The sequence below is a fragment of the Rhizophagus irregularis genome, chromosome 20 (assembly GCF_026210795.1).
Source record: "Rhizophagus irregularis chromosome 20, complete sequence".
NCBI classification, from domain to species: Eukaryota; Fungi; Glomeromycota; class Glomeromycetes; order Glomerales; family Glomeraceae; genus Rhizophagus; species Rhizophagus irregularis.
The window spans coordinates 592744-736922 of record NC_089448.1 but is presented as its reverse complement, the minus strand read 5'-3'; the positions used below and the strand labels follow the sequence as shown (position 1 = coordinate 736922).

General features: G+C 26.1%; 35 protein-coding genes across 35 annotated transcripts in view; 18 read left to right on the top strand and 17 right to left on the bottom strand.

The window, feature by feature from the left end:
* Window positions 1-1955, bottom strand: part of OCT59_012802 (uncharacterized protein) — a gene marked incomplete at its 5' end in the record, with an annotated part of 5370 nt that extends 3415 nt beyond the window's left edge. Inside the window, 4 exons of the mRNA XM_025321322.2 lie at window positions 1-895; window positions 971-1084; window positions 1172-1654; window positions 1743-1955. The exon at window positions 1-895 is cut by the window's left edge and continues 1298 nt beyond it. Coding sequence (XP_025169177.1) covers window positions 1-895; window positions 971-1084; window positions 1172-1654; window positions 1743-1955 — 1705 coding nt within the window. The remainder of the gene's footprint in view (window positions 896-970; window positions 1085-1171; window positions 1655-1742) is intronic.
* A 416-nt stretch (window positions 1956-2371) lies between these two features.
* OCT59_012801 (uncharacterized protein) lies at window positions 2372-3583 on the bottom strand. Its single transcript, XM_025321323.2, has 4 exons — window positions 3453-3583; window positions 3294-3359; window positions 3128-3221; window positions 2372-3040 (listed from the first exon to the last, which is right to left on the bottom strand). The coding sequence occupies exons 2-4, from the start codon at window positions 3306-3308 to the stop codon at window positions 2817-2819; spliced, it is 333 nt and encodes a 110-aa protein (XP_025169178.1). The 5' UTR covers window positions 3309-3359; window positions 3453-3583; the 3' UTR covers window positions 2372-2816.
* Window positions 3584-3806: 223 nt separating this feature from the next.
* On the bottom strand, window positions 3807-4783 carry OCT59_012800 (uncharacterized protein). Its single transcript, XM_025330772.2, has 2 exons — window positions 4246-4783; window positions 3807-4177 (listed from the first exon to the last, which is right to left on the bottom strand). The coding sequence occupies exon 1, from the start codon at window positions 4642-4644 to the stop codon at window positions 4252-4254; it is 393 nt and encodes a 130-aa protein (XP_025169179.1). The 5' UTR covers window positions 4645-4783; the 3' UTR covers window positions 3807-4177; window positions 4246-4251.
* Window positions 4784-7830: 3047 nt separating this feature from the next.
* On the top strand, window positions 7831-8262 carry OCT59_012799 (uncharacterized protein; the record flags this gene model as incomplete). The annotated part of the gene is made up of 1 exon (XM_066140375.1): window positions 7831-8262. One exon carries the CDS (start codon window positions 7831-7833, stop codon window positions 8260-8262), a length of 432 nt encoding a protein of 143 aa, XP_066001260.1.
* Window positions 8263-10336: 2074 nt separating this feature from the next.
* OCT59_012798 (uncharacterized protein) lies at window positions 10337-11290 on the bottom strand (the record flags this gene model as incomplete). Its single annotated transcript, XM_025311686.1, has 4 exons — window positions 10337-10599; window positions 10663-10762; window positions 10838-11188; window positions 11273-11290. 4 exons carry the CDS (start codon window positions 11288-11290, stop codon window positions 10337-10339), a joined length of 732 nt encoding a protein of 243 aa, XP_025169181.1.
* Window positions 11291-15214: 3924 nt separating this feature from the next.
* OCT59_012797 (uncharacterized protein) lies at window positions 15215-16410 on the top strand (the record flags this gene model as incomplete). The annotated part of the gene is made up of 2 exons (XM_066140374.1): window positions 15215-15295; window positions 15364-16410. The coding sequence occupies 2 exons, from the start codon at window positions 15215-15217 to the stop codon at window positions 16408-16410; spliced, it is 1128 nt and encodes a 375-aa protein (XP_066001259.1).
* Window positions 16411-26143: 9733 nt separating this feature from the next.
* On the top strand, window positions 26144-27566 carry OCT59_012796 (uncharacterized protein; the record flags this gene model as incomplete). The annotated part of the gene is made up of 7 exons (XM_066140373.1): window positions 26144-26178; window positions 26269-26285; window positions 26420-26586; window positions 26660-26895; window positions 26976-27031; window positions 27109-27210; window positions 27302-27566. The coding sequence occupies 7 exons, from the start codon at window positions 26144-26146 to the stop codon at window positions 27451-27453; spliced, it is 765 nt and encodes a 254-aa protein (XP_066001258.1). The 3' UTR covers window positions 27454-27566.
* A 2901-nt stretch (window positions 27567-30467) lies between these two features.
* OCT59_012795 (uncharacterized protein) lies at window positions 30468-31753 on the bottom strand (the record flags this gene model as incomplete). The annotated part of the gene is made up of 7 exons (XM_025321050.2): window positions 30468-30539; window positions 30637-30933; window positions 31015-31077; window positions 31142-31169; window positions 31238-31382; window positions 31447-31492; window positions 31568-31753. The coding sequence occupies 7 exons, from the start codon at window positions 31751-31753 to the stop codon at window positions 30468-30470; spliced, it is 837 nt and encodes a 278-aa protein (XP_025169937.1).
* A 415-nt stretch (window positions 31754-32168) lies between these two features.
* Window positions 32169-33233, top strand: OCT59_012794 (uncharacterized protein; the record flags this gene model as incomplete). Its single annotated transcript, XM_066140372.1, has 3 exons — window positions 32169-32454; window positions 32519-32790; window positions 32874-33233. The coding sequence occupies 3 exons, from the start codon at window positions 32169-32171 to the stop codon at window positions 33231-33233; spliced, it is 918 nt and encodes a 305-aa protein (XP_066001257.1).
* A 4281-nt stretch (window positions 33234-37514) lies between these two features.
* On the top strand, window positions 37515-41495 carry OCT59_012793 (uncharacterized protein; the record flags this gene model as incomplete). Its single annotated transcript, XM_066140371.1, has 6 exons — window positions 37515-37917; window positions 37994-38491; window positions 38563-40194; window positions 40892-40941; window positions 41012-41085; window positions 41168-41495. 6 exons carry the CDS (start codon window positions 37515-37517, stop codon window positions 41493-41495), a joined length of 2985 nt encoding a protein of 994 aa, XP_066001256.1.
* Window positions 41496-42792: 1297 nt separating this feature from the next.
* OCT59_012792 (uncharacterized protein) lies at window positions 42793-43830 on the top strand (the record flags this gene model as incomplete). Its single annotated transcript, XM_066140370.1, has 1 exon — window positions 42793-43830. The coding sequence occupies one exon, from the start codon at window positions 42793-42795 to the stop codon at window positions 43828-43830; it is 1038 nt and encodes a 345-aa protein (XP_066001255.1).
* Window positions 43831-51060: 7230 nt separating this feature from the next.
* OCT59_012791 (uncharacterized protein) lies at window positions 51061-53594 on the bottom strand (the record flags this gene model as incomplete). Its single annotated transcript, XM_066140369.1, has 13 exons — window positions 53364-53594; window positions 53253-53279; window positions 53097-53180; window positions 52914-53025; window positions 52759-52834; window positions 52573-52688; window positions 52123-52503; window positions 51905-52057; window positions 51717-51825; window positions 51499-51649; window positions 51345-51420; window positions 51204-51278; window positions 51061-51129 (listed from the first exon to the last, which is right to left on the bottom strand). Exons 1-13 carry the CDS (start codon window positions 53570-53572, stop codon window positions 51061-51063), a joined length of 1638 nt encoding a protein of 545 aa, XP_066001254.1. The 5' UTR covers window positions 53573-53594.
* A 147-nt stretch (window positions 53595-53741) lies between these two features.
* OCT59_012790 (uncharacterized protein) lies at window positions 53742-54399 on the bottom strand. The gene has a single exon (XM_066140368.1). It carries the CDS (start codon window positions 54282-54284, stop codon window positions 54051-54053), a length of 234 nt encoding a protein of 77 aa, XP_066001253.1. The 5' UTR covers window positions 54285-54399; the 3' UTR covers window positions 53742-54050.
* Window positions 54400-54708: 309 nt separating this feature from the next.
* On the bottom strand, window positions 54709-61822 carry OCT59_012789 (uncharacterized protein; the record flags this gene model as incomplete). Its single annotated transcript, XM_025327699.2, has 31 exons — window positions 54709-55552; window positions 55639-55766; window positions 55847-55979; window positions 56059-56160; window positions 56230-56290; window positions 56350-56412; window positions 56481-56542; window positions 56616-56753; window positions 56831-56894; window positions 56978-57075; window positions 57159-57282; window positions 57371-57504; window positions 57587-57750; window positions 57829-57903; window positions 57982-58140; window positions 58243-58316; window positions 58387-58502; window positions 58577-58733; window positions 58800-58948; window positions 59038-59300; window positions 59586-59808; window positions 59951-60043; window positions 60124-60252; window positions 60331-60418; window positions 60485-60605; window positions 60673-60763; window positions 60836-61024; window positions 61095-61175; window positions 61255-61336; window positions 61414-61563; window positions 61667-61822. 31 exons carry the CDS (start codon window positions 61820-61822, stop codon window positions 55275-55277), a joined length of 3945 nt encoding a protein of 1314 aa, XP_025169933.1. The 3' UTR covers window positions 54709-55274.
* Window positions 61823-61925: 103 nt separating this feature from the next.
* OCT59_012788 (NAD-dependent 5,10-methylenetetrahydrafolate dehydrogenase) lies at window positions 61926-63675 on the top strand. Its single transcript, XM_066140367.1, has 6 exons — window positions 61926-61972; window positions 62056-62104; window positions 62395-62641; window positions 62720-62872; window positions 62952-63161; window positions 63237-63675. Exons 2-6 carry the CDS (start codon window positions 62058-62060, stop codon window positions 63498-63500), a joined length of 921 nt encoding a protein of 306 aa, XP_066001252.1. The 5' UTR covers window positions 61926-61972; window positions 62056-62057; the 3' UTR covers window positions 63501-63675.
* A 33-nt stretch (window positions 63676-63708) lies between these two features.
* OCT59_012787 (uncharacterized protein) lies at window positions 63709-65310 on the top strand. Its single transcript, XM_025321048.2, has 3 exons — window positions 63709-64602; window positions 64669-64810; window positions 64873-65310. The coding sequence occupies exons 1-3, from the start codon at window positions 63808-63810 to the stop codon at window positions 65247-65249; spliced, it is 1314 nt and encodes a 437-aa protein (XP_025169931.2). The 5' UTR covers window positions 63709-63807; the 3' UTR covers window positions 65250-65310.
* Window positions 65311-66982: 1672 nt separating this feature from the next.
* Window positions 66983-68494, top strand: OCT59_012786 (uncharacterized protein; the record flags this gene model as incomplete). The annotated part of the gene is made up of 4 exons (XM_066140366.1): window positions 66983-67050; window positions 67332-67392; window positions 67469-67673; window positions 67926-68494. 4 exons carry the CDS (start codon window positions 66983-66985, stop codon window positions 68492-68494), a joined length of 903 nt encoding a protein of 300 aa, XP_066001251.1.
* A 787-nt stretch (window positions 68495-69281) lies between these two features.
* Window positions 69282-70775, bottom strand: OCT59_012785 (uncharacterized protein; the record flags this gene model as incomplete). Its single annotated transcript, XM_066140365.1, has 1 exon — window positions 69282-70775. One exon carries the CDS (start codon window positions 70773-70775, stop codon window positions 69282-69284), a length of 1494 nt encoding a protein of 497 aa, XP_066001250.1.
* Window positions 70776-71144: 369 nt separating this feature from the next.
* OCT59_012784 (uncharacterized protein) lies at window positions 71145-72257 on the top strand (the record flags this gene model as incomplete). Its single annotated transcript, XM_066140364.1, has 2 exons — window positions 71145-71288; window positions 71535-72257. 2 exons carry the CDS (start codon window positions 71145-71147, stop codon window positions 72255-72257), a joined length of 867 nt encoding a protein of 288 aa, XP_066001249.1.
* A 6685-nt stretch (window positions 72258-78942) lies between these two features.
* Window positions 78943-80557, bottom strand: OCT59_012783 (uncharacterized protein; the record flags this gene model as incomplete). Its single annotated transcript, XM_066140363.1, has 1 exon — window positions 78943-80557. One exon carries the CDS (start codon window positions 80555-80557, stop codon window positions 79073-79075), a length of 1485 nt encoding a protein of 494 aa, XP_066001248.1. The 3' UTR covers window positions 78943-79072.
* Window positions 80558-82005: 1448 nt separating this feature from the next.
* OCT59_012782 (uncharacterized protein) lies at window positions 82006-83484 on the bottom strand (the record flags this gene model as incomplete). The annotated part of the gene is made up of 1 exon (XM_066140362.1): window positions 82006-83484. The coding sequence occupies one exon, from the start codon at window positions 83482-83484 to the stop codon at window positions 82006-82008; it is 1479 nt and encodes a 492-aa protein (XP_066001247.1).
* A 1271-nt stretch (window positions 83485-84755) lies between these two features.
* Window positions 84756-85501, top strand: OCT59_012781 (uncharacterized protein; the record flags this gene model as incomplete). Its single annotated transcript, XM_066140361.1, has 3 exons — window positions 84756-84776; window positions 85112-85208; window positions 85269-85501. 3 exons carry the CDS (start codon window positions 84756-84758, stop codon window positions 85499-85501), a joined length of 351 nt encoding a protein of 116 aa, XP_066001246.1.
* A 2398-nt stretch (window positions 85502-87899) lies between these two features.
* On the top strand, window positions 87900-90238 carry OCT59_012780 (uncharacterized protein; the record flags this gene model as incomplete). Its single annotated transcript, XM_066140360.1, has 5 exons — window positions 87900-88269; window positions 88340-88683; window positions 88765-88888; window positions 88961-90157; window positions 90219-90238. The coding sequence occupies 5 exons, from the start codon at window positions 87900-87902 to the stop codon at window positions 90236-90238; spliced, it is 2055 nt and encodes a 684-aa protein (XP_066001245.1).
* A 1325-nt stretch (window positions 90239-91563) lies between these two features.
* OCT59_012779 (uncharacterized protein) lies at window positions 91564-92068 on the top strand (the record flags this gene model as incomplete). The annotated part of the gene is made up of 3 exons (XM_025321045.2): window positions 91564-91578; window positions 91649-91722; window positions 91804-92068. 3 exons carry the CDS (start codon window positions 91564-91566, stop codon window positions 92066-92068), a joined length of 354 nt encoding a protein of 117 aa, XP_025169926.2.
* Window positions 92069-96557: 4489 nt separating this feature from the next.
* OCT59_012778 (uncharacterized protein) lies at window positions 96558-98228 on the bottom strand (the record flags this gene model as incomplete). Its single annotated transcript, XM_066140359.1, has 1 exon — window positions 96558-98228. The coding sequence occupies one exon, from the start codon at window positions 98226-98228 to the stop codon at window positions 96744-96746; it is 1485 nt and encodes a 494-aa protein (XP_066001244.1). The 3' UTR covers window positions 96558-96743.
* Window positions 98229-98608: 380 nt separating this feature from the next.
* On the bottom strand, window positions 98609-100102 carry OCT59_012777 (uncharacterized protein; the record flags this gene model as incomplete). Its single annotated transcript, XM_066140358.1, has 1 exon — window positions 98609-100102. One exon carries the CDS (start codon window positions 100100-100102, stop codon window positions 98609-98611), a length of 1494 nt encoding a protein of 497 aa, XP_066001243.1.
* Window positions 100103-102037: 1935 nt separating this feature from the next.
* OCT59_012776 (uncharacterized protein) lies at window positions 102038-103237 on the top strand (the record flags this gene model as incomplete). The annotated part of the gene is made up of 2 exons (XM_025327697.2): window positions 102038-102984; window positions 103093-103237. 2 exons carry the CDS (start codon window positions 102038-102040, stop codon window positions 103235-103237), a joined length of 1092 nt encoding a protein of 363 aa, XP_025169925.2.
* A 4144-nt stretch (window positions 103238-107381) lies between these two features.
* On the bottom strand, window positions 107382-108943 carry OCT59_012775 (uncharacterized protein; the record flags this gene model as incomplete). The annotated part of the gene is made up of 1 exon (XM_066140357.1): window positions 107382-108943. The coding sequence occupies exon 1, from the start codon at window positions 108873-108875 to the stop codon at window positions 107382-107384; it is 1494 nt and encodes a 497-aa protein (XP_066001242.1). The 5' UTR covers window positions 108876-108943.
* A 4052-nt stretch (window positions 108944-112995) lies between these two features.
* Window positions 112996-113672, top strand: OCT59_012774 (uncharacterized protein; the record flags this gene model as incomplete). The annotated part of the gene is made up of 2 exons (XM_066140356.1): window positions 112996-113419; window positions 113554-113672. The coding sequence occupies 2 exons, from the start codon at window positions 112996-112998 to the stop codon at window positions 113670-113672; spliced, it is 543 nt and encodes a 180-aa protein (XP_066001241.1).
* Window positions 113673-116740: 3068 nt separating this feature from the next.
* OCT59_012773 (uncharacterized protein) lies at window positions 116741-117070 on the bottom strand (the record flags this gene model as incomplete). Its single annotated transcript, XM_066140355.1, has 1 exon — window positions 116741-117070. The coding sequence occupies one exon, from the start codon at window positions 117068-117070 to the stop codon at window positions 116741-116743; it is 330 nt and encodes a 109-aa protein (XP_066001240.1).
* Window positions 117071-117870: 800 nt separating this feature from the next.
* OCT59_012772 (uncharacterized protein) lies at window positions 117871-118543 on the top strand (the record flags this gene model as incomplete). Its single annotated transcript, XM_025327696.2, has 1 exon — window positions 117871-118543. Exon 1 carries the CDS (start codon window positions 117935-117937, stop codon window positions 118541-118543), a length of 609 nt encoding a protein of 202 aa, XP_025169923.2. The 5' UTR covers window positions 117871-117934.
* A 2761-nt stretch (window positions 118544-121304) lies between these two features.
* OCT59_012771 (uncharacterized protein) lies at window positions 121305-122789 on the bottom strand (the record flags this gene model as incomplete). The annotated part of the gene is made up of 1 exon (XM_066140354.1): window positions 121305-122789. One exon carries the CDS (start codon window positions 122787-122789, stop codon window positions 121305-121307), a length of 1485 nt encoding a protein of 494 aa, XP_066001239.1.
* Window positions 122790-124049: 1260 nt separating this feature from the next.
* Window positions 124050-125525, bottom strand: OCT59_012770 (uncharacterized protein; the record flags this gene model as incomplete). Its single annotated transcript, XM_066140353.1, has 1 exon — window positions 124050-125525. The coding sequence occupies one exon, from the start codon at window positions 125523-125525 to the stop codon at window positions 124050-124052; it is 1476 nt and encodes a 491-aa protein (XP_066001238.1).
* Window positions 125526-129473: 3948 nt separating this feature from the next.
* On the top strand, window positions 129474-131170 carry OCT59_012769 (uncharacterized protein; the record flags this gene model as incomplete). The annotated part of the gene is made up of 6 exons (XM_066140352.1): window positions 129474-129666; window positions 129979-130004; window positions 130100-130326; window positions 130762-130952; window positions 131047-131076; window positions 131157-131170. 6 exons carry the CDS (start codon window positions 129474-129476, stop codon window positions 131168-131170), a joined length of 681 nt encoding a protein of 226 aa, XP_066001237.1.
* A 6884-nt stretch (window positions 131171-138054) lies between these two features.
* On the top strand, window positions 138055-138990 carry OCT59_012768 (uncharacterized protein; the record flags this gene model as incomplete). Its single annotated transcript, XM_066140351.1, has 8 exons — window positions 138055-138166; window positions 138250-138261; window positions 138346-138378; window positions 138449-138517; window positions 138585-138638; window positions 138715-138750; window positions 138822-138890; window positions 138965-138990. 8 exons carry the CDS (start codon window positions 138055-138057, stop codon window positions 138988-138990), a joined length of 411 nt encoding a protein of 136 aa, XP_066001236.1.
* Between the last annotated feature and the right edge of the window lie 5189 nt (window positions 138991-144179).

Genomic DNA, 144179 nt, shown 5'->3' with positions numbered 1-144179 from the left:
AAAACTGTCCGACTTGAGTAACAACTTGTTTTGTTTGTGAAATAAGTTGAGGAAAAAAAGAAACATTTATACTTAAATTGGAAGGAGTATCAATGACTTTTTTAATATGATTAAGAAGTAATTGGATAGCTTGATTTACAGTACGAGACATCTGATCCAATGAAGCAATAAGATCAAGTGTCAAAGGACGTAAATTTGTAAAATTTGTAGGTGAATTTGGAGCGCTATTGTTATCTTGCGAATTTACACTTGATGAAATTGATGGTGGTTTTGGTACTCGTCCATTAGTTATCTTATTTCCATTTGTTTGTGTAGACAACAAATTATTACCACGCCACGAACCACCTGTAGCGCTTTCAAGGAGTTTTGGATCAACTCTTTTAATGTTTACGGTCTGTTCGGCAGCTTGAACAAATTGTCGAACAGCCATTAAAACTTCATCAGCATCGTTTCTCATTTTTTGAGCAGAATCCGGTGGAGGCCATACACCTGAAGCTACTTTTGTTGAAAGAACTAATTTAGAAAGTGAAGCCATTATATGCCTGTGATAATTCTTTAGATTCCTATCTTGTCTAATTGCAGGTGAGTCTTTTTCAACAGTTCCAGATGCATAAAGCATAATTCTAATACTTTCAACAATATCGTTAGTACAATTTGTGTAATTTTGCTTGAGATTTTCACTAGCCGCTAAATTAAGGTTTTGAATAGCTATACCAATACTCTGCGATAAGGAATCCCATGTGAGTTCATTAGAATTTTGAAGCATGAAAAGTGAGGATTCTGAGAATTTTCTAGGTTGATCTAGTTGATTTAAGGAAGTTGGAGATGATGGTTCATGTTGAACTTCATCTCCCGACTCATTTCCATTTGGCATATTGCCATTTTCAACTCTTATCTAAAATAATAAATAATTTTTAGTTTTTTTTTTATTATTATTTTACCATAAGAATTTTTCTTTTTTTTTACTTACTAAATGACCTTCGGCATCAATATTATCAAGACTCCAAGTTGTCTCGTCTGTCAATTTATTGTAATAATACACTCTCCCTTGAGGTGTCGTTTTTTGGCCCCAATTTGGTGGTAGCTAAACCACGAAAATTCATTAATCAGCATATTACGATAAATGAAATTTTTTTTTAAATAATAAAATAATAATGATTTACTAACTTACATTTTCAATTGAATTTCTTTGTTGAGATCTTTGCCGAATAGTATCAACTGTGGTTGAACTTAATTGACTACTTTGTGAACTTGCAATACTTGCTTTATCGGCAATTTCATTATTTTCTAAATCTTGTTGATTTACTTCTACAAGAGCAGAAGTAACATGCGAATCAATTCTTTCGTCATCTTTTTCCTCATCAACATCGAAATTATCAGAAATAGTAGCACCACTCCCAGGATAAGTCCATCTAATCTCCTTAGTTTCAACATTAAAATAATAATAAGTATTACCGTCTTCTGTCGGTCTTTGTATCCAATTTTCTGGTAACTCTCTCAAACTTCTATTACTACTCATTGTATCTCTAATGTTAGTTGAAATAGATTCTGAATCATTATCATCAATTGGTAGGTCCCAAGCCGATTCTTGAGTTCTTGTATTATAATAAAAAATTTCACCATCCGGAGTTTGTTGAGGAATCCAATCTGATAACTAAAAGAACATTTTTTTTTAATAAAATTCCTTAATTGTTGTTTTTTTTAAAAAAAGAAAAAATTTTATTTTTAAAAAAAAGTCAAACCTTTTCCTCATCGTCGAGTAAATCATCCTCTTCATAGGCTGTTACATAATTACTTGGAAACCACCCACGTTCACCATTGCATAGCCCATCCCACCAGCCAGATTCTAGTTGTGTAAGCACCTGTATAATGTCGTCCCTTTTAAAAGATAAACTCGAACTATCATTTGAATTAAAATCGTATAATGCCCTCACTACTAGGACTGATGTAGTCATTTTATTATAAATTTCATATATAAAATATTGTAGAATAAATAAAAATAAAAAAAAGGTAGGAAAAGTTAATAATAATAATAATAACTTTAAAGTTTGTGCGTGTTATTTTGGGGGGTTAAAGGAGGGAAGGGGGAATTTTAATAAAAGAAGCGAAAAAATAGGGAAAAGTTTTAGTTAAGTGTTCACTGTTTATTACTTTATAATTTAGTATTTGCATATTAGCGTACAAATTTTTTTAAAGTATTCTAAATTCGGTAAAAAGCGCGCTTATTCGTTTTAAAGTTACAGGAAACCCTTAGATTACCATTTTACCCGAGATTTTTTTCTATTGCGAAACATAAATAGGTTACACATGCAACTGTAATCTCAACGGATCGAATTTCTATGCGTTTGATTAAGATAATTTAATAAATGTTACTGCTATATAAGGAATTGTATCTACATAATATAATTTTTGTACAATAAAAGCAATATAAGTATATATATATATTGAATTGAGCAAAAGTGCGAGACCAAATAGGGTTACTAATTATTAACCAAATTTGCACTAGTAACAAGTATTACATTAATCTATTTTACTTAATTCAGTCAATAAGAAATTTTTGGACTAAGATGGAAAAATTCATAATTGGAACATTGAATAAATTTCATTCGGTTGTAAAAAATTAAAAAAACATGTTCTAAGAAAAAGATTTCGGGAATTAACGAAAATAATTAATTAATATAATATAATATAAAACATTAACTACCAATTAACCTCTAAGTTATATCCAACGCCAACACCAAACTTAATAATTCTATTCTATATGTATATAAATACTGTATACAAATAAATATATATAAAAAAAAATGTTTTTTCCATTATTTTTCTGAAGATTTGAAACACCATTTCCAAACAAGATATAAAACAATGGAACCGAGTATTACACCACATACAACACCAATTGGAATGGCAAGTCTTTTTAATTGACTTCCGTTGTTATATTCAGGAGAAGGAGGAGCAATAATATCAGGGTCACTGGCACTTCCTGTTGGCAAATCTCTCTTGACATAGATTATAGTAGGTTTCTCGACAAGGAGTAATTCTAAATAAATGTAATATAATAATTGTTATTTTCACGTGACATAGACTGTCTTGTTTTTAATTTCCAATTACATAATAAGACACTCACCCATCTCACCGGTCGATGGATCATTGGGTAGAGGAACGGCATCCGTCAAATTAATTAGAGCAACTAATGCTATGACAAATAACATTACCATTATCTAAAAATACGCCATTTTAATTAATTTTTATCCAATTCAACCTTAATTTAATTAATTCGAAGTTGGCTTTACCTTGAATGACTTCATGGTTATTAATGAAGGAAGGATATTTAAAGGGTTGTTTTTCTTTGAAAATACCTTTAAAAAGACGGTGGTTTGTTCAAATAATTAATTAATACATATAGTACATAATGTATATATGCTAATGCGCATACGCACTTTGTATATTACCTGTAACCGTTACCGTAACCGTTATAGTGAGAGATTGAAGGCGAAGAAAAGAATGGAGAGTGAAATGAAAAGAGAAAAATAAATATATAAAAAAGAAGAAAAAAGAAAGTGAAATATTAAAATAAATTTTCAACTTTTCGAAAAAAAGAAAAAAGAATTAATGAAAATGAAACAAATTTGTCACAAAAATTACTAATTAAGTTTCCATGCAATTCGCACAAGCTACATTAGGAAATCAATATTTTCTTTGTGATAATTTCTTGGAAGTAGTGTAACCAAGATAGTTACCACTAAATCAACGTTCATATAATTTCTAACGCGTAACTTGAAAAGAGTTTCAGGGAAATTTTCTAATTATAATTTAAATTTATTTCAAGAATACTTCTATTTATAACAGTTTGATCATTCGATTTTCTAGTATTCGTAAATCTCCACATTTTAAGAATTTTAAGAACGTCTTTATTCATCAATATAAAACATTATGAAATACGATCATTGATAATACTTAATAATAATATTTATTTTAGTTTTGGATTAAAACAAATAAGGACTAGATGAATTAAAACTTTATTTTACTGCAAAAGAATTTACATGCGCGTAAATTACAGGATGATCTTTAGTAAATGAGTAAAAAATGAAATGACATGACATATATAATGGTGTGTATTTATATATATTTATAAAATCGTATAACGTATAACATGCTCGTGAAACCCATTGGTTAACTACAAAAAAAAAAGGCTAAGTGTCCACTATCGTCACCTAAAAGAAAGGAAAAACAAATAATACTTACAATTTTCTATGGACTAGGCTTCTTATCAAGTTTGCTCATTTTTTCAAGTTTCTCCTTTTGAGCTTCTTCTCTTCTTGCTTCAGCATTATCCAAATTTTCTTGTAATTTGGCCTTATTTTCTGCTTGTTGAGCATCAGAAAGTCTTCTTTGTTCTTCAGCTACTTGTTTGGCATGAGCTACTTCTTGAGCTGCTTTAGCCGCTTTTTCTTCTTCCATTTTTTTCTTTCTTTCTTCTGCTGCGTCAAGCTTTGCTTGAATTTTTGCTCGAAGTTCGTCTTCATTTAAATTTTTACCTGCTTCCTCGACCAACTTGGACTTAATATGATCCGGAATAGGTGCATTTGGGTTTTTTTTAAATTCTACTTCAAAGGCAATAGAAGCTTTCTCTTCGGTACTCATGTTTGTTTAAGTTATTCTTTGGAAAGGAATTATTTTCGTTATTTAATAAAAAACAATTTCTACTTATTTAAAATTTTAAAAAAAACACCTTTTTATATTTTGAGAAAAAAAAAGAAACCCTGCAGGTTTAATGCAATTTTGCAAAATCCCTTGCCTAGAATAACCATAAAAAGATAAATAACTTATCATTATTACATCATTACCCGTGATGCACTTCTAAAAAATTATGTTGTGATTGCGTCATTTATATGTTTTTGGATGAGGTCAAACGTTAATGATGCTTGACCCACCACGCGGTGCTGACATGACCCGCATAATATTTTACAATAAGATTATGCTAATTTTTGCTGAAATTATTATTTTTTTTTTACCGATATTAATTTCACGTGATAAAATTAATTTTCGAATAAACTGCCGGACTCCTCCCTCGCTTTGTATAAATTTCTGGTATTACAAAAAGTAATTTTAAGGAGTAAAAATTAAGGAGTATTAATTATCACATTAGAATTATATAAACCAATATCAATATTTTAATATTAAATTAGGGGCGTACCAGAAATCAGCTGATTTCTCTCAATTAGTAGCCTTAACCCCTTACCATCTTATTGAAATCTGATTGGCTAAAAAAATTATTATTATTAATATATTAAATATAATAATAAATTGTTATTATATAATTATCTTGACTTCTAGTGATTCAATTTGAATAAACTTTTTTTGTTTTGTAAAGCTAGATTTTTAAAGATAAATGAGAGCTATAAATTAAAAAAAATTGGATTACTAAAAGTCAAGATAATTGCATTATAATAATTATTATAATGTAAATACAATTATCTTGACTTCTAGTGATTCAATTTGAATAAACTTTTTTTTGTTTTGTAAAGCTAGATTTGTAGAACTAAATGAGACTCATAAATTAAAAAAAAGTTTATTGTAATTGGATCACTAGAAGTCAAGATAATTGCATCATAACAATTATATATAAAAATATTTTTATTTTTTATTTTTATTTTTATATCTATATGAACAAGATTACAAAAAAATAAATGAGAACTAACTATAAGAAAGTCAAATGTTATCTAAACTATGCTATAATTAAACCGCCCAAGAATAGCGCCACCCTGGTGAAGAGATTTAGGGTGACCCAACTAGAACTATCCTAAACCCATTCCAAACCACCTACAATATATCAGTAGGTATTTTTGGTATTTAGGGCTGACTGCAGTGTATTAGGGGGATTACTCTCTATTGACAACCTGTGGTCATATTACAGGATGAACATTGGTTGATCCTGGTTATTATATCACAATGAAGGATAGAGAACAACCACTTACGAGTTGATGCCTCTGCTAACACCTATTATATTTCTAAAGGGCTATCTGGGTACCAAGTGACACCACAAAATGCTGCCATCTCTTGTCTAAGATCGTGACTATTTATGTTCTTGCCATATCAGTCTACCAATGAATCTCTTCTACCACTTCATATTCGGTAGGCATCTTTTCAGTTCCTCTTATAGGTACAGGATCTTTAACATAATTGGTAACTGCGTACGCAGTAATATTCTTATAATCCGTTATCTATGCAGATTAAACCTGCATTCTATTAATTGGTCAGATCAACAGGAAGTGTAGATGCATTAGGCCATTTCACTAGGGATGCCAATTCCCTTACAATTATATATAAAAATAATTAAATTACTTATATTTATATTTAGATATATAAATGTTATATGATATATATAGACTTGATTTGAAGTTTGACTCTCTCCATCCTCTTTCAAATCAGCTGATTTCTGGCATACCCTTAAGTCCTTAACATATATTTTTTCTTTTAATTATTAGGATTACATACAATTTATATATTAATTACATATAGAATTTGCTTATTGATTATATAAAATTTTTAAAAATTCCTTATTTTAAAGAGGATCCCAGATATCTAATATAAAGGTCATAATGGACTTTTGGCCAAAAACACCCCTTTTTGCTAAAACTCAAAAAATCGTTTTTTGTAAATATCTCAGCATCCAGTAATTACAATTTAAAAAAAATTTCATTAAAATTGGACTACTAGATGCTGAGATATTTACAAAAAACGATTTTTTGAGCCCTGAAAAATGGGCCAATCTGCCGAAAGTGTGACTTATAACCTGTTTTGGAGATATCTGGGGTCCTTTTTAAAGGTATATTTCAAAAATTTTAAACTATACAAAAATTCAAATTTAAAATTTATATTATTAGATTTTTTTAATAAAAGAAATCTATAATTTTTTTAATATATTCAAATACTTTTTATTATTAAATTTCAATAAAATTATAAAAATATAAAATTGATTTAATAGTAATTTTACATATATATTTACAGTTTAATTTATTATTAAAAAAATATATTTCTATTTTTATTTTTTTATTATAAAATTAAATACTATAAATATATAATTTTATAAATATATATAATTAATTTTTTTTTTTACAAATTATTTAATGTAATAAATAATTTATTATTTAAAATATAAAGAAAATACATATTCTGTTATTAATAACCAATTAAATATAATTTATTAATAAAATATCTGTCTATATATAGTAAGTTTGCATTGTTTACCACTTAGTAAAGTTATATAATTTTTAATAACAGATAAGTATTTAAATAATCTTAAAATTTATTAAATATTATCACTAAAGAAGTTTATATATATTACTATAATATTTAATTTAATATAAATTTACTCTTCCTTTTAAGGTTTAATTATTTTTCATTTTTTTTAATAATTATATTATATGTAAATTTTTTAATAATAATTATTACTAATATCTAAAAAAAGAAAAAAAGTAACTATAAGATTATATATATAATAACTGATTAGTAATAATAATCTTTGAATATAATTTTTATTGGATTTTTTTTGTTATATTAAAATTTAAATTTTATCAGCACTTTATTTTATTTTGTAAATAATTGCAAGAAATTTTGCTTATAATTTTACTGTAAATTTAAAACTCATCATTTTTATAAATTAACAATTATAAAATTATTTATTTAAACATATGGGCTAATCTGACGCGTCAACCAAATGTCATATGGCAAAAGTATGTGATAAAATCGTAATGATCAGTGATTGGCTAATTAATTAATTATTGCGATTTGTGAAACAGTGAAGCATCTTTTTCTTTCAAAAAAATTATGAACGCGAAAAAGTCAAAAAACGCAAAAAGCTCTTCCAATAAAACCACTTGTCCTTTGTATCAATTTACTGATAATTCAACTCTTCTTTATACAAAAAATAAACTCTCCTTACATCAAAGACAATTACATCCAAATAATCGTCTTGTTCCACATATTCAACAATCTTTACTAGACAATATTTCAGATACTCAAGTACGAAGTTTCTGGAACTCTTTGTTAGCTAGAATTGAAAAAAAGCTTTCATATGGTCATTCTAAAAGCGGTACCAGACAGTTAATATGTGAACCATTTAATGAAGAGTTATTTGTTAAAATATTTTCCAATGAAGAAAGTTTTACCTATATATCTTATCTGAAAAAATATAAATGCATTTTCACAGGAGAAGCAGGGTATAATCAGGACCCCGGATATCTCCAAAACAGGTCATAAGTCACACTTTCGGCAGATTGGCCCATTTTCGATATTGAAAAATCGTTTTTGTAAATATCTCGGCATCCAGTGGTCCAATTTTGATGAACTTTTTTTTAAATTGTAGAGCTAAATGAGGGCTACAAAATAAAAAAAAAGTTCATTAAAATTGAATTACTGGATGTTGAGATATTTACAAAAAACGATTTTTTGAGTTTCAGCAAAAAGGTGTTTTTGGCCAAAAGTCCATTATGACCTTTATATTAGATATCTGGGGTCCTGTATAATCGATTAGGATATTTATTTGATTGCAAAGACTGGGGAGAAAAAAATCACATTAGTAGTACAAAGGCTTATGTGTTTATGGAAAGTGAAGAGCGGAAAAAGGATGTATCTTTTATTTGGTCTGATTTTATAGTAACAAGAATTCGTGATGGTAAAAAACCTTTGATTTTACATAGTTCAAAATTAGTAGTTTCTTTTACAATTTCTACTGGTTACTTTATTCAAAGTCAAGATGAATGAATGATTCTTTGTTTAATACATTGGAGCGTATCATTTATTATATAATATAACAATCTATTTTCAAAAGATAACATATCATGTAAAACAGAATGATTGCTATTGCTATTTTCTTCCCCCATGGTAGTTCCTCCAAAAAATAATTTTACCTAAAAAAAAAAAAATTTATTTTAAAATAGAGTAAAATAAGTAAAATAATTAAATAATCAATAAATAAAAATAATCTTACGTGTAAATGATTTTTCTTTTCTATACTTAAAGTAGAAAACTGTCTCATATTTAATCCTTTATCACATAATTTTCTCAGAAACTCTGGGATATGAAATGCAAAAACATGCATATATGGCGTTATGTCAGTTGGATTAAACATACCTCTTTTTTGATTAATAGAATTTGATTTTCCAATAGTAGGTTCGCAAAACAACTTAATCCAATTTTTTACATTAATCAAAAGAATCAATATCAGGATCAGTGAATAAATCCTTACGTAAAAATTGATATAAATTGAGAAATTCTTTCCATAAAAAGGATATTTTCTTTCCACGATCACTTGCAATAAATTTTGTTACATCAAAATATTGTAGCATTATTAGTCTTTCAGATCCAGTTAATGTTGTCCAATCCCAGAACTTTCCTTTGGATTTTGATTCAAAAAACTGAAAATATATTAAGCCAATTCTCTGCATTTCTTTTTCAATTAAACCTTTAGTAATCTTTTTAAAATCATTTAAATCCATCATTAAATCTTTAAATAAACAATCCATTAAGATGTCTGTTATTCTCAACATGATATGTAATTCATCAGAGATCCAATTATTAAGTTCAATTACTGGAAAAAGACTTGGATCTTCAACGTCTAAATAAATTCAAGCTTTAGCGACATTTTTTATTAAAAATTAATTTTTATATAAATACCTTTTTATTTTCTGAAATATTCCATTGTAAATTTAAATTGCCGCATGAATCTTTTGGACATTCACAAAACAAACAAAAATATTTTGAATTTGCTGCTTTTAATCCTTTAATAAGCGCCATAAACTTCCAATCACCACTAAAATAAAACTCAATATTCCACATAATATTATCATGATCGGTAAATCCAATACTTTTCAAAGAATCTAATTCATTACTGAATTTAAAAACTGCAATAGAAAGACTTTCATAATTTTCTTTGCATATATATAATAAAATGCTTTAAAAATAAAATATTAAAATTTGAATATAATAAATTTAAATTTTATTTAATAAATTTGTATTGTTGATTTCCAGGTTTTAATACTTCATCTCCTTCATTAAGTAAGCATATTGTAAACATAATATGAGAATATTTGTTTGTAACTATATGGCCATCACCACCAAATTTTAAATTAATATTATCACCAATATTTAAAATTGATTTTTTTTTTCAAATTGGTATTAAAGAATTCAATAAATCATTTATTGAACGATAAGAATAAGAACTACTTTGATCATTAGTTAAATTATCTGTGGAATTATTAGAAGAATTATTAAAATTATCTATTTTACAATCATAAATTGGAATAATTGTTTTCATATATTTAGAAATTTCGTTTCATCTATCGCTAATTTGATATTCTCTTTCAAGACTTGGATTAATAGCTGCTAAATGTCTATACCCATCTCTTGGTATTAATGCTTCATCACAAGCACGAACAATTGCATCTTGATGAACTCTAGCAAAATCTGAATTAACCTTTGATAAATCAATTCCAATTACTTCATCACCACCAACTTTTAGTTCAATATATCGAATTTTTGTGTTGTCAAAATTTTGTTTCTTTAAAATAATTTGAGATTCCTTTTCCATATCTTTGGCTAGTATTTTTATATGCTTATTTTATTGTGAATGTGATGTAAGAGTAGTAAAAGAGCTTTTACAATTGATATATATTGGATTATTTTTTCGTGCTTCAATTAAACAAGGAATATTAAAACCAAAAAGCATAATTCCAGAAACACGAGTTTTTTTATTTAATAGCTTTAAAAAAAAAGAAAATTATTAAATTTAAAATAAAATAAAATAAAATGATAATAAAAATTTAAAAAAATTTACCTTTAAAAAATCTTTGGCGATGCCTGAAGCAAAATTGTTATTTGATATATACCGGTTAATACCCTGTGAATCTTTCCAATTAAGTGTAAACTTTACTGTTCCATCAAGTAAATAATTTGTCTCACAAACAATTTTATATCCTTCTAAAGTTGTTTCAACTTTATAATTATCTGGTATTTCATATTCAGGACAATTTTTTGATGATTTTTTCATTTTTTTTATATTAGAAGGATAAACACCTAATGAATGAATAATATGCTTTCTTAAATGAGTTTTTCTGTTATTTTCATGATAAGTAGTAGTAATTATATTGCTATTTGGGTAATCATGAGCGAAAGTACAATTTGAATTCTAATAAAAAAATGAAATAAGTAAAACATATCTAACGTAACAAAAAAGTATATATATGGCAAAAATAATAATTTATCCACTTACTTGATCTGAACTATTCATTATAACCAGCTGAACACCTTAAAATTATCAGTTGTATGTCGCCAAACGTAAGAAATTTTTTTTTAAAAAAAAAAAAAAAATTTAAAAAAAAAATTTTATAGGTACCATAATCTAAAAATTAAAAACGCTAAAGATGAAGGTATTATTAATATATTTTTTTAAAAATCAAATAAATAGTATAAACAGGACTGACCAATAAGACAACAATTCCTCACGATTTCCCACTATATTGTTTGTAGAGAAAAATATAATAGAAAGTATGTATCTTCGCTTCGAATTGCAGATCATCATATATACCGATCCCTCAATTATATCACGTGAAATTAATTAGTGAAATGAGTCAGATCAGCCCATATGATATAATAATTATTAAAATAACTATTTTTATTATAATATTATTACAGTATAATAAAGTTATATTATATTTTATATAATAAGTAAATTTACTGTATTTCTTGTTTTCAAATTATAAGTATTAAAAATGGTATTTATAATCTTTTTTAAGGTATTAAATAACTGAAATTTGTAAAGCAAGTAAATTATCCATAAATTATAATTTTAAAAACTATATGGAGCTTATATTAAATTTTATTTTTGTAAAAAATATTTTTTTTAATTAAAAATTACATTATTCCTTTTTTGGAAATAATTGGCAAATGATTAGTATAACATTATTTTTAAATAGTTCAGAGTAAAAAATCATCTAGATAAAAATAAATTTTTTCTTATATAATACTTATATAATTATAATTAAAAAGAAATAATAATTTAATATATAAAAATTAAAATGCTAATTTGTATATTAATTTATGAAAACTTTAAATATCTCTAAATTAATAAGTTATAAATTACACTGATTTTTAGCAAATTAAACAATTTTTTAAATATACTTTTACAGTTAATATATAAATTAATATATTTGCAAAATTATAATCATATAATGATTTAATCAAAATTAAAATTTTTTATGATATTATTTTAATTTATAAATTTGCCTATAAAAGTAATAAAACAATTTAAAGAATAAATATTACTTTAAATAAATTTATTTATTTTATTTTTATTTTATTTTTTTATTAATTAAATTAAAAAATATTTATTTTAAATACAATTTATATTTTATATGTATAGTATTAGAAGTAGAGTTCTGATCAGTTTAATTCAGTTTAGTTTTTACCAAAACTAAAATTAAACTGAATTTATCAATATATCAGTGATTACACCTATTGTACCATTACATATACCATGTTCAATTAGAAAGTTGTTAAGGTACATAATACATGCATTAGGTTGTATTCTAATATAATTAGTATTGCTAATTATTAAAACTAACTAGTTTTAGTAATCATTAATACAAAAACTAATTAGTAGTAATAATTAAAAAACTAATTTACCAATTTATTATTAGTTTAGTTTTTAATATTTTGCATTATATTTTATTAAAAAAACATGCAAAATATCTTTTTTATAAATTGTTAATAAAATATTTTTATAATCTTTCTTATTAAAATAATTAAAAAGTTACAAAAATATTTTTTTTATTAAATTACTTAATAAAAAACATTTTTGCAACATTTTTTAATCATTAACTAATTAGTAAATTAATTCAGTAAATTATAATTATTGAAACTAATTGGTAAACTAAAATTTGATAAATTACAAAATTAATACTAAAATTATAATTATTAAAACTAATTGGTAAACTTACTAAAAATTTTAATTTGATAAATTAAAAAACTGAAATTATTTAATATTAAAACTGATTAGTATTATAATAGTAATTACTAACTATCTAGAAATCTATATTTAACAATTATATAATTTTATTTAAATTAACTCTAAATCAAAATTAGCCAATAAAAATTAAGATTTTAAATTTGATTAAATTTCCATATAAAAAATATTATAGTATTACTGAAATTTATTATTTTTTATGCTATTTACAATAAAATTAAAAGGGAATTGCTAACCGTCGCCTGGGCGATTATCGCCTGGGTTTTTTTTTCGAATATGTCACATGATGTATAATATATAAATATAACTATTATCCATTTATAATTATTATTTTGCTCAGTTAGTTCAGTGGTTAGAACGCTCGATAAATTTTTTTTTTATCTTAGAAATGCAGGTTCGATTCCTGCACTGGGCCTTTAATTTTTTTCGTTAACGATATAATACCACGTGTAAAAACGCGTTAGTACGTTATGAATACTAATGATCATATGATATATCACGATATCACGTATTATTGTATTACACAGCATGCTGCACACTAGAAGCGTACTGTTAATGCCAAAATCGGCAAGAGAAAACAAACTTCTTTATCCAAACTAATCATTTATCCAAAACTAATCACTTTTCTCTATCACAAAGCACAGAGTTACAAAATAGAAATATCAAATAGATAATGTGCATAAGCGTCACCTTTTTGAGGTGTACTCCTCAGCAGATGAAGAGATAGATGACGTTAACGAGCTACAAGATGAATATGAAAGTGTGTCTAGTGAAGAAGATTGTGTGTTATTTGTCCTTGAGGTTGGAGATGTGTTTGAAAGCTGGGACTTTGCCGAAAAACAAGTTGTATACTGTGCAAAAAATAATGGCTTTGAAGTAAAGAAGTTTCGGCTTGAGAAAAACAAAGGAGAGATTGTACGTCGAACCTTTAAGTGCAAGTTTTCAGGAGTATATCGTGCACAAAAGAAAGCTGACATAGAAGACACCTGTGAACGTGAAAGTGTAAGAATGAATTGTCCCTGGAATATTAATCTTCGGCTCACTGGTGACCTCGTATATGTTACCTCACTATGCAACGAACATAACCACTCTCTTGAAAAAAAAAATTTCGTATCAAATCGTCAACTCAGTCCAGAAATTCTTGAGGAGATCAAATTTCTCGTAAATATTGGTTGTGGAGCAGGTTCAATTATCCGCGCACTTCAAAAATGTTTCCCTGAAACAGTAATACATCCAAAGTACGTATATAATGCGATTTGTCGCTTTTGGAACATTCAGAATAAATCAAAATCAGATGCTGCCGAAACGTTTGAAAAATTAATGAAATTACAGCGTGAAGAACACGGGTGGTTTGTCAAAGTGAGGCTGGAAGGCGAAGACAACCACCTTACAGGTCTTTTCTGGATGAGACCATCGCAGATAGAACTGTGGCGTAGATTTTACGATGTTGCGATTAATGATAATACATCGCAAACAAATAAATATCGAATGTATCTATCCCTTACTATAGTTGTAGATAATCATGCACGCTCGCGTATGGTCACAACTGCCATTGTTTCAGACGAAACTAAAGAGACCTATCAATGGATTCTGGAATGTTTACTGTCTGCCACAGACAATCTTGCGCCAAATGTTTTATTCACTGATGCAGACCCCGTGATAGTTTCAGCTATTCATGAAATACTGCCATCAACAAAACATAATTACTGTATCTGGCACCTGCGCAAAAACCTTGACAAAAATTTGAGAGGTCGGCTTCGTAAAAATTACAATGAATTTGTGAAAGCATGGAATAAATGCCAGAATTCCTTCTCAGAGTATAAATTTCAAAAACGATGGCGTGAACTTCTTACTGGCTTTCCGGCAGCAAAAAAATACCTAAAGCGTGCACTTGGACAAGTTGTAACTAGCTAAGCATTATGCCATACTAGTCGATCATTCAATGCAGGAATTCAGTCAACTTAACGCGTTGAAGGTTATAATTCGCTAATTAAACGATCGGTCAAAAGTTCAGCAACGTTGTTTGAATTGGATACACATATTCAGTCACTTCTCAACAAAGAAGAAAAATTCGAACAGCATGAACAATCAAATCAAAATCCAACAGTGGGTTTGCCGAACGTTGTCGGGAGGTACTTTAAAAGAATAGACGTCATCATCAAAAAATTTCTTACCCCTCGTGTTTTAAAGATGCAACACAATCAAATGAATGAAAGTTTACTTTATCGTGCAAATAGAGTAGAGGATTGGAATGATTTGCTCGAAAATGGGGTATAAATCGTAAAATATTGGCATTTTCTTGCAAATCACACAACATTTTTATTCTATTTTCTACCTAGATTACTGTTGGCGAAGGACAAGATGAAGACGGTGAAGATGATGAAGATTATGAAGATGGTGAAGATGGTGAAGATGGTGATTATGGTGATGATGATGATGAACAATCTGATGATGAAGAGCAATCCGACGATGAAGAACAATCCGATGATGAAGAACAATCTGATGGCGAAGAACAATCTGATGATGAAGAGCAAGATGATGTTGATACACGATCTGAAAAGTTGAATTTTCCTGAAGACGACTATGAATCATCAATAATCAATCTACATGCTCTAATTACATATCTTAATCATGCTAACGTTCATGAGGTTTGGCGTGTAACAACAATTAAACAAAACAAAGAGCATTTCGTGGTGATATATGATAATGCTAATCACTTGTGTACATGCATGTGGCTTGTAGCGAGAGGATTAGTTTGTCGACATTTCTTTTCAGTGATGCTCAATTCGGATAAGGCTATGTTTCATATCGGACTCATTTCAGATCGATGGTACAATGAAAAATTTCCCGATTTTCAAGAAAAACCTGCAATCGCAATTTACAGCGAAAAGAACACTGTCAACCCCACGTATGAACATCAAATTAGAACGGATTTTAGCCTATTACATGAGATTCGCCATACACAAGCATTTTTGAAAACTGCCAAGCAAAATTTATCTCACAAAGCCAAATATAATCAAGGTTTTGGCTACACGAAAAAAGCAATTGGACTAGCCCTTGAAATAGGCTGTGAAGACGAATTAAATGGAATGTTGCAAAGGTGGATAAGAGAGAAGGAAAATGAAACTCGTTCTAGGCAACTGGAGATCAACAAAGAAAATTTGCCGAATATTAGCAACCCTTATCAGACGCGTACAAAAGGTGCTCCAAGAAAGCGTATAAAGAATGCATTAGATGATAATCAAAAGCAAAAGTCAAGTGGATCTGCTAGTACTCAACGATCACAGTATGTATGCAGTCACTGTAAAGGCATTGGACATAATGCACGTAGGTGCGAACTTAAAACGAATCTAAAGAAGCCTAAATCTAAACGACTTACAAAATGATTAGTTTAGAATTTTAGGATAGCAAATTGTTATCGTTTGTTTTAATAAAGAATTGAAAATGCATTTATGATTAAACATGTAACTTCTGATTGTAATTAAATGCGTAACAATTTATTAAATGAATGCGCGTTATTCAGAATTCAAAGTTCAAACTCAAATCCAAACAAAAGTTTGAAACGATGAAAAATTTGAAAAAATTAAAGGCCCAGTGCAGGAATCGAACCTGCGTTTCTAAGATAAAAAAAAAATTTATCGAGCGTTCTAACCACTGAACTAACTGAGCAAAATAATAATTATAAATGGATAATAGTTATATTTATATATTATACATCATGTGACATATTCGAAAAAAAAACCCAGGCGACAATCGCCCAGGCGACGGTTAGCAATTCCCTAAACTTTAATATATTATATTACTTTTTTTTAAAAAATAAATAATATTCAGTAATAAATAATAAAATATGAGCAAAATTGATTAATTTATAAAGTTATCAGAGATATAATTTTATGGGTGAATTTATTCCTCACCCCGGGTGAGATTTAATATTCTTCACCCCTAAAAATTTTTTTATTTTTTGTTATGTATTTATATGCGTTTTATAATATATTATATATAAAAAAAAAATAAAGTTATATTTATTGTATGCCAAATATATACATATTGTTGATCAATCTTTATTGTTTGATTTCGCCAAATAAACGTAACAATTGAATTGTATCGCACTACTACTAAACAAAATACAAAATAATCTTCGCTATAAACATGTGATTATGTAAAGTTCATTATTGTTTTGAACAAGTATTACGATAATGACCGTTTTCTCCACATAAACCACACTTACGACCTTTATCACCAGAAATTGCTTGTTCACTCCCATTTTTGACTTTATTTGAACCTGATTTTTCAAAAGATGATTTTAACCGCTTCGTTGCGGGTCTACCCTTTGGTTGATGCTTTAACGGATCCATTATTTGATTAGAATCAACCAATACTCCCCTTGTATTATGAAAAACTCGATTATCATTTGCAATCATTTTTCTTCTTGCTAAATCTTCTTGTTGTCTAATTGATTCTGCTTGAATTAATTGAGCTTCCCTTCTTTTGTTATATTCTCTTATAAACTGAATTAGTTCTTCATCATCATCTTGAATCGCAAATTGAATTGCCTTTTTGGCTTCACCCATTAAAGTACCAAATTTCAATTGTTTTTGTGATATTTGCCTGGAATAGCTCTCTGAAAGATCATTTACAGTATATTTTCGCGTAAATTCTAAAGTGATTTGTGTATTATTTTGATCATTTTGGCAACTATTCATTATTATTTCGCTAGAAGAGATATCACTTGAAGTGATATATTCATCTTTATACCAATGCTTGGGAATCAACACCAAATGAAAATATGCTTTAGGAGTTTCAACAAACACTTTAAAAAAATGTCTGCATATAATACCATGCGTTACAAGCATGAAACAAGTGCATAAATATTCTCTGGTATTAAGCAAAATCACATGTTGATAACACTTCGGAAAATTATACCGAGAGACCTTCCAAATTTCTAAAATATCGTCTGAGTTAACCATTGAAATCAAGGATTTTAAGTCAAGTTCCCGATCCTCATCAGCTTCAATAGGTGTTTCAATAGAATCATCTACTTCTTTATCAAAAAAAGGTTCAAATGAATCGTCATCTGATGCTGAAATTTCGGAAAATGGTACTTGATGTGTACGATAACATACAGATTGGCACATCTGCTTATAATGTGCATCATGAATTGGTTGAGTGAGATACTTTTTCATGGTAATATCAATGTCTTTAAAAAACGTTAGAATAACAAAGGGTTGTGTATACTGTAATGTTGAGGATTTCCAAATTGAATAACGATTGTTAATCAACTCAAATTCTAGCCGATTTTCAATTGATTCTTGAACTTGTGAAAGAAAAAAACTTGACTGTACAGCCTTCTGTATCAACGCATTTTCTGATTCTACGCGTTGTGTGGATTGTGTTCCCGCTGTGAAATGCCTTGATGTAAAACACTTTACCCACGTATGTTTTCTATTTAGTAGCATTGTAGTTATATATTTTTTCCCTGCTTCATATTTTTCAACTATACCTGCAGACCGGCGTTCAAATACACTTTCACAATGATAACGTTGGATTGCCCTAAAATCTTTGAGAAACTCTTGATAAAGAGGTGATCCTAAGCATGAACGAAGATTTTTTGGAAGATTTTGGTAAAGATGGTATAAACATTGCATATGATGAGTTTCTGGAAATACTGTAGAAATGGCTGCAATCATGGCAGGATCGGCATCAGTAACAAATGTCAATGGAGGAATTTCACATGCTTCAAGACAACATCGAAGCAACCATTCATAAGATTCTTGTTTTTCATCTTGTATGAAGGCTTGGGCCGCCAACCTGCTCTTGTTATAATTATCAATTAAAATAAAGAGACTTAATGGGTAGTTATACTTGTTAGTTCGCGCAGTATTGTCATGGATAATAATGTCATAAAATTTAGACCATCTTTCACATTGTTCTGGTGACATCCAGAAAATACCAATTAGCCGGTTACTTGTATCATCTATTAACGGCTTTACAAACCATGCAGGATCATCTGCTTGCAATTCAAGAAGTCTCATTAATAAAGATGCTGCATCTCCTAAATTATTAAGGCCTTTTTCTTGTTTGATCTTTTGAATTGCATTTCCCAAGTCTTGGGTAAGAAATACACGATCGGGATACTTATCAAGTTAAGAAGATTCCTAATTGTTCCTGCATCACATCGGCCATGCACAACATAAAATTCTATCTGTTCCATAATTTCTTCAGTAAAATTTTTGTAACAAGTGGAGAATTTTATGGTATCGGTGAGAATCTCATGATTGTGTTCGTTATTAAATAACGTTACAGTTACTATGGGTGAATTTATTCGTCTATTAACATTCATTTGCCACATACAGCCCTGTTTTTTGGTTCCTTTACTTTTTTCTTTACCTAATGTTGGCCTTAAAAGCTTCTCAGTATACCTTCCTCCTAAATCACACTTAAATACCCTTTTTCTACAAGTACCATCCGGAAATTTTTCACTTTTATGCTTAAAGACAGCAAAATTATTCTGAAGAGCGTACTGTTCTATAAAATGTACTGCAATTTCCATGGAATGAAACCTTGTTCCATTCTCAATCTCGATTAGAGTATTAATTAACGGAAAGCCACCAACATAATCTTTAAGTTCGGCACCTAATACACTTTTAACAACATATTCCTCACTATTATCATCATGATTGGTGGGTTCTGTAAAAGGTGAAACCTCATATAACATGATTAACCAAGCACAAAAAGCAAAGAACATGCAAGAGCAAATACTATTACGGTGCGTATTATGTAGCATGTATGTGAAAAACGCGTGACTGTGGCTTATAATTTATACTGTTTATTTTATAATACAAACGCGTAAGTTCCAATCAAATTTATTATAGTTTATTACACAAGCACGTGAATAAATACTAATAATATATAGGGGGTGAGTAATCACCCGGGTGAGGAATAAATTTTCTCTAATTTTATAATTAATATTGAACAATTATTAATTTATTATTACATGGCATTATATAATATAATAATAATAACTGATTATTTAATATTCATTTTCATATTGAATATTTTGTTGTAATAATTATATAATATTATTAATTATTAAATAATAATTTAAGGGTTTTATTTTTTATCGCTATAGCGATATATCACCAGTCCATATAATCACGTGATTTACATTGCATGTGACTTATCGTTAATTATACATTTTTTATTATATTAGCAATAATTAGCGAATATTACATTATAAATAATTTACAAGTAAATAATATAACAAGCAAATAATGCATTATTGTAAGCGTTATTATATCTCAATAAAAAAATCAACTAGTTATTAACTGCTTCTTCCTAATAAAATGCATAATAATAATCTTAGTATAAATAAAAAGCAAAAGAATCGTAAAAAGGCTATACGAAAATACCTTGCAATTCTTTTGATAATGACCGGCCAACCCACATCTTTTACAATGACGTTGTGTTTTTGATTTGGTTTTATTTGCTTCACAAGAAGATTTAAAGCGTTTTGTGCCTAATGGTCAGCTTTTTCCATGACGTATCTTAGGATTTTGTAACTTTGGTATTAAAGGATCAAAATTTTCCTTATCACCTGTAATGATTTCTTGTTGCAACTCTAATTCATCAGAATCTGATGGATTTGATTCTTCTTCCTCTGCAAAGTTTTGTAATAAATTGATGAGTTGCTCTGATTTAGAATTAGACTGCAATGCCTTGTTCAGAGCCTTCTTATACATTCTGTGTAATTTGCCATATGTAATTTTTTGTTCAAGAATTGTCAATCTTTCTTCATCAATTTCCCTATTATTCCGATTAAATAAACATAAACTTGAAGAATCATTAAAATCATAAGAAAAATGTTGTTGATCATTTTGTATAAATTTATCAGCAACCAAGAATGGTTCTTGTGATCCATTTTTGTTTATATTATACTATCTCTTTGGAATAAATTGAATATGAAAAAAGCTTCTTTGGTAGCTAACATTACTTGAAAGTAATGTCTGCAAATTATTCTACTTTGTACGATTGAAAAGCAACGGGTTACACGATCTTTAATTATATAAAAACCTTGACTCTTTGCCCATTCATTCAAAAATTGTTCACATTCTTCCCACGACGTAAAGGTCTTTCCTGAATACAAAGATACAGTATCATGTTCATTGAATAATATAGGTTGCGTACAAATAACTAAAAAAAGAAGAGTTAAATACTTATAAACTATAAACAAACTAACCCTAACCCTAACCCTAACCCTAATTTCTAACCCTAAATCCTAATCCTAAACAAACTAACCTAACCCTAACCCTAACTCTAACGCGATCTCAACACCAATATAAAGATAAGCCTAATGCTTATTATTAACGTACCATTATTAGGACTTTCATGTCTACTTTCTTCATCCATATCATATATTTACCATATAGAAATAATATAAAAGAGTAAAAAAAAAGTTTGTTTATGAGTAAAAGAAGTGAAATAAGCAAGGATGTATTGGTCGTTATTAATGAAAGTTTAAAATTGTTGGTAAATGAAAAAGAGAGAGAAGACAATCGTGAGAAAAAAATAACAATAATCTTTTTTTCATAATCTAATTATAGTTTAAAAAAAGTAAATCACGAGTTTAAATCAATAAATCACATGATCTGTATAGACTGGCGATATGTCGCTATAGCGATAAATGACAATTTTCATAATTTAATATATATTTAGTATATTGAAAAATAAATAATTAGCCAAATTGAACTACTAAATAATAAAATAATTGCAAAAAACTGCAAAAAACTAATTTTTAAAATTTTAAATTTAATTAAATTTGCTTTTTTTTAATAGTAAAATTAAAATTAATTATAACTTGTTTAAATATATTTAGAATTCTATTAAAATAATGTAATAATTATATTAATAATATAATTAAATTGTAAATTGTAAATTTGTAATAATATAATTATTAAATAATTGAAATGAATTTTCATTTTTATATTTTTTAGTAATTTTTAGAAATTTAAAATTATTTATTATATAAATTATTTAAATTTTTACTATACAGTTCATAAAATTTAAAAATGGTATAATTTGATAAATATTATTAAATAAATTTACTATTATTCAATCATTATAATAAGATGAATCTAATAAGATAAAGTTATATAAAGTTCATAAAAATCTAGTTATAGGATTAAAAAATATTATAAAGAATTCAAAATACTTAAATCATAATCATGTATTAAATATTAATTCTATAAAATTATGATTATTTATATTGTTTTAATAAGACAAATTTAATGAATTTAAGATTACAAAAATCTAATTATAAAATATTGAAATATTCTTAAAATGGATCTGAATTAAATCATTAGCTGACAGTTAATTAATCAATATTCAAATTACCAATAAGAAATCATTGATATTAAATAATATAATTATTAAAAATTTTTTCTCTAATCTTAATTTCATATCTTAATGGCTTAATCTAATGATTTTAATCCAATCTAACCTTAATCCTATACCTTAATACTAGTTCACTTATCCTAATTCTTTTTTTTTTTTTTTTTTTTTTAATAATTTATATATGCTTTATTGATATGTAGTACTTATCCTAATTCTAATCTTTTAAATTATTTTATTTTTTACTTGTATTACTATGATTTCATTATAAAATTTATAAAACAAATTTATATTGAATAAAAAATAAACTTTAATTTATATTATAAAGCATTAACAGTTAATTTATAAAATAAGTAAAATAAATTATCAAATGTATAAAGATGTGGATAATTTTACTGTGCTAAATAGAGTTTCTAATGGATCAGATCAGGTTATAGCAAATTTTCTATTAACTTAAATATTGGATGAAATATTTTTAAATAATTTTCACTACAATTAAGTTATATTTAGTTTTATTTAGTTTTTAGATCTTTATTGAATTCTATTGACTCAATGTAAAATCCCAATAACTTTCAATTTTCTAACAAGATCTCCCTATAAAAAATTTTTATTCGAATATTTCCATTATTTCTCTGTGTCTTCTGTAAAAATTCTGTGAAAATGATACATTTATGGATATCCGTGTTAGCGAGATGAAAATTTCCATGATTCAAGGCTATAAATTCCATTAAAATGATACATTTACAGAAAAAATATGGAAAGATAAAACACGGATCAGATTTTTTACAGAGTCTTCTCTCACATCATATATAGTAATGATCATACCCTTCATCATTTTATTAAGTTTTAAGGAATCATTCAAGTATTTAGTCCCATTATGTCCTTCCCATTTAAAACCTGCCTCTATAGTACCAAATTCCAGGTGATCCTTATACTATATAATCTAAAACTCATCCTCTTTTGAGTTTTGACCAATCTTTTTCGATCATTGATTGTTCTTACAATGTTTTTTCTATCACTCGAAGCACAGGTCATATCATCACTACGTACTAAATCAATGATAGTATTGTGAAATGTCAGATCAATCATTTCGTACCATCTTTCTAACTTCGAAGAATCAAAAGGATTCTCTTCCTTACCCCATAAAAACAACATACTCCAGTATGCATAATTAATAAAATCGAGATCATGAATTCATGATAAGACATTTATCATATTCGTTACCACATTCATAAATAATTTTCTTAACACCTCTAACTGTGTATTTTATCATTCATTAATTCTCCGAGTTTTAGGTTTTCCTTAATTTCTGAAGTAATTTCTTTCCATTCGACATCAGAAAATAAAGATTTAGTATTAGTGGCCAGGCCACTTAGGAACTTAGGGGGGTTGATTTTGAAATGATAACCCAACTCCTCTCTATCCAAATATCAAACTTAAATATAGACACTTGCCTTTAGCAATTCATCATTAGGAATGGAAGTGCCTTCTTACATCTATTGTCTTTTTTGTTTTTTGCGACATATAATATGAACCTTGATATCAATGCCCTCAAACTGTGATTATAGTTTATTCAAAGAAAGGTAAATACAGGGGATCAAAAAGTGAATATTCAAACAATAAAAACCCACTTTCTTTTCGAGATTATGAATTTACGTGCTATTCGCTTCTGTAGACATTAGAGTTACAAAAGTTGCAGAAATTTTTTATCAAAAGGCTGTCAATTATCTATTTAACGAACACGTGCTATGAACAAATATGTGTTGCCATGTTTAGATAAGAGATCTTGGTTTTTTCTATAAATTTTTATACTATAATCAAATGACATGTGATTACACAAATCCGCTGAATAATCGAAGCTATCAAAGAGGGAAGGAGTATGCAGATCTTAGGCCATTTAATGTGAGTCCCAGCATCATACTATTTCATCATTCTCTCACGTTTACCTATAATTAATTTGTTTCTATCACTATTATTGTTAACTATTAGATTCTCACACCAATACCTTTTTTCTACACTAGATTTTTGATCCCATTTAATTTTTGTCTATTTTTATCTCTAATATAAAAATATTAAGTTCAGCATGAGAATTTATATCTATAACATAAATTTGGTAGTAATGCTTTATTTCCGATTTATACTCTTATTTTCATAAAATTCCATTTCATCTTATACACAAAAAATTTATTGTTTAATTTTTCAGTTATCCTACAGAATTAGGCGCAGATGCTTATTATTTTGTTACCAGAAAATTTATTGATACACTATGCCAAATTTTTGTTGAGCACGTGATCAAGTGCGAGATTCATGAGATTCATGCGAATAATTTCACGTGCGGATTTGATTTTGATCAAAAAGATTTTTTCATCGGTGAAGATCAAAAATGCTATGAAGAGTAATATATCTGAAATTTTTATAGACTAATATAACAATATAACAAAGATTTAACCAAATAGTCAGTGCACATACCATTAGTTTTTATTTGCAGAGTTATTTTCAATGATCTCACGATGTTTTTGATTGATAAGCAGTAATATTTATATTTATTAGTTTTGCGCTTTACTTGTAAAAGGTAGATAAAAAAAATTACTAACCAGTCCACTATATTTTATATGATTTGTAGTGTGTCTAATAATCAAAGGAGTAGAAAGTGAGTAATGTAAGATCACATAAATTACTCAATCTACTTCCATTTGTAAGGCAAACTTTATCTACCTTACGTTACTCCTTAAAGAATCATTAAATTTTTATAAATCTATTAATTTATAGTAATTACGTAAGGTAAATACAAAAAATTTGGTCAAAATTTTTTTATTTGAAAAATAATAACAAAAAAAAAATAGAAAATATATAAGAAATTTTTACATAATAAATTAGCAGTAAAATAATTTTTTTTTTTATATATTAAAAAGAAAGAAAATTTTTAGAATATTAAAAACTATAAAATAAATTAGCTTTTAAATAAATAAAAAAAATTGGCTGAATTTACAAATTTACTAGTAAAATAATATAATGAATTGATGATTTTAAACTATATAAAAATTTATAAAAGTTTATAAATTCATAAATTCTTAACAAAATTCAGCTAATTTTTTTTTTATTATTTGAAAGATAATGATATGTAGTTATTATTTATTAAGAAAAAAAGGAAAACATTTTTTAAAAACATTAAAAAATTATTTCATTTACTAATTATGAATAATAAATTTTGAGCCAAATTTTATTAAAAATTAGTGAAACTCCTATGCAGCTTAAAATTAATAAGTAAATTTTATGAAATCTGGTAATTTATAGTAGGGATTTGTATTAAAAAAAAAAAATTTATAATGTAATTATTAATAAAATAAAAATAATAATATAAAAAAGAACTAAAATATTTAAAAACCTATAACAGATAATACTATTAAAAAATAATAATTAGGAATCAAAATTAAATCTAATTTATTAAATTTTGATTTTATTTTATAATATATTTAATTTTTTTTGATTTATTTAGATTTCTATTATTATTATTTAAATCCCGTTTTGCACTTATATTTAAATCTAAAATTTGATTTAAATAAAAAATTTAAAAAATTTAGAAAATTTCTTAACCTTTAATTTAATTTTGTTAGTCAGTCACGTGAGGTAAATTAATATCGCATGATTATGTACATCCAATCAAGATTTGCTTAAGATAACGTGGTGTTCAAAAAATCTAGAAGTTTAATTTAATAATTCTTTTCATAAAGAATGAATACAGAATTATCAGGACGTGTTGTATTAATGTAATGTTAACTTTTATGGGACCAAAATTTTTTTTTAAGTAATATATAATTGTGTATATATATATATATTTATTTAATCATTTATTATAGTACAGGTGCGTCAGCAGGTATCGGGGAAGCTACCGCATTAGAATTTGCAAAATATAATTCTAAACTCATATCCTTTTCCTTTTCTTTTAAAATAGATATTTTCATATGTAATAATAATTATCTTTAACTAGAATTTTCCACATTTTATTAGCGAGACGTGCTGAAAGGTTACAAAAATTAAAATCACAAATTTTGGAAAAATATCCCAATACACAAATTCATACTTGTGAAGTTGACGTAAGAAATAAACAAGCAATTGACGATGTAATCGCAAATTTACCCCAAGAACTTAAAGATATCGACGTATTAGTGAACAATGTAACGATAAATTTCCAAATTAAAAAGACATCAGATCTTTTTGGACAAGCCCTAAAATATTTTTTTTTTGTAGGCTGGAATAGCAATTGGATTTGAAACTTTAGAAAATCAAACACAAGAAGAAATTCAAGCAACTTTAGAAACAAATGTAAATGGATTAATATATGTTACTCAAGCTGTTCTTCCTAGGATGAAAGAACGCAATAGCGGTGATATTATTATAATGGGAAGTATCTCAGGTCAACAAAGTCATGGATTTGGTAATTCTATTTATTCCGCTTCTAAATTTGCTGTTGAGGGAATTGCTGAGTGAGTTGAAAGTATATATATATATATATTTTAAATAAAAAAAAAATGTACTGACAAATTTGGAAATCATCTCATATTAGCTCCTTAAGAAAAGAACTAGTTAAAACAAAGGTCAGAGTTCTTTTGATTAGACCAGGTAACAATAATTCATATCATATATCTCTAAAATTTATTCCATTTTATAAACATCTACTTTTCTTTTCAATTATATAGGATCTGTAGATACTGAATTCACGTTGAATAGAAGTCGAGGAAATCCCGAATTTTCCAAAATCTATTATTCTGGATATGAACCTCTTGATGCAAAAGATATAGGTAATTAATTATTCTTAATTAAATTTTATTTTCTAATTATTTTTAACTAAAATTTGTTTTAATTATTTCACTACTACCTTATTTTTTTCAGCCGAATGTGTCGTATTTGGTGCAAATCGGCCTACAAATGTTGTAATTTCAGAATTAAATGTTCTTTCAAATGCTCAAGCTGATATTGTAACTATTCATAGAGACAATGATTTTAATCTCATGGAAGCTTTGTCAGAAAAATATAAAAATTAAAATATATATAATGATACCAGTGAATACGAGAGATATTATTTATTTATCTTTCTTATCCAGTTGAATTTCTACCTAATTTAATAAATTAATACTAAAATATTAATTAGAAAAATTACCTTTATTTCTATTAATAAGACATATATATATATGTCAAAAATAAAATAAAATAAAATAAAAAATAAAAAAAGACCTAAAACTCAATAAAGAATTTTTTTTGAACACGCTCCTTTTATTAAGAATGTTTCTTTTCAACATTTTCAGAATTTTCAGAACTTTCTTTAGAATTCACTACTATAAAATGGTAACTAATAATTAATGCCATTAAAATTGCTCCTAATGAGTTACACAAGGCAGCAAGTGTTGTGTCTCTAATCATTTTTTGATTTTTTTTTTGTTCAGACGTGAAAGATGAGGAGTTTTGTTTTCAAATAATGGAACTAAATGAACAAGAAAAAGTTTTTAGTTTTTCTCACCCTATATTTTAAATAACGAGATACTTTTTTTTTGAACAGTTACATACTTGAGAAATATTTTCACAATAAACGACGAATAAACGAATAAATGAATAAAATGGTGATTATTTTTATTATTCATTTAGAAAAAGAATAAAAATGGCAAAAATTTTTACGTGGCATATTTTGATTGGAACGTACACGTGTGATTTGTAAATCCTTTGACTAAGGAGTACCGGGTACCAAGTAACATAAAGGTTAAAATGTTACAGCATTAAATGCACGGTAATTTTATCTAATTTCGAAATGCATACAAGATTTAGCACTCAAGAAAAGATCAAGAAAGATCGTTTGTTGTTAGGGGATTTTTTTGCCGTGAACCGTAACTATTTCGGTTGTGTTTCGATCCTAAAATGGTTAATGATTTTCATCAAATTTACTATGTGTAAATCTCTTTTACATTTTTGTTTTGGAAATCTCTTGGCCAAAAGTAATTCGAAGTCTTGGCATCCCTCCTTTCCTTAACAAAATAGTGTGACAAGTATAGATATGAGTAGAAGTATGTCAGATTTTTTTAAAAAAAAAAAATTAAATATTTTTTTTAAAAAAAAATGAAATAGTTCAGATCTACTTACCGTTAAAAGATGATAATTAAGAACATTTGTTTACTTTTTCATATGGCCAAGATAATTAAAGTAACTTATAATTTAATTAATAAGAAAATCATTGCAATAAAAGAATACAATGTTCCGCATAGAGTTTTCCGGGTTCTTGGCTCAATAAGAAAAATTCAAATTAAATTACTGCGTAAAAAACGTTTTTTTGTTGTTTGGCCAAGGGTTCTTAAACATAATATTATTGTTTGTCCATAATAAGTTATTATTTCATTTTTTACCTTCCTCTTGGCAAAATTCAATAATCGATCATATTAAAATTTTTTTTTTACCAAGAAATGAGAAAATTCTCTTGAGAAATTTTTAAGCTTTTTTGTAAAATTTTGCCAAGCGTTTTTTATTTTTGTGTCACCCAACCCATTTTCCCGAATATTCCCTTTTAAATGATATTCTCCTTATTTGGTTAATGATTAGATTATATTGTATCACCTTATTTAACTTAGTAAAAAATACTTATATATACTTTATATTATACAATAAAGTTTAATGTACGCGTCAGATTCCTTGGCAAAAAAATTCAAATTTTGCATGAGATTATAATTCAATAATATATAAAAGGGTAAGAGATCCTTTGAAAAAAAAGTAAAAAAATTTGAAAAAATTATCGGATAATAAAAAAAATATATATATATATATATTTAAATATTAAATAATTTCAAAACTTAATATTTTTTTTACCCATTCGAAAAAAATAAATCATCACCCATAATAAAATAATCTTCAAAAAACAAGATGTCTTATAATAATTCATTTGTAAACCCACTTTCACCTCCAGTTTCTGAAGGAAATAATTCGGAATTTATTTGTCTTTGGAAAAATTGTAATCGTAATTTTGAGGATGCGGAAACTCTTTATAGTCATCTCTCAACAGATCATGTAGGTCGTAAATCTACAGGAAATCTTTGTCTTGACTGTCATTGGGATGATTGTGATGTTCGAACCACCAAAAGAGATCATATTACAAGCCATTTACGGGTTCATGTAACATTAAAACCACACATATGCGAGGTAACGTATTTTCAAATATTGTATTTTTTAAAAGTTGTCTTTATAAAAAAAAAACCAATTTATCTAATCATTATTTTTTTTTCTATATTTATATTAGAAATGTAAAAAAGCTTTTAAAAGACCTCAAGATTTAAAGAAACACCACAAGATACATAGCGAAATACATCAACAACAATTAAGTCATATGAAAAGTCAACGTCTCTCAAAAAAATTTCGACCTCCAACACCTCCTTATTATAATATCCGTCAAGAAAGATTGTGTTCTCTTTCATCATCATCACAAAATTCTTCATTAAAAAAGAAGTCGACTTCTACGACTCAACAAACATTACCTTCAATTTCATTTTTCTCAACTCATGAAAATTCTGATATTAAACCTATTTCTTCAATTTTACCTCAACAAAATTTTTCTTCAACTTATACGAAAAATTTTCCCTGGTAATGGATTTTAATGATAGTTTGATGTAATACCCGAATTTCCATGAAATTTGGTGATATTACAGAAAGAAAAAAAGAAAAAATAATATATATAAATTTGTAAATAAAAGGTTACATTAATCATTACTACTTTTTCTTTCTTTCTTTCTTTCTTTTTTTTTTTTCACTCATATTCGTAAACTTTATCTAGTTAGAATTAGAAATTTCTTTCATTTGGCTTTTTCTTTTCTTTTTTTTAAAAAAAACATTATGACACAATTTCGCTTTAAGGGATTGGTAAAAATTATAATTACAACTTATTGCATAAGTAAATAAATAAAAATTCTCTTGGTTATTATTATTAAGTATAAAATATTAACACCTCTAATCCGTACAAGTGCCAAAATAATAATTGTTAAACAAACATTGTCCTACTTCATCTAAAAATATATGCAATTATGATTCATTTTGTGTAAATTAAATCACAAATACAAGCTGTTGTTGCACCTGTTACTAAAGATGACACAAAATTAACCTATAAAAATATATATATATATATATGAACAATCAAATTTAACAACGATTAATTAAACAACACTTTTCCAAAAAAAAAATAATTTAAAATTTCTTACTTGATTATTATCTAATAAATCATACCCACTAATCGTTTTAGAATGTTCATTTTTTTGATAAGTAATTTTTTTTAATTTTTCATCATATTTAGAAATTTGTACAGTAGCTCCTAACAATGAATCAATTAATGAACCCATGAATCCCGATATTGAAGCTATTAATATTATTTCTATATATCCTTTACATAAATTTGATAATCCTAATGATATTATTGCTGATAGTCCAATTATAAATCCACCTAATACTGAAGCTAATAATCCTAACGGAGTAACTCCCCCATTTGTGCCAGGTGGAACCTTTATCATTATAATCAATATAATTTTATATTTAGTTATATGAGAAAAGATTTATGAGAAAGATCAAGAACGTTATCTCACCTTTTTGAGTGTGGTTATTAGTATAGGCCATCCTTTATTAAGAATACCAAGTTCACTTGCCCACTATAAGAAAGTTTTATTGTTATTATCTAAAAAAAAAATTCAACCCATTAAATGAAGCACTTACCGTATCTCCATTACATGTGGCATAAATTCTTTAATAATAAAAAAAAAATTTTAAATAATTTAAAAGTAAAAAGGTTCCTTTTTTTTTTATAATTACCCAAGATACATGAAAAAAATGAATCTTGATCTACGATCATCTAATAAACATGATTCTTCATCACCATAATAATATTGATGTATAATAGCAAGTATTGTCCCAACTAAAGCATTACTGAATACTTGAATTGCATTTCTTTGTCCGCCTATATAATTTGAAAATTTTAGCACGCAAAAAAAAAAACGATTCTATTTTACTCCATAACTTACCTTCGTGATATTCTTCCTCAAGTTGCTCCTTTCTTTCCGCTTTGTACTAATATTTATATTTATATAAAAATATTTCTCTCTAAATTATTAATAAATATCCTTTTCAAACATAAACTTTTACCTTTGTTAATCTTGAACCAGTAAAATAAAATACTAATAATACAACGGCAAAAACTGGCCAATCATTCTGTATTGTTCCTACGCCAACAAAAAATGCTGCTAATGCTCCAGAAGTAGATAAGGATTTTTTACGATAACCATGTAATGTAATCAATAATGTAATGATAAACGTATAAAATAATTTCATTATCAGTTATTGAGAGGAAAAAATAAGATTAAGAATGAAAAAAAAAATTAGTTAGCATGAATAATATTTACAGTATTACAGTAACACATAAATTTACCTAATTAGGATGGTTTTTACTGTGCATAACAAAACTATAACAAAATCGGAAAAAAAATTCCAGTAATGCAGTAACAGGTAATGATAAATAATGAGTCATTGACGATGACCAAAAATGCCTACCGCAATTTTCACCGCAGTATAACAAATTTTTTATAAATTAGAAAATTAAAAAAAGTGATTTTTTTTTTTTAAATCCAAACGATTTTTCACTTCTTATAATCTTAAAATCTTTGCACTTTTTACTGCATTTATTTTACTTTTCGAATTTTTAAATTACATCTCGTCTTTTTTTTTTATTCTCGTAAAAAATCTCAACATGTCATCAATTTTGTCGAACAGCGTAAAGAGCGTTAACACCTCTAATAGCTCTAACAATTCTGACAGTTCTTCGACCGAAATAATAAACATACATCAATGTTTTGAAATTTTTGGCTTTGATTTTACGGACGAATCAATTATTGATTCGTCCGGTAGCGATAGAGAAGATGAAGAACCGCGTAAGCAACGAGGAGAATGTCGATTGCAATATGCTGCAAACGAATATTGTTTCGAATCATCTCCCCCTTCTTCTTCCCCAACATCAACAACAACAAAACGAGGAGGTGGAAGATGTAACCACCACCACCTCCTCATTAACCTACTCAACTTGTATTAATTCAAATATAGATCATTATTTTTTTAATTTTAATGATATTATTATATATGCAAATTCAAATGATTTATTAAATCTTTTAATTGGACTTACTCAACGAAAACAAAGAACATTTTTAAGTATAAATATAAATGCTTTTGGAAAAAAATTTGATGATATTGAATGGAATATTGAATCTAATAAAATGAAATGTCAACCAAACGCTGGTGGCGGAAGTTTCTTATCAGAAATATTTTCTTGTGAAATTATTACAAGAATTTTAGATGTTCAATTATTTAAAACTGAGGTAATTATAAAAAAAACATGCATTAGTATTAAAATATTTTACATTATGCTAACTGCTAATAATAAATCATATATTATTTTTAGATGGAAATTAAATACTTTTTTATAAATCGGCCAATGACAGATTATTTAATTAATTTTCGACATCCTTATAACTTAACACTTGGAGTATCAGTAACTAGAGCATATGCGCATAAAAGAAAATTTACAAAATTTGATGCATACCGTCTTTTAACAAAAAAATTAGCAGGAATAAATTCTTCTACAAAAAATATAACTAATGCAAGAATATGGAAACAAATATTACATATTTGGTGCCCAAGTGGAAAAGTTGCTAAAGTTGTTAAAAAAGTTTATAATAAATTGGATGAAAAATTAAAAAGTAATACAGTTGTTATTGTTACTATAGTTAATTGTAAATGGGTCTTTACAAATATTAGATAATTTGATTTTTCTTTTCAGTTTTTAATATCTTTATTTATTTTATTTAATATCATCAAATTTTTCAATAAAAAGCATAATTATTCACTCTTTTAAATTTCGAAATTTTATTAATTAGAATATTTGTAAATAATTGTACATATACAGTATATAACATGGCAGCCATGTTGTTTCTGATGTACCGATATTTTTAGACTAAAAAAAGTTTATGCATGATCTTCGGTGCCTGCATAATAATCTTCTAGCGTTGGTGCAAAACCGCACTAGCACCGAGTAGCACGTGATCAAATAAAAAATATTCCTTATTCATAAGTATTTGTAGTACTTGAGGGACTTTTTTTCAAGTGGTGAAAACATATTTGTCGCGCTTATATTTGTCACACGGCCGATTACACGATGAAATGGGGAATACATATAGTTATCCACTGGGAGGAATATGTTTAAGTATGTAACAATGGTCTCGAAGCAATCTTTAATACGTTTTTTGAGTTCGCCAATTGTTTCGTTTCTTTAATTTTGATATATTGTCTTACACTGCTAGCTCAATTAGAATTGATTTTAAGCCAATAATTTAGATTTAATTCACAAGAATTCCCTTAAGTTCATGTTCTTTTAAAGTCAAAGTTCTATAATAGTTTAGTTTATTGTTAAATCAGAAATCACTATTGCATAATTCCCTAACATAAAAAACTAAAAAAAATCATTAACATTAATATTACTTTCTACTTAACACTTTTCAATTTACTTTAATATAAGGGAAAAACGCGCTAATCTTCTTTTAAAAAAGAAAATTTTTTACTTTTGATTCAATTTAAACTGATGAGAAAAAAAAAATTAAATAATCAAAAAAAGTGTAGGCGCAGCAATATTTTGGTGACGCAATATTTAACCCAATTCTAATTAAGCGTAGTATCACAAGTTAATGCATTTTATTACCTGTTAGGTGGAATCGACTAAAATCATGATTCATTTAAAAAGAAAGTGTTATTTGTCCATTGGCTGATACTCTAGTGCCTCGACCCGTATCCGGATCAATCCGGATTGATCCGGATTTTTTTTTTCGGATATCCGGATTTTCACGGTTTTCATCCGGATTATAAACCGGATGAAAAATATCCGGTTTGACCCGGAATCCGGATGAAATTTTTATTATTTTTTTTTTTATTAATAATAATTTTGCTGATCCATAAAGATCTATATCTAAATGATATTATGGCTAATTATTTTTGCGCCTAATACCAATTTTTTTATTAAAATTTATTAAATTTATATTTGTTATTAAACTTTTTAATACAGTAAGTTTAAGAAGATTTTTCAATTATAATTTATTTATTGAAGTTTGTATCAGATTTGTTTATTTAAATTTATACATTAACAAATAACAAATAATTTTAGATTTCACATTCAAACGTTCAAAAGAAAAAAAACTTTATATTATTTTTGTTACAACAAAATAATAATTATTGTTTTAAAATGAAAAATTGTTCAATATTATAAATTTATATAATTATAACAACTTTTTTTAAAATTAAAACTAGTGTTATGTAATTTGATTCAAATGATTCTTTAATTTTTGAAAGAAGAAACAAATCCTTAAAAAATTGCCTTACTAACCCAACACATCTATTTATAGTAATCTTTAGCTGTATATAAAAATATCTTGTTTAAAATTTCATAATTAGTTAATTTACAAAGAAATGTTAAACAATAGTCTGAGACAATGCTGAAATAATATGAAATTGTTTTAAAGAAAAGTATTTAATGAAATTGGAATTATGTAAATTTCGTGGTCTTGGATAATTTTGGCCAAATTTGTAATTCTGGCCGAAATTAACATCACGTGACACCGGGAAAATAGTTTAGCCACCGGGCAAAAAATTTTTTATCGGCTGGCATGAAAATTTAATGTTACACAATTTGTAATTCTGGCCGGCGTTATGAATTCTGGCCAGAATTATTGCCGATCATTTGTAAATCCAATCCGGTTTCCGGTTTCTATCCGGATTATCTGATCCGGATTCAAAATCCGGGTCAATCCGGATATAATCCGGATTTTTTTTTTGTGTAATCCGGATGACGGTTTTCATCCGGGTCGAAGCACTATGATACTCCAACGTCAATGTTATCTTCAAAGATAAGTATTTCAGCTTAAACTAACTTTCCTTACCCTAAGATACTCCACTCCAAAGATGATTGCTTGAGAATATAATGAAATTTTATAGATGTTAATTCATAGGAGTTTCACCCATATATCCAAAGCCCAAGCCGAAACCTACAAAGAAGAAAAAAAAAATTAAAAAAATATTTTTTTAGAGTTTCGAAGTTTTCGAAACTCACCTAGTATATATCCAAAGCCCAAGAACCGAAAGCTGAACCTACAAAATAAAAAAAAATAATATAAATAAAAAAAAATTTTTCACCCAATAGAAGAAAGAATAAGGGCGAAAGAAAGGAAAAGAATAAAAAAAAAACGTTAGAAATTAAAATTAACGTTTTTTTATATCAAAGTTTCTAAAATTCGTTCACTTAGTATGGGATTCGGTATCCAAGTAGGAGCCGATTTCCCTACAATAATATAAAAAAAAAACGTTAAAAAACGTTTTTTTTAAAGAAGTTTCGAAAACGAAACTTACCTGGAATATCGGCGTCCTCGTTGGAGCCGAATTCCTACAAAAAAAATAAAAAAAAAACGTTAAAAATAACGTTTTTTATATTAAAGTTTCGAAAATTTTCGAAACTTATCTTTGGGATTCGGTATCCACGCCGGAACCGATTTCCCTATAATTAAAATATAAAAAAAAACGTTTTATTATAAAAACGTTTTATTAAAGAAAGTTTCGAAATTTTTTTTTCGAAACTTATCTTTGGGATTCGGTATCCACGCCGGAACCGATATCCCTAAACCAAATTCCTTTAAATTAATAAAATTAGAGTAATTATTTTATTAAAATAGAATGTAATATTAATTTAACAATAAAATTTATTCAATTTCAATTTATATTAAACTACATTAATTTAAAATAAATTATTGTAAATAATGAGTGCTATCAGTTACCCCTTCCATGTTAATGGCATGGTTCACTTATTTTGATAATGTTCAACATCTTCACCTAATTTATTAATAGGACTATATGACTTCCTTACTAGTTTTGTTCTTCTAGAAGAGAAGGTAGCATTAATTAGGCTGTCAAAATAACAGTTGTTGAACTGGTATTATTGCTTACTTGGTGATTTACAAGATATTAGGTTTATTTCTACAGGTTTCATATTTTCTGCAAGTTTTGTTTTAAAAGATTTATAGCTATTGTAAAGAAAATAAGCCAACTTTTTATTTTTAAAAAAAAATTTGTATTCTTGGTATTTGGTAATGTAGACGCGAAAAGAAAGCTTAAATAGCTTAAGATAAATAGATCATTTGTCACAAACTGCACCGTATGTGACAAAATCACATGTTAACGTGACCAATAATTCCTTCTAGAATTTTTTTATTCGATTTGTTACAATAGCAACAAGGACACGTAACATTCTTTTCGAAGTGAAAGTATTAGAATTTTTAATATGTTCTAAGACCATTACAAATAAGAAATAGTTGTGTAGATCATATAAGCCGATGATATTTTAAATTACTTAATTAGGATAGTATATTGGGATCGTTAATTAATGGATGGTTACTGTATACGAATTCCTTGTATTACAGTATAACAAGGCTAGTGAAATATCAAATGTACAAAGTGGCTTTAACCAGTTTCATTAAATAACCTGTATGGTGATGTAGATTCTTGGTGTCTTGTGATGTAATGACAAAAATCGACTTCCTTGGATCAAATAGGAACTTTTTTGTCAAACCTTAAAAAAAGTAGTTGAGTCAGTCATAAGAGGTCTAGACGTCTAGTATTGGCGTTTAATAATAAATGATTTTATAGCTTTCGGTTAAATTGATAGGCAGATTGGCACAGTTGATTAGGCAAATTCAAAAATCAATTTGTTTTTTATCGTTCTCTGGCGCAATATTTTGTACCAAACATTATGCATGATGAAATATTAATTTTTACTTTTTTTGTCCAATTTAAATGAAGTCGTTAAAAAAATTAATTTGCTTGGCGTACATGTTTAAGGGTACTAACTAATATTTTTATGCCAGGTAAGATATTTTGGTCACATGCAACCAATCATATTTTGTAAAAAATTGTGTAATCTAAGGCCTATATTTTATAAATTCGGTTTTTTATGAAAGAAGCGACAAAAAAAAAATAAATTTTTATAAAAAAAATTCATTCACGTAATATGGATAAAATAGAAGTTGAAACTCAAAAAATTCAAAATAATACATCCACATCAGAAACGAAGATTAATATTCCTGATAATATAAAAGAACATGGGAAAGAGATTGAAAAAATTCAACCAAAAACGAAGGATGATTACCATTTTAAAGAACATAGGCAATCAATTGATCGAATTTTTGTTTCTCAATACATGGATGATATTAGTACTTACAATGAAAAATATGGTTCAGATGATTTTGTTGTTACTTATAGTAGTAAAGATAAATCAGTTCTTGGATGGTCAATTAAAGAGAATGAACCAAAACCCGATGTTTATTTTAAGATTGATAAAATTGATGATATTTTTTTAGACAATTCTATACTAAATAAAAAAATCTTGTTATTACGTAGTTTTAATAATCCTTGTAGGTATTTATTTTGACTCAAAATAATAGTGATTTAATTTTATGTCTTAATTAATAATTTATATTGTAATTGTAGGGTTGATTGATTTAAATAGTGATCGTACTAGTAGTAGTAGTGATCGATTTCTTAAACTAAAGCATCAAGTTCATAATCTAAATGATGATTTTGGATTCCTTCCTAATGGTGATTTGATTCAAGTATCACTAATAGAACGCAAAATTTACAAGTACTGTTTTACAGATAAACCAAAAAATACAGTTCCTTGGGAATATTCACAAATTAATGATATAAAAATTCGTTTAAATGAGCATGTTATGTTGTTATGTTCTATATCTCGAACAAAGTTATTTCTATTTTTCGAACAATTTGCCAGTACCTATCCTGTTGCCAGTACCTATAAAATGCTTCAATTTGATTTATTGTCGATGAATTTAGAAAGAACATATCATGAAATTCATCCTTTTATGGGGTATCGACAAATAACAGTGAATAAAGATCAAACGTTATTGACGATATTGCAAGATAGTGAAACTTATATATATTCAATGGAAAATGGAATGTTAATTTATAAGAGTGAGTACTACATTCATTATATTTTTGATATAGTAGATTTTTAATATATTCTAATTATAATTTATTCACAGGTATTGATAGTGAATGTGTAGGGTTTATTCGGCGAGCTGAATTCATAACTTTGAAAAATACCGAAAGATTAGCTATTTGTAGTCCATATGGTAGTAAACTTGTAGATCCTTATCAAGTTTATGATGAAATTGGCATTTCCTATGATTTTAATAATACAAGTGTGATAACTAAATTAAATAGAAAAATTTTCACTGATAATGGTAATGTTTGTGTCACAAATGGAATCGATGAAAATGAATTGCAACAATTATCAAACAAGATCATATATAGAAATACTATTTATTCTTTATCTACCTTTAAAATTATACAAAGTATGTTTAATAAAATCATTGAACAAGATGAAATTAAAAAGGTTGTATCACATGGTGAAAAGATTGTGTTAAAAGATGGGTTTGAAATTAAAAATCTTGGTCTTTGTAGAATTGTTCTTTATCATGATTACAGTAATCGTATAGGAATTGAAGATAATAACGGAAATCTAGTACATTCGTTTGTTTTTTCTGATATACTCTCAATTAAACTATTAAATAACAAGGATTTGATAGTAATTGATATACATGGAATCAGTATTCAAACAATAAATGAAATTTGGCTTGAAACACGATACCTTTGGCGTAATAATGAATGGAAAAATATTTATGACAAATTCTTTTTCATGAATAATTATGACAATATTAATGCATATAAGCCAATTTTTAGAGAAATTTTAAAAAATGAATTTGATGATTCAAAACGCTCAATACCATTCCCAATATTTATAGAAGGTGGACCTAATGTAGTTAAAGATGTTATAAGTGATAATTTAGCATCACCAAAATTTGGAATTGAAATGTTAAAAATAGCAATTAAAAAAAAACATCAAGATACTATTCAACAAATTATTAATTCAACTCAAAATTATTCTGAAAATTATATGTCCATTATTAGTTTAAACTTAGCAGAATTGTGTGATTATTATCCTGATTTCATAATCAAATATATCTCAAGCACTTCTATTATGTTATCTCCTTATTGTATTGGCATTGAAGATTCAAAAAATACTTCACTTTATTCATATGCAAACATAATTTACATTAAAAAATCAAATATAGAAAAGCCTATTTCAGCAAAATATGAAAAAGTCAGTTTCATTGTTCCTTTTCCTCAAATATGTATATACCAAGTTGACTCCAAAAATAATGATTATGAAAATAATGAGGATAAAAAAAATCATGATATTAAATTAAAAATAATCACAATACTAAAAAAAATGATTATTGGACTAAAAATAATTATGATGATACCAAAAAGTAATAGTGTTTGGAACGAATTTTTATATAAATCAAAATCTATTCTATTTTGTAATATAGATAGTAATCATTTTTATAATTGGTGGAATTTTGCTGCAATTATAGATTTTAAGTGGAAAACTTTTGGAAGAGTTTACTATTCTCTGATCTGGTTATTTTATATAATTTTTTATATTTGTTATTCATTAGCTTCTACATTAGAACAAAAGTCTATCTCTGATTTTTATTTTAAATTACTTTTTATAATTTCTGTTATATTTGGCTCAATATTTTTAATTTTTGAAATTCGGCAATGTCTATGGAATTATAAACATTATTTTAAAGATATATGGAATTTATTTGGTAAGTAACATTTATTTAATTGTTTTTCATTCAAATTAAAATTAATTTGATTTAATCATCAATAGATGTTGGAGCATATCTTTTACCCATTATAACATCTATTTTTTGGCTTATTAATAAGAATCAACCACCTTGGCTTACAGAAATATCTATTATATTATTGAGTTTTAAATTTTTATTATTTTTTAGAATATTTAAATCATTTGGAATTTATTTTGCAATAATAATTGGTGTTGCAAAAAAAGTTTTTCCATTTGTAGTGCTCTTATTTTTTTTAGTACTTGGATATGCTCAAGCATTTTTTATTGTTTTAAGATCAAATAATATTAATGATGATAATGATCCACAGAATCTTGCAACTAAATATAATTTTATTAATCCAAATGGAACTATAAGTAACACTACAGCAATAATTCAAGATCCTGATTCAAATACAAATTTGTTTAACTGGTTTCCTACTTCACTTTTAGCAGTATATAATCTTCTTACTGGTAATAATTTACTTTTTATTTATAATCCAGTTTTTTTTTAAAAAACAAAATGTTTTAATAATTTTTTAATATAATTATAGGTGACTCTGGATCTTTATCATCATTTACTTATCGTGAAAATCCTATTATGACCATTTTATTAGTTACCTTTACATTTTTCACAGTAATCTATCTTATGAATTTATTTATTGGATTACTTAACATAGCAATTGATGATTATAATAAAGAAGAAGAATATTTACTTCAAAAAGCACAGGTAAACTTTTAATATTAATGATTATAATATTAATTTTATTTTATTAATTAATAATACTTTACTTTTAAAGATTATTATGGAAATTGAATTATTTTATATGTTACCATGGCAACGTAATAAAAAGGAATGGTTTCCAGATTGGATGTAAGTATTATATATATAATTTGTTAATATTAAAATTTTTTAGTTTTTGTATATTTTATTAATATATTTTAATTATTTTAAGCTATTATGATATACCTATTACTAAAATTCGTAATTTAATTAATGCAATTGATAATAATCAAACTGTATTTAATTATCCTCCAATTATTAGTGAGAAATTGAGAAATTTAGTGGTATTTACTGATGATAATAATAAACTAGAAAAGAAAATAGATCGTATTATGAAATATATTGAAATAGAACAAGATAATAAATTAGAGAAGCAAATAGAACAAACAAAAGAAGAACTTGTACAACAAAATACTGAGCTTAAACAACAAATGGATAAACTTAAACAACAAATGGAAAATATTACAAAATTATTATTAAAAAGAAGTGAAAACTTGTAGTAGCTATAAAGGATTTTATCTTTTATATAAATTTTTTTTTTAATAAAATTGATAATGTAAAAAAAAAAGTTATTTTAAATAAAATTAATAAATATGCAATTTCTATTTATAATTGAGTTATATTTTGTAAAATCGCAAAATAATAAACTTTTTTTAATATGACATAAATGCCAAAAATAATTTTCACTAATAAATTCAGAATAAAGTCAAAAACTTGTAAAAAAATATTTTTAGATATAAAGTAAAATCATTTTTACTAATCCCATTATAATAGAACAACTAAAATTATAGTTTATTTTAAATTAGAGTAAGTTTTTTTTTAAATTTATTTTATTATTATTACAATAATATTATTTTAATGATGATTTTATATTTAATTAATCACTCTTTTTTTTGTTTTTTTCTATTACAATACAATTGTCACTGGAATTAGCCAATAAAATTAAAAGTTATAATAAGGTAAATATATATATAAATATAAAAAATTTATGGTAATCTATATTATAAATAAGCAAAATCCTAATAAATTAAATAAAATTCTAAAATTCTTTTATTATATTTATTTTACTTTTAAATATAATTAAAAATATTATAATAAACATTACTTTTTGAATAATGTATTTAATAATTAAGTTGCTTTTTATTATTTAACTAATAATATCAGATAATTCCAGTAAAGAAATAGTAGATAAAAAGTAAGATTAATACTTTGAAATTAAAAGCAAAAGTTCTGATTAATTCTAATTTATAAAACTTAAATTTTTAATATAATTTAAAAGAACTTTATATTAGTAAAAATTTAACTATAACTGATAAAGATAACTTTTAAATAAAAATACTTTAAAATATTAATTCAATATATATAAAAAGGTTTATAACAGAAAAAAAAAAAACTCTTTCCTGTACTGTTCACGTCCATTTTTCACACAAGAAATATTACGCTTTTTTCTCGTTAAATTACTAGAAAAATAGCACTTCAGTATTAAGACAAAAGTGTTCCTTGGTTTAAACAACACACTTTTTATTATCACTCTTTTCAGTTCGAACAAGTTCACAAGGGCTTAATAGTCCTTTAAAGACATAAAAATTTTGTTTTCTTGCGAAATTTTTTCAAAAGAAGGCGTAAATACGGTGCACCAATTAGATAAAAGATGCCGAATAAAGAAATTTTTATCGGCTATACTTTTTTCCGTCCAGAAAAAGTGAAACGGTACACGGGGTTGATACGATATACTCTACCCGAAAAGGAAAGTCCTACATCCTTTTACATGTAAATTCGTTACGGAAAGAGAAAGATATGTTGACGATTGTTACCAACAATAGACATATAATAAAGAAATATGATAAGCCTTATTTGATTAATTCGGATCGGCCTATGATGAATACTAAATACAGGATTTCAAAATACTTGACGAGTGTATTTTGTGGGTTACCTATTGATATAGAAACTAGAAACAAGTATTTTTTAAGAATACGTCAATTATTATTGGATAAACTTGTAGTTATTGAAAATAGATTGAAGAAACAAGAAAAGAACAGACAAACTACAACTTATATTAAATTTAGTCATGGTAGACGAACATGGTATTTGGGATTCTACATTCCATGTTCATTTTGTAGTAATGTCTGTGCTTATGTAATGTCAAACAATAGAAAAGTATGCCAAAATTGTCGTTCTAAAGTGATAGTAACACCTACACCTCCCACGCAAAATACGTTTAAAAATTATTGTCAAAGTAAACAAATAGTAAGTAAACGCATAGGCGTTACTTATACAAAAAAGGTTTCAATGCATAGTGACACAGGTAACTATTTAGTTACATACTCAAATTTGGGTATTAACAAACAGTTCAAGACGATGAAAGAACAAGAGAAATATAAAAAGAGGTTTACGAATAGCCTCAAAACTCACAAGAATAAATGGAATTACACTAATAATAGATTTGAGTCAAAGCCAGTAGTTTCTAAACATCGATTGAAACAAAGAGGTGATATTCTCAAGAAACATTATATATCAAACAAGGAATTGGAGTTTCTGTTTGATCAAGTTACAAGTAGATCAGGATACAACATGTTGAAAGAAGATATTTTTATTAACCATTCCTTCAACTGTGAATATTTTCTGGAATTAAGGAAAAAAAAAGAAGCCACTCTCGAACACGAAGATATTAAGGTGGCTGAACAATCGACCAGTGCTGGTAAGAATATTATGGTCAATGATATTACCACAAGTTTTCAAGAGCTAGAAATTAGAGAACAGGATAACGTGCTTCCTGGCAAGAAATACTACGCAGACAAATACCGATTACCAGACCTGAATTTCATAGGGGGTTGAATAGTGTTAGAGATCTTAAAACTCTAATGACATATCGTAATGGAATGAGAAGAAAGAGACTTGTTAATTTATCTCATAATTATGTTATTGATCAGTGTGATACAAAAGCTCGTAAGATAAAGAGCATCTCGTGGTGTTAAGAAGGTATGAAAATGTAATTAGTTACTCTTGTTTTGTTTTTCTATTTTCTTTTGTGGGATGACTAATTACGAAGAAACAAATTATCAAAAGGGAAAAAATGAATAATTATTTTAGGATTTTAAATCATTCCTTATCTGATAATATTTACATAAGGCTATTTGGTTAGAAAGAAAAATATATAGACAGATTGTCTATTGAATTTATTTTTAGTTTCACACCATTCCATATTTGATTATATTTACATATGGCAAATTTTATTTGAAAGAAAAATATATAAACTTCTTTTAGTTGTTTTAAAGAATTAATTATATATGTGTTCATCATTTTGTATTCGATAGTATGTACATACAGCTTTTTTAATAAAGAAAGAATCATACATGCACGTTATTTATAACGTGTAGACGATTAAAAAGTTTCTTAGTTAAAATTATACAAGAATATTCAAGAGATGATATAGATATACATGAATTAAAAATTAAAATTAATGAGGCTCGGTATGTGGGACATTGGACGCTTATATGATTTTACATTTTTAATGAAGAATCAAATTAGTTGTCAGTTAATGGAATTATTAAGGTGCTATAAAATAACTGAAGAAAAATTGTTGTATAAGGTACTGAAACAAATAACTGGTAGAGTTTTATTAGAATTAAAAGTGCTTATTTGGGAACCAAGGAAGGAACGAGTTACAAATAAAGGAAGAAAAGCAGTGCGGTATTAGCGGTAAAGATAAAAAAGCTAAGTTACATAGTAAACGCACTGAAGTGGGTGTTAAAAATGTTGACTGTAATATGTTAGAAAGTAATTGGAATAAATGGAATGATTTGGCATTCCATCGTGGCGGTCACTGGGCAAATTTTTAGGTAGATCATGACAGTCGCCTTTGAATTTGAGGTCGCATCATGGTTTTTAACAATGATGTGATTGTTTAGGTGACAGGTTGACTTGTTCTTTATGAAAAGTAGTCTTGTTTCATAATGCTTAATTCTTATATGTATTTGTTTATCTTATATTTTGTAAGTTTATATATGTAAGTAAGTGTGATTATAATAAGACATGATCGCATCTATAATAAAGTTTTAAAAAAAAAAAAAAAAAAAATTAATTCAATATATATAGAATTTATCAATTTATTAAATAATAAAATGATATTTTAATCAATTGACAATATTATTTTTTTTTAATTATATAAAAAAATATTAACAAAAAAAGTAATTTTACTAGCAAATAAATTAAATTGCATCATTGTTTTTATATACCTATTTTTCTTTTTATTATTTAAAATCTTAAATAATAAAATATTATGAATATTTGTAATAATTATTAGATGTAAGTTTTTGTTTACAACTATTTTAATCTGAATACTAACTCTAGTTTTAAATGCTCAAATATCCAGTTGCAAACTTGTTAAAAGTATAAGAAAATAAATTAAAAAATTATATATAATAAAATATTACTTTTTAATTCAATTAATTCATCAAAAAATTGTTAGTAGTATTTGAATAAAATTTATTTAAAATTATATGACCTCAGAATTAAATTTTTATGATCTAGTCTTTTAACAGATTTCTTGTTAATTTAGAGCAATAATCTTTATTACCAGTAAATGAGCAATTATGCTGAATTTTTTTTGCATTACTAATAGAAATTCCTAGCTCATTATTTACTTCTTTTTTTGAAATGCATAGTTCTTATTGAAGACTGTACTTAATATTTAAAATCTTTGAGTTTTTTTTATATTAAATTGTTTGATAGTATAATACTATACATATAGAGTTGTAATAATTATTTTTACAGAACTTTAACATCAATTCTATATATAATTAATATCTTTAATGTTCATAAATTTCATTAATTTTAAATACAAATTAAAATTGTATTAAATAGATAGTAAATTCTACATTTTATAAAATATATATGCTGTCCAAATTATTTGGAATACCATAATTATTCAGTTTATATATAATTTACTATATAAAGTGCTAAAATAATTTGAGATACCATAATTGAATTTGAAATTTTGCTTATAATTACAGCAGCCCAAAATAATTTGGGTAACATATATATATATTATAAAATAAATAAAAAAAAAGAAGTATCTATAAACTAATATTAAGATCTTTCAATATTTATCATTTATTAAAGCCTGTTAAATAATATACAAAATTAAACAATAAACTATTTTATAATAGAATTTACTTTGCTGAGTAACAAACTTTGCAATATTTTAACTAGTTTTAATCTTACATTAAGTGATAAAAGTTTCTTTTTAGTTATATTAAAAAAAGCTCTACTATTGATACTATTCTTTTTTAATATTCCAATTTCAATTTATTAAGAAAAAAACAATTTTTTTCAGAATTTAAAAATTCTTTAACATTTATTACATTTCAATCCTCAACTGTTTGACTAACAGATTAATATACTTGTAGAAGCATTTATGTGTATTTTTGGATCAAAAAAAATTAAAGTAAATCAAATGTATAATTGACAGTTATACAGTTCAGAAAAAAAAAAGAATTTGCAATAGATTTGAAATATAAGAAAAACCTATTATCATACAAATTAGTTAAGTACATTATTACGTTACTACATACTGTAATGTTTAGAATAGGTCATATAATAATTATATGATTGGATGAATATTTAACTAAAATACTGAATGGAATATGGATAAACATTTAGGTAAAGAAACTGAAATAATTAAAAAATATAATAATTTATAATTACATAATAATTTATTTATAGTTATATTATCTATAGTTTAGTTACATTTATTTATAACCATTTATATTTAGATCAGTTATATCTATAGTTTAGAAAATAAATAAAATATTTATTAAATTAAAAGAATTTTAAAATGTTCTAAGCTAGATGTTTATGAAAATTAGCATTTGAGTAATACTAGCTAAGTTGATTCAAATAATTCAAATTTAACTCAAATGACTCAAATTCAATTTTACTAATTAGAAGAATTTGATCAATAATTTGACCAATACTAGTTGGAAGAAATAGTCTATCGATATAATTTAGTACATAGATAGTATAATAGTTTATTCCAAAAACTATATAAGGCTGCGGTTTTGGACTTAATTTCAGGAGTTTGGCGATTTTGAAAAATTATAGGGGATTTAGGAAATAATAATGGAAATTAAAAAATAATAAAATATATATATAACACAATAATTAAATATAAACTTTCGATTGTTTAGCCTTTTCTTATGATGAAAAGTGCATAATGTATTGAATGTAATATAGGGGAAATGCATAAACATACTAGTTCTGTTAGTCAGAATATTACCTAATTACTATAGAGGAGAATGTTATTAAGGGAAAATTATCGCAAATTGAATTATAAATTTACACAATAACAGATAAAATCTAAACCAAGCGTAAATAAAGTTGTAATGAATTATTACGGGTGGCAGACGGGTGACAACGCTTTACCTTACAATCAAATTTGATAATATTAAAGAAATGGATAAAAGATGATTGTAATAATTTTACTATATATTCAGCAACATGAAAAGGTGGTCAATTGAATTATGTGAGAAAAATGAGTAAAGTTACTTTGAAATATTCAAATAACCATTTTTAAATGAGGTATGAAGATGTAATTTTAATTATAATCCTAAGAATTTTCTTTTTACTATAATAGTCAGTAACAAGTTTATATTTGATTAGGTTAAAGCGTATTTAATTAATAAAGATCGTAATAATTTGGAATGCGTAAATCAAAGATTTAGCAGATCTTGAGGTTATGAAAAAGGACTTAATACGAGATCTTTAGAATAGATGTGAGAAAGTTGTTGAATTAGAATTATCTTTATTTGAAATTCGAGAAAAACATAATAACGTATTAAGAAATTCAAACTAACAGAATTCTTCGTTAGAACGAGAAGTAGTCATTGCTGAAAGAAATTCCTTACCCCCATCAAGCTTTAGAAGCTTTATTACAGGATGCCCAAGCAAAACTCATCACTCAAAATCAAGAGTTTGAAACAAAATTGCAAGCGGTGTGAGAAAGATTAGAGTAAGCACGCGGCGGGAATTCAAGCTCAATAAGAATAGCTCGTCCACTTCTTGTTGGAATACCAATCGTGGAGAAATACCAGGAAAATTTTAAGGAAATTTCAAATTTCAAACAAAGAATATCGCGTGAGATGGCTTTCATCCTTCAAATCTCAGGAGATCATTACATCTAATACTTATTGTCTATAAAAGCACCAATTAATGCTCCTCCTCCTCCTACTATACTTATCTCATTTTTGTTGGGACATGACTTATGACTTTGACGAGGATGGTGAGAAATGATTCACAAACGAAAAGTACTGGGATACTCCCTTGACTTTACTGAAGAAGAGTTTGAACGTTTGTGGATTGGAAATAGGAGGCTCGCGAAATTCTCTAGGGAATGTAAGGAGAAAAAGTTGAGGACGTTCTCCTTGTACCTTTACTTGAGTTAAGATTGGAAATATGGACTCGATTCTGAAGGAATCTGTTCTTACTAACAAACAATCCAAGAAGATAATAAGATTTTCAAGCACTGCATGGCGTAGATTCTGGTTAGGCCATTCACCTAAGGTACAGTACCTTATAACCGGAGACCATGCGCGATGAGTATGTCGTCATGTCAAGGCACTTCTTTCCATCAATATCGTCATGGATGAAACAGATAAGAAACTTAGTATGCGCGATCTTTGGCGAAAAAGTAAATGCCGGATCGATAATGTAATCAAGGTATGGGATAATTTATCTTGCGGCGAAAACTTCTTCGAGAAATCAAAGTCTTGGCAATATATTAACGTTATATCTTTGATGTATTTGCATTACAACATAAATTACGTGCAGGCTTCGCGCAGAATATCAGACGAAAAAATGGAAGAAGATGCGGGGAAGATATTCTATTATCTCTATGAAGTCGTCACAGCGTACCTGTACATCGGAGTTATACCATACCTATCATCATGTAAGGGAGTGAAGGTTTTTGGGTGTGAACGTGGGATAGGGTAGTGCGCAGATAGGAGATGTACCGCAGGGTGATAAAATAATCGTATATATAGTTCTAGCATAGAAACTCATGTGTCACAGGATATGCCCAATTTTTTTGTAATTTATTTTTGTATGGTTCACTACATTCACTTAATAATAGAATAATTAGATAATAATCATATATTTATGAAATGAATCACTTGCATAAATCACTTGATTTATTTTATATTTAATATGGAATTTGAACATATAATTAATTATCTTAAAAGATTATCGAAAATATTTATCTGATAATCGTATTGAATATATAAATGATAGTGTTGAAGAAATTTTCAGATTTTACAACAATTAGATACAACATTACAGGATCCTAATATATTCAAACATGCACAAGAGAAGTCAAAAAAACTTTAGACATAAATGAACCGGAAGTTCAAGATTTTCTAAGCGATAGTTATAAGTTATAAGCTCACTTTAATGTTTACTACTAAAATTTATTAAGCTATACTAACAACTGTCAATAGAAACAAGAGAAAAAAGTACCAAGCCAATCAGAAGACCAACCTCATCAAGACAAACATCACCATATGCGTTATATGAAAATGATACACAGTTTGTATTATTTATTTCTGTTGTAAAGGATTTGCATTCAATTTTGTATATTTACGTATTTTTTATTTTATTTTACAGCTATACAATTGTTATTTATACTCCTTGTATTATTTCAATGATTACAATAAATTACTAGAAATAGAAGGATGTTTTCATGGAATGATGAAAGTAATAAATATGGAAAATTAATAAGAAATTCATGTCCCCTGGGTTTGATTTGAAGATTCTCTTACCTACAAAGTAAGCTGTAATAAAAATTGGAAGTATTTTATTATATATTTTGTCTTGGTTAATATATACTAATTTGCTTGTTTTTTGAGCAGAGTTGATCCAATGAATGAAGTAACAGTAAATATAGATCAAGGAATAACTAAATTGTTCATTAAAAAGTCGCGATTCATGTTGAAAATAGTTAATTTTTTCCTCATCTCATCAACTATCATTACAAATTTGCGGTACTACTGTACCTATTATTTCTTTAATTGTTATCTGCTAGGAATAATTCATTATAGTTAAATGAATGATACTTCCCATCTTTGGCTTTGTAGTTTTAATATATTGTATACTATTTTCATTCATCGATGTATTATACTAATATTACATTCCTTGAATGAATTCAAGTTATGTTAATTCAGGCAAATTATGTTTAAGAATAAAGGATCATGTTGGATTAAGCTAATTTGGACCTTGCACAGATTGATAATGATCTAATGCGTGAAATTATAATATACGAAATAACTAAAATAGTAATGCATAGCATAGTAAATAAATAAGACTTGTCATCATAATAAGAAATTATTCGCATATTTGTTTCATTATTTCATATTGAGACGATGCTATTTTTTGCAATTTTTCGGGCACACGCAACAGTCGCCAGATAATTGACGTAATTTTTTCGTCCAGTACGCAATTCATAACACATAAAGATGACCGATCATGTGAAAAAATCATACAAGAAAATGTCAACTAAGGTCTATGAAGAGATAAAAAATCTTGCTTTAAAATTCCCTCAAGTAATATCTAAAGATGGTTTTACTAAATTAATCGGTCTAGAGAAGATTGACAATAGTATGGCCTAATATTTTATAGGTGTTGGTTAATACTTTTCCGCACTGTCATATTTGTTAATAATTAAATTAATATTAAACTTTTGTGCTTTTCCTTCTTTCATGCTTCTCATCGTAAACACCATTCGTATATCCGTAAATCAAGATTGAAAGAGGATTTAATGCATAATTTTTCTATATAAATTTTTTTATAAGTCACGTACATGTTGATGTACTGTACAATACCTCGACATGTTGTACGACATGAACAAAAATGCCCACAAAATCAAATTTTATCGCTCGCTAGTCTGAACTAAACCGGCTTATATAAAAACATTTTGTAGAAGAAACTACTAATATTTCTGCTTCCACCTCTATAATATTTCTATAATATAATTGTTTTCCTCTCGATATTTTGTGAGCTTTTTGAATATCTAACTTATTTTTCTGCAAAGAATCTAATAAACCGTTCTTTTTCGGATTCCAGGTGTTCTGGAAGATTAAGGTTCTAATAATAAAAAAAAATCAAATTAACTTCAACGTTAAAGGAAATCGCCCACTTAATTTATTAATTTTCCATACCTTTGAAGCATGATTAATTCGAGGTTGCATGTTATTTGCTTTAGCGCGTAGTAAAAATTGTAAATCTGACAATTCCTAATAATAAGAGTATTATTTATATATATATTTATATATTTTTTCAAGAAAAAAAAAGAAACTTACTTGAGGAGTAATTAAAAATTCAGAAGTTTTAGAGTCTTTATATAATAATGAAGTTAGGAAATTTTCAATTTCTCCACTGGTTTATGAGATTAAACGTTAGATCATAACTTATAATTAAATTGGAGATTTGATAAATTCATGAATTTAAAATTACCAAGATTCCAAAAACTTTTGTTGCGCTTTCCATTCTTGTTCAAAACGATCAAATGAAGTGTTTCTCGCATTTTCAACTTCTTTTAATCTTTCTCTCAAAGAATCATAGGTAGTAAATGGCAATGACTTGTCCTCTTTTGAATAGCTTGTCGCTATCGTTGTGAAAATCATGTGAATATGCCAATTAAAATATTTGACGTATATAATAAAAATACTCACAAAGATCCAAGTTTAACATTTTTTTCAAAGATAATAGAAAGTCATCACGGCTCTCCACCATTGTTTTATGGCTTGTTGGCTCTACAAAATCTGACGCGGACATAAGTAGCTATTGTTAAATGGAAATAACGTTACAATAATTATTAATTTCATTAGTTGAGGAATAATATTTTATCTTAAATATTTACCATTCGCTTACTGAAATCTTCAGCTCTTCGTTCCAATTTATCCCTCAAATTTGACAATAACCTGTGAACTGCTTTCTGATTATCTAACTCGATATGGAAAATTTGCGCTACAAATTCATTATGTGCATACTGTAGTAGTAACCTATCTATAACCTAAATGAACAGTTAAATCAATGATTCTAATCAATTCAGCAATAACAAACGTTTCTGAATCATACCATTTCCAATTGATCAATAAAGTTTTGTTGATATTGTAATTTAACTTCGCAATCAGCTGTCAATATTGGAGATTCTATTTCTAAATAAGTAAGTTTACTTAATAAGCCATTAATTGAGTCCACAACATTATTAATTTGTTCATTAAGTAAAGAATTTTTATTCGTATTCTGTTCGATATTGGATTTTAAGACATTGCAGCCGGGAATGAAAAAATCCATTCTCACTCTTGTAGCTTCATTTTGAAACACTCGTAAATATGTAGATAGATATTCGAATTCAGTAGAAGCCTTTATATATTTTATCTGAGTTCTTGGATATAAATTCTTTAGACGAATGACTTCATCGGCTAAATTATATGATTGGAACTTTTTTATATCTTCCTACATAAAAGAGCATTTAGTTTTTAGAATTAAAAAAAAAATCCTTTTTCTAAAATATTGCTTCATTACATTTGAAAAAAAAATCTCGCAAAGTTGTTGCAATTCGCTTGTAAATGACTGATCCGAGTTCATTATTTCATCAATCTCATCTGTGCATTGATATATAAAATTCTTTTGCTGCTTTCCTATAATTTTAATAGATTTAATGAAGAGATAAGAACATAATGAAATGAGTACATTAAATCACGTATTCACCTTTTCCTTCAGAAAATTTCCTTTCCGATAATACTTGGGCAACCGTTTTTACCACTGCTGCGGTATCTACATCATACTTTTAAAAAAGAAATAACAAAAATTAATTTAAGAACAATATTTACTAAATAATAATATTGTGGATTTGTTTTTTAAACCTTGACAGAATCTTGTTCAATATTCTTGTCAACCTCTTTGTTCTTTTCGTCCAGATCACGACTAACTCTTTTTAACTCTGCATATTTTTCTTCAATACTTTTTAAGGTTAATCTAAAATTTGATAGTTGAATTTGTTAAAAAAATAGCAGAAGAATTTAATGATCAAACATAATTTTAATTACTCGAGTTGTTCGATATGATATGACAAATGTTCCTGAGAATTTTGTTTAGAATCAACCTCATTTTCGATACTTTCTATTTCCTTTCTAAAAAAATTAACATAAATTAAAAAATTACATCCATTTCGTCAGAATTTCTTCAAATAATATAATACCTACTGTGTCTTCCTTAAAGTGGAAGGGTTACTGAGATAAAATCAATAAATGCTGTTAAATGAATTAAATTCATATTGTTCATACCAGATAAATACGTGGATCTACAGAACTTACATCCAATCATCTTTAACATCAAGAACGTTTTGTTCAATATCAATATTCGTACATAACCAATTGAGTATATTACGCGTTTCTAAATTTTCATACGCCCAAGATATTTTTTCCGGTTGTAAATCTGATACACCCGGATAATCCAAGTTTGTTAGGAAATTTATAAATTCTTTAGCTGAACGAACATTAGAAATGTTTGAATATGAGGACATTATTCTACGAAGAAGTGAAGAACATTTTTTTTTTAAAAAAAAAAATTTTAAATTGATTTACTATTATGGCTATTTATGGTAACCATACTCGTGTTTGACGATCATATTCAACACGTGAATTTATGATTTATCTTTTGGATGATCTGTCAACTGTTTCACTTGAAATCATGGCAAAATTAAGCAATAAAGAAAGTATTTATTTATTCTATTTCAATGATTTATTCTATTTCAATGATCAATTTAAAATATAAAAGATTATTGTTATTTCTATGTCTTAAACCTTATTGACCTTATTTGTGTAGTAAAGTAATTAATGTAATTTAAAAATAATAAATATTGCATATGTATGATTTAAATTACATGCATTTAGATTTAATTGGTGAATATTAAATTAATTCTATAAATAAAAATGAAGAAAATTTACTATAAATATTAAACTGTAGCGTCCAAGGGTAAAATTTTTTTCGTAATCTCTTTATCAAGGAAACGAAATCCCGTTAAAAAAAGAATCAACATTTGGAAAATTGCTTTGTTGTTGTGGGAGACTGATAATCATGTTAATATTTTGAACATGAAGACGTCGAGAGATAGGTCGCGGTCGAATTCTTCTAATTAGGTTCAAATTTTGTTGTTGAAGTTGCCTACTTTGTTGGTTCAAGTTAGTGGGATTAAGGGCACGAGGTATACGCCGATAAGATCGTGAAGTAGCCATATTTATGATGTAAATGATTTTTGAAAAAAAAATTTTTTTTTTTGAGGGTTTATTTTATTTTTTTATTTTTTTTAAGTGGTTCTTTTTCTTTTTTTTTGATTTTTTTTTTTTTGGTAGTGAAATTTTCAAGCTCTATTGCTCTATTTATAAATATCAATGTCGCACGCGTCGCTATAAGACTATTCGCGGCAATTTTCATAATCACTATTCATTAATTTATTGTCTTGGCCAAATTAATTGCATGAGTTTATATGGATAACTGATAGGTTATTTTACTGCGTAAGCGGTACAGTATGTCAGTATATATGAATATTTGTCTGATGCATTTTTTTGGTCGAAGGATAGTCCGATTGTGCAACGAGAATTTTCACATGAACAATTGACACATGAATATGCGTTTTAAACGAATTAATTATTATGGGAGAAAGAAGCTTGATTAAATTTTAAGGACAAAAGTGCTGTTTTTGACTTTATTGAATTGAATGGAGAAAAACTATATGGTGATAGTAGTCTGGACATCTATAAAAATTTAACCTGCGAAGTTCCAATATGCTCTTTTTTTCGATACCGGTTATGACATTTTGGTTTTATTGATGAATTTTATGATGATTACGTAAATTCTTCTGATATGTTACAATCTACCGGTTAACATTAGAAATGCAAGGACAAAGATACAAGCCAAAAATAACAAGGGAAACAAAAATAAAAGAAATAAGAATTTCAAAATTTATAACATTTTATTAGTAACCAACAAAATTATCTGTGTTCCAATAATTTTGATAACAACAACCAACTCCTTTCTCTCTTCAACAGTTTTTGATGATTTAATAATGAATGGGATAGATTGAAAGAATTTTGAGATTAAAATTAATAAACTTCGATTAATTAATTTTGTAATTATTATTAACACAGTATTAAATATCTACTGTAAATAATTTTGTTATCAAATAAATAATAAAATTATATTATTACTACAGTACACTTGTACCATTATATAATTTGTAATTTCCAATTAATTTGATTTAGTTTTGGTTTTTCATAAATCGCCAAATTTACCATATTATTCTGCTGATTATCCAAAACCTCTGAATTATTATTAACATTGACCGTTGATGTTATATTCGTTGTTGTATTTGAAGGTGTAACAAATATTTTATCAATATTATTTTTGATCTTTTCTTCTAAATTTTCAAATACACTTTGTATTTGTTGCGCATTTTTCAAATACCCCAATGTTACTAAACAACTCAGCAAGTTCGCCATTTCCACTAAAAAAAAAGATGAAAGTATAAGAAATATTATTATTATTTAATTTATAATTCAAAAAAAAAAAATTAATTAATCATGTATTCACCTTTGGTACTATTAAATCTTTCAATTAATCTTCTTAAAGAATCATACAAATATTCTTCTTCGTATATACTTCCTTTCTTTCCACGAGCTTTCTTTCTTTCAGCTCGTCTACGACTCTTAGCACTTTTTCTATATAATAACAATATTTATAAAGTAAATGATTTATTATAGATAATTAACAAAATAAATTTAAAATAGTTTATATTTACCCGCTTCTTGTAGACTGGATGCTCAATTGGGTATTTGATTTCGTATATCTAGTAAACTTACTTGCCATGGAACTTGTGTCAGAAAATACATCAACATTCTCTATTGATTCGTCATTATCAAATTGTTCCAAATCTATTATGAGAAAGAAGTTAAAAAAAAATATAAAGCTTTCTTACCCTTTTTATGAAATTTTTACTAATATTTTACTCACCATGTTGCTTAGCTTTATTAAGAAGGACTTCTTGTAATCGCGAAGTTTGCAGATTTAACTGATCCAACATAGAATTGATATCCTGAAGTAGATTGTTATGTCCTAGGATAGAAACATATTAATACATTATAATACAGTTGTATTTTTATACACTTTTATATATCAACATACCTTCGAGAACGCTTGGCTTAACATTAGTCTCTATAAGATCAGCTCTATCATACATATAAGACTACAATAAAATGAATTTAGCAATTGCGATTTGAGGACGATTTAAATTAATTTACTTACAATACGTATGGCCTCTTTCCAATGATGTCCTTTATTAAGTAACACGACAGCATCTTCAGGTTGCTATGCAAAAAAAACCAATTATACTTTAATATTTAATATAATTATTTAAATCTAAAAAAATTACCAACCCTTGTGTAATCCAATAATATCTGAGCAGCTTCTTGATACTGTCTTTTATCGGCCAATCTTTCTAAAAAAAATATATAATGATGTTAAATTAGGTAAAATTTTAATAATAAATCGATATCCCAATAAATATATACCTGAAAGTTCTTTGGACAATAGAAACAAGTCGTTTGAAGAATATTTTAATTCCTGAGCAATAGCAAATGCTTCACGCCACACTTCTGAATTTTTGTAAGCTTCGAGCGCATTCAATTTATTTCCAGCCAAAATGTACGCTAGATAAATAATTATATCAAAAAAATTTTTAATGATTATTGAGAAAAGAACCATATCAAAAGAAGTTTATTTTTACCTAATCCAGCTTCTTCAAAATTAGACTCTTTGCTCAGATAATCTCCATAAACAGCCATGACTCTCTGTAAAAAAAAATAAATACAAACTAACTAAATAAAAAGGGACTTTTTAATAAAATAAAATAGAAATCTTTAATTCTCCTTACTTTATATTTTTCATTATCATTAGCAAAAATATTAATAGCCGATTTATAGAGTTGATGTTCTTGAAGGTATTTCAAACATTGCTCAAAATAATTTTCACCTAAAAATTGATTGATTTTTTTGATAAAGTTAAGAATCGATACAAATTAAAAAAAGTAAAACGTAAATAAATATTTTTATTACCCGCTAAGCTTAGATTATATAAGGCCTTCTCATATCTATTAAGATGATCATCAATCTTAAATCTTTGATAATATTTCGAATGATTTTCAAGTTCCGCTAAAAATGATAAATATTCTCTTGGGTCCTTATTAAAAAATATAGAAATAAAATACGTATTAAGTAATTTAAAATTGTAAATTATAAAACATGATACTGTAATAGATCAAAATTACCTTTTGAGATTGCTGAGCAACCAAAAGCACTAAACTAAAATCATACATTCCCAATGCGACATCGAATAATTTATCTGCATCCACTAAGAATATTGCATATTTTACTGCATCCTCTGCAAGATTTAAGTTTTGATCTAATCGATAGTTTATAATAAAATACAAAATAAATTAAGTAAATAGATAAGTAAGCAGATAAGAAATAAATTTTGTTATTACCTTTTAATTTGGCCAAAAAATTTAAAGCAGATTCTAATTCTGGTGGAGATTTTTTTACATAAGTTGTTATTATGGATTGAAGATATTTTTTAGAATCTTTCGATTCTAAAACTCCACGAACTACATCACATATAATATTGACTTTCGTTGAAACATCTTGAGACCTATTTTTTTTTTTAAAAAAAAAAGCTTTTTAAAATCTCATATTTATGACGTTAATTATATGTAAAGAAAAAAATTACTCAGTATTATCAGATGGGTTAGGTTTTGAACCTATAGTGATTCTAGGGTACATGGTTTTAGTCACATCTTCATTCCTATATAAAAAACAAATATAATCTTTTAACAAATATTTGGAATATCCATTATCTGTAACAATAACAAAATAAGTTTACCTTAAACTTGATAAGAATAAATTTAAATAATCAACGTTTTTAACTTGATTAATAAATAATTCAACATTGTTCAAGAATAATTTAGGTTCGTGATCATATAAAATATTTAGATCAATTCTATGTCTTCTACAAGTCATATAAGCTGATAAATAATCAAGTCTAAGAAGAAAAAATATTTTTTTTTTAATAAAGGAGGGTTAGTTTAGACCATATATATATATTAAAAAGAGATTATATGCGAAATAGAAAATTTCAATTTACCGATTTAATGATTCTCGTACTGATGCCAAAACTAAAGCTCGTGGATGAACAGTTTCCAAGTTTCCTCTAGGCATCTTAAATTAATACAAAAAATTAATAACTTATTCAATAATAATCAATATGTTAAATATTAATGTGAATTACCTGTAATATAAGAAAAACATCAAAATAAACTGCGCATATTATTTTTGATCCTCTCTCTACCTTTCTCATAGTTTCATGATAAGGATGGGACTCATTATTATTAAAACTCTCCCAATCTATAATTCATTTATATTTTATGTATATGATTAAATAACTCTTAGATTATTAAGATAATTTTAAAATATTTTACCTGATAAATTAGCTTGAAGTGGTAAAAATTTGACATTATTATTTAAGGTGGTAGATATAAGAAAATCATTATGTATAAAAAATGACGTGCAATCCATTGATATTTGTGTATTATTCCCATATAACTTGTTATTTTCACTCAATCCTATTATCACAGTCTAAATAAATTTAAGAATAAATTTAATATTGTTGAAAAGAAACATTATTTTATAAATTTAATTTACCTCATTTCTTTCATCTCTCCCGATTTCAGTTGAAGATATCCAATTACATACTTCAGGAAAACTAGTAAAAGGATCATTTTGTATTTTTAACTTTTCTCCTGGATCATTATTTTCAATAAATTTATTAATTTGATCTATATATATTTTAACTAAAATTATTGTGGGAAAATTTTATTTCTGTTAATACAAAATTTTCGTATATTACTTATCACTAAAATTTAATCATATTAATTAATACCTTTAAAAACTTTTCCATGAGTATTTTCAAACCACAATTCTTCGTTATTTGGGTTAGAGTATAATCTTAAAATACTTTGACAAAGATTATGCTTTTCATTTGACAAGTACTTTGCTTTACCATTCTCATCATAGGTCAAATAAATTACGACCAATTTATCGTAATTATTTTCACATTTGATTGAACATAAACCGTATATAATTGATTGATTAAACCATATGATTTGTCTCAATGTTCCTTGATCATTGTTTGAATCTTTAATTCTAGTTAGATCATAAAAGATAGTTAATAGTTAGTGATAATTATAATACGTAAATGATGGTTATCGTGAAAGAGGGTATAATATCACCGAGATGTGAATAGTGTAGACTCACAAGATCATGCATTTAGGAAAATACTGATAACTATTTAACCCTGGCTACGTCCAAAATATTGATATCCAGGTCAGTATATTAGCATCATACGCCATAATATCACTTATACATGATCCACATGATCCTGGTGGTCGCACTATATTATATATTATATAATATATTATTCATACATACTGAAAAGATCCTATACATGTTGGGACCTTGATAGGTCTTTCAAACGCTCCGCTCCACTCAAACAGTGTAATTTGCTGATTGGCTTCAAGTACAGCAAAATTATTTCCACCATTTTTATTTGGTAAGAATGATACACAAGACGCTGGATTTGAAAGTTGCACGGAGAATGCAAACATTGGTGGCGGTACATTCATCACTCTAAAAGGTGTAAGATTTACGGAAGCTATTAGATTGATATATGATGTTAAGGAATTAATTATACTAATTATTCATTATTATTAAATTCCCAGGTCTATTAATATTACTTCAATATTCATATACTCCCATCCTATAATCCAATTTCATATAAAAATATTAAAGGATACATCCATCAATAACAGCAACTGGAGCAACATTTTTGTCTGAAATTGTATTTGCACTAAACAAGTCCCAACAGAAATCTAGACAATAATAGTCATCTATGGAAATAGTAAATTTTAATATATTTAACAATGCGTCTAAAAAGTTTTCAAAATTAAGCGATCACTTTAATTCTTACTTATTGTGGTATAATGTAATCTTAGTGCTTTTTCAACATCCCAAGCAACACTAGTTATTTTATCACCAAGTTGACATTGAATTTCTTGTTTTAAGTACCAATGGTAATTATTCATATACCATAACTGAACTAATAATTTATTAAAATAATTATTAAATAATTAAAACCCTTCAAATAAAATTTATTATAAAAAGAAATCATAAATACCACAACTTGATTGTTCGTTATCTGATATTATTCTCTCTATCCATACAGCTAAAATTGTAGAATCACAATTCCACAAAATTTCAATAATCTACAAAAGTATAAATAGCTTCATATGGAGTTGCATATATTATTTAAAAATTAAAATGATCTCTACCTTATGAGTCTGTGTTTCACGTAATGAAAATTCTCCATGTCTTAATCCATTTTTTTCAAAGAAAATAATTTCATGCTTATCTGGTAATCTCCGACTTGAAGAAATCAAATTTCCTGATGGCCTTAAAAAAAATTTACATAATTGTAGATAATTGTAAAAAAAAAAATCCTTGAATATACAATTCATACCTCCATGATAATACGTGTTCAAGTTTATCAACGGGTTCACTAGTATATTGTAACACACCTTCTCTATTATAAACACGAATAACTCGAAGTCCTAAATTACAGTCCAAATATTAAATCAAAATAAACTATCAAATTGTTTCTTCAGAATAATAACGAAAATCACCTTTATTAGGATCAATTATTGAACAACAAAACATGCTCCCATCTCCTATCCATGATACACGTGGTTTTAAATCATCATCTTGAGACATAGTAAAACCAGAAATATCCACTTTGTTCTGTGCAGCAGATTTTCCGGCTGATCCATGAAATTGTGTTTCTTTTTTTCCCCATCCAACATTTATACTAACAGCTTATTCAAATAAAGTGAATCTATATTAGTTTAATGAATAAAATTTCAAATTCCATAAATTATTAATCACCTTCTCCAGTTTCTTCCACGTTAATTGGAAATTCTGTTATCACATAAAAATCCTTAGTCATTACCAATATTGTATTATTTCCTGTAAAATAATAATATTATATTACTTTAATATCCAATATTTAATCGTAATTATGATTCAAATATAAATTATTTCACACCGGTAACAAAAATAACTAATTCATCATCCGGACTCCATTCCATGCATTGGATCTTAGATTCAATTGAACCAACAACTTCAACCTATTTTTTTTTTTTAAAAAAAAACATAAATAATTGATATAAATAATATAATTTGATTAAAGATTTTATATATTTACCTCTTCTTCCGATGAATCCAAGTGAACAGATACAATATCACCATTATGAAACGCTATATATATAGCTTGATCATATACTGAAAAATGCATTCCACAAACTATTGAAACCAAATCTGCAATGTCTTCTTTATTTGGCCACATTGCTATTACCTAAAAGAAAAGGACGAATAAGTCGAAAGCAAAATTAATTAGTTAATGTCAATAGAATGTATAAAAAAAAGAGAACCGGTTTAATTATAATTGTAAACATTACCTCTGAATCATTATGTTTAATAAGTTCAAAATGGGTTAAAGAACTAGAGAATTTTAAAAGATATACTGTTTCATCCTCATGATTGATTAAAAAAGTTTTTCCAAGCTTATAAGGACAAGAAGAAATTTTTTGTGAAAGTAAATTTAAACTTTTCATTTTAGAAAATCTGAAAGACAAAAAAAAAATACGTGTTTTTTTGATCTACAAATAAATGCAGCTGCGGGACCCTGATTTAAAAAAAAGATTATCTATAAAAACGGGAAGTTCTCTCGCAAAAAAAAATTATTTTTTTTATTTATATTTTAGGTATGTGAAATTTTATGAAAAATTTTTTTTTGTATTTTATCAATGTTTAATTTAACAATCGAATATTTTTTTTTTCTTTACAGACATGCCGTGTAAAGTTATCTTATCAAAAGAAATTTCTTCAACTTTTAGGTAAATTTTTATTTTATAAAATTTAAAATACATATTTCCTTTCCTGCCTAGACATCTTTCCAGAATGTTTACAAGTTTTAAAACAAAAAAAATCAAGAGAAAAAAAATGATGAATAAATGAAGAAACAAAAGAAGATAGCATTTAGTTATATAAAAACTAAAAAAAAAATAATAATCAGGTGGATAATCAAGACTCGATCATATTGCCACCATCATCAAAACTTAAATTATAACCTACGTCAAAACTACAATAAAAGTTCACTACAATATTTGGTGTTAAAACCTTATAGAGAAGAATTAAAGGCCACAATAAAATCTCGTGGAATTAAACCAAAACTTGTCGGATTTCTTGCCAATGAGGATCCTGCTGCTGTAAAGTATGCTGAATCTACATCGAAAACTTGTGAAGAAACCGGTGTAACTTTTGAACTAAGAAAATGTGATAAAGAACAATTAGAAGATCAAATTGTTGAAGCTAACGAGGATGACAGCATACACGGTATAATGATTTATTATCCTGTATTTGGAGATCGTCAGGTAAGCTAAAAAGACTTCTTTTTTTTTTAAAAAAAAAGAGGATTATTTTTTTAGTTATAATTTAAGTTTTTTTTTTAGGATCAATATCTTCAAAATGTTGTTAGTGCTTCAAAAGATGTGGAAGGATTATGTCATAAGTACATATATAATATGTATCATAATAAACGATATCTTGACGAAAAACAAACTAAGAAATGCATTATCCCTTGCACACCATTGGCAATAGTTAAGGTATATACCTTTACAGTCTATTTTATATATGTGTGTAATTTACCTGGATAATCTCATGATCTCCTAAAACGCTTTTTAGGTATTAGAATATGTTGGAGTGTATAATTCAGTTCTGCCATACGGAGATCGATTACACGGACGTGTAATTACTATAATTAATCGTAGTGAAATTGTTGGACGTCCCCTCGCTGCTTTATTGGCTAATGATGGAGGAAAAGTATATTCTGTAGATATAAATAATATTCAAGAATTCCATCGTGGAACTGGTTTGAAATTAAAAAAACATGAGGTATCAAATAAATCAAAATTAAATTTATTTAAGAAAGTTTTTCTCTTTTACTTACTATTATTTTATTTTAACTAGGTTCGGGATACAAATTTAAAGATTGAAGAAATTTTACCGTTTTCAGATGTAGTAGTAACTGGAGTTCCAACACCTTCTTATAAAGTTCCTACTGATTTATTACGTGATGGAGTTGTAGCAATAAATTTTTCTGCATTTAAAAATTTTAATGATAATATTAAAGAAAAAGCTAGTATTTATGTTCCGGCTGTTGGTAAAGTTACTATCGCAATGTTGGAAAGAAATTTATTGAGATTATATGATTATCATAATTATCAATCATAATTTTTTTCTAAAGGTAACTTTGTATTTTATTGTTTATTGTTTATATGAAATATGAAATTAATGAAACAAAGTATTTGTTAGCTTTATTGTCGATGGTAACGTAATTTTTTTTTTAATGTAAATCATGTGACAATGAAAATTTGGCAATAGAACATGTGCAAGTTTCAATTTTAGTAAAAACCATAGCGCTATTGATTAATCATTCGATAAATGAATCGAATGATTATTGGTGTAATTGGTATCTCTTTCTTAAGTTTTTACAAATTTTATATTTCTTATACTTAAATTCTTAAAATTCTTATAAACTATGGCTTCTTCTACGAATTATTTTAACAAGAATTTTTTGCTCGAGAATTACAATACCGGTTCGCAACGTGGATATGGTGATAGTTTTCATAATCTCCAAGAGGGAATGGTTACTTTAGGATATTTAGAAAACGTCAGAGAGCAAGTTAACGCGTCATTTTGTTTAAATTCAAATAATTATGCTTCTTGTAACGTAAATCAATCGAAAGTTATTATGCCAACCTTGGAGATTAATTTACGAAACTTGTCTATTAAGAATGGGAATAATATTAGTGATGATGTGCAAAAGACAAAACATGCCCCGTTCATTCAAGGACTAACATTTGATTTTTTGCCGGATGATGCATTTATTACAATAAAGCAATCTAAACCGATTCATAATATCGCATTGTTCATCTCATTTAATTATGATTTAAACAATCGTTTTTTTCAACAAGAGTGTAATGCACATGGGTTTCACGCCTTATTTCGTGAAATTCAAGATCATGTAAACATCGTACCAATTGCTAAGCTTATTACCGATGTTGTCATTAATTGTTGGTCGAATAATTGGGACATCATCATATTTATTACTTCGGAACCTATACTTCCTATCAGCACTGTCACAACTTTATTAAAACTACTACGAGTTTATTTTGATCAAAAAATTTTGGATATTGTTATAATTTGGCCTAACGTATATAAAACGAGCCGTCCATGGATTGATGAACAATGTAGAGTTGCTAAAGCCACGGCGTGTATTCAAGGTATTGAAGTTTCTGATATCGTCCCACAAATAATGTCATATTTCGATAATGTGAGTATTTTAAATTTTCATAAAATTTTTTAAACATTTGTTTTAATAGAAATAATTTGTTAATAGGGCGATTGTAACAAGGAGATCAATGGAACGACTGCTTTATTTGATGAGAAGAAAATTACAATTTGTTATCATGAATTCAATAATTCTTATCCAGCAGCAATGAGAATCGATGATAAAATTTGGCCCAACGTCAAGCATTATTGTAAGAAAAATGAAATTACTTTTCTATAAAATATTTTATTAAATTTTTTTTTTTTATAATAGTTCATATTATGAAAAGCGAAACGGAAAAAGCTTCTTTGATGGAAATAAATTCTCATGATAGAAATATTTTGCTAGAAAATATCTTGCGTAAAGCACTATACAATAAATTCTCGCAACATTCACGACTTAAACATATACTTTTATCAACTCGAATTGCTTCCATTTGCTTTACACAAGAAACCTGCCAATGTAATTTACATGATTACGTACATCTAAACTCAAAAAATACCGTGAAAAGTGATACAAAAATCTTAAAAGCAAAGTTTATCAATATCTTGGAAGAAGTAAGATATAATTTGATTCAAGAAGAGAGAGAAAGAATTAAGTCAGAGCATGGAAATTTAATGAATAAAGAAAAGAATCTTTTCCTATTGTGAAACGAGTAACCATTGGGTTGTAATAAATAATGAAATAATAAACCGCCACTTATTAAAAGAAGTTTATCAATATCTTGGAAGAAGTAAGATATAATTTGATGCAAGAAGAGAGAGAAGAATTAAGTCAGAGCATGGAAATTTAATGAATAAAGAAAATAATCTTTTCCTACTGAATTTGTGTAAATGAAACGAGTAACATTAGGTTGTAATAAAAAAATGAAAGAATTGGCAAAAATTGCATTAATACAGTATGGTAATACATTAAAATTTACTGAATAAATAACGTGATTTAACTGTAAAAATAAAATTCACAAAATATACTTAAAAACATTGTTATTAAATGAAAATAACCAATGAGATCAATTATTAACTTATTAAATCGTCATTTATTTTAACTTGATAATTCACTAACTCACTACGCCTAAAAGCTGGAGGATATTTTAGAATATCTGCATTGTTTTCTAACATAAGAAGGATTTTTTAATAAGGGTTTCTTTCATTTCAAAATACTTTAAAACTTCTGAACTTCAATGAGTTTATCATGATTAAGAGTCTTGGGCTTTTGTTGGATTAATTACGTAAGTAATTTATCAGTTTAGTTCGTACAGATTTAATATATTCGTTAGTGGGATTTTAAATTTGCATGAACGTTACTTACAAATCAGATTAAAGAAACGAAATAACGAATATATTTTAACGTTCAAAGATCAGAAAACTTTGTGGAGACAATAAAATCACTTAGTTTCTTTATAGGTCCAGCCCACCTTGAAATAATAAAGATGCTTTATATACAAACAACTAATGCGTTAAGCATTAGTATTCAATCCTAGACGGTGTGCTACTTAAAAAAGTTTGATGTAATATTAATATAGCTTGCATGCCTTGCAACATATTGATTGACCAAATATTCTTTGGTCGTCCACATTTTGAATAAGTAGAACCTGTATTAGATCCTGTTTTCATTGAAGATAGTAGATTAATTTCTTTAGAGTGTAGAGAATAACATACTGATACGTACTGACATGTAAAACTACACAAAGTATACGAAAATTAATTATGGCCCGGTTTTTGTCAATATTTTCAATATAACCTATTATTGTGGGCAGTTGTAAATTATAATTCTCTTGATTGGCCACATGTTCATATTATATTCAGGTAACGTTGAAATTTAACAGTACAGTAAGCCTGTTCAATTTGATCGGGTTTTAATTCCATGAAATTAATATTTAAGTCAATTTTTCGTTTAGTTCCAAGTATGGGTTTTGAGTTGTAGGGATGTTAAAACAGAGTTTAAACTAGAACCCGAACAAACATGCTCAAACTTATCACGTGTTTATTGCTCAAATCGGTTTTTAAACTTTAAACTCAAACTTCATTTAACTTGCTTACATATACATTCTTAAAAATAAGCTAAACAAACTGGTTTATTGTAAGCTGGTCTTAAACCGAGTTTGACTGGATTTGGAACCTATAAACTCCCTATTGGGTTGATACTTATTAGATGATGAAATCGTGCAACTTAGAATTGTTTTGCGGAATTTCTGAACAATCAGAATTATATTAACTCCTTTTTCTTGATTTTTTGATTTGTTTGAGTATAAATATCGTGCTTTTTCTCAATATCGAAATTATTTTTAGGGCAACAACTCAACAATATTTGCTCTTGTTTTAAATTCTATATTTAATTTAAGTTATTTCCCGTCACTCAATAAACATATTCTCTTTTACTTGCCATGTCTGCTTTTAAAGAATTGAATAGGAGAAGAATTCAATGCTTTGAGCTAGTTCCCCACGAAAAATGGTCTCTTGAACATTTTACTTCCTAGGTGTCTGATAATTTCGGCCAGACAAAAAACAACAACGGGATATTTTATAATGTTCTATATATAATTAGAGACGATGTACAGAAGAATTACGCGATGCTTATTAAATAGAAAAAGCGATAAGAAAATTGATAAAAAGAAGGTATGATAAGCGGTTTATCTTAAGGTTGCAGCCTTTTAGTAGGCAAGTTGCCTCCTGTATTTGGTGCACGTTTGTAAGTTCGTCCTGTTAAGCACAGCACTCTTGCATGTTTTTCAGGTTCAATCTGTTAAGCGCAGTCGGTAAAAATCTACTGATTCCAGAGGAGGAACCAGTTACTGTATGTACTTTCCTTCCACATCTACATTATTCTACTTTCTTGGAGGTATTTCTCATAATTTCTTAATTTTTTAAAGGCTAAGGACAAATTAACTGATATAAATAATTCAGTTAATATAAATGATGAAATCACCGCAAAAAATGCCAGTATTTTCACGTTCTCAAATAATAATAATGACAATATTCATGGTAATAGCATTGCAAGTACAAGTGCACAATATCTAACTTTTGAGACTATTGAGAATGAAAAGCCAATGAGGAAAAAGAAATTATTAGAAAAAGGTATTTATATTTACGAACTGTATTATTAATTTTAAGATTTAAGCTTTGCCAGAATCAACAAAATGATTGTAAATGCCTGCTGGTTTTTTTAATCGTTTCCAATAGTTATTTAGGAAAATAATAAGAATAACCAGAAAGTTATTCAAAAATTAAATACCTTGGAGAATTTAGTAAAAGGTCTGATGTAGGTATATCCAAAATCAAATGTATCGAATGGGAAACTCGAATTTTAGACAATCGATTTTGATCTAGAGTATGAAACGAGGAGTGATGCGTTTCAATGGGATGATAGATCCAAGAGAGATCAAAAAGACAGATATATGCCTCATCAAGAAAGTTACTCCAATTCTCCAAACACCGGAAACTTGAGATATGATACGAGCAATCATAATAACTTTCTTATTAGTATAAGTGCTGACATTCTTCCAATCAGACTCATCGGTACTACAGATGTAATTGTAGTAGACAGGTTTTCCGTCTCCTCCAGGATCCCACAGAACCATATTCGGGTCCTTTTTGAGCTCAAGAAATCTGTAAATGATGGACATTTATACCAAGCCTTGGCAGAACTGACTGCCGGTGATTTAAAATCAACACATGCTGTTTTAGCTGTACTAACATATTTACGAGATGATTGGCAGTTTTTTTATTTTAATGACAAAAGGATCGCACTTATACAAATAAATATGAAATCTGCTAATCAAGAACTAAACCATGAGACAGAAGTAACGGATCCATTGCCAAAAAGGCAGAAGCTTAAACATATATATGGCTATTGGATAATGCACTTGAATCACCTATTTATAAGAAGAATTGCTTAAAAATATTAGAAAACACTTATGTATATTTATATAATTATGAAAATTTTTTAAAAATAAATAAATAGCAAAAAGAGAGTTCTAAAAACGAATATCAGGTATTAAGCACGCTTCTGTAATTCTGTTTAGCTAAGCTTAAGCAATAATACGAATTTGATATCATAGCAACTCTCTTAAGCATAAGAATATGAAAGAGTAACGTGTTTAGGACAAAAATTTAACTTATTATTGCGAGATTTTTATATTTATCTCAGTTTGTATAATATAACAAACTTCGAAATAAAGTTAAACTATAAGCAAATGGAGCAAATGTATTTTTTATTGTTATTTAATAGTAGTACAATACGTTATCATCTATCAGCTATATTCTTCTTATTTTTAAGCTATACTCTTGAAGGAAATCTTTAATAAACCGGATCCTCGATGATTTGCGATGCTATTATTAAATTTTTAAAAAATTTAATTTTTCAGCTCCTAGGAAAGCATCAATAATTTTATTGACTTTTGATAAATAGATAGTCAAATAGAATCAACACTTACTTTGCATTGTCAGAACTGCAGATTCTATGTTACTAATAAAATTATATTAAATTTTACCAATTATTTTATCACGAATCAAAGATTTCATGAAATTAATTTCTAAGCTTACAAAGAGTAAAGCGTATTAAGTGAAAATTTTAAAGTCTATTAAATCAATACTTTGACTTAATATAGTAGTTTTATATATTAATTCCTAAACAAAAATACATTAATTCTAAAATGTTTATTAATTTGTTATTCATATCTTATTTTAGTCTATATTTATTACATCCGTATAAGATTCAGATCTAAAATCTTTGATTACTCCATTATTTTTATATTTATTAATCAATTTTTTATAATCCCCTTCTTCATAAATATAATCGGATAATAAAATATAACTGGATGTAAGTATGGAAAGTGTACAACCTTCCCATTTTCTTAAGAATTCCTCCAAGGCTTTTAAAGAGAATTTAAAATCACCATAAAATCTAATTTCCTCAATATTAGTTGATTTTGAACTAATTAATATTTTTAATAAATCTTCTCCATATTTTAAAACTTTTTCATAATAAGTTGACTCTTCAAATGTTTGATCAAATATAACTAATAATAACTTTTTTAAATTTTGACAAATTTTTAGTAATTCTTCAATTTCAGCGTAATGCTCCTTTGATGGTGGAAATACAAGAGACAAATATTCAATTGAAGGACAATTCTTATAAATATTACGTATAAAAATAAGAGAATCTTCAATGAAGTTTTTTATATCATTTCCTAATTCATAAGATTCTAATAAGATTTTCTTTAGGTGACCTCCACTATTTTCAATTATAATAGAAGCTGCTTTTAAATTGTAATAATTTATTTTAAGGGTCTCAAGTTCACGATATACACACATTTTTAATTGTTCTTCATTGAAACTAGGAAAACTAGTTACTATTAACGTTTTTAGTTTATGAAGTTTTGGAAGTACCTTTGGCAATGTGCGATCCATATACTTAAAGTAAATATTTAAATGAGTAATAATATTTGCATTTTTTTCTAATGCAAAAAGAATATCTTTATAAGAAACTTGATCTGATCCAGAAACATATAAATAATCATCATCATCTCTCCATTCAAAATACTTTAAATTTTTCTGAACTCCAATTAATTCAGCAATCCCATGATAATTATTTTTAACGTTAGCAATAATGAGTCTCTGTATATATTGACATAGCTGTGCTAATCCATAAAAATATGAAGAATCTATTGATGTATCACATTCTAATTCACAAAGTGATTCAAAACGAATCTTAGCTTGTGGAAAATAAAATATTTGATGTCTAATTGTTTTCATATCCAAATACTTTAACTCTGGAAATTTCTTCATAAAAAGATCATAAATTTCTTGTTGTAAAAGGAATCGATTATAATCTAAAGAAGATCCAATAAAAGCTATAATTCTTATAGTAACTACATTAATACTTCTACAAAAAGATAAGTAATCAAACAAAAGTGGTTGGTATGAAATTAAAGGTAATTGAATTTCTTGTTTCGTTAAGTATTCTTTAATATCATCGGATAAATAGGAAGTAATAATTGCCAATAAATAATTTTTACTGAAATAATTAATATCATAGCACCAAGGATTCCTCCATAAAATTGGAATTACAGTTTCACACCAAATTCTATTGACCATTAAACATGAAAAGAGAGATTTCGAATCATTTTGAAATTCTTCAAATATTAAATAAAGAATATCCTTGTTGAGTTTTGACATTCTTTATACAAAATAATGAAAATGTTTTAAAATAAATCTTTTTGTAAGAATTTACCCAAAATTCGAAATATTTATATACAGTATATATATATTTTTTTTTAAAAAAAAAGAAAGAAAAGAAAAAAAAATAAAAGAAAACGGAAACTTTTAATAATAAATGCCGAAATATTAAATTGTTCTGTGCGACCATCATGATGTTTCACATTACGTCAAATAGCAGGGGTCTAACAGCATTTGAAGGGTAAATCGCTGCACTTTTCATTGAAACACAAATTTTCATTGTTTTTTTTGCAATCAAATTACAAAAAAAAAAATTTCATATTTGAGAATACTTTTAATACTAGTTATAAAAGATTATTTTGATAAATAATGTCAAAACTCAATAAAGATATTTTTTTCTTAATATTTGAAGAATTACTTGATGATTCGAAATCCCTCTTTTCATGTTTAATGGTTAATAGGCTTTGGTGTGAAACTGTGATTCCAATTTATGGAGAAATCCTTGGTGCTATGGTATTAATTATAATAATAAGAATTATTTATTTTTAATCATTGTTTCTTGTTTATCTGATGATATTAAAGAATTCTTATCAAGACAAGAAATCCAAGTACCAACATTTTCATATCAATCACTTTTGTTTGATTATCTCTTTCTAAAAGTATTTATATAGATGTTATAAATACTATAATTTCAATTGGAACATCTTTAGCTTATAATCAATTTATTTTACAACAAGAATTTATAATCTTATTATAAAGAAATGTTGGGAGTTGAAGTATTTGGATATAGGATCAATCAACCATCAAATATATTATTTTCCAGAAGCTAGACTTCGTCTTGAAACACTTTATGAATTAAGATGTGATACATCAATAGATTCTTTATACTTTTATGGATTAGCGCGTCTACGTCAATATATACAGAGAGTCATAATTAATAATGTAAACATAAACGCTAATCATGGAATTGTTAAATTAATTGAGGTTCAAAAGAACTTAAAGTATTTTGAATGGATAAATGATCTTGATGAATGTTATGATATTAGAGTAGATCCTTATAAAGAAATTATTCTTGCATTAGAAAAAAATGCAGATACTATCAATCATTTAGAATTATTCTTCCTATATAGTGATCGAACACCACAAAAGGTATACCCAAAATTTCATAAAGTAAAAACATTAATAATTAATTATTTTGGTTCTCTTAATGAAGAACAGTTAAAAATGTGTATTTATCATGATCTTGAGATGTTAAAAATTGGTCATTATGATTTAAATGCAGCTACAATTATAATTGAAAATAGTGGAAGAAATCTAAAGAAAATTTATTTAGAATTTTGTATTTATTATGATTATTACGATAATTTTAATGAACATTCTCACATTCTTATTCGTAAAATTCATGAAAATTGGCCTTCAATTAAATATTTGTCTCTTATATTTCCACCATCAAAGCAACATTTTAATGAATTTGAAATATAATATTACAAATGTGTCAAAATTTGTATTTATGAATAAAATAAGAAATGAAGAAAAACATTTAGAATATGGAGAAGAATTATTAAAAATATTAATTAGATCATCACATAATAATTTAAGAGAAATTAGATTTCTTTATGTTAAATTTTCTTTGGAATCCTTGGAAGAATTTTTTGAAAAATGGAAAGGCCGACCTGCACTTTCCATAATTACATGTAATCGTATTTATAAAGATGATAATTATGTAAAATTGATTAATAAATATAAAAATAATGGAGTAATTAAAGATTTTATATATGAAAACCATTACAATATATTAAATATGGACTTTAAAATATAAATACTATGTTATCACAATAAAGAATTAGGGATTGAGATAAGAAATATGATGGTTAGGAATATGTGGGACGAGAGAGATTTTATCAGGTTATACTAAGTATGAATCTCTTTTATTCAAGAAATATGATGGTGGGAATATGTGAGACGAGATGGGATAGATGAGATTTTCTCAGGTTTATACTAAGTATGATTCGCTTTTTTTCAAGAAATATGATGGTTGGGAATATGTGAGACGAGACGAGACGGGATGGATGAGATTTTATCAGGTTATACTATGATTCGCTTTTTATTCAAGAAATATGATGGTTAGACGAGATGGGATGGATGAGATTTTATCAGGTTATACTATGTATGATTCGCTTTTTTTTTCATCAATTGAAGGGTCCAATTTTGAGCAGCAAAAATTAGCAAAATCTACTTTCACTGTAATTTGATTTATTTGAATTTTACTATCATTTATCCAAATAAAGTTTTATAGTTTATTACAATTTTCATATAACATATTATAAATTACCAATTATTTGTTATATCTTTAAATAAGAAAAGAAAATAAGATTAAAACATTCATATTAACGGTGATATTGGTTATAAACGTGAGAAATTGAATTTTATGAAACAGTAAATAGAAGCATCTTGACTAATTAACCACTTTACCAATGATTAATCTTGAAAATTTAAGTAGTAGTATGGTTTATCAAATCATGAAAATCATGGTTCATCTACAAAACCTAACAACTATCAAATAATATGGTTTAAGTACAAGTTGCCAATAAGACTAACCCAAAAAGATACTTAGAATAAAAAATCTGGATACGTTTTTAATAATGTTCTTATACGATTTTGTTTTAGAAAATCTGTTGAATTTGGATACGGAATCCACATGATTAGGACACTGAATTTATGGTTATTTGCAGAGACCCGGATTTATTCCGATATTAAATCGCAAATTTTTATCACGATAACGAAAAAAATTCCGATTTTATTCCGATAAAAAATTACCAATTATAGTAAGAAACATTTGATAATTCTAGCCGGCCTACATCTTAATGCAGCCCAACTTAGGTTGCGCTAGTGACACGACAATAATTTTTAGTCAAAAACTGTATAGATATTACAAAATTGCAAAATCACATTTTTTAGTTAGACTTCTATCACGATATAGTCAATAAAATATGCAATAATGATTGGCTAGTTGTCACGTGCCGGAATAAAATTGTTAAAAATCATAAAAATTCCGTTTTATTCCATAATACAGCAAAAATTCTGATTTATTCATTTATTATAAAAATGGAATTTTCCCGGGTCTCTGGTTATTTGTAATGTAATTATTTGTTTTATAATTGATAAATATAATTTCAATAATTTTTATAAAATAAAATGGCAACCATTTACATAATAATCTGAAATGGCAAAATACTTCATGAAATCAATCGAGCTATACCATAGACAGTAAAATCCCCGCGGATAATTTTTGTCTTCGTGATATGAAAAACATCACCCCTCATTTTCTAACATGCGATTCGTTCAGGATTTCTAATTGTATAGAGCAACATCGTTCTGACGCTTAACATACTTGCTGAACTTATTATTGAAAAAAACTTAAACTCCGAAAATTTCACCTTGGTTATAAAACGTCTTTGTTCGATATTTCTCTTATCTCTAATAAAAAAAAACTTCCAAAAAAACAAAGGAAAGATGACAGTTTGGATAACAATAAAGAGTGTAAAATTTCTAAATTAACAACCTTTCATATAACCTTTCTGTCTTTTTCTACCCTGAAAATTTGGTCATGTGATCGACACATTACAGTGAATCGGCCCGACAATATATTTTTTTTCGTTGTAACCTACTTTTAATTAAAATATAAAAATATTCTTTTTTAGTAGCTCATTTATGAAACATTATTAAAAAGAAATTTAATAATTTTTTTCCAGTAAAATAAATTTCTAAAACAACAGATGGCAACTGAATTAATAAATCAAACATCTCTGATAAAGATACTAATACAATAAACTCCAAAATTGCTCTTTTTGCAATAAATCTTTTGCTAAAAAATTATGGTTTAAAGAATGTATCGATTTTTTAGAAAAATTAGCAGAAAATGGTGTTATAGAAAATTGTAGAATTTGGATGATTGGTTATTGGTAGCAAACACAATGGAGATTTGTAAAGAAAAAGCCTGCTGCTGATGTTCACTTCAATGTAATGTCCTATTTAATACGAGTTATTAAAATTCCGAATGATAGTTGTTAAAAGTTAAATATAATTATTTATATGAATAAAAAAAACTAAGTATAAATTTATACATAGTAAAGTAAAAATAGAATATTTTACATACAATACGTACAGGTGCGTATTATGATAATCTAAAAATCGATTAATCATAAAATCTACACTAAATACATGACTAACTCTTATCAGTGTCGGATTAACGATAGGTTGTAATTCTTTTTATAGACCGAAATTTTTTCTGAAATTTTTATAAAGATTTTTTTTTTTCAAACTAAAAAAAAAATGATTTTAGTTTTTTTTTAAAATTGAGTCTAATTTTTTTTCATTTTATTTTTACGCTGAATTTTTTTTATTACTTATGAATTCCCAACCTCTATATTTGCTATTGATTATATTGATCATGCGATCTTGTATTTCTAAGCAGTCCAGGTTTGACTCTCCGCAAACTATTTTTTTTTTACTTTTTTTTTAAAAAAAACAAACTTACTACGTGACGCAATAGTTTTTTTATCGAGATCACCTTCGTCAGAGTCATATGATATCTAATTTTTCTAAATCAGAGTTAGTAAAGATGACTCATATATCAAACTCTCACAATAGACTATAAATATTTTGTAAAAGGGGACACCTTTCTAACAAAAAAAAAAACTCTTACCAAAAAAAAACTCTAACAGACAGGAAACAACTGTCTGTTGTTTCCGCGTTTAAACTCTCCTAACAAAAAAAAAAAGATAACGCTAACTCTAACAGATAGGAAATGTTGTTTCCGAGTTCCAAACCCCTCCTAACAAAAAAAAGATGACGCTAACTCCTAACCCGAAAGTTTATGATGTTCGCTTCAGCGCTCTTGAAGAAATTAAACAAATAATTTTCGTAATTATCAAGAACCATTTTATAAATTTTGTATTATACTCCTCAAAATAAATAAATAAATAAATAATGACACTGAATTTTATCTCTTCTTTTCTGACTTCAAAATAGAAAGAATTATCTCGGGTTTAACGTCTTTAGAGGGTTGCAAATAGATGACTGATGCCCATCATATGAGAACCCACCCCAAGGTTATATCTTTAAAAGTGGAGCCTTGGTTAAGGTACCTGAATATAAATCATCAGGTTCAAATTCACCGTCTTGAAGATATGGTAATCTGACAAGTGCTCTGGAGCCACTCTTGCAAAGGATCTGATGATGGTCATAATAGAGAATATAAATGGTGGTGAAGGATACCATAATATATATAGTCACTCCCGAAATGTATGCTTATCCAGCCCAGTATTCCAAGAACCCATTCAACAACTCGTTGCACCTGAAAAACAATTTGTTATCGGAAAAAAATTTTCCGCGGAGTCACGTGACTTCGAATGACGTCTCGTCATCCCTTTTCCGGACCTCCAATATTAAAGGTATGTCGAACTGTTTTCGTAAAGCTAAAGAGAGTGGGCTTTTGCCTGCCCTCATTTCTGGTGAAGGTGAACAAGTGGATGCAATGATCAAGGAAGTTATGGCAACCTTGTGAGCTGGCAGGTCTATCTATGATAACTCTGTTAACTGACGGACCTGGCTGAGATACGAATAAGATCTTCTCAGTGTTGAGGTCTACTGTTCCACAATGAGGAATAGTTATGTATCTTCCTCAACTTTGACTCATGCAATTGATTTGTTCTCATTGAGGACTTTTGGATTCAGAGAACTGGAAGCGCTTCGTGGCCACAGTTTTACTGTGAACGTCCTTCTCTGTTTTCAGAATTTCTGGATGATAACAAATCTTTGTGTGTCCAGGAGAGATGTCAGTGAAAGGACACAATAACCTAAAGCTGTGTTTTTGTAAGTTCTTTCAAACAGATACTCGTAGCTTTACCTTTTATTGTGCAGTTTTCAGGAACGGACGGTGAAAATATCGACACTAATATATAGGAAGAAGATCCGAACTGCTTCGTTATGTTACTTGATACTTTAGAAGGATACTGCCTCACGTCACCTACTAGATGGTGGGACGAAATTTTTAAGTAGAGTACTTAGCGAAAGCTAACCATTCCTTTTAATTTATAGATGTCCCACAAGAAATGTTAATTTATAGGGACCTGTGGAATGGCATGAGCGGAAAGAAATTCAACAAAGAGAATTCTGCTTCAAGAAATTAAATCGGTTCTTATTGTTTCAATAGAGAATGTTCACATACTTTTTTCGTAAATTATGCATCAATTTTTCTAGGAACAGTAATATTAATTTCTAAAATTTGACTGGTATGTCTAGTATTTATATTTTAAAGTTGATATTGTATTTGTTATAGATTCAAATCTAAAAAATTCTTGATTAATACATTATTTTAATCAATTTATAAGTATGGAAACCATTTTCCTAGAAATCTTCCAAGAATTTAATTTCTCATACCGTAAATTATTGATAGCGATCTAAGTGGTATTTTCAACAGCTATAATGTCTAAATTTTGAGAGACTTCAGTAAATTTATTAAGTTCAGGGAAATGCATTAAAATTATCCTTTTCAATAATTAATACATAACGTTTGATAAGTTTACTTTAGATGACCTCCGCTATTTTCAATCAAACTGGAAGCCGCATTTAATGAAATATAATCTCTGTCTCAGGTCGCTATATATTAACGAGATTAATCAATTCTTAGTAAAAAGTCGAAATCATCAGCTTTTAATTTTGGAAGTATTTGTTTGTTGGCGATTGAGATTATATGACTTTTTTTTAATTTAAGAAGAATTTCCTTATAAGAGTTTTCGGTAATATAATCACCTTCGAATTCATCTTACCAAGTACTTAAATTCTTCCAAAATTCAACTAGTTTAGTAATTCTGTAACTTTTTTTTTTCGTATTAGCGAAGATGTACGGTATATTGACAGATGCGTAAAAGTATGAAAATCAAAATCAACAGACTGAGATGTATCATGTTTTAATTCGCAGTGATTTAAAACGAAGCATAATTTAACGTTTAATAGTAAAAGCGAACACGTTAATTTTTTTTTTAAAAAAAAATTAAATTTCATGATTTTGAATTTATATATTTTATATTTTTTATGTTATTAACAATGATGAGCCTCTATAAATGTTGACAAATCTATTGATGGAACACATTTTAATTCAAAGAGTGATTCAAAATGAAGCCTAGCTTGCGGAAAATAAGATATTTGATGTTCACTTTATCTCATATCCAAATACATCAATTCCGGACGTTTCTTCATAAAGAGATCATAAAACTCTTGTTGCAAAAACAATTGAGTATTTGATCAATAGAAATTATAGTTTCATTAATACTTCTACACAAAGATAAATAATTAAACAAAAGTGATTGGTGTGAAACTGACGGTAATTTTGTTCCTTGTTTCGTCAGGAATTCTTTAATATCATTAGATAAATAGGAAGCAATAGTGATGAAAAAATAATTTTTATACTTAGATTTAATATTATATTACCAAGGATTCCTTCATAAAATTAAAATCACAGTTTCACGTTAAACTCTATTAACCATTAGACATGATAAGAAGGATTTTGAATCATCTAGTTTTTCTTCAAATAATAAGAAGAGATTAAGTTTGGACATCCTTTGTCCAAAAGTACCAAAAATAATAAAGTTTTAGATTAATCTTTTATAATTTGAATGAGGGAATTTTATATGATATTATAATTAAGGTTACAGTCATTTCTTATGCCAAGGGTTAGTTACTTTACGGCAAAGTCACGGCAAGATACAACATATGATGTAATCCAAAATTTTTTATATTAATCTATCTTGTTTATTGATCTCTACCAGTGATTAATTACTACATTTAATTTTTGGCCAAAAATTACAATTTGGCCAGTGTTAAAATTAAATTACTAACCTAATATCTTATACGTACAATCGTACATATGACAAAAGGTAGTATCACTTTTACGACATTGACGTAGCGACGTAAGAGGTAAGAACTGCAACCTAATTATAATAATATTTTTTTTTTTTAAAAAAAAAAAATAAATAAAATGAAAAGTGAGAAAACTATTACCGATTTATATAATAAACAACGGTGTCAAATTAGATTATCATAATAATGATTGAGTAATGGCATATAAATTAGAAATCATTGGGTAGTAAATTTGGAAAAAAAAAACTTCTAAGATTACAAGTTGAATTAAAATCATTTATTAAATGAATACTTGAACTTAATATTTTATGTTTACAATGTTTATACAGTATATTAATTTCTAACGAAGATACAAAATGTTGATGTTATTTATACAATTATACTTTAAATTCTACATTCATTACATCCATATAAGATTCACTTCTAAAATCTTTGATTATTCCGTTATTTTTATAGTTATCAATCAATTTTTTATAATCCTCTTCTTCATAAATATTATTATGTGACGAAATATAACTGGATATAAGTATGGAAATTGCACAACCTTCCCATTTTCTTAAGAATTCCTCCAAGACTTCCAAAGAGAATTTAAAATCACCATAAAATCTAATTTCCTTAATGTTAGTTGGTTTTGAACTAATTAATATTTTTAATAAAATTTCTCCATATTCTAAAACTTTTTCATCATAAAATGATTCTTCATATGTATGATCAAATATAACTAATAATAGTAACTTTAAATTTTGACAAACTTTTAGTAATTCTTCAATTTCAGCGTAATGCTCCTCTGATGGTGAAAATGCAAGAGATAAACATTCAATTGAAGGACAATTCTTACGAACATTACGTATAAAAACAAGAGAATCTTCAACGAAACTATCTACATTATCTTCAAATTCAAAAGGCTCTAATAAAATTTTCTTTAGATGTCCACCACTATTTTCAATTATAATTGAAGCTGCTTCTAAATTGTAATGTTCTATTTTAAGGATCTCAAGGTCACGATATACACACTTTTTTAATTGTTCTTCATTGAAATTAGAAAAATTAGTTATCAACGTTTTAAGTTTATGAAGTTTCGGAAGTACCTTTGGCAATGTGTGATCAATATGCATAAAATATAATACTAAATGATTAATACTGTTTGCGTTTTTTTCTAATGCAAGAAGAATCTCTGGTCCAGGAACATATAAATCATCATCATCTCTCCATTCAAAATACTTTAAATTTTTCTGAGCTCCAATTAATTCAGCAATACCATGATAATCATTTGGGTTTATATTAATAATGATAAGTCTCTGTATATATTGACATATCTGTGCCAATCCATAAAAATATGAAGAATCAATTGATGTGTCACATCTTAATTCACAAAGTGATTCAAAACGAAACCTAGCTTCTGGGAAATAAAATATTTGATGCCTAATAAATTTCATATCCAAATACTTTAACTCTGGAAATTTCTTCATAAAGAGACGGTAAAATTCTTGTTGCAAAATAAATTGATTATAAGCTAAAGAAGATCCAATAGAAGTTATAATTCTGATAGTACTAACATTAATACTTCTACAAAAAGATAAGTAATCAAACAAAAGTGATTTGTTTGAAAATGACGGTAATTTTGTTCCTTGTCTTGTTAGGAATTCTTTAATATCATCAGATAAATAAGAAGCAATAATGTTGAATAAATAACCTTTATTATTACGATAATCAATATCATAACACCAAGGATTCTTCCATAAAATTGGAATCACGGTTTCACACCAAATTCTATTGATCATTAGACATGAAAAGAGAGATTTTGAATCATCTTGTAATTCTTCAAATATTAAAATAAGAATATCTTCATTGAGTTTTGACATTCTTTATCTAAAAATAATGAAAAATGTTTTAGAATAAATTTTTTGTAATTGAAATATTTTTTTTAAAGATGACTTTAGTATAATTTTACAAAATTTAAATATTTTTTTTTTTAAAAAAAAAAAAAAAAAAAAAAAGAAACGAAAAACTGTCTTTATAAATGAGATTGCTCTGTGCGACCATTATGATGTTTCACATGAAAAGATTAAACATTACGTCAATTAGCAGGGATCTTACAATCGCATAATAAAGGTTAAAAACCACTTATTTATTATTATTATATTTGTAGTACCGTAATATTAATTTTTAGTAAAAATACATTAAATTATAAAATTTTGACTTTAGCGAAGGTGGGCTTAGTATTTATATTTTAAAGTTGATATTGTATTTATTTTAGATTCAAATCTAAAAAAATCTTTGATTACCACATTATTTTTTTTATTTATTAATCGATTTTTTATAGTTAATGGAACCAATTTCTAAGAATTTCTAATTTCTCGTACCGTAATTATTTAATGCCGATCTAAGCTGAGAGTATTTTTAACAGCTATGATATACACTGAACTATAAATAATGGCTAAATTTTGATAAATTTTTTAAATTCAGGAAATGCATTATAATATTTTGATAAAATTTACTTTAGACGGTCTCCGCTATTTTCAATCATACTGGAAGCCGCATTTAATGAAATATAATTTATGTCTCAAGGTCGAGATAGATTAACGAGATTAATTAATTCTTAGTAAAAAAAGTCGAAATCGTTAACTAATTAATGCTTTTAATTTATAAATTTTTTAGAAGTATTTGTTTGTGGGCGATTGAATTATCTGCTTTTTAATTCAAGAAGGATTTCTATATAAGAATTTTCGGTAATAATCATCCTCGAATTCATCTTGTCATTTAGAATCATACTGTACTTGAATTCTTTCAAAATTCAACCAGTTAACGTTAACAATTCTATAATTTTTTTGTCTTCGTATTAGGAAATTAACAGACTGAGATGAATCACGCAAAATAATTTAAAACGAAGCTTAGCCAACATGATATTTTGACGTTTAATTGTTGTAAAAATGAACTCGTTCAATATTGTCCCGCTTTGATAATTTTTTTTAATTTTTTAAATTAAAAAAACTAAGTTTCATAGTTTTGAAATTATTTTTATACTTTTTTATTAGAAAAAAAGAACTTTTTTTACAATGGTATGTATGATTATTATTATTATTAATCAGCCGTACATGTAAAATTGGATAATAAGGAAGTTTCTATTGCCTAATAAATAAATCCACAACTACAACGCATTTTTAACGTAATAAACTTACAATAATTTATAAATAATAAAATATATTTCCTAGATTATTACTATAAAATTTATAATATTCATGGATAATATAAACAACAAACAATTTTATTTTAAATACTAACATAATAACAAAATGTGATAACATAGTATTCATATCTTAAAATCCATATCTCCTACATTCATTGAAGATTCATGTCTAAAACTTTTAATTATTCCGTTATTTTTATATTTATTAATCAATTTTACATAATTTTCTCCTTCATAAAGAGGATCGGATGTAAGTATGGAAAGTGGACGACCTTTCCAATTTTCTAAGAATTCTTCCAAGGCTTCCAAAGAGAATTTAATATGATCAAAAAATCTAATTTCTTTTAAATTAGTTGGCGCTGATCTAATTAATGTATTTAATACTTCTTTCCCATTTTCTAAATTTTTTTCATCAGTTTCTAACTCATCCATGATACATATAATTAATAATAATGACTTTAAATTTTGACAAACTTTTAGTAATTTTTCAAATTCACTAAAATGTTGCTTTGACGATGAAAATACAAGAGACAAATATTCAATCAAGGGACAATTTTCGTAAATTTTACGAATAAAAATGAGGGAATATTCATTAAAGTTTTTATAATATTCATAATAATAATATTCACAAGGGTCTATTGTAATTTTCTTTATATGTCCTCCACTATTTTCAATTATAATTGAATTTGCTTTTAAACAATAATATTCTACTCTAAAGACCTCAAGATCACGATAAACACACTTTTTTGATTGTTCCTCACTGAAAGCCTCAAAACTAGTTATCAATGATTTTAGTTTATGAAGTTTTGGGAGTACTTTTTGCAATGTGCGATCTAAATAGTCTAAATATATTTCTAAATGATCGATAGTATCTGCCTTTTTTTCTAATGCAAGAAGAATTTCTTTATAAGGATCTATTTTAGAGATAAAACCATCAAATTCATCCATCCATTCAAAATACTTTAAATTTTTTTGAACTTCAATTAATTTAACAATTCCAAGATTAGTTTTGTTAATATTATTAATAATGGTGAGCTTCTGTATATGTTGACAAATACGTGCTAATCCATAAAAGTATGAAATGTCGATAGATGTATCACATTTTAATTCATAGAGTGATTCAAACCGGAGTTTAGCTTCTGGAAAATAAAATATTTGATACTCGAGTGATCTCATATCCAAATACTTCAATTCTGAACATTTCTTCATAACGAGACCATAAAATTCTTGTTGTAAAAACAATCGATGATCTACTGAAGAAGATCCAATAGAAATTATAGAGTTTATAATATTTACATTAATGCTTCTACAGAAAGATAAATAATCAAACAAAAGTGATTGACATGAAATTGACAATAATTGAATTCCTAGTCTTGTTAAAAATTCTTTAATATCATTAGATAAATAAGAAGCAATAATTGTAAATAAATAATTTTTATTATAATAATTAATACCATGGTAGTTCCAAGGATTCCTCCATAAAATTGGAATCACAGTTTCACACCAAAGTCTATTAACCATTAGACATGAAAAGAGAGATTTTGAATCGTCTTGTAATTCTTCAAATAATAAGAAAAGAATATCTTTATTGAGTTTAGACATTCTCTATTTTCAAGTTTAATGAATCTTTTATAATTGGAATAACCTAATTTTATATGGTATCCGGATAATGATATATATTTATATAATTTTTTTTTTTTTTAAGCAAAATTTGAAACTATCATTAATTTATATAATAAACAACGGAAATAAACTCCGGTCGAATTAGATTATTTTGTGCGACCATAATGATGATCGAATAATGTTAAACAACATTAGCCCTGTTGATCTAATTTTCCGTGTAACATAACACAAAACTTTTTTTTTTTTAATTCAAAGAATCGATAATTATAATCATCTTCGAATTCATCTTGTTATTTAGAATACTTAAATTCGTCCGAAATTCAACTAATTTAACAATCCTATAATTTTTTTGTTTTCGTATTTTAACAATCCATATAAGTATGAAGAAATCAACAGACTGAGATGAATCACGCAAAATGATTTAACGCCAACATAATATGACGTTTAATTGTTGTAAAAATGAACTAGTTCAATATTTTCATGGTTTGATAATTTTTTTTTAATTAAGAAAACTGAAGTTTCATAGCTTTGAAATTATATTTTTTATACTTTGTTATTTAAACAAAAAATACAATGGTATGATTAATTGCTAATATTATTTATTAATGAACCGTACATGTAAAATTGGATATGGATAAATAAGGGTGAAGTGAGAAGTTTCCAACACATTTTTAACGGTATAAACTTATAACAATTAATATATTTTCTAGATTATATATGTACATTACTATATCAAGTCTATAATATTCTTCTGATAAAATATATAAACAACAAACAATTCAATTTTGAGTGGCATCATAGTTTTTGTATATTGATATCCACGTAAAACTTATAAGGCAATACTCCATAAATTCCTTCTTGTTTAGCTGATTGCTTTTCATTATTTGCTATTATCAGTTGGACGCTTGTGTAAATTTTATGATATTACAGGTATGGATCCTTTGTATATGTTATTTCGTAACATATCTGTAACTTTAATAGTAGTAATATATATTACGAACAGTAAATGAATTATCATACCAGCAAATTAGTGATTATAACTGTAAATAAATAACCATACGTAACGGTATCAACAAAACGTAACGTAATTATTTAAATAATACCGGTATTAAAAATATGTTAAAATATCAGATTGATTAGATTGATTAGATTAATATTAGACTCAAACTCATGTTATAAATTACAAGTATATTCACATAAATCAAATAAGACAATTTTTCGATTTACTTACAGAATAAACGATTCTATATATGTATGTGTCTATTGATATCGTAATGCGTCAAGAATTCGAATGATTTGTGTGATGTAGCAATTATGACATTCGATTTATTTAACTTTTTAATAATTTTTAACGCGAAAACAAAACTATAAACATGTCAGATAAACTTTTAGCTTTACGACACAAAAAGGCCTTAGAACTACTGCAAATGCCAGGAACGAAAGAGCATTTGGAGGAGTTGGCCAGAAAATCTATTAATATAACTGCACTAAAAAAGTGACAGGAAGCAGGTGAACCATTTGAAGAAGACGACGAAGTTTTAGTTATTTATAATCACTAGAACATTTAAATCTCAATATATTAAAATGTTATCTGTTGAACTTTTAGCATTCAAAGAGTATAACTGAGTATAAGGAAATCGAAGTTCGTAAAAATGGCGTTAACTTTGAATCAGTTGGAGAAGTTATTAGAACAAAATCAGCTGGTAAGTCTATTTAAAGTTCTACTGATTAGTACCAAACTCTCATGTCTTTTTAACTTTAAGGAGCCGGAGGACGTAATTTTGCCAATGGAGAAGAACGAAGGTCTGGAAATATGTTTAGGATTTACGCCAACAAGGATGATAAAACCGGGAAGGCTAGCTCGTCTCATACTCCCAGAGCCAGAGAACAACCCCTTTTAACCAAATATAAGAACGATAAAGAAAATGAACTATATTTGCGTCCAACGCCACTTATTCAAGTTGGAGATCTTATACATAAAGAAGAATCTTTATAGCTTTAATTTTACCGAGAATCCGGGATACGATCGCTTAACATACAGCTTATGTGAATTGAGTGGCTATATAACTAATGTAGTAATGTAAATTGAAATTTTGTCTTTGTTTATGCGAATAAAATTATGGTAGCGCAAGTTGCAAAAATTTTTCATATCACCAAATATTTCTTACATGATTAATGGCAATTTGGTAACCTTCTTAAAAGAATGAACCAAAATTATATATTATTACATACCTTTATGGAATAGGGAGAAAAAACAAAATCATTATAATTTCCATTCGATCATACGGTTTGATGTTTCGACCAAATATTCATTTGTTTACAATGTTACGCTAAAATTTTTATTATGACATCATAGTACAAAAATTTTACCCTTTTATTTTGTGGCATTAACTAGAATATGCATTTTGCAGGGGACTTCGTCCCTCATTGCTTAATTTTCTGTATTGAAATATTCAAATTTAATCTATAAGTTGCATTTTGCTAGCATTTACAAAAATAATCAAAATTTAATTAGTAATTTTTTTTTTTTAAAAAGATTTTTTTAATAAATTACTAGCTGTAGCCTGTTGCGTTGCAATGGGATTAATTATTGAAAAGAAACATTCCTGAAAAGTTTTGTACTATAATGATCTATTGCTATTAAAAAAAATTTTTTAACAAAAAATTTTACGTTCTATTGGTGTTATTAAAAAAAAAAATTATTATATAATTTCTGTCTTGTGTATTATACTGCTCTATTATCATTGGAAAAAAAAATTTTAAAAAAAAATCTGAAATTTTTGTTATACCTATACAAAGCGATGCAATAAATTTAGAGAAATTTTGTACATGTCACGTTTCATATAGATTTACCAGTAATTTACTATCACTGGCTTCCTTCCTTCCATTTTTAACAGATTAAATCTAATTAAAATGTATGTTACAGAAATTAGTTCCAATTTCCATGAAGTGTATATGTCATTTGAAATTTACAAATTTCCATTATATAAATGTAATTTAAAGTGTAATAAAATCATCTTTATATATCATTTAAATTTATGCCATTTTTTTATATTATAAAGAAATATTAATGAAATTCTGCTCATATTTGCAATGCAAGTATATAGCTAAGATGTTAATAATAAATACAAGAAATACAGCATATCCATATAAATACTGTATAATTGATTGGGTGATTGTCGCCTGGGCGATCATCGCATGGGGTCAAATATGTCACATGATGTACAGTAAATTTATTAATCGGCTGACGGCTTGATTTTTTTAACTTAGCTAATTTAATGATTGCAGAATTTTATAATGATACGATACTACTGAAAAATTTTTAAATTTGAATATCTTTTAAATTGTGAGCATGTAACACATAGTATTCATATCTAAAAATCTATATTTGCTACATTCGTTCAACGTCAAATAGTGTATATATTAGCTATTGGGTACTGTAAGGGCTGAATTTACCTAGTAAAATTATTAATTTTAGGCCGCAGTATTATATAAAATTTTAATGTTTTAAATTTACTGCGGTCCGAAATGACGTTGTCTGCGATGACGTTATCTAAGAGAATTTTATTTTATTGGTTAATTATTATAAAGTAATATGATCAAGAAATATTGAAAATATAATTTTATATTTCATAGATTTGTTCAAGGAAATTATTATTTTAATTTGTTCTTAAATTTTCATAAATATATTTTATGTATTTTATTGAATTAGTAAACTTAGAAATTCTTTTCTTTCTTAAAATTTTTTTTTATTTTCATATTTATTTTTATTTTCGTTAAGAGACTCGGGAAATGTTATAATTTTTATTTTATAACAAAGGATTTATTTTTGTAGCTAAACGTCCTTATTACGAAACTTTTTTTAAAAATACATTACACAATTAACACAGCCCGATAATCAAAAGTATGTAACCATTTTCCTAATAAGGATTTCTAGACTATTTTTATATTATAGTTTAAGATAAATAAATAATTATTGTATTTAGTTACCGAAAAAAGAAAAGTGTCGTTTTTAAAAAAGACATATTTTCATTTGAGATTTCCTTATATATATGTACAACCATGCACAAAAAAAATACTTAAAATTGATCACGAAAAATTTTTTGTCGAAAGTTTATCATTGCTCAATTAGCTTTTCACAATAAAAAAAAATTTTTTTTTTTAATGCAAGAGGCGAAATTTACGTACAGATTTATACATATATTTTAAACTCAATTAACTTTTCATAATAAAAAAAATTTTTTTTTTTTTATGCAAGAGGCGAAATTTTACGTACTGTATATCCATGCATATTTACACGTGTTTCAAATAAAAAAAAGGATATAATCACCAATGGACGATATAAAAAATAATTTCTTTAGTAATAAATTTATATATTTATAAACGATTACCAAATGAGCGACAATTCAGTAATCGAAATTGACGATGATACTAACAAAATCGAAATCGAAGTTGATAAAATTGATGTTGATAAAATATTTATCTTCGATGATGAACCACATAAACCACATAATGGCAAACCTATTACTATGATAGAAATATCACCAAATGAAAAATACCTTATTACTTATAGTGAAGAAGATCGTTCAATTGTTGGTTGGAATGTTGAAGATATAGATAAGGTTCAACTTAAATTTCATAAAACTGTTGAAATTTATAGATATATCAAAAGGACTGCATATGATATTTATGTAAGAAGTTTATGTGTTTCTGATGATAAGAAACTTGTTGGTATTTATGATCATGATAATAAAAAAAGTTTTAGTAAGTAATAATTGTTTGATTATGTAATTATTAAATTATGGAAATTGATATTTATTTTAATGTTTTTTAGTAATCGATATGAATAATGAAGATAATAAAATTGCATTAAATTTAGAAATAGATGCTTCAAATTATTATTGTACCTTTAATTCAAAAGGTGAATTTATTTTATATAGTTTAGTCTACATTAATCGTAATATTGGGGAACATAAAATTATTTGGATTTATTCCACACAAACTAAAAATGACAAATGGGAATGTAAGAGATTTTACAAGATACCCGAAGATTATGAATTAATTAGTATATCAAAATATGATAAAGTTTACCTGTTTTCAAATGATTACATTTATAAATGGAATATTAATACTGAGAAAAGTGTAAAAATATTCGATAATAATAAGTATAAGAATAAGGTAATAAATATTATAAAATTTATTTTCAAACCAATCGATGTTAAATTATAATTAAATATATTAAATACTATTTATTTTTAGTTTGAAACAAAAAATATTAGATTATTCAGTAATGAAAAGTTTATTTTCCTAAAAATCAATGATAAAATCATCGTTTATTCAATCGAATTGAGAATTCCTATTGCTACTTTGGATATAAATGATGGTAACCATTTTTAAAAAATTTTATTTATACTTTAATAATTATTACTCATTAAATCATTATTTTTTCATCTAGATATTCAGCTATATAATTTTATGAATCATACTGGTTTATTTCTTTTACCTTCTTTATTCTATTATACACCAGATAAAGAAATCAAATATTGCTGGAACAATAAATACAAAAATAGTTTTAATCAAACTTTATTTGATAAATCAACTTATTATCAAACAAAGTATGTGTTTGGAATCCTAAATGAACGTGTTTGGAAATCTAAATTTGACGAAAAGATGTCAAAGACGAACTTTTCATCCGAAAAGTCTGATGAATTAAATAAAGAAAATAATAAAATTGTTGAATGTGATGAATACTTAAATGTTCATTCATTTAATCTATATAATATGGATACTGTGTCTACATTATTTCAAGAAGCCATAGCAAATGATAGAGAAGAATCAATCGAATTAACTGGAAATTTAATTAAATGGTATATACATATCAATATTGATGACGGTAAAATTAAACTGGAAGTTTTCAAAAAAATTAATACTAAATGGGAATCAATTAGCACGAGAACTGAAAATTTTCCTTATAAATTTAAAAAATCCTATGAAAAGCATGAATTAATTGCGAGCTCATTATTAAATAATGATGATATTGTTATATTGATATCATTTGGTATTCTTATTTATACTTTTAGTGAAAATAACAAATCTAGTGAAAATGAAAAATCTAGTGAAAAAGTCAAATCTATTTTTTTAAACTACTTTTATTTTATCGATCCATATAAAAATTATAACAAGAAAAAATATATGAAAACACTTCAACATTGCAAAAGAATATTTTCAAAATCTACTTTGCCATTACCAACTTATGATAGTTTTAGATTAGATGGATGGATTTCAGATGTAATAAATAATAAATCAAGTCTTTTGAAATATGGAGTTGAATTATTAAAATTTGCAATTAAGGAACATAAGTTAGAATTAATTGATGATATTTATAAAAAATGTATGGCTTGTTTTAAAGAGGATTTAATGAACAATAAGTCATTTTTAAGCATTATCACTTCTGCAATGCCATTACTAGATGAATATTATCCAGAATATATTCTAAAATATTCATCAGAAACGAACATGATCATAGATTCTTCTTTTTATAGTATAGAGCATCGAAATAAAAATTTTCATCTTTATTCTTTTTTTCAATCTCCTCAAATAGCTAATTTATCAAAATCTCTTTTATGGACAAAATGGCATAATAAACGTTTTTGTAATTTTCGTATAAAATGGTGGAAGAAGTTCTTGTTATTTTTGTTTTTACGGTTTATTAGATGGACTATTCAAACTTTAATAATACTTTTAACTTTACCCCTTTATTTGGCTACATTTTATATTTTATCAAAATACAATTTTATTAATAATATTTCCTTTTCAACATCCTCTGATATTTATTTCTATATTAAACTTAAAATTGAAAAATATATAACAACAACACCAACAATTACTTTTATGATTCCTTATATTAATTTTGTTAATTATTCAAAAGATTATAATTGGTTTTTAGAGTTAATTAAACCTCAACCTAGTCCATTTACTGAAACAATAAATAGAAATATTTATAAAACATGGAATGGAGAAGCATTAATTAATTTCAAATGGAATGCTTATGGAAAATATTATTATGCAATTATTTGGATTTTATTTATGACTTTGCTCGGATGCTTTACTACTGCTGCAACAATTCCTCAGCAATATATTAATAAAGAAGTTAGACAACAACTTTTTATTGCTTCAATTATACTTGGATCTATTCATCTGATCTTTGAAATTCGTCAATTTTGTTATAATATTACTAAGTGGTTCTATAATTTTTGGAATATTTTTGGTAAATATGATGTTTAATTTAATTATTTTACTACGTTTAAGAAAATGAAATTAATTATATAATATTTTATTATTGCAGATATAATTGCTTATGTGCTTTCAATTTACACTTCTATTTATTGGCTTCAAACAAATGATAGGAATAATAATAAGTATCTAATTCAATTGCTTTCTTTTTCATGCTTATTTTTGGATATAAAATTTTTATTATTTTTTAGAGCATTTGAATATTTTGGTGTATATTTTGCAATTATTATTAGTGTTGGAAAAAAGATTTTTTCTTTTTTATTAGTCTTATTTATCATTATAATAAGTTTTGCACATGCATTTTATATTTTATTATCACCAAAATCTGAAATTTCACTTGAACAATATAATACAAATAATAACAATGATCCAAACAATCCTTGGAATTTAGCTCCTAGTTATAGTCAAATTGATAATAATGGAAATATAAATTCCAACCCACTCATGATTCAAATTCCTGATAAGAATACAAACATGTTTATAGATATTAAAACTTCTCTTTTTGCTATATATTTATTTTTGATAGGTATATTTAAATTTTTCATAATTATGTAAATATATATAATATTTTCTAATATTTTTAAGCAATTCTTCTTATCAATAGGTGATTCAAGTGCATTATCTAATTGGCCATATACAGAAAATCCATCAATTGCAGTATTGATTGTTTTATTTTCCCTTTTAGTTGTTGTATATCTTATGAACTTGTTAATTGGATTACTCAATATAGCAATTGAAGAAGATAATAATAGAGTCTCATATTTAATGCAGAAGGCAGAGGTAAATAATAATATTATTAATCATTCCATTTCTGTAAATATACTAATATATCTCGATTTATTTTTTAAAGATTTTGGCTGAGATTGAGTTATTTTACCTGTTACCACATCAGAGACGTTGGAAAACATGGTTTCCTGAAGTAATGTATGTAATTTTACTTTTAAACAAACTTAATGTCATGATTTTATTGATTTTTATTAATTATTCGAATTTTTTTTTTTCAAGACATTATTATGCTGACGTTGATAAGACACGAGTAGAAATTAAAAGATTGATTAAAGAGGGTGAATGGGATACTAAGGAATTCACAGAGATGCGGAAAAATTTATTCAAAGTACTTCGAATTGAACATAATCTTAATGACAATGAGGTAATGTTGGAGAAATTAAAATCACATGATGAAAAATTAGAGAAGTTAGATAAGTTAGAGAAATTAGAAGAGAAATTAGAGAAATTAGAGAAATTATTAGAAGAAAAACATGCAAAATAATTTAAATATTATGTTAGTTTTATAATTTGATCACTGGAATTATAGATAGTTTATTAAATAGACCAGTTTGTAATCAATTATAAGAATTAAATAAATGTATTTTATGCTTTTTCTTTAATCACATAAATTCCCTAAATTATTAATTTTGATTTTTTTTTAAAAAAAAAAGTTTGATAATATTGAAAAATTTTCATTGTATAACACAGTATTACTTGCATAATTAATCTTACTAACATGATATGAAAATAAATAGAGAAAATGACGTGGAAAGTGGAAGTAAATCTCTTGATCATTTTGGCGTAGTCTATCATTTTTACAGTTGAAAAAAAATTTTTATAGATCCTAAATAACTTAATAACAAATATTAAAAATTTCAGTCATTTAAAATACTGTATACAAACAATAAAAAAAAAAACTCAATTATATTAACTTCAGTTAAATAATTAGTGTTCGGGTCTGGTCGGGTTTTGAGGTGTATCGAACTCGATCCGAGCGTAAAGTGCGTAAAGTAATGACCCGAATTCGACTTGACCCAATTATAGTCTGACTCGGATAACCCGGGTTCGACCCGTCAAGTTGTATTTACAGCTGTTTTCATAAGACCTGGGACAAACTAAATTTTTGAACCTGAACCGCCGATCCGCCGATCCGCCGACCTGGTATTTTTAGCTGGGCACGTGATCCAGATTTATTTGTAAAATAAATAACAACTGAATCGGGTTCAAAAATTTATTTTGTCCCAGGTCTTATGAAAACAGCTGTAATATAAAAAAATTTAAATTTTAAAAATATAATCGGTTGCTCAGGTTAAAGTAAAGGTATAACCCGACTCGACGGTCGGATCGAGTTCATGCGGGTTACGGTCATCAAATCGTGCGACCCCAACCCGACCCCTAAATACGAGTCGGGTCAATAACCTGGGTTTGATTTGACCCTTTCGGAATACTATTAAATCTGTTTTATCAAGATAAGAAAAAATTCCTTTGATAATTATTATTCCTTTGATAATTATTATTATTACTAGATTAATTACATTTTGATGATCAATTTTACCATCAAAAAATTTATTTTTATGGATTGTAATAACTCCGATGAGAAATTCTCAGATATTACTTATTAATAAGAAAAAGCAAATAATTTCATTCATTTGAAACATATAAACAATAAAAAAGTTCTCAATTGTAATAATTATTTATCATGGAAAAAAAAAAATTCTTTGAATTATTAGATTCATTTTTTAACGTTAAAAAACTATTTTTATAGATCATAATAACCCGATGAGAAATTCTTCAGATAATTACTGATTTATTGTTAACTAAATAATCATCAAAAAATTTTAACAAATCTTGGATTGTATTCTGTACAGTCTCTAGGATTTTTTTCAAATTTCAGCTTGATTATAATTTGATCTTAATCACTTGGTTGATTTTTTTTTATAATTTTTGATTTATCATTCAAAAAAAAAAAATTAACTTACTTTTTAAAGTTTAAACCATTTTTGCGTGGTAAGTATTGAAATGTACTATACGGCATACGTATCAAGTACGTATACATATACAAATTTTGATTTTTACCGATTTTCTTTTTAGGATGCCAATCCTCATTTTTGGCATCGATTTACTAATTACATAATACATCTTTAATCCTTTTTAGTCCTAACAAATCCTTTAGTGGAGTAACTAATTTTATGAACCTGTAACTTATTGCGCTGTAATATACAATATACTGCTCATCCATGGCCTTTTCCATTTTTTGTTACATGCCTGTCTTTCTTTACATAATCTTTTTTTATTTTGTTCGGGCACCTCATCATGCAAACAGTTTGATTATATTACAACACTGACCTAAAAGGTAAAAGGTAAAATAATGAAAAAATAATTAGGAAGAAAGAAATAAAAATCGGAAAAAAGGATCGTAGCAATCAATCTACTAAAATTTTTTTATTGAAATTTAATTAATTAAAATATATAAAAATTGGTGAATAAATCGAAATAAAATTTAGAAAAAAAAACTGAAGAAAAAATTCTTTTTTATTTAAAATCACTATACTACTTTTCATCTTACCACTGCGCAAAACCATACAAACATGCAGTGCAAAATTATAGTATTTTAAATGTTTTAAAATATTATAGATTAAAATAATTCGTATTAAGAAAATTTGTGCAAATATTGCAATATCAATTCATTTAATCTTACGAATATTTTAAATATTTAATAATAAAAATTTTTATTTATATTTTTAAGTAATTTTAATGAGATCATTACATCTAAGAAGATCCCTAACGTTCTTATGTTCTTATCTCCCATTACACTTGTTAAACTAAAAAGCATAAAAAAATTTATTACTTGATCGTTAAAGATGTATATATTAGCGTTAATATTCAGTAAATTATATTTATTATACAGTATGTAAAATAAAAAATTTGTTAAATGTAGTAATTATCTTTGAAAATAAAAGTTTGAAAAAATTATATTTTAAAATTTCATAATAATCAACGAGTAAATAAAAAAAATTAACTGAAAATTAAAATTTGGAAACATTTCAGTCTATAAGAACGAAAAAAAAGGTATTTTTTTAAAAAAATAATAAATTACCTGGTTATAAAAACCGATATGTATATATATATATATATATATATATTGAAAAAAAGCAATTTTACTTTAACAAGATAGGCTTTGGCAATAGCTGAAAATAAATGTGATTAATAAGAAATTAAAATTTTCATTAATTAGCAAAAAAAATATTAAAATTTCATTAACCGGAAAAAAAAAATTCTGTTTAAAAGAAAAGGCCAAAGTGCCAAACCTAAAAAAGATAAGTGAAAAAAAAAATAAAAAAAAGTTGAAAAAAATTAAATTTAAAAAAATTTTCGGTTTAAAAAACCAAACCGAAAAAGGAAAGTTTGAAGTTAAAAAAAACCCCAAAAAACGTTGACTTTCCCAGCGTAACCTGAAAAAAATGTCACGAAAAATCACGTGACATTTTTTTGTCACTACCGTCACACCCCACTGCGTTTCCATTTTCTATAAGTACTGTATCTGAGGGACTTAGTTTTTTTCGAGTAGGTAAAAACTTATTCGTCACACCTTATTCGTCACAAGTGCGCCACACTTAATTTCAGTCAAGTTGCGTAATGCCGGCCATTTCGTGACATTTTTTTCAGGTTACGCTAGGGAAGTCAAAAACGTTCTGTTGCGGCTGATGGATGATCTCGTCCCACGCAGGATAATAATTTCATTAGCCGGAATTGGAGAATTGGAACGTACTGTACATATGGCCTAATAGTATATCTCGCGTTTCACATTACACAATTCAATTTATTTATACTGGAGGATAATCTAAACGTCAAGAATATAGATAATTTAACCACGGTCTGAAACTTTTCAGTTTTTATGTTCAGCGAGTGTCCACTTCTCAATAAATAATGGTCATCTAAATCAACGTCTCATGTATTAATTACTGATAATATTAAATGGAAGATCTTTCTCTTTCACACGCAAAAGATTATGAAACTACTCTTCAATTGAATGTTTATTACTCTCGTTTTTATTATTAAAGGTACATTTCACTAAATTTAAAAAATTACTAATATCTATCAAAATTTACTTATTAATAATTAATATAATGTCAGCGTCAATCAAAAAGAAACGCAAAATACCGAACGGTTCGTGTCAAAATTGCGGCTTTCTTTACTATCTCAAGTTTTAACCGGAGCCTATAGGCTTACACCTTAGACGATGTTAATGCTCAATTGTTTTCTGAGATTACTATTATACTAGAAGTCGAATTTCATAAAATATAATCTAACTTAATTTTTAAAGTCTCAAGCTTAAGGTCACGATAGGTTAACATGTTTACAGTTGTTTTCATAAGTTACGGGACACTCGGAATTTTTGTCTCTTGCCAAAAGTAACTCTGTAAAACTCGGTAGAGATTAAAATAAGATAAAAATAACAACGCTGTACTCGATAATTTATATGATTTTGTGCCCGTAACTTGCTGTAATCAATTCACGGTAATATATATCAATTACCAAATATTTTTAATTTTTCTAAGCAATTGTTTGTATACTCTTGATTACCTGACTTTTTTTCTAATTCAAAAAAATTTCTTATAAGAGTTTTCTATCATCTTCGAATTTATCTTTCCATTCAAAGTACTTCAAATTCTTCCGGATTCCAATTAGTTTAACAATTTTATGAATAATTTTGTTCCCGTATTAACTGTATTAGAGTTAATTTCTGCATGTATTGAGATTTGAGAGATACGTGTTAATTTTTAATAACGAACTCATTCAATATTATTTTCGTTCTGATAAATTTCATTAAAGTTTAAAATGTGTTTATCACATAATATTATGAAATTATTAACAAAAAAGAACTTTTTTATAATGATACCAACATTATTTATTAATAAGCAGTAAAAATATGAGAAATTTCAATTACGTAATAATCACACAACTACGTAAAAAATTTTCTTAAATGGTTTAAGTTAATAAATCTATAATTGTTTCTATTTTATTAAAATAAATACAAATTCTATTTAAATATTTAAATGTGAATGAAATTGCGTTACTATAAAATGTTGTTAATATTTATAGTATTAATTTCTAATAACTAACATTTTTAATTTTAAAATGCTAACATTATATATAAAAATGTGACAACATAGTATTCATATCTTAAAATCCATGTCACCTACATTTGTAGAACATTCATGTCTAAAACTCTTAATTATTCCATTATTTTTATATTTATTAATCAATTTTAAATAATCATCTCCTTCATAAAGAGAATCAGATGTAAGTATAGAAAGTGAACGACCTTTCCAATTTCCAAAGAATTCTTCCAAGTCTTCTAAGGAGAATTTAATATGATCAAAGAATCTAATTTCTTTTAAGTTAGACGGAGCTGATTTAATTAATATATTCAATACTTGTTTTCCATTTTCTAAAATCTTTTCATCAGTTTCTGTTTCATCCAAATTATATATAATTAATAATAATGATTTCAAATTTTGACATACTTTTAATAATTTTTCAAATTCAATAAAATGTTGCTTTGATGGTGAAAATATAAGAGATAAATATTCAATTGAAGGACAATTTTCATAAATCTTACGAATAAGAATGAGAGAATATTCATTAAAATTTTCATAATAATCATAAGCATAAGAATCACAATAATCTACTAAAATTTTCTTTAAATGTCCACCACTATTTTGAATTATAATAGAATTTTCTTTTAAATCATAATGTTCTATTCTAAAGGTCTCAAGATCACGATAAACGCATTTTTTTAATTGTTCTTCATTAAAATAACTAAAATCATTAATTATCAATGTTTTTAATTTACGAAATTCTGGAAGTACTTTTTGTAACGATCGATCAGTATATAAAAAAAATATTTCTAAATGATTGATAATATCTGCCTTTTTTTCTAATGCAAGAAGAATTTCTTTATAAGGATTTAATCCGGGACCATAAAACTCATGATCATCATGCCATTCAAAATACTTTAAATTCTTTTGGACTTCAATTAATTTAGCAATTCCAAAATTATTATTCTCCGTGTTTATATTATTAACAATGATGATTTTCTGTATTTGTTGACAAATACGTGCTAATCCATAAAAATATGAAGAATTTATTGATGTATCACATTTTAATTCACAGAGAGATTCAAAATGAAACCCGGCTTCCGGAAAATAAAATATTTGATTCTCATTTGATATCATATCCAAATACTTCAATACTGAACATTTCTTAATAAAGAGATTATAAAATTCTTGTTGTAAAAGAAATTGATTATAAGCTAAAGAAGATCCAATAGAAATTATAGTATTTATAGTATTTATATTAATACTTCTACAGAAAGATAAATAATCAAATAAAAGTGATTGATGTGAAACTGTCGGTAATTTTGTTTCTTGTTTCGTTAGGAATTCTTTAATATCATCAGGTAAATAAGAAGCAATAATGTTGAACAAATTATTTTTATTCTTATATTTAATATTGTATCGCCAAGGATTCCTCCATAAAATTGGAATCACAGTTTCACACCAAAGTCTATTGACCATAAGACATGAAAAGAGGGATTTTGAATCATATTGTAATTCTTTAAATAATAAGAAAAGAATATCTTTATTGAGGTTGGACATTCTTTATATAATTTTATACGGTATTGAATTATAATATTTTTGTTTTTTTTTAAAAAAAAAAGAAAAAATAAAGAAAAAGGAAAAAATTTAAAAGAGTATAATGAACCTATTACTGGTTTTATATAATAACGAAAACGGATAACAAATTCCGGTCAAATTGGGATGATTTTGTGCGACCATGATGACGATCGAATATTTATGTTTCACAATCCAAACCAAATGCAAGAATTTTTTTATAATGATATAGAAATTAGTAAAATTTACATGGTATAACGCAAAAGTAAAAACCATTTATTAATTATTTGGACCTGATATATTAATTTCCAACGAAAATTTTTTTTTAAAAAAAAAATACATTATTTCTATTACTAAGGTGTTATTTATATCTTAGAGTCCATATTTACTACATTTGTATAAGTATCACATCTAAAATCTTTAATTATTCCATTATTTTTATATTTATTAATCAATTCTTTATATTCTTCATCTTCATAAATATAATAATTGGATGTAATTATTGAAAGTGTACGACCTTCCCATTTTTCAAAGAATTCCCCTAAAGCTCCTAAAGAAAATTTACAACCACCACAAAATCTAATTTCTTTTAAATTATTGTTTGATGTTGAATTAATTAATATTTTTAATAATTCTTGTCCATATTTTAAATTTTTTTCTTCATAAGAATAAGTTGAATCTTCATATGTATGATCAAATATAACTAATAATAATAATTTCAAATTTCGACAAACTTTTAATAATTTTTCAATTTCTTCAAAATGCTCATTTGATGGTGAAAATATAAGAGATAAATATTCAATTGAAGGACAATTTTTATGAATATTACGTATAAAAATAAGTGAATCTTCAATAAAGTTATCTACATCCTCTAATAATTCATAAGGTTCTAATAAGATTTTCTTTAATCGTTCTCCACTATTTTCAATTATAATAGAAGCTGCTTTTAAATTATAATGATTTATTTTGAAAATCTCAAGATCACGATATACACACATTTTTAATTGTTGTTCATCTAAGGACCCAAAACTAGTTATCAATGTTTTTAGTTTATGAAATTTTGGAAGTATCTTTTGTGATGAGCGACTAATATAAATAAAGTAAATATTTAAATGAGTAATATTATTTGCATTATTTTCTAATGCAAAAAGAATCTCTCTGTAAGAATCTTGATTTGGTCCAGGAACATATAAATCTTCATTATCTCTCCATTCAAAATACTTTAAATTTTTTTGAACTTCAATTAATTTAGCAATCCCATAATAATTTTTTGTTACGTTAGCAATAATAAGTCTCTGTATATATTGACATAACTGAGCTAATCCATAAAAATATGAAGAATCCGTTGATGTGTCACATTTTAATTCACAAAGTGATTCAAGACGAATCCTAGCTTCTGGAAAATAAAATATTTGATGTTTAATAGATTTCATATCAAAATACTTTAATTCTGGAAATTTCTTCATAAAGAGATTATAAAATTCTTGTTGTAAAAGAAATTGATTATAATCTAAAGGAGATCCAATAGAAGTTATATTACTTATAGTATCTACATTAATACTTCTACAGAAAGATAAATAATCGAACAAAAGTGATCGATATGAAACTAATGGTAATTGAATTCCTTGTCTTGTTAAGAATTCTTTAATATCATCGGATAAATAAGAAGTAATAATTGTAAATAAATAATTTTTTTTACTATAATCAATATCATAACACCAAGGATTCCTCCATAAAATTGGAATCCCAGTTTCACACCAAAGTCTATTTACCATTAAACATGAAAAGAGTGATTTTGAATCATCTTGTACTAATTCTTCAAATATTAAAAAAAGAATATCTTTATTAAGTTTCGACATTTTTTTAATCAAAAATAATCTTTTAATCACTTGGATTAATTTATATAGTAAATACAATTTTTCGTAATATCGAAATATTTAATTATAGAAAAATTTTTTTTTTAAAAAAAAAAAGTTTTAACGAATAAATGAAATACCGGAATAAAATTCCGGATTATTCATTAGTAACGTTTCACAAATAATAAATTTTACGTCATATTTTATTTTGGCAAAATTTTTTGTAATTTACCGAAATTATCCTTGTGATTTTTGATCAACTTGCATCATTTACATCATTTACATGCATACTGTATCACATGAAACTGCGGTCGAGAATTTTTTATATTAGCAATATTAATGTATGTACGGTATATATATTGTAACAAATCATGTAAAAAAAAAAATAAATTTATAACTCTAAAAAAAATTTTTCAGAAAAATGGTCACGTGCCTGAATTTTTTCGGATAAAAAATCATTTATCAGAGTTTTTTTTCAGAATATTTTTATAAGTCAAAAGATTAACGTCCCTTATAAAAAATTTTATCCATTATTTCTGTAAAAAACTCCGTAAAAATAAGCCTTTCATTGATCCATTCACGGAAAATGTAAATAATTCGATAAATTCCGTGATATAAGGTTATTAATTCCGGAAATATGAACCTTTTACGGAAAAATGATGGAATATAAAAAACGGACAGACTTTTTTATTACAGGGAAGGACATATTTAAAGCTTAAAAAAAAAATAAATTATGAAACGATCAATCAATTTTATAAATAGAACCAGACATAGAAATTATAGACATTCAAAAATTTAATTAATTAGTGTTAGCGTTATTTAATTAAGTTAAATCGATTTAGTTTTTCTTTTTCATTCTGTAAAATCTAGTTTATTGACTTGAACCAGGCCGAGCCGAAAAGTTTGAGTTTAAATGCTTGTGTTAGCCAATGATACTTTAATGACTACAAATTTCGATAATTTTTCAATTGCTGTAAAATGCTTTTTTGATTATGAAAATATAAGAGACAAATATTCAATCGAAAAAACAAATTTATATGAATATTAAATAAGAGAATCTTATGGAATTATTTGAGTCCTAATAAAATTTTCTTTAGATGTCATCCAAAATTGGGCATTGAACTTCTCAAAACTCTGCCAATACATCGGCTTTGATTTCCACCTTATAAGAATCTTTATTATCCGGATCTATTGTTTCCATCTCACGTTGGAAGTTTTTGTAAAAATACTCTAAAGTTCTTACGTGTTCTCCATCCTTATTTTCGTGTCAGTATTGGTGACGTTGGAGTTTGACATATTTGTTGTCAAATAGTTTCATATCCTTACCAATCTCAATTGCGTGATCCATATTATAATGGGAGCCGAATTTGTTTATATTTAGATTCTGTGATATATTCCCTCAAAGGTCCTTCGATTGTTCCAGCCCAGATGGGGATTGGATGATCTTCTCGATTACCGTTATTATGGACTTTAAATCGCTCTACAATCCCATTCCGTCCGTCGCTACCTACAAAAAGAAACTGTCCATAGATACTCAAGTAAACCATTGTAAGACACTTACCAGCGGCGGGCACTTGTACGATGGCGTGAATGTACTCATCCACAAGCGGTTGATCCAAAAAAAGTTTCTTAACAAAGAGGGTGGGTATCAATACCCTGCCTACAAAGAATTTTTTCAATATTATTTTCGGTATTCCAAATATACTGCAATATAAGTAAGGGGAGTAACTTAAAGTAATTTACGTTCCATACCTTTTTAAGGAAAGTAGTAACATAGGCAAAATGTGTGACATTACGCTACTGTAAATAATATTGTACTGCGCCAAAGATATATGTATAATGTATATAAGCCATGTATTATGTAACACTGCAAAAAATATTTTTCCACATTTATCAAAAACAGGTAATAAAAAAGCAGAAAAAAAAAGAATAACAGCAATGTCGCAGTTTACAGAATTTTACAGTAAAGTGTGTGTTGCTGGAAGCGTAAAATTTGTCATCGACGAAGCAAGTAAAGAAGAAATTAGCTTGTCAGAAAGTGACCATTTTTCTCGCAACCTAGCAACGATATTAGCAAGAGATAGTGAAGTGGTAGCGGTTAACTTGAAAATTTTACCCAACAAGTGTAGAATTTACATTTCAAAGAACAGTAGATGGCTTGATGGAGATGTTAAATATATCGACAAAATTAAAGGACTCATGACAAATTTGTCTAAAGATGCTCCCATGAAATTCGTACAAGCAACTGAAAGAGAGGATGTGCCTTATTTAATTCTTAATGTATTTGAGTACTGTTCTGAGAAGTTAAGACGTAGATTGGACAAACTTAAGAAAGATATAAGGAATAATAAAGATGAATCATATACTAAATCTTTCCTAGAATTCCTAGAAGCTTCTGAGATTAATGTTGGTAATCTAGATTGGATTGATGAATACGAAATGGCCATGACTTGTTGCGAGTATTATAAAAAAAATAAAAACGACGAAAATTATCCGCAAAGATTCTTAGGACACATCAAAAAAGTGGGATCCTATTCTGCATCTGTGATGGATATTGTTAATTGTGCACGTAAAGGAAAGTATAAAACATCATTTTCTAATACAGACTTGCATTTATTGGATCCTATTCATGTCGATCAACCCATATCTCCATGGAATGATATTATCAAAGAGTTTATTCCTAATCAAAAGAATCTTGAAGATTTCAAGAAAAATTGTTTAAAAAATTATGAAACAAGGAGGAGAATAAACAAGATATATGGTGGCACAGGTAGACAATTGGATCATGAAACAACTAATCACATGTATTTACATGCAGAGTTGAACATATTGACCAACACTGACAAATTAAGCAAGAAACATAATGATGAGGTATTACCTCATCAGTGAGTGTTGTACTAAAATGATACACGCAAGGAATAAATACAAAAAACTCGGATCTCTACCCATGATACATGAAGTTATTATGTTACTACGTCTATCCGCCTATTTAGATTACTCAATGACTTTATCCTTCAATTTCCTCTACATTTTTCCGCATCTGTTATTACCCCATATATTGCTTTGTGTTTGCGAGATAGTGAAGATAATCTGAATGGCGACCATGCAAAACTTCATCATTTTTGGACAGTAGCTTGATCAAATGTTACAGTCTTCATGAAGCATGGATGAATGTTTGATAACACTCCAAATAAAAAAAATCACATGCGCGTGAACAATATTCACGCTGATCACTTTTGCTAAGAAATTTCCGAGACATGTCCTGGAAAAATGTCGAGAAAAAATTTTTTTATTAATACACGCAAAAAGTACGACACATCTATCCTAATTATCTATTTTTACCCGCTTTCCATCAACCAATGATGATTTCTGTTGATCAAAAACCCACTTGATTTGCCCAAATAATTTCTCGATAGGTCCAACTAGGTTATTGCGGGATATACAATGATGGGTTAATAGGTAGAGGTGATTTTTTAAAGATCCCAAGATCACGATAGAAATTGTTATTCATCATAAAATCCAAAACTTGTTACAGTATCAATGTTATTAGTTTATGAAATTTTTAGAGTACCTTTTTCTAATCAATATAAAGTAAAATTTAAATGTGGAAATAATATTTAATACGAAAAGAACTCTCTTTGTAAGAATTTGGAACTGGTCCAAGAACATATATATATTTATATCATGGTCCATTCATCAGAGTACTTAAATTTTTCTGATGTTGACATAGATGTGCCGATCCATAAAAAATATGAAGAATATATTGATGTGTCGCATTTTAAGTCACAAAATCATTCAAAACGAATCCTAGTTCCTGAAAAATAAAAATTTTATGTTTAATAGATTTCATATCCGAATTCCGAATACTTTAACTCTGGAAATTTCTTAATAAAGAAACTACAAAAATGATTCCAATAGAAGTTATAGTTGCTTCGCACCGGGATCAATGAGTTTGTTTAAATAGTAAATTTAGTATTATAATGTAATACTAAGTAAATTAAAGATTTTTTAGGAATTTAATATGGTAATAATTAGTTAACAAAAAATAATAAAATAATATGTATTAAATTATATTTATAATATTAGACTGATATAAATTATATTTACAATAATGTAGATTATATTAATGATTTGACGTTTGAGTGTAGAATGAAATTCGGATTAATTAAGGAAGATTATAACTAATTTTCACCTTACATGCACACCCTATTAATTTTATTGGCTAATTAATGTGCTATTTTTTTTTAAACGTACTCGGATAATCTTTTTTTCTTTAGGTCCTTTCACTTCTTTGCACGGCACTCAAGATACGTTTTCTTTCTTTTTTCATTTTTGCTTCTTGCATTTTGTTTCCTACTAACTTTATTTCGTTTTTTTAGGTCCTTTGGCTCTTTCGATTTTGCAATTAAGATATGACCAGCACTATATGGTCGTTTCTTCTTCTTAGTTATTTTTTATTCCATTCTAAATATTTCGTTTCTTACATTTTGTATTTCATGTATTTCATTCTTTTTAGGTCTTTCGGTTATTCTCTGCAACTACTAAGGTATGTTTTTTTATTTTATTGTTATTGTTTATTTAATACATGTAATTTCCGTTCCCTACTAACTTTATTTCTTCTTTTATTTTATGGGTTTGGTTTTTACTTGGTCCCCTGTTATCTCATTTTCGTCTCTTCTCCATTTTTTGTTTTCTTTTTGTCTCTTCATTTCTTTTGCTTTTTTTATTCTTCTCTTCCTTCATTTTTTCCGTTGTTTTATATTTCCTCTTCGTTCCCTTTGTATTTTTCATTCCTTTACACTACCCTTCGTTCCTTTCATTTTTATTCCATTTCCACTTGATCTTTTTCGTTCCTTTTGTTTCTTTCACTCCCCCTTTACTCCATTTCGTTCCTCCCTCACTCCCCCTTCGTTTCTCTTATTCTCTTTTACTCTCCCTATTTTTTCATTCACCCTCATTTTTTTTGATTAATTTTTTAGAAGTATTTTCAAAAATCTTTAATATTATGAAAATACTACAAATATTTTTATAAATTTTATTAATTATTTCTTATTTTATATTACGTCAATCTTAAACTTATAACCAACTTAGGAAAAATATTTGAGACCATCATTTGACACGTCTCAATAATCAATAATTAATGCAATTAGTCTGCTAACGGATTTATATCATATATTATATAATAAATTAATTAATAACTATGTATTAGAATCTATTCATTTCATTTATTGTTATTCTTTTGGTACTCATTTTACTCGATAAATCATTAATTTAACTAAAACCATTTGAATTAAAATCTTTATTTAAAGATCTGATTATTTAGAGAATTTTGGATATGGATTTGGTTATAATAATCTATTATTAAATCAAACAATTTCTTCAATTAATTAATTATAAAATATGTAAAAATATCAATTTTTCTTTTTTTGATTTTTATGAATTAAACTATTTATTCCATCGCTCAATTTAATTGAAAAAAATCTTACTCATCTTTCTACCAACATCAGTCAATTTTCCTATATGTTATATTGATTTTTTTTTTAAAAAAAAATAATAATTTTGTTAATATATTTAATATAATATTCATTTTTTATTTAATAATAAAAAAAAAATTGAAAGAAAAAGAAAAAAAAATTTAAAAAATTTGGGGATAAAGAAAGAAATCAGTTTAAAAAAAAGGGAAATTTCTGAAAAAAAGGAATCCGAAAAAAAAAAATAAGTATGAAAAAAATTCTGAAAAAAAAGGAAAATAATCCGATCCAAAAAAAAAATTTTTTTTTAAAATTACAATACGGCTAAAAAAAAAGACCGAAAAAAAAATAATATAAAAAAAATTAGTTTTTAAAAGACCGAAACAAATGGGATTATTTAATAAAAAAGAATAATTTTTCAGTTTGGGAAAAAAATTAAACCTAAACGGGAAAAGAATGAGAAAAAACAAATTTTTCGGTTGAAAAAAAAAACTGAACTGAAAGAAAAGGGAGAAAAAATTTTAGACAAAAAAATTAATAATCAAAAAAAAAAATTCCTATTAAGGTGTTACACAATTCAAATTATTTATAAGGAGACTAATCCAAACGTGAAACGTCAGACAAATTTTTTTAGTTATATAGATTAATACTACTACAAAAGATAATTATTAATTAATCATGATGGTAATTGGATTCCTTGTCTTGTTAGGAATTCTTTAATATCAATAGATAAATAGAAAGCAATAGTGTTGAACAAATAATCTTTATTATGGTAATTAATATTATAACACCAAAGGATTTTTCCATAAAATTGGAATTACAGTTTCACATCAAAGTTTATTGACCATTAAAAATGAAAAGAGTTTTAATTCTTCAAATATTAAGAAAAGAATATCTTTAATTGGAATAAGGCAATTAAACCCTAATTTATATAATAAAATAAATTAAATTAAAAAGCAAATAAACCTAATAATCTAGAATATTCATTTTGTTTAATTTTCTGTATTAAAATATTGAAATCAAATCTATTTACAAAGTACTCAAATTTTATTAGTAATTTTTTTTTTTATTTTTATTAAACTGAAATTTATTATTTTTTTTTTTTAAAAAAAACGCAAGTACTTTTGACCATGCTTAAACAACTTTTAATTAATAAAGGAAATAGATTTATTTGACTAAAGCAGTGAAATTATGCTTTGAAGTTAGCAAATGGAAAAATGTGAAAATACAATGATTGTTTAATCCCACTAAACAACTTTCTAATAATGAAGAAAGTCAGTTGATGAAATTATGCTCTGACCTTAATAAACAGAAAAAATATCTAGGAGTTAGAATCATCATGAAAAATGTGATTATCTCCATGAATATTGTTCATCAGGTTTAAAATACTTGTATATTAACTTCATAAGGTTAGATAAATAGTAGTTTATTTGACTAAAATGTTAGCAAATAATAGAAAAAAAGAAATCTGAGAGTTAATATCATTATAAAAATGATAAATATCTTATTCAAAAAAGACATATATTTGGAAAAAAATGTTAGTTTAAAAAAATTTTTCATGTAACATAATGTTTACTTTTAATTTCTTTATAAAAAAAAAGAAAATATTTAAAAAAAATTTTGTCTATCTTTTTTTTATTTGATTATTATAAGATATATATGGTCATTTACATTTTTTTGATTTTTTAACAAAAAAAAAAATATATATATATATATTTAAAGCTTATTATTCCTTTGAAGATAAAACAATAAACAATACAAAATTAATTATTTGATGCCACAAGTTAATATGTAGTGATTAAAGATGTTATTCATATCTCTATATTCATTATATCCATATGAGATTCACCTCTAAAATCTTTGATTACTCCATTATTTTTATATTTATTAATCAATTTTTTATAATCCTCTTCTTCATAAATACTATTATATTGCAAATTATAACTGGATATAAGTATGGAAAGTGTACAACCTTCCCATTTTCTTAAAAATTCCTCCAAGGCTTCTAAAGAGAATTTAAAATCACCATAAAATCTAATTTCTTTAATGTTAGATGGTGCTGAACTAATTAATATTTTTAATAAAATTTCTCCATACATTAAAGCTTTTTCAATATATATTGGTTCTTCATATACTTGATCAAATATAACTAATAATAACAACTTCAAATTTTGACAACCTTTTAGTAATTCTTCAATTTCAGCGAAATACTCCTTTGATGGTGAAAATACAAGAGACAAACATTCAATTGAAGGACAATTCTTACGAATACTACTTATAAAAACAAGAGAATCTTCAATGACATTATCATCAAATTCAAAAGGCTCTAATAAAATCTTTTTTATATGTCCTCCACTATTTTCAATTATAATAGAAGCTGATTCTAAATTGTAATGTTCTATTTTAAGGATCTCAAGATCATGAAACACACACGTTTTTAATTGTTGTTCACTGAAATTATAAAATCTAGTTGCCAATGTTTTTAGTTTATGAAGTTTTGGGAGTATCCTTGGCAAAATGCAATCAATATTATACATAAAATATAATATTAAATGGTTGATAACATTTGCATTTTTTTCTAATGCAAAAAGAATCTCTTTGTGAGAATCTCGATCTGGTCCAGTAATATATAAAGCATCATCATCTCTCCATTCAAAATACTTTAAATTTTTCTGAACTCCAATTAATTCAGCAATCCCGTGATAGGGATAATTATTTGTTGCGTTAGTAATAATGAGTCTCTGTATATAATGACATAGCTGAGCTAATCCATAAAAATATGAAGAATTTGTTAATGTGTCACATTTTAATTCACAAAGTGATTCAAGACGAATCCTAGCTTCTGGAAAATAAAATATTTGATGTCTAATAGATTTCATATCCAAATACTTTAACTCTGGAAATTTCTTCATAAAGAGATTGTAAAATTCTTGTTGTAAAAGAAATTGATCATAATCTAAAGGAGAACCAATAGAAGTTATAATGCCTATAGTATTTACATTAATACTTCTACAGAAAGATAAATAATTAAACAAAAGTGATTGATATGAAACTAATGATAATTGAATTCCTTGTCTTGTTAGGAATTCTTTAATATCATCGGATAAATAGGAAGTAATAATTGTAAATAAATAATTTTTATTACTATAATTAATATCATAACACCAAGGATTTCTCCATAAAATTGGAATGACAGTTTCACACCAAAGTCTATTTACCATTAGACATGAAAAGAGAGATTTTGAATCATCTTGTACTAATTCTTCAGATATTAAAAAAAGAATATCTTTATTAAGTTTTGACATTCTTTAACAAAATAATTTTAATCACTGGTTTATTATAGTAAATATCCTTAAATACAATTTTTCGTAATATTGAAAATTTTTTAGGAAGTTTTAACCATGAATAATGAAATACCGGAATAAAATTCACAAGTAACGTTTCACAAGTAATAAATATTGCGTCATATTTGATTTTGGCAAAATTTTTTAATTTACCGAATTTATCCTAGTGCTTTTGATCAACTCATTGATATGCATACTGTATTACTGTATCACATGATACTGCGGTCGTAATTTTTTTTAATTTAATTTATTAGCAATTTATTAATGTTAGGAACCATATGTACGATAAATTATGCAAAAAAAATAAAAGAAAAGTATAAAATATGAGAGATAGTTTTAACTAGGGATGCTAAAAGTTTTGTTATAACCGATCATAACCGGTTTTTATCGGTTCAGTTATCAGTTCGGTTTCAGTCCAAGACCGACTGGCCTTTTCATTTCAGCTTTCAATTGACAGATATCATGATATTTGACCGAAATATTATAATAATATTTTGTTAGAATAAGTATTCCTGCAAGGATTCCTCCATAAAATTGGAATCACAGTTTCACACCAAAGTCTATTAACCATTAGACATGAAAAGAGAGATTTTGAATCATCTTGAAATTCTTCGAATATTAAAAAAAGAATATCTTTATTGAGTTTCGGCATTCTTTATCAAAAAATAGTGAAAACTGCTTTAACATAAATCTTTTAATTGAATATATTTTTAAGAGATTTTAAGTATAATTTTACAAATTTTGAAATTTATATCTATATCTATTTTTTTTTCCCCGGACAAAATAAATTGGATCTGTGTGACCATCATAATGATTCAATAATGTTTCACATAGCAAAACAAACATTACGTCAAATGATAGGATCAAATTAGGACCCCGAGCTATATATATAGAGGTAAGGTGCAGCCAAAAAAAATTTACTAGTAGCTCTACGCATTTTTTCAGGGCCGGAATTATGATAATGCCAGTCAGAGTCTAAAAAAGGAAATAAATTCCGGCCGGAAATATCTATAAAAGGAAAGATCTACATGATTATTTTGGTCAATTCTATGCAAACCCTTACCCTACCTTTTTATGTATAACTCGGGGTCCTATCAAACTAGCTTATTATTGTGTTTCTAATAAAATATATTTAATTCTAAATTTTTGACTTTAGTAGGAATCGAATTTCTCTTAAATTGTTGGTGCCGTCAGACATGACTAATAATGACTAAATTCGAGAAAGTCTTGAAATTTTTTAAATTCAGTGGAATGCATTGAAACATAAGGTTTTGACTTAACTGTACTTTAGATTACTTCCGCTATTTAAATCGTATTAGAAACTGCGCTTAACAAAAAAATAACTTATCAGTTATGTCTCAAGATCATGAAGGATTAGCGAGATTAATCAATTCTTCGTAAAAAATCAAAATCGTCAATTAGTTAATGTTTTTAATTTTTTAAATTTTGGTAGTTTTTTGTTTTTTTTTCTAATCAAGAAGGGTTTCTCTAATGAGTTTATACATTTTTAATTTGATACATTTTTGTACAAACAATTGTGAAAATTTTTATTATAAGTTTAATTTATATTATTAATTATAATACCTTGAAACGTAAGAAAAAGTTATGAACATCTCATAATGTTATTATTTGAAAATTATTAATTTGAAAAATATAAAATTCTTTTACCAGTAACATTAATATTTGTTAAATTAGAACAATTGCTAATATTTAGTTCGGTTAAATTTACATTATTTGAACAATTAAGTTTTCTTAAATTTGGACATTCATTAATGAAAATTATATTTACGCACTATGAGTGAGTATTACGTATCCCGTGCACATAAAATTTATTTTTATTTTAATTTTTACGATTGTGAAAGTGTGAAACACATACTACAATAGTACACACTATATAATTACATCTAAAATAGTAAAAACAGAGATTAAGACTAACTTCTAGCAAATTACATTTTTAAAATACAGTGCTGAAAATTATGATATTTTCTTATTTATAGTACTGCGGGAAAAAAATAAGGAAAAAAAACAATATATAATATATACAGTATATTATACAAGACAAAATAGTTATTGTAAGATTAAATATTAATTATTTAAATTAGAGACATGATAATTTTCATAAATTAAATAGAAATATTATTAAAATGTAAATAAGATCAAATTATTTTTTAAGCGAAGTACGGCGCTGAAGAAGTTTTATTTTGTTCTACATCTACAAGAAGTATTAGTTTTTTTATTAAGAATTATATTGATATAAATTTACCTTTTTCCTTTACGTCATCTTGCTTGTTCGTCATTATTGTTGTTATTTGGCATATTATTTTCACCTTTTAGACAAACAAAAATAAATTGGTGGATGATATGCCGTTAAATTTGGTGATTATTACGTATTACATAATAATAAATTACGCGAATTTACCTTGAGAGTGTACGATGGATTTTTTCCTGATATTGAGAAAGTAGGTATCAAACGGTTGCAAGGTTTATTATTAAGTGAATTAATTACCCCACATTGTTTATCCAAATCAATTCCTAAATTGAAAGAAAAAATATTAGGTTAAAATTTTCAAATTAAAATTTTAAAAGATAATACTTTACTATACTTTACTTCCCACAACTTTTATTACGGCTTTTGACTTTCTTCTTTTCTTTTCCCTTTTTAACCTTTTGTTTTTTCTCAGGGAGTGTTTCAGCCACTGTTGGAGAATTAGGTCTTTTTCTAAAATATTTCGAAAAAGAATAAAAAAATATACATTGTATAATTAATTTCACGCAATTAGAAAATTTAATTTAAATGATAATAAACTTACGAGTTTTTTCTCCCTTGTTCTCAGAGACTAATTAAAAAAGAAAAATTTAAAGATTTAAACAATATACTTTGTAATCTTGAATCAACTTCGGACTTTCCTTCGGCATCCATTTTATTCTATATAATATATTATGTATTTGATTTACTATATTAACGAAATTGATAAAAAAAATCTGTTAAAAATTCTTACTTTACTGATGATTTTATATGTTCTATCGAAGATAATAATAAAAATAAATGAAAAAAAATTCCTAAAAAGATACGGAAAATATTTTACTTGTTCAATACAGATATGAGACTTTAAATATGATTAGTGTAAAAATGAATTTCATTTCATTCAATTTTCGATAATTGATTTTTTTTGAAACATATAAAATTAAAAATCTAAACTAGTTTAGTATTTATTAATGAAGAATTATTTCAATGAAAACGTTATAGATCAAAATATGCAAAACGTGACCAAACTATACGCAGTATTTTGGAATTCGTCATCGGTCTATTTTTGTAATTTTTAAGTCCCGATAAGGAATACATATGAATCTGACTGACACGTCAATTTCGTGTACACGTACTAACACGTAATATAGTCTCATGGTTATAATATGAGTCATCGTTTGTAGTTAAAAAACATCCAAAAATAATACTGATAAATTCCTCTTTCGCTTATCTCCCTTCTCTCCTCATATATTTTATTATCTCCCTCCCTCCTCCCTTCTCTCCTCGAATATTTTATTATAACTTTACGTTTAACTGTTTACACGATATGTTTAAGGTAATTGTTTGGGTATTTTTGCTGGAGCAGCATGATGTTATGCGTTGGGTGGGAGCTAGGGATGGGGGTTAATTAACCACGGTTAATTAACCATGGTTAATTAACCGTTAATTTTGTTAGTTATGATTGATTTAAAATGGTTAATTAACCGTTATTTATAATTAGCCAATCAAAATGCAGAATTTAAATCATGTGATTAAATGATAATCCATTATTTTGTTACACAATTAAATATTAATTAATATAAATATTGATTAAATCTATGATCTACATATTGCATGATCTTTTTTTTAAGATAAATTTTTTTTAAAAAAACACTTTTTTTTGCAAATTTATTGTTCATTATCATGGTAAAAAAAAAGGGAACTGTTTGGAAACATTGGACAATAATTACTGAAGCAGAAAGTAATGAAGAAAGTAGTAGGTCTAAGAAAAAAACACATCCTTCTGTACGTTGTAATTATTGTTCTAAAGTTTTTGAACAAGGTACAGCTAAAAGAATGCAAGTTCATCTTAATGATAGTTGTCCTAGAGCTCCAGAAAGTGCAAAAACAAAGAAACAACAAATTCCTGAACTATTAGAAACTTCTGATGCTACTACTTCTACTTTTATTCCTACAGTAAAAACATCAAAAAAGCATTTAAAAAATACAACAATTGAGAATTTTGTTGATCGTATGAGTGAAGAAGAACAAGATACTCTTGAAATTTTACTAGCTCAAGCATTATTTGCTGCTGGAGTTCCTTTTTCTTTTCTTGAAAATAATTATGTTATTCAGTTTTTTCAACAATTACGTCCAGCATTCAAATTACCTAATCGAAGAAAACTTGCTGATGAATTACTTGATGATGTTTTTGATGAAGTTAAAGCTGAATGTAATGAACAAATTTTACAAGCTAAATCTCTTACAATGGTTTCAGATGGTTGGTCTAATATTAATCGAGAATCAGTTCAAAATTTTGTTATTTGTACTCCAAAACCATTATTCTTTGATGCTATTTATTCTGGTGAAGAATCTCATACAGCTAAATGGGTAGTAATTTTAATGAAAATGAAGAAGATAGTAATAATAGTTCTGATAATGAAAATAAAGAAGATGATAATAATAATAGTTCTGATAATGATAGTATATTTGGATTTGAAGCAAATGTTATTAATTTAGATGATGAAGAATAAATAAAATATATTAAAATTTTATAATATTTAATAAATTATAAATTTATTTTAACTTCCTTAAAATTATATATACAGGTTATTTATGGGTTAATTAACCGTTAACTAACCGTTAATTAACCGGTTAATTAACCAAATTCATAACTAACGGTTATTTTACCAACCCTAGTGGGAGCATAGCGTGCTTACTTGGTAAGCCTGTGAGTACCAGCTTTTGCTGCAGTCTCACAGTAGGGCTGGTTGGGAACTTGGAGCGGTATAGTACTATGCGAGGGTTGGAGCGTAGTCGCTTACTTTTCGGTAAGCTCGTGGGCTTCTGCTGCAGTCCTGCGATAGGACCGAAGGTAAGTGTACTTTTTTTGTTATTTTTTGTTTTTTGTTTATTTTTTTTATGATTTTTTTTATTTCTTCATTATTTTTAGCTTTGGGTATTTTTTTGGAGCAGCATGATGCTATGCGTTGGGTGGGAGCATAGCGTGCTTACTTTGTAAGCCTGTGAGTACCAGATTTTCTGCAGTCTCATGGTAGGGCTGGTTGGGAGTTTTTTGGAACGGTATAGTACTATGCGAAGGGTTGGAGCATAGTCGCTTACTTTTTGGTAAGCTCGTGGGTACCAGCTTCTGCTGCAGTCCTGCGATAGGACCGAAGGTAAGTGTACTTTTTTTGTTATTTTTTAGTTTTTTTTTATTATTTTTTATGATTTTTTTTATTTCTTTATTATTTTCAGCTTTGGGTATTTTTATTGGAGCAGCATGATGTTATGCACGGGTGGGAGCATAGCGTGCTTACTTTGTAAGCCTGTGAGTACCAGCTTTTGCTGTAGTCTCACAGTAGGGCTGGTTGGTTGTGGTACGGCATGGTGCTATGCGTAATTTTCATGGGAGGAGCATAGTACGCTTCTTAGGAAGTCCCTTGTGGTAGGGCCGTAATATAACATTTTTTTTCATTAATTTTATTTTATATTTAAGTACAGTTTGAACACATGGATAATTTTAAGATCGAAGTTATCACTTAGGAATATTGTTGTGAATCTTGAGTCCTTGGTTGGAGAGATATGAGCAGTTCTGGCAAGACATCCAGAAGATCTATACCACATTTAAAAGAGTTGTGTCACTATTCTCAAATGAATTCAAATAGAATAGATAGAAACCAATCATCATTAACATTAACATTCACATTACAATTAATCCAAACAATGTGTAGTTTTATTTTCATTCTTTAAAAAAAAATATTACATTACATTTTATTATAGTAATACTTTGAAATATTGTAAATTTGTTAGTGTTTAATATTTAACATTTGTAGTACAAATAAATTTTTTTTTTTTTGAAATTATTTTTACAAGAATAAGATAAAAAATGACAAGTCAGTTTGCCACTGTATCCTTGCCGTTTTGCCGTAATTGCCGATCATTTAGATCTTACTTAATAACTAGTTACGAGAGTTTTAATCTTGTAAACTCTCTATTAAACTGTTCTATTAAACTGGATATTTAGGTTACTGTTAAATTTAGCGAATCTTGATTAGCAATTTTATATATTAATGGGTTTTATTTCTAAAAAAAATCATTCAAGTTTTCCAAAATATTCACTCGAATCTTCGCATAAATGTGTCAACCCATACTAGAACATCGCTTGACTGATCTATTATCATATTATCCCTAACATTCTTTTCACCTTCTATACAACATTCCAGTAATCTACTATTATTTTAATTACTATATTATTTAAGCTTTATTATACTCTTGTCGGCATTAATGTCTTTTTCTTTACGGTACATAATTCTTCTTTACAAGCTATCTGAAGGTATATTCTCGAATATTGTTATCACATCCTTGGCATTTCATTAAACACAGTGAATCAAACTATTGATAGACAAGAATCAACAAATAATGGATTCCAATAGCGGTAAAATTTTTACTTTTTGATTTCTATTCATTTTTTGATTTCTATTCATATTTCACAAAAATTACATTACCATTTTCGTTTCATGCTACCATCGTATTTTTCACCTTTCCCAAATCTTTATTTGATGCATCATCAAATTCCTTAAGTTCTGATCGATTAAATATATATCGATCTTTTAAAAATATGTTTTCTCATTTATATACATCAATTGTTTCAATCTGTTATACCACTTCGATTCACTCCTTTCATCGTTACTTTTGACTTGATACAAAAATTTTTGCAATTTCATTAACGTATTCTTATTGTGTTCAACAATTTGATCAAGAAATAAAAATTTTTTGATTCTTTAGTTGTACTTTCCACATCCCATATTCATTCCTATTAAATATATCAATCAATTTGAAATTGCCACCGTAAATTTTATGATTTTTTAATTAACATTTAATGTATTGTGATCACATATCGATATATCGTTATCCGACAATATTTTTAGAAATTGTTTATTGTACGTAATTTGTCTTTGATCACGTTAAGATATCTTTCTTTTATTCTAAACAGCTCGCTGTACAATAATCTACTTATATAGGTTTATTTTAAATAAATTCTTTAATTCTATGTCACCATTACTATGGTACATGGTATTTTTTGATAAACTTTCTAACTGTAATGCATAAAGATTCTTTGCATTTAAAATATCTTTATCAAATATTATCACATTTGGACAACTTATCGGTAATTTACAACTATGTTTTAATAATCTATTAACTTTTGCTATTATCTCACGACATTCTTTCTCTGATGTACCACTGCTTGTAGTTGAAATTCAATAGCAGGTATAAATACTTTATACCACGGTTCCTAATCATTCATCCATGGCTTTTTTTACTGATATTTTCACGGGCCCAACAATTATTATAATTTTTTTACTTACCTCAAGATCCGAACCCAATACCTTCTTACATCATATTTCACATCCTAACCACTACACTACTTGATCTTTTTTATAATTAATTAATTATTTAACTTATACTTAAATTTGTAATAATTATGCGTACAGTTAATTATTATAATAATAAAGACTAATTAATTGATAATGTAAATTACTCTCACATAGTTCAATGTTATTATTGTAATACTCTCTTCAGATATGATTAAAATTTTATTTTAATTATATGAATTAAGCTTTATATTTAATATTGCATTAATTATTACATTATAATATTGAATATTAAAAGTAATATTTGAAAAAGTACAATTGTGAAATATAGGTGATTCATTTAAAGAATTCAAAGATAAAGAAATTTCTTGAAGAGGAAGTTGTGAATTTGAATTATCATTATTAATTAAATTATTTTGTGAATTTTCTTGTATAAAGGTTGATGATTTATTATCAGTAATATTAATTAATGTATTTAAAGTATTAAGTTGTTGATTTTCATTAACTTTTTTATAAGCCCGAACACCTTGGACACTTTTATGACCAGTAAGTTGCATAATAGCTTGTTCTGGAACTTCTTGATCTTGTAGAATTTGAGTGGCAGTCTTACGTCCAGAATGATTGGAAAGTAATTCAATAGGAATATCAATTTGCGTTTCACGCCCAATTTTTTCATAAAGTTACCTAATTTATTTTTTCCTACATGATCTGTCTTGTACCAATATTGGTTTCCAACCAGGATGTGTTATTTGGCTGCAAATAAAAGTTTTCATCGCCTGAAGGTGGGCGTTTAGACAAGTATAATTGAATATCTGAACATGGACCATTATTATCAGCTGGTATTGAAATAATATGAGCTTGGCAGGACCCAGAAATATATATATAGGGGTCAGGTGATGAAAAAAATTTTTTACTATGAGCTGTACGCATTTTTTCAGGGCCGGAATTATGATAATGCCAGTCGGCTACTATAATAGGAAATAATAGTCTGACTGGCATTATCAAAAATTATCTAAAAAAGGAAAGATTTTCATGACTTTTTTAGTTCAAAATACGCAAACTCAAACCTGACCCTTTTATATATATTTCTGGGTCCTAGCTTGGCCACCTTGAATCCCACGTTGATTGTTTTTAGTTATTCCACGGGTAGCCGTGAATATCAATGATTTTCACAGCGCAGCCGTGAAAATTAATTGATATTTATGGCTATCCCATGGAATAACTGTTTTATATCACGGGGACTAACATCTGTGGCTTAGACTATTATTAATAAACTATTAAACCTTGTTACTGATTAAAAAAAATTTTTTTTCTCCTTTTTTTCTTATCATATTTTTTTAACTCCTTTTTTTTCTTATCGTATTTCTGAAAATTTTTTCTCCTTTTTTCTTACCATATTTTTTTATTTTTTTTATCAAATTATGAGTAAAAAACGCGAAAAAAACACGTCTCATTTCCCAAGTTTTCAAACAGCAACAAATTTACTTAGTTCATCAGATAACCCTATTAACAATTCTAATAATATTGACAATATTCAAGATGCCGCACAAATTAAAGCTTCTTACTATCGTGAGAAGGCAAAAGTCAAAAATACTGAAAAATCTACTAAAAGTTGGTCCACAAAGTTTGAAGAATTTCGTGCTTGTGCTGGTTATTCAGTTCCTTTAACTGATCTTAAAAATATTTCTCAGCTTCAAAAACAAATTGTAGAATTTATCTCTACAATGAAAATGAAAAATGGTAATGAATATAAAGCAACATCAGTTAAGCAATCTGTTGACGCACTTAATAGATATCTCCTTCATCTTTCACCTATTCCACAAATAAATTTACATGACAAATACATGTTTCCTGATTTACATGATGTTTTACATGGAAAGTTGCGTGATCTTCAAGAACATGGCTTTGGTGAAACATTGGGTTCAGTTGCTATTAACTCTCAGCAAATTCAACAAATTTTACAACATCCTAAAATAACTACAGATAATCCTGAAGGCCTTTGTATCATGTTTTTTTTCATCTATCAATAATACTTGCTATGCGAGGAGGAGAGCATTATCAACTTAAAATTAATCAATTTAAATCTGATGAAAATGGTGTGTTGAAATTTTTTCGCTATATATCTATTACATATTCCATATCATTATCAAAATTTTATCTGTCTGCAAAAACTACCATCTGATGAATTTTCCTAATATATAAATTACGATCATTTTTATATGAAAATAAATTCCCAAAACTGGCTTCCTTCTTACTATTAACTTTTTCTATCTTATTATTTCCTATTATCATATCATTAATATTTTGTATTTTTGACGTCCGTCCTTAATATTGTATATCTTATAAAAAACTAGTATATTTCTAGCATTTTCTGAACACTTGATTTATTTTCCCAAGTAATGTCATATCATCCATAAATTGCCACCGTATTATACATTATGTTTTTTACATTTTCCTTTTTGTTGATATTATTGAATTTATAATATTCTAGTGAGTAATCAGTACCTTCTTACATTTGACAAAAGTGTATTCGCTACAAAATAGAAGACTAAGCTTCCCCTTGATCAATCCCATCTTCTACATAATAACTGCTTATTGATACTCCATTAATTAAATTTGATCGATTGTGGCTGCTGTCTGTTATATCTATTACTAAATTAATAAATAAAGTTGGAAAGATTCTAGGAAATAACTGCTCACCGAATCGTAAGCTTTACTTATATCCATTAAAATGATTCATGCTTATCGGATTGCGTGTTTAATTATCGTTATATTTTATGTAATCTTAATCATTCCAAAAGTACTTTCATTTTTTAGCGCAGCAAAATTTCATTCTTTCAAAACTCTATTTTCACTAAGTTGATTCATTAAAAATTTTTATCATCAACTTATGTAACTTCAATTAATGTAATCGGACGAGTTAATGATAAGCACAATTCCAATCTTCACGCTTTTTAATCATGTAAAATATCTTTCCGCTCATATTTTCTTGAATTTTCTTAGCTCATTCTTCTCTCTTTTGATTAAGTTTCTTTTCAACCTCTTGTTGTTTGTATATCATAAATATATCCATGAACTTTGACCAACCTATATCAATCTCCGTATAATTCATATCTTTTTCAATTATGTCTTCCTCAACTTTTATTCGTATTTACTATTATATTTTCCTGTAATTGTAACTCTATCATTAACGCCTTATGATCCTCTTAATAATAGTTTTTACATTTTTAATACTTATCAAACAATTTGATTTAATAACTATTTGTTAACAAAACTTAATCTATACGTGACCTTGTGTTACCATTACTTGACTTTTAACAGATTATCTAAGATAATATAGCTTACAGAAATAATTATGTAATTATAACGCAAACACCTTTCATAAGCTCAATCAATCAGAATTTGAGGATAATACAATATATATAGCATATCTGTGTTGAATTTTAAAAATCTCAAGCCTTTCTTATTTATTTGCTGGCAATATATAAAAAATGGCTTATCTTCATATTCTTCCGCTCTATTACAACTACCATTCAGCAGGTCTTCAGACTTCTGAACTTGAAAGAAAAAATAGAAAGTGGTGATAATATGGTACCTCCCCTTTTCATTTGGATTACTTTTTTATGATTTCTTTTTTTTTTAATCTATTTCATTTAGCCATAGACTTTTATAAATCAGAAACTGGACAACTAATAGTTATTATGAAATTATATGATAGCTATTCAAGAATATCCTGAGTCAGCTGCACATTTTTTCAGAAGGTTAAATCCATATGATGTATGAAAAAATATTGGAAACCTTTTGGATTGTGTATGTACTAATTTTAACTAATCTATTAATAATTCATTATATTTGCTTTTATAGGCAGCTGATTCCTTACTTTCCAACTGGATATTTCCCAAAGGGTATGACTAAAAAATCACTGCTTTATGTATATACTGAATTTATTACTCCATGCATTTTTCTTTTAGGTTGCCAAATATTTTTAGAAAGCATAGATTAACTCCTTATGTTATGGTTTAAATCTATCCTTTTATTTAATAGAGCAGAATTGTCCAGTTTCTGATGACTTTTTTTTCATTTTTTATTTTTGTCTATTATTTGTTTGACACCTGGCTTATGATTGGGACAGCATCCAGGAAATATTTAGTTAATTAATGTTAAGGAATGTATTATTTATTATTGTATTTCGAAGGATATTAGGGGTTGGACAATTCAAATTTGATTTTTGGAAGTGACAGAGTATGGCGAGCGTAGGGGCCATATTGTTTTGGAATGTAAAATTTTAATTAATAAATACAGATAATTTAGTATTCCTCATATACTAATAATTATATAATCAATTACGGATTTTTTTGAAAAAAAGAAATTGTTTATTACATAAAAAAATTTGACAATTTGGTAATCGCATACAAATTACATTCGAAGTAATACCAAAAAATAATAATAAATAATCAAAACTATTATAAAATAATAATGGACAACTAAACTCTGACTAAACTGGGTTATTTGCAGCCATAATGATAATCACATAATGCTTTCACAATTTGACCAACCATTTTATTTTTTATATGTAAATTAAAAATTAAAGAAATCATTGAGTGATAAAGAAATTGGCAAAATTTAAAACAAAAGTTTCTAAATCTACGCAGTGTAACACATATTAATAAGTGAAAATTCTGAAGTTAAAAATCATTTATTAAATAAATAAATAATATTTAGACTTAATATATTATGCTATATATTAATTTCTAACAAAACTTTTTAATGTTGATAAATATTACTAAGATGTTATTCATCCATAATTACTGTATTCCTATGAGAATCACTTCTAAAATCCTTGATTACTCCATTATTTTTATATTTATTAATTAATTCTTCATAATAATCATCATCTTCATAAATATAATTGGATATAATTATTGAAAGAGCATTACCTTTCCATTTTTTCAAGAATTCCTCTAAGGCTTGTAAAGAAAATTTAAAATCACCACAAAATCTAATTTCTTTAATATTATTTAGTGTTGAACTAATTAATATTTTTAATAATATTTCTCCATATTCTAAAATTTTTTGCTCATAAGTTGAATCTTCATATGTATAATCAACTATAATCAATAATAATGACTTCAAATTTTGACAAATTTTTAGTAATTTTTCAATTTCTGCAAAATGTTCATTTGATGGTGAAAATATAAGAGATAAATATTCAATTGAAGGACAATTTTTATGAATATTACGTATAAAAATAAGAGAATTTTCAACGAAACCATCTATATACCCTAGTAATCCATATGGTTCCAACGAGATTCTCTTTAGGTGTCCCCCACTATTTTCAATTATAATAGAAGCTGCTTTCAAATTGTGATGATCTATTTTAAAGACCTCAAGATCATGGTATACACACTTCTTTAATTGTTCTTCAGTAAAATTAGAAAAACTAGTTTTCAATGTTTTTAGTTTATGAAATTTTGGGACTACCTTTTGTAATGTGCGACTAATAAAAATAAAGAAAATATTTAAATGAATAATATTATTTGCATTTTTTTCTAATGCAAAAAGAATCTCTTTATAAGAATCTTGATCTGCTCTAGGTATATATGTTGTATCATAATCATCTCTCCACTCAAAATACTTTAAATTTTTCTGAACTCTAATTAATTCAGCAATCCCATGATAATCATTTGGGTCTGAATTAACAACGATGAGCCTTTGTATATATTGACATAATTGTACCAATCCATAAAAATAAGAAGAATCTGTTGATGTGTCACATTTTAATTCACAAAGTGATTCAAGACGAATCCTAGCTTCTGGAAAATAAAATATTTGATGTCTAATTGATTTCATATCCAAATACTTTAACTCTGGAAATTTCTTCATAAAGAGTCCATAAAATTCTTGTTGCAAAAGAAATTGATTATAAGTTAAAGAGGATCCAATAGAAATTATAATGTTTATAATATTTATATTAATACTTCTACAAAAAGATAAATAATCGAATAAAAGTGATTGGAATGAAACTAAGGGTAAAGGAATTCCTCGTCTCGTTAGGAATTCCTTAATATCATCAGATAAATAAGAAGCAATGATTTTAAATAAATAATTTTTATTACTATAATTAATATTATAGCACCAAGGATTCCTCCATAAAATTGGAATGACAGTTTCACACCAAAGTCTATTTACCATTAAACATGAAAAGAGAGATTTTGAATCATCTTGTACTAATTCTTCAGATACTAAAAAAAGAATATCTTTGTTAAGTTTTGACATTCTTTAACAAAATAATCTTTAATCACTGGTTTATTATAGTAAATATCCTTGAATATAATTTTTCGTAATATTGAAATTTTTCGTAATATTGAAAAATTTTTAAAAAAGTTTTAACCATGAATAATGAAATACCGAAATAATATTCACAAGTAACGTGTCACAAGTAATAAATATTGCATCATTATTTGATTTTGGCAAAATTCCGAATTTATCCTAGTTCTTTGATCAACTTGCTGTACATCATTGATATGCATACTGTATTACATGACACTGCTGTTAATTTATTTATATTGGCAATTTATTAATGTTAGGAACCATATGTACGAACAAATTATGCAAAAAAAATAAAAGAAAATTATAAAATATGAGAGATAGTCTTAACTTTGGTTATAACCGATCATAACCGGTTTTTATCAGTTCGGTTATCAAGTTTGGTTATCAGTCCAAGACCGACTGGCTTTTTCATTTCAACTTTCAGTTGACAGATATTATGATATTTGACCGAAATAATATAATAATATTTTAGACAAGGTATTCCTGAAATAACTTTACCACAAAAAGAAGATATTGATGATTTTATTGATGAAGAAAAAACAATAATTGTGTTATGAGTTATGACTCTGGTTGAACACTGTGAAAATTGGTGATTTAAGAAGAAAAAATTCATTGATTTACTTAAAAAATCTAGTTAAAAAGGCCGTAGTTTTTAATTACAATACCAGAGATTCAGAAAGAATGAAAATTTTGGATATAATGACAAAAAATTTAGCTGTGCCATCTAGAGATGGCCAAAACTTCGCTAATAATTTAAAATTATAAAAAATTCGGTTTGATATAATGTTTTTATTAATTGTTTTATTACAAAAATATAAATTTTTATTATTTGCGTTTTTATCAGTTATTTCTATTACAATGTATTATTATAATGAAAATTGCTATTGCAATAATTAAATAAAATATGATTTATCTAGTATCAAATAATAAGCTTCGTTGAATATTATCTAATACATTGATAAAACATCTTTAATTAATTTTTTGTCTAATATCCTACTTTAGCCACTAATTTATTAATACTTTTATTGCAGTTTAAAGCTATTTTAATACTATTTATTGACGATAAGTCGGCAAAATTTTACGAATTGTAAAAATTTCGTCAAGATAACATGCTGTCACGTGATCAATATGAATTTTGATTAATTTCATGATGGTTAGGTTGCAAATCATCAAGTTTCTGCAAAGTAGTGATTAATAAGACGTTATTTATATCTCTATATCTATTATATTCCTATGAAAATCCCATATAAAATCTTTTATTACTCCATTATTTTTATATTTATTAATCAATTCTTCATAATCTTCTTCAATATAATTAGATGTTATTATTGAAAGCGCATTACCTTCCCATTTTTTTAAGAATTCCTCTAAGGCTTGTAAAGAAAATTTAAAATCACCACAAAATCTAATTTCTTTCATATTATTTAGTGTTGAACTAATTAATATTTTTAATAATATTTCCCCATATTCTAAAACTTTTTGCTCATAAGTTGAATCTTCACATGCATAATCAATTATAATTAATAATAATGACTTCAAATTTTGACAAATTTTTAGTAATTTTTCAATTTCTGCAAAATGTTCATTTGATGGTGAAAATATAAGAGATAAATATTCAATTGAAGGACAATTTCTATGAATACTACGTATAAAAATAAGAGAATTTTCAACGAAACCATCTATATACCCTAGTAATCCATATGGTTCCAACGAGATTCTCTTTAGGTGTCCCCCACTATTTTCAATTATAATAGAAGCTGCTTTCAAATTGTGATGATCTATTTTAAAGACCTCAAGATCATGGTATACACACTTCTTTAATTGTTCTTCAGTAAAATTAGAAAAACTAGTTTTCAATGTTTTTAGTTTATGAAATTTTGGGACTACCTTTTGTAATGTGCGACTAATAAAAATAAAGAAAATATTTAAATGAATAATATTATTTGCATTTTTTTCTAATGCAAAAAGAATCTCTTTATAAGAATCTTGATCTGCTCTAGGTATATATGTTGTATCATAATCATCTCTCCACTCAAAATACTTTAAATTTTTCTGAACTCTAATTAATTCAGCAATCCCATGATAATCATTTGGGTCTGAATTAACAACGATGAGCCTTTGTATATATTGACATAATTGTACCAATCCATAAAAATATGAAGAATCAATTGATGTGTTACATCTTAATTCACAAAGTGATTCAAGACGAAACCTAGCTTCTGGAAAATAAAATATTTGATGTCTAATTGATTTCATATCCAAATACTTTAACTCTGGAAATTTCTTCATAAAGAGTCCATAAAATTCTTGTTGCAAAAGAAATTGATTATAAGTTAAAGAAGATCCAATAGAAGTTATAATCATGTTTATAATATTTATATTAATACTTCTACAAAAAGATAAATAATCGAATAAAAGTGAATAGTGTGAAAATGATGGTAATTGAATTCCTCGTCTCGTTAGGAATTCCTTAATATCATCAGATAAATAAGAAGCAATGATTTTAAATAAATAATTTTTATTACTATAATTAATATCATAGCACCAAGGATTCCTCCATAAAATTGGAATCACAGTTTCACACCAAAGTCTATTCACCATTAAACATGAAAAGAGAAATTTTGGATCATCTTGAAATTCTTCGAATATTAAAAAAAGAATATCTTTATTGAGTTTTGACATTTTCGTAATATTGAAATAGAAAAATTTTTAAAAAAGTTTAACAAGAGAATGAAAATACCGGAATAAAATTCACAAGTAACGTCTTACAATAAATAAATATTACGTCAAATATTTGATTTGTCAAATTTTGTAACTTACCGAATTTATCCTAGTTCTTTGATCACTTATATCATGTGATAATTGTGATACACAATGTATCACATGACACCGCGGTAACGAAAGATAATTATTCTATTAACAAATTTATAATGTACTTGCAATCTATTAATATTAGGAACCATGTTAGAAATATGCATATAATATATTATGTACAGTAGATTGTACAAGATTATACATAAAAATAAATATAGTTTTAACGCGAAGTACATGTATTGATATTAAAAAATGATGTATGATTAATCAACTTTATAAATAGAATTTGACATAGAGATTGTGTAGACATTCAAAAATTTAATTCATTACTTTTAGTTTTATTTAATTAAGTTGAATTGATTTAATTTTTTTTTTTTAGACCGTAAAATCTAGTTTGTTGACTTGAACCAGACTGAGGAGCTTGTGTTGGCCAAAAAAAATTTAAATGATTTTTGAGACTGACTTATTAAAGTAGTATTGTTAAATGGGATGCTTACAGGATCCAAGCAATACTGAAAGTGGTAATAATCGAGTTTGCGTAGAATGGGACAAAATAATTTGTAGATCTTTTCTTTTTTTTTTTGATAATGTTTTACGACTTCCTAAAATCATCTACTAGCGTTATGCCGTCTCTACTAGAATTAAGATGCTTAGATCTAATAGTAAATGTGCGCCGATCACTTGTTGTTACTTTGCTCATGCTTACTACATCCTGAGGAACATGTAACTTTGAATACTTGACCATTTTGAAATTAATAATAATCAAATATTTTTGATGTATTTTAAAGACGAAGAAAGAATGATGCAAGACTGTCAGAAGTCTTGCTGCGGATTCTTTATTTATCTTATTGAATAAAGTCGAAAATTATAATAAGAACAAGGAAGATTGGGACGAAAATGTTAAGGGTTTAAAAACGAAAAAGAATGATGGAAAGTATTTTTTTTTTAATTTATTTTTGGTATAATTTATTTAGCGCAAGTTTTCAACGTGAACCTTCCAGAGATTATGAATTTTGATCAAAGTATAAAATTATTAATAAAAGTTTTTACTTTTCTAAATTATGTCTATCATGATGGAATTCAAAGCAACGAAATCAAGTAAAAAAATATTTTGGTTTAATTTACTAATTACAATATTCGTTCATATTGGGTAACATCCAGTTTGTTTATTGGTAAACTTTCTAACTTCATTATTTAGATACCTTAAAGTAAAAAAGAGAATTTTATAAGGAACTATCTAGATAATCATTATTTCTAAATTTGGTCATTAATCAATTAACATTATTTATCAATTTAAAGATGATGTACAAAGATTAAAGAACTTACTTGGACAATATTGAGAATTTAAAAATTCCAAATTTTGATTGATGGTAAACAAAAAAAGTAAAAATTATTTTGTCAATATATTTATTTAATGTAGCTTTTCATTTTTTGTTGAATTATTTCTTTTTCATCATCTAAATTTTTTAAATTGAAGACAAAATATTGATGATGATATTGATGGTATGCGAATTTTTAATTTAATTTTATATTAACTGAAAATTCCTGACAGTAAGCTCTTAAAATAAAGTATAAAAATAAATTTCTTTATAAAGCAAATAATTAAGAAATAATTTGTTATTTTTTATCTTTAGATGAATTTTGAATAATCGTTTAACAATGTTTTTTTTTATATTTTAAATTATCATCATTTAATTATTTATTTATCATGGATTATTTAAACACTAAGAGTAGTAGAGTAGTAAATGTTTTACAAAATTCTTTGTTTGTAGTTTAAATAATTTTAAATGTATAAATAAGCAATAAAAATATTTACTACCGTATATTGATTTAGACAAAAATTAAGTATCTTTACCGACTTTACGTAAATTTAAAGAATAATCTCGCTTGTCATCTTTGACCTCATGAAAGTACGATAATAAAATATTGTGCAAACGTTTTATTTATTTATAATAAATAGGTTAGATTGTTATTTTAATTTTACATTAAACTATTGGAAACTTATAAAATAGTTAAGATCACAAATAAAATGAGGTTTACATTATTTTTAAGAAACTAATATTTTTATGATTTTTATGTAAAAAAATTTTGCTAATAATAAAAATTCGAAAATAAATACCTCTTTGGCTTTTAAAGTGTAAATAAACCATTGCTTTTAAAGTGTCAGTCCATAAACCGTTGCTTTTAAAGTCAGTCTATAAATTGTACATAACCATAACTATTGGTTTCATAATGTTCTCAAAATTGAGCTTTGATCATGAGATTAGTGCAACCTGACCAAAAAAGCCGATCGAACAATTATGAACTGGCCTAATGTCAACAAGAAAGGAATTATTGTGATCACAGTAATTGCTTCTATTCGATGTAATCAGATTATATGTTTTGTTACACTTACAGTATAATCGAAGTATAAAAATATAAAAGTTAAGAATGAAATTCAAAACATCATTAAAATAATTACGGTAGAAGCTTTATCCATAACTTTATTTAAAGGATTTTATAGTTTATAGTATAATTTACCTAAAATTTAGGATCAATTGTAATAAAATGAGTTTATAATACATAATAATTTTTATAATTTATTATGCACCTTTTTTTTTTATCATATCAAAAATCGATAATTTGCTAGTTACTCTTTTTCTATCATTTAGCTTGTTAGAAATTAATATATTATTTGTTTTCCAAAACGTAGTAATACTACTACTGTCTTACTAGTTACTAGTATAAAGAAAATGTTTATGTAAGTACATATATATTTTCTTATGTCATGATAATATAGCGCAAATAATAACTAGAGCAGTGAGCTTAATAAATAATTATTCGTTTTCTTCATTTTTTTTCTTTAGGTTCGGTCAGGGATCTGCATATGACACAGAAGTAACTCAATTTTTACCTTCTTTTTTTTTAGCAATAATTGATTACTAATCAGTTTATCCTTCAATTAATATTTTAAATTTTATTTTTTCAGAACATTAAATCTAGTTGTTAAAGCTTACTGTCATATTTTACAGTAATCTTTGAGCGTAACTACTTTTTAACGCTATTAAATTATTATATTTTTTGAATTTTAAGAAAATATTTAGATTGTCATTAAATACCAAAATTGTTTTAAAAATAAAATTTCATGTTATTAAGAAAATGATGTTAAAATAGATGGAAATTTTAATAATTTATTGTTTTGTCATAATAATAATAATTATTTTTTTATTTACAAGCAGATTGAAATATTTTTTTTATAATTATTAACTACTTTAATGATGAATTAGTATATTATAACTGAATTCCATTTGTTAATACGAATTTCCTTTATATAATAATGGTAAAATATTTCTTTTAGTTTTTTGTATAGAATTTAAAACAAACTAAAATAATTGGATAATACATTTTTTAATCTAACAATTTTAGCACGATTCTAATTATCATAATTTTTAATACACGTTGTTACTTATAATGATATTGATTGACTGTACTGCATTTTTCAAAATTTCAACAAAGTACCTATATACTGTAGTATAATTTTACTAACAAATAATATTTTGGTGTTGCAAAGTTTTTTTTTTTTTTGTGAAACAAGTATTTATAGTTAGGGATTTATAAAAAAGGAAATTTCTTACTTAAATGATGTGTGATTTCTGTGATCATCAGCTGACTTCTTGAACACTTTATTGTTTGACCGTTTGACCTAAATAAAAATAAAATTTTGTCAATCGCTGCTGTGCAACTGTAATACGTTTTAACGCCTTTTTTTTTTTAAAAAAAAAAAATCTTTTTTATTCTGTTTAAACATAAAATTGAAGTCACATTTATTAATCTAATATGGAAGAATTTATGATCAGTGATGATGTATTTGAGCAAATAAAAAATTTTGACCATGAGGACCTAACTGAAAAACAAAGTTTGTTAATTGATAAGTTAATATTAACTGAAGAATTAAAAATACGTTATAAAGAAAATGGTTTATGCAAGGAATGTAAGCAACCTAATACTGGTTATACTTGGTGTAATTCATGTAATGCTAAACATTTTCAACAAAATTTCAAAAATTGGACTAGTGGAAATCATGAAGTTGATAAGTTTATTCAAAAAACACAACTTAAAGCTAAACAATTTGAGGAAGTTTTAGAATGGATTGAATATGATAGATTTGAAAATATTGAATACTTGACAAAAGGAGGATTTGGAACTATTTATAAAGCAATTTGGAAAGATGGATGGATAAAAAGTTGGGATTTTGAGAATAATAAATGGACAAGACGTAAATTTTATTGTAAGGAATATGAGAATTTTCCAGTTATTTTAAAATGTTTACATAATTCTCAAGATATTACATCCGATTTTTTAAGAGAAGTAAGTTACTTATTTTTGTATATAATTTCAAGATATTGTCCTATTATAAATGTTAAACTATCTATTAATTATTATTATTATGAATTCTTTTTTAGATTGAAACACATATAATTTTGTCAGAACATATAGGTAATAATATAGCATGGTGTTATGGCATTACTAAAGACCCAGAATCTAGAAATTTTATGATAGTAATGGGATATGTACAAAATGGTAGTTTAAGACAACATTTAAATAATACTTTTAATTCAACAAAATGGAATCAAAAGTTGATGATTTTACGACAAATTGCACAAGGCCTTGATAATATTCATCAAAAAGGGTTAATTCATCGTGATTTTCATTGTGGTAATATATTAAAAGACACCCATTATACTTTAATTACTGATTTAGGATTATGTCGACCAGCAAATGTAAAATCATCTCAAAATGAATGTAAAGAACTATATGGAGTATTACCTTATGTAGCACCAGAAGTTTTAAGAGGAAAAGGATACACTCAAGAAAGCGATATTTATGGTTTTGGAATTATTGCATATGAAGTCTGTACAGGGCTTCCTCCTTATCATGATATTGCTCATGATAAATTCTTAGCTATTAGCATTTGTCAAGGACTTAGGCCAAAATCAAATTATAAAATTCCTCAATTAATTTTAAATATAATTAATCAATGTTGGGATGCTGATCCTTTAAAACGACCTAAAGCAAATGAATTATTTGATTTATTATTTAATTTATATGGCGTTGAACTCACTAGGCAAATTGAAGAAGCAGATAATATTAATGAAAAGTTGACATCATCATCATCATTATATATTGGACCTGCTCTTTCATATACTACAAATCCTCAAGCGGTTTACACGAGTAGGCTTTTAGATTTTAAAAATCTTCCAGAACCAAAAAATGCTATTGATAACAAGGATGATAATTCATTTGGAGAATATTCAGGTAATTAATTTCCTAATTTACTTTACAAAAGCATTCTTTAAATATTTTATTTGACGTATATAATTATTTTTTTTTTATATTATAAAATCAATAGAAGCAATAGATTTTATTAAACTAGACCTAGGTACTTACTTATATATATTAACCTTTTGTATGATTTATTTTATTAATAATATCATTTAATAATTTATTTTTCACTTATAGATAAAAGCAGCTGAATAAAAGAAAGGAAGGGTGTATTTCTTTATTATTTATTATTTATTTTCTTTAACATACATTATTACAGATATGATATTTTATTGGAATGTATTTTTTATGATTAAATAAAGTATTATTATTTTATAAAATTATATGAAAAATAAATAGAATGAATTGTATGTAATATGTTATAAAATTGCAACAAAGTAAAAAAAATTACAAATTGTATTTTATGTTTAATCTTTGAATATTATAAAGTTATCCAACTCAAATGGAGGTCAAAAACCTAATTATGACCCGGTCCAGATTTTTAAGTTTGGTTAGATCATATTTAAATCAATCAACAAATCTTTTAGTGGAATAATGTTTATAAAATTTCTTAAACGAAAAGTTATATAAGATTTTGAACTATTATTTTTTTATGTCTTTATGTAAAAAATAACCTACTTTTAATATTCTTAACTTTATATGTAAAGAAAAAAAAAATATTATTAAAGATGAAAAAAACGGAATGAGATATCGATATATAATATATAGTATGTATAATGAATTATCAATAATAATTGCATTTATTTAAAATGAAAGAGGATGTAACATATATCCATATGTGGTAAATCGAGATACAACAAATCAGAAATTGCAAAATATCGTTATAAAATCTTAATCATTGGAAAATGATATAATGAAACATTTCGAGTATATTAACGTTAATTTCCATTGATTCTGTTAATAAAATAAATTATCAAATAAATTTATGGTTAAAAATCGAATTTTTCCAATTAGAAAACAACTTTTAAATACAACAGAATATTTATAAGTTCGAATTATATATTGGATAAAAAATAAAATATAATTATTTTCGCTTTAATAGTAAACATCTGAGTTAAATACATTAAATACATTGAAAGTATAGAAAGAATGGCATGTATGTAACTTTACATAATATTTATGAAATTGACTCATGCGATGGTTTCTCATTACACGTATAATTTACATCACGTATAGTTTGCCTTTTTTAACCATGTATTAATTTCAAAACTATAATAATACTACAAATCAACTTGTATGTAATTCAATGTTGAAATTAATTTAATTAAAAAAGTCTAAATTTGGGAAATAATATAATATATTGATAGTACAAAAATGACATCAAAAGATTTTTACTTCCTACTTGATGTATGGAAAAAATCTGATTGATCTGAAATTTTGAATCATCTGAAACTTTAGCAACATTTGACTTCCATGGTATGAAACTTCAAATATCAACGATAAAAAAATCTGTTTGTTTCATTGACAAATAATTTAACTATATCCGGTAAGTATATATAAAATTTTTACTATATTGTTAGTTATTTTAAAATCAAAATCAAAAACACAATTTATGTATTACTCAAGATTTTGTAATATAAGACTATATTTTAATAAAGGAATATATGAGTGGTAAAAATTTACACATATTTTATAAAGAATTTTACAAATATTGAAATGGATCGCAAAATTAGTTATTTTGAGCCAAATTTTGGATGAGTATTTACATTTATATTATTTTTACTATCTCAACTAATAATTATTTGAATGATATTTAAATAAAAATTTTTAGGAAACAAATTATTAAATAATTTTTCAACTTATTCTCCAAAAAAGTAAATTTTACGGTAGATGGTTATTTTCATTTGTCAAGTTACGTCACGTATCTTCTAACCAGACAGCAGTCCAAACATCGTACAAAAATCCAATAATCCAAAAAAAAAAAATTGAAAGTAGAAAACTTTCCGAAATCTAAATCCTCTATGAAAGCGTAATTGAAAATGGGCTAAGATTCCTCTCTCCGTCTCTCGTCCACACATCTAATACCTCTTTACTTGATCCAAATTCCAAAAATTTTCCACATGTCGTATGTTTGGTTTCAATTTCCATCATCACAATTCTCTAATTAAACTAAAAGAGACGTTATATTTTTCTTTTGAACATTTTTTACATGAAATCATGTAAAAATCTCCTTTTTCAAGGATGTTAGCCTAACTTCCTTAAAAATTAAATCCAGACCATCATAAGAATAATGGTCCACTGTAGCTAAAATCCAAAAGTGTTAATAAGCCTACAATCTAAATCTTTCACGTGATAATTGCTGCGGTCATTTGTCATCAGATTCTGGCAGAAAATGGAAAATTTTTTGCCGAATTGTGTACCACAAATATCAGTCTTTGAGAAATGTAAACAAGATCTCCAGCGATCCGTCAGCCATGATTATCAATGACCGGGAGGTACTGTATGGAAAGCCGCCATGGTCAAAAGTGCGTAGCAAAACATAGCGTGTATACACTATGTTTTGTAGCGCATATACGTTATATTTCACGGCGGGTTACCCCTGTTCTGTCTGTTTCAGGGGTAACCTGTTGCAAAAAATAGCGTTTAATACGCTATATTTCATAGCGTTATATACGTTATATGTTATGATGGGTACCCGTTATAAGAAACGGCGGGTACCTGTTATAAGGAACGGCAGGTACCCGCTATAAGAAATGGCAGGTACCCGTTATAAGAACTGGCAGTCAGCATATTAACTTTTGATAAACATCAATAATGATAATTATTTATTTAATGAAATTTTATTTGACAAATATTAAAATTTAAGTCACACATTTACGATTTTAAAGAAAAAAATCACCATATTTATTTTTATTGAAGTGTACAAATAAAATTAATAATAACAATAAATAAAAAAGATAAGTAAATTACAATGATCAAGGAGAAAGATGCTAATAAAAAAATGAAATAACAGTGGAGTAATGGAAAGTAATAGAAGATGAAAGGGAGTAAAAAAGAGTAATGAGAAGTGATAGGAAACAAAAAGGAGAAATAGGACATAATGAGAGATGAAAAGGAGTGATGGTAGACGAAGAGGAGTGATGGGAGACGAAAAGGAGCGATGGGAGATGAAAGGAAGTGATGGGAAGATGAAGAGAAGTAAAAATTTATTAAAATTGTAAATTTAATAAAAAATTTTCCAATCAATTTTTTATAAAAAAAAAGATCTCTAATGAAATTCTTTATTAAAAAAAATTTTCAAGCCAAAATTCTCGATACACTTATTAAAAAAAACTATTTTCAATAAAATTTTCTATTAAGATTTCTAAACAAAATTCTCCATCAAAAAAATAAAAAAATTTTTCAACAAACAATTCTCTAATGAATTCTCAATCAAAAAAAATATCCCGATTAAAGAAAAATTCAAAGATTCTTACCACCTATTAAAAAAAATTCTCAAAAGAATTTCTATACCAAAAAAAAAACTCCTCTCCTATTAAAATAAAAAATCTTTACCGAAATTCTCTATCAAAAAAAATCTCCCTGTTAAAAAAATTTACACTAACGAAATTATCTATCAAAAAAAAATTCTATGATGAAATTCCTATCAAAAAAAAAATATTCTCAGCGAAATCTATTTAAGAAAATTCTTTAATGAAATTCTCTATCAAAAACAATCCCCCTATTAAAAAAAAATTCTCTAATAAAATTCTCCGTCAAAAATACTTTCACCTATTAAAAAAATTCCCAAAAGAAATTCTTTATTAAGGAAAACTCCTTCAATTAAAAAAAAATTCGTAACAAAATTCTCTATCAAAAAAAATTTCACTTGTTAAAAAATTTTCTAACGAAATTATCTATCAAAAAAAGAATCTTCTCTATTAAAAAAATTCTTCAAATAATTTTCTACAAAAAAAAAAAATCTCAAATAATTCTCTATCAAAAAAATCTCTCCTGTTAAAAAAAATTGCTCCAACAAATTAAGTATACGTCAAAAAAAAAAAATCTTATTAAAAAAAATTCTCCAATGAAATTTCTATCAAATAAAAGTTTTTAACGAAATTATCCATCAAAAAAAAAAAAAATTTTTTTTAAAAAAAAATTAAATGGCGGGTACCCGATATGTGAAATAGCGTTTACCCGCTATGTGAAGCAGCGGGTACCCGATTTGTGAAGCGGCGGGTACCTGATATGTGAAGCGGCAGGTATTCAATCCCTTGAAAATTTTAAAATTTGGTCCAAAATAAATTAATAAACCGTTATAATATAAAGCGTATACATGTTAAATTATGTAGCATATACACGCTGTTTTTTATGGCGGGTTACCCCGAAATTGACAGGTTAATCCAACAGAACAGGGGTAACCCGCCGTAAAAGATAACGTGTATACACTATGTTTTGTAGCGTGTACACGCTATGTTTTGCTACGCACTTTTGACCACTACCACTTGCCATAGGTACTGAGGATGAACGCCTGGCAATTTGACTGCGTGCTGAATTTTTGCTGCGCCGATCAAAAAAAAACAAGGCAAAAATTCCAAAAGACCGAAAAAAAACCAGAGCAAAAAATCCTCAAAATAAAAGCTAATAGTCATCTTATTTTATAGTCCTAAACTTCTGTTACTTCTTCCTTTTAAGCGCTGACACCTAGCCCTCCTTGGCCCTTTTTGGGTCTACACTTTTGGCAACGCATACGAGCCGAGATAACTTTTTGGAAAGAAAGATTTCAAACTACTATTAGCTAACGTGAAATTTTATATCTACGTGTTCGTAAAGGAGTGAATATTGTCAAAATGCGTTAAAAATGTAAACTTTATATACTTTTTTAAACTCTTCCACCATTTGTTCAAGTTCTAAAATTTTTGGACATGATGATCAGTTCCCCTATGAAAATTCTAAATTTCAGACTCCATTTTTACCTGCCGATTTCTGTTATACCAAAAATTATTAATATTTTAAGATTTTTCAATTAAACACCTTTTTCAATAATAAATTAATTTTGTAAATTTTTTTGAATGCATCAATTACTTGATGCAGAAATTTCTCAAAAAATTTCTCATTAATTTTCTCAAACAAAAATCTATATCAAAAATTCAAATGGATTTTATTAAAAAATTTCCATAGACTTTATAAAAAAAATTTCTCATTAAAAAAAAAGATTTTTAAAAATGAATTTTATTAAATAAAAAGATTTTAGATTGAACCGTTAAAAAAATAAATATCTTAAATGGAATATAGTAAATCGTTATATAAATATTTGACTATATAATTTTCCGGTAATTAAATCAACAGTTATTTAAATAGTAAGTCTATATATTACACTGACGTTTAAAATAGTCTCCATATAAATAATTTGAATTGTGTAACATGAAACCTAAGTACATTATGACGTAAAGATTTCTTTCATTTTTTTTTTTTAAAACATAAAAATAATGAATTAAATGGTTTCTTATAACCTTTCATTTTAATTATTCACCACGTTGTTTATTTAAAATAAATTCAACTGAAAATGACTAAAAAAAATTGGCTTTTTCATCAATCATGTTTATATTGATTTTTTAAGTGAGATTTAATTTTTAAAAATAAAATTGGAATAGATAAATGATTTTCTTTTTTTGGGTATGAGGCGTAAAATATTACGGTACCTCAAGTTTATGTGGCACAAAATGAAGTTTGATCATCAATTTGCATTTTACTAATTTATCACGGAATTCAAGTGAACCGAACTTAAAATAATTCATTCATTATGTCCACCCTTCGATATGAATTAATTTATGCAACAATTAAAAGAGCGATAACATTAATAGATACTAGTATTTACAATGATATACACAAACAATTTGAATTTCAAAAGCAAACAGTCCTTGATGATAAAATTCTTACAAATGATGAAAAAACTTATGCAATAAGACGGTTAACTAAAAGTTATGATCGAGATAAAGTTAACTATAATTCAGGAACAAAAAGAGTTTGTGAAAATTGTAAGCAAGAATGTTTAGCCACATTATATTGTGAATATTGTGTTCGAAATTATTTAAAAGAAGAATTTTCAAATTGGACATCTGGAAATGATGATATTGATAATTTAATACAGAAATGTCAAATGGAATCACTTATGCCAAATATGGTAGTTGAATGGATCCCATATAGTAATTTAGAAGATATTAAATATTTAACAAAAGGTGGATTTTCTGAAATTTATACAGCAGGTTGGATTGATGGACATTATGATGAATGGGATTCTGAAAAAAAACAATTAACGAGACTTGGAAATCGTGCTATAGTGCTTAAAAAATTAGAAAATGTTGAAAGTGCAAATCAAAGTTGGTTTGAAGAGGTTTGTATTATTGTATTCTATATTTTATAAAATTGTTGTAATTTGTTGTATTAACACTAGTATTTTTACAAATTTATTATCTTTTAGGCTAAATCACATTTAACTATAAGTAATAAATGGCCAAGAGTTCTTCGATGTTTTGGTTTAACGCAAAATCCATCAAATGGAAATTATATGCTTGTAATGAATAAAATGAGTGTAGATTTAAGAAAATATTTACAACAAAATCATAAACAACTTACATGGAAAGATAGAATGATAATTATTAATGAAATAACTCTTGCACTTTATTTTATTCATAAAGAGAAAGCAATTCATAGAGATTTACATTCTGGAAATATATTATATCTTCAATTTGATAATTCTTGGTGTATTAGTGATCTTGGATTTTGTGGACCTGCCGATAAACCATCAGAAAGTATATATGGAAATCTTCCTTACATAGCACCCGAAGTTATTGTTGGAGGAGAATATACTTTTGCATCTGATATTTATAGTATTGCAATTCTTATGTGGGAAATTTCATCTGGACAACCACCATTTATAAATTATGAACATGAAAGTGATATTGTAATGAATATTATTAACGGTATAAGACCAAAAATTGTGCCAGGAACTCCATTAGAATATAAAAATGTAATGAAAGAATGTTGGGATGCTAATCCATTAAAAAGACCTGACGCTTATACACTTTGTATAAAAATGGAAAAAATTAATTTATATTATCAAAATATGTCAGATGAATTATTCAAATCAGAAATGGATAATTTAGAAAAGAATAAAGTAGAAGAAAATTATACAAGTAGCAGATTATTTACAAGTAAAATTCACAACTTTGGAAATCTACATGAACCAAGAAATGCAACAGAAGGTATAAGTGTATAATATTTTATTAATGAATATATTCAGTTATTTTAAAATACATTATTAACGTTATCTTTTTTATTATAATAGAAGAACAAGAAGGTATAACCGTACAAATAATAATTTCTACCATTTTTTGGTTACTATAATAATTTAGTTTTAAATACTTTATTTTACTGCTAATAGCGTTTCATAGTAAATTGTATGATTTTAACAGTAGTAAGTATTTAATAACATTATAGCGTTGAATTATCATATAATGACGTTTAATAATTAATTTTTATTTTAGTTAACGACTTTAATAAATCAAATGAGCAGAATAGTAGCAAATCATCAAAAGTAATTACTATTTTTAGAGGTAATATATTTTAATTATTGACAAATCGAGATTGATTTATATATTAACTTTATATCTTAATTTTTAGATAGTAATAAAAAATTATCTAAATTATTTAAAAAGTTGCAAATAAAGTCAAATAGTAAGTAAATTACTAACGAATAAAATTACTATATCAATTTCATTTATTAAAACGTGACTTTTATTTAAAAATTTAGATGACGAAAAAGAAAAAACTCAAAAATATGTCGATGGTAGGTGAAAATTCTACGTAATAACGAACGATTTTAATACCGGTTTAATTCTATTTACTTATCTATTACAGATGATGACGAAGTATATAATAATCCAAACCTTCATTCAAAAGAACAAGATGAACTGGAAATTCCTGATGGTAAGTTCTTAAAATAAATAAATTTCTTTATAAAGAAAATAATTAATCTATAATTTGTTATTATTTATCTTTAGATGGATTTTTTGATAAATCAAATTAACAATATTATTTTTTTATATTTTCAATTATTATCACTTATTTATTTATTTATCATGGATTATTTAAACACTAAGACTAGAATAGTAAATGTTTTACAAAATTAGTATTAGTTTGTAATTTAAATTATTCTAATAAATTTATTCAAATTATTACATGTATAAATACCGTATATTGACTGATTTAGACGAAAATTAAGTAATTTAAGTCTTAACGTAAATTTTGACAGATTATTCCATTCGTTATACATGAATTTATTAAAACAAGTTGAAAGAATAATCTTGCTTTTATCAACATGTCATCTCATGAAAGTATGACAATAAAATATTTGTACACACGTTCTATGTCAAGAAATTTATTTTATTTATAAAAATAGATTAGATTGTCAAATTTTTACAATAACCTCTTGTTATTTAATTTTACGTTAAAATTATTAAGAAACTTATAAGATATTTAGGATCAAATAAATTGACAAACAAAATAAAATTATGAATTTAAGGTATGCAAAATAATTCACATAACAAGTAACGAAACATTCGAAACATTTTTTTATGAAAATCACAATAATCCTAATATTCAATCGGAATTACTGATGGAAAAAATTTTTTCAAAACATTTAGATACCGAAAATCCGAAATACTCACGTATACTAAAAAATTTACAACTGCTAAAAATATTTTGTTAGTCAATACTAATCTAAAATTTGTGACTAGTCTACATTATAAATAACGAAATAAAAATTTGGATGACTATCCTGAGACAAAATTTTATCTATTGAACTATAAATATTACACATCCACTAAACTAACTAGATAAATGTGTTAACGTTAAATTTGAAAAATTTATAACGTGAAATCACGTGACTTCAAACTAACCATTTACCGATTCTCAATCGATCCATCATTTCCTTTAAATCCTCCACTTTTTCTTGTCCATTGGACTACTCTGTAATCTCTTTTCGCTCTTACTCTTTAAATCTTTCCCTCTATTTTCATCCTTAAGCCTTTTGCTTGGTAAAGTCTTCGTTCAACATAGTATATTTTTGAACGACTTCATGTTCTTTTTTTTAAAAAAAAAATTAGTAACGCGTTTATTAAATAATTATGCTTATTTAAAAAAATACATTATTATACAAATACCTAGAAAATAATATAAAAAATTTATATTACCCTCTATAACTAACCGATCTATTCTAAAGAGACTAAAAAATAACTATGATAAATCTAAAAAATAAAAATTGTTAATTTTAAGAATCTATCTTTTGTGTAAAAAACGCTACTAATCTAAAAACTTTTTTAAATTTTTTTATGAATTTTTTCATATTATCCTATGATTTCTGTATTTTCTAAAATTTTCTCTAAAATAAAGCGTTAAGAATTGACTAGACTAAAAAATTAAACTTTCTGATATATTGCTGTAAATAAAAAGAAAAACAAAATAAAAATAATAAAAAAAAATTAAAACATTAAGAAAAATTCCATAAATCTACGCTCTTGACGGAAATATATCCAAATATCGGGCGAAATTCCATCTTCGTCCGCGTGTTAACTTCAACCAAATCCAAACGCAAATCCAAAGACTTGATCTTAAATTTGTTTAATTTATTAGGACAAATTTGTTTATTCGCTATCAGAATCTTCTCTTCGTTCCTTGCGTTGATGACTTCATGTTTTTTGCCATGCGGATGATTTCTTCACCGATTAGTTTATAATTTTCTCGCATCTTCTTTAACGCTCCTGGACTCGTATCCGACACGCTAACACTTAAATCCTTACACACTTCATTTGCCACAATAACTCTTAACTCTTACTATTTTATCACCTGCTTGTTCAAAAATTCGTTTATTGCGGTTTTCAGAAATGTTGGCATTGATAGATTTTCCATATATTGTATATTTTGTGTTTTTGTGTTTTTCCGGACATTTTTGATGACAATTTCCGGATATTTTCCAGACATTTTCCAGACAAAAAAGAACACAAAATACAAAACAAAAATACAATATTTTGTCTGTAAAATATCCGGAAAATATCTGGAAAATGTCCAGGAAATGTCCAGAAATTGTCATCGAAAATGTCCGGAAAAAAATTATATTTTGTTTGTTTTTTTTTGTCCAGAAAATATCTGGAAATTGTCCAGAAATTGTCATCAAAAATGTCCGGAAAAACACAAAAACACAAAATATACAATATATTGAAAATCTATCAATGCCAACATTTCTGAAAACCGCAATAACTCATCGATCTAAAATTCTTTAACGAAATTCTCTATCAAAAAAATTCTCTCCTTTTAAAAATTTTTTCCAACAATATTTATTATTTGCCAAAAAAAATTAAAATAATAACCCAATTTATTTGGACTTATATAGGGACTTGAACGTTGCACATAAACCAATTGATTTAGCGAAACCTAATACTAATCAAAAATGAAATCTTATTAAAAAATTCTCCAATGAAATGTCTATCAAAAAAAAATCCTTCAACGAAATTATTCATTAAAAAAAAACTCCCAGGAAATTCCCCTATCATTCTATCAATAAAAAAATTTTCTAACAGAAATTTTTATCAAAGTAGAAAATCTTTCTATTAAAAAAAAATTCCCCAAAGAAATTCAATAAAAAAGCTTTACCCATATTAAAAAAGAAATTCTCTATCAATAAATTTTATTTATAAAAAATTCTAATAAAAAAAGAAAAAAAAAATTCACAAAAAATTTTCTAATAAAATTTAAAATTTTTAGTTTTGGACAAAATGCCATCCAACGCTGAAAAGATCAGCGTTGAAATCATTAATTTTGGGGCGCAGTATTATATTTAATTTAAGTGTATGTTTTTAATTTACTGTGGTCCTATTATTTTATTTTATTGGTTGTTATTTAGAGGATTGGGTCCGCGGTGACGTTAAACTAGTTGTTCAATTTTATTGGTTAATTATTTTTATTGGTTGGTAATTACCTGAAAAGTGATCTACATAATCGTGACGAAGGGGCAGCGAATAATTTATATGAGATTTTTTAAAGGAAATTAATATTTTAATTGGTTCTTTATTTTTCTTGAAATACATTACGTGGAATTTAGTAGGATAATAATAGATCTTAGAATTTATTTTCTTTCTTAAATTTTTCATTTCATTATTTAATTCTATTTTATTATGAAACTCGGGAATTGTTATAACTTTTATCAAATTTAATAAAGGTTTATTTTTTGTAACTTGTGTAGTGACAAACGTCTTCATGATGGGCACAAGTTCTACAAACCGAGCTGATCATTGTCCGACAATCTTTTGTCAGACAAAAACATACCTTTTGGCGTTTTGCGGCCAACTGCCGTTACTGCCGTACACCATTGTTTGTTACAACTAACAATTACGCGTAAGTATTGTTCTTATATGATTCTTATTTTTTAGGTTAAAATTTTTTTTTCAGTAAGTCGCTTTTTTACATCTTTTTTGTCATTTTATTGGCCTGAATTCATTCGTGATTTTAAAAGTCTTAATGGATTCTTTTATCAAAAGTACCAAAAAGCTAATTAAGCCATCAAATATATGTGAAGAATGTAATTTTACATGTAACACGATAAATTTTCAGCGAAATTTTGAAAATTGGACTAGTGGTAATGGCGATATTGATAAATTTATTCAAGATACTCAGCTATTAGCTCATGAAAATATAAAAGAAGCATTAGAATGGATACCTTACGATGGATTTTATAATATTACAAAAAGCAGATTTGACGAAATATATGAAGCAAATTGGATTGAAGGAAATATAAGTCATTGGGATGATAAAAATCAAAATTGGAAAAGAAATATTAATAATATGATTGTGATTCTGAAAAGAATAAATAATTTAAAAAATATTAAATTGGAAGTTATGAATGAGGTATATTTAATTTGTTATCTAATGAATTTCGAAACAATATTTTTGTTAATGTATTATGATCTATTATATTTGCAGAGTCATGGATCTCATGGAATAACCCAAAATCCAGAAACAAATAAATATATGACGGTTTTGAATGATAAATGTAAAAGATGTAATTACGTATGTGATGCAATACATTTTCAACAAAATTTCATAAATTGGACTAGTGGTAATGATGACATTGATAAATTTATTCAATATACTCAGCTATTAGCTCATGAAAATATAAAAGAAGCATTAGAATGGATACCTTATGATAGATTTTATAATATTGTAACAAACAGTTTTGACGAAATATGTGGAGCAAATTGGATTGATGGAAATATAAATCATTGGGATGATAAAAATCAAAATTGGAATAGAAATAATAATATGATTGTGACTCTGAAAAGAATAAATAATTTAAAAAATATTGCATTAGAATTTATGAATGAGGTATAATTAATTTATTACTTAATGAAAGTTTGAAATTCTTAATTTTACTGATAAATTATTATATTTATTAGATTAAAATAGATCATGAATTTTATGGAATAACTCAAAATCCAGAAACAAATAATTATATGATGGTTTTGAATGATAAATGTAAAATATGTAATTACGTATGTAATGCAATAAATTTTCAACAAAATTTCATAAATTGGACTAGTAGTAATGATGATATTGATAAATTTATTCAAGATATTCAGTTATCAGTTCATTATCAAAAAAAGGCACTAGAATGGATGCCTTATGATAGATTTAATAACACCATAAAAAGCAAATTTTGCAAAACTTATATAACAAAATGGATTGATGGAAAAATACGTTATTGGAACAATGAAAAACAAAATTGGGAAAGATATGACTGTGATACTTAAAATATTAACTAATCCAAAAAATATTACATTAGAATTTATGAATGAGGTATAGTTAATTTATTATTTAATAAAATTTGAACTTATTCCATAAATTCTGTGATCTGTTTTAATCTAATAAATATAATATATCAGTAAATTTAAGAACTCAAAATCCAGAAACAAATAATTATATGATGGTTTTGAATGGATGTGAAAAATGTTATTATTATACATGTAATGTAACATATTTTCGACAAAATTTTAAAAATTGGAATAGTGGTAATGATGATATTGATTTTATTCAAGATACTCAGTTATTAGCTCATGAAAATACAAAAGTATTAGAATGGATACCTTATGATAGATTTTATAATATTACGAAAAGTGGGTTTGAATTATATAAGCCATACTTGATTGATGGAAATATTTATAATTG

Coding starts and splice junctions, on each gene's coding strand:
- OCT59_012801 (XM_025321323.2), bottom strand. Junction 3,041..3,127: donor TCCATCGACCGGTGAGATGG/GTGAGTGTCTTA, acceptor ACATTTATTTAG/AATTACTCCTTGTCGAGAAA.
- OCT59_012800 (XM_025330772.2), bottom strand. CDS start 4,644: ATGAGTACCGAAGAGAAAGCTTCTATTGCCTTTGAAGTAGAATTTAAA.
- OCT59_012790 (XM_066140368.1), bottom strand. CDS start 54,284: ATGGCTACTTCACGATCTTATCGGCGTATACCTCGTGCCCTTAATCCC.
- OCT59_012788 (XM_066140367.1), top strand. CDS start 62,058: ATGCCGTGTAAAGTTATCTTATCAAAAGAAATTTCTTCAACTTTTAG. Junction 62,105..62,394: donor GAAATTTCTTCAACTTTTAG/GTAAATTTTTAT, acceptor AAAACCTTATAG/AGAAGAATTAAAGGCCACAA. Junction 63,162..63,236: donor TGAAATTAAAAAAACATGAG/GTATCAAATAAA, acceptor TATTTTAACTAG/GTTCGGGATACAAATTTAAA.
- OCT59_012787 (XM_025321048.2), top strand. CDS start 63,808: ATGGCTTCTTCTACGAATTATTTTAACAAGAATTTTTTGCTCGAGAAT. Junction 64,603..64,668: donor TAATGTCATATTTCGATAAT/GTGAGTATTTTA, acceptor ATTTGTTAATAG/GGCGATTGTAACAAGGAGAT. Junction 64,811..64,872: donor GCCCAACGTCAAGCATTATT/GTAAGAAAAATG, acceptor TTTTTATAATAG/TTCATATTATGAAAAGCGAA.